At 42.4% G+C, this 144,179-nt stretch overlaps 1 long non-coding RNA gene across 4 annotated transcripts; it reads left to right on the top strand.

Moving 5' to 3' along the window:
• The first annotated feature begins 32,674 nt into the window (after window positions 1-32,674).
• On the top strand, window positions 32,675-142,868 carry LOC122563594 (uncharacterized). Of its 4 annotated transcripts, none has more exons than XR_006315662.2 (5): window positions 32,675-32,890; window positions 61,679-61,785; window positions 94,070-94,215; window positions 99,855-99,961; window positions 140,529-142,868. It is a non-coding gene; the product is annotated as an uncharacterized LOC122563594 (long non-coding RNA). The 4 variants fall into 4 exon arrangements; XR_006315663.2 differs by having other exon boundaries at window positions 32,675-32,941; XR_015752207.1 differs by lacking the exon at window positions 32,675-32,890 and adding an exon at window positions 33,163-33,257.
• The last annotated feature ends 1,311 nt before the right edge of the window (window positions 142,869-144,179 follow it).

The following is a 144,179-nucleotide window of genomic DNA, read 5'->3' as shown; positions in this document are numbered from 1 at the left end:
GTCCCCTTGTGGGGGAGACTAGAACTAGGAGACACAGTGTAAATAAAAGAGGTATTTCATTCAAGATGGGAAAGAAGAGATGCTTTTTTCTCTTAGCATGCCGTTAAGTGTGTTGAATTTCCTTTGTTAATGAACAGTGGAAGCTGGGGAATTGAATATTTTGAAGGCTCAGTTAGACAAATCCTAATTGACAAGGGAGTCCAAGACCAAAAGGGGTAGACAGGAAAGTGCAGTTGAGACCAGAGTCATGAACTTGTCAGATAATAGAGCAGATGTGAGGGGCTGAAGGGTCTACTTCTTCTTGTTTGTATGTTTGTACATGGTCCCGCAGATGGCTTCAGAGGCCTCCTTACTGGGTTGAAAGACAATCAGGCTGAGGTGGTATGTGGGGAAATCCCCAGGGAAAACTCTACCCCTGTTCATTCTTAGGTGACTGCATGGAATCTGAATTATGGCTGTCTACCCAATTATCCCTCACTTCACCTTCAGATTATGTGAGGTCTTGACACCCTGTGTTAAATAGATAACTGGTAGAAGTAGGTAATTGAATTATAGCTGCCCTGCTATCAGAGGGCAATATTTGTACAAAAGCATCATTTATGTGATGGTGCCCTTTTGGATCAATGGCTGTCATCTCTAATTTTCTAATAACATGATTCTAAGACTGGAAAAGAAAAAAAAGAATCTTTCCTCGCCTCAGAAAGTTGTTAACAAATTAGAGACATGGGAATTCCTTTCCTTTCTTATTTGAAGTGTTTTACTTCTGAATAATTTTTGCTTCAGGTGTGAACACATCTGGAATTCTCCCCTCTGCCATATCCATTTTCTCCTTCTGATTGATAAAGGGTTTGTACTATCATTCCTGCAAAGGTATAGATTATAATTATGGCAACATCTCTGCAAAGACATATTCTTGCATTTATGTCACATTATTATTATTTGCATTACTTGTCTTAATCACCCACTCATTCACCACTACTGCCCTGTTAATGCAATGAGCTATAGCTTCAATACACTCTGTAATAACAAGGCAAGGCTTTTTTTGATGGCAAATCTGTAACCTCTACCATCTAGAAGACCAGCTTCAGTAGGTGCAAGAGGCATCATCATTTCTCTGTTGCTTCCATCCCAACTTGGACTATACCTCTATTCCTTCATTATTACTGGATTAAGACTTTAGAAACCTTGTATTTACAAGCCCTGAGGGAGTATTTTACCACACAAGAGTGTGGTGGTTAATGAATAAGGCCTTCACAGGAGTAACTCAATCATTGGCAATAAATCTTTGTTTTGGTAGTGATGCTTATATCTGGAAAATGAAATCTTTAAACTGTTCAGATACTCAGTGCTTCACAGCTTCGCTCATTTGATAAGCAAGAATTGCTGTCAATTTGAACATTGCCAGGTTCCAAACTCCAACAATGAGATAAATAATCTGTGTTTCCTTTGACGTTGTTGATAAATGGATAAAGATTGACTAGCACAGGTGTGTACCCAATTCTAGATGATGTATTTTACAACTGCTTTAACTGGCAGATGGAGGCCTCAGTTCCACGTCTCATCTGAAATTCAGCACTACCGACTGTGCAGCATTCCCTAAATATTGTGCTGAAAAGTCAGCCTAGGTTATAAGCTTAATATCTTTGAGTGTGGTTTGAAGCCATACTCTGGAATGGAAGTGAGAGCGATACCACTGCGACAAGGTGACTCTGAAAATAGTTTCAAAGTTGAATTCATTAACATCTGAATCCTGTGCACTTATAATCAGGCCAAAAGCTGCAACCTCTAGCTGTGAAGTAGCATCAGGAGGAACTATGATGAAGGAGCTGTTGCCAGGCAAGGGTAGTCTCAAGTCTCATGACAGTAATGTTTTTGATAGCTTACTAAAGCAGCTTATTTTAATAGAGCATCCATTAACCACTGTATGTTTGATATGCGACTTTGCCTCTTCTGTCAGCACCATTTGAAGAGTTTCAACTTTTATCGGGTATCATTGTTCTTGGTACCTCTTCTGAATTATCTGATAAGTGTACATGTGTCTCTTTTCAGTGGTACTCAAGTATCTTATATTGAATACTTACATTCAGAGCGGGCTTGACATATACATTTGGGCATGTTTAATTTTGTTATGAATAATGATCACTTGTTTTATTTGCATTGTTAATCACAATTTGGTACTTGCCACCATGACGACTTTTCAATAAAACAATTATCTATCAATCATATCAAATACAAGATGCAATTAATGCTCATGACACTTTTATTTTACTGGTTATATAAATATGAGTAACATAGGTTGTAGGTTTTGCACCAACTTAAGGCCTCAGAAAATTGATTGAAAGTATTTTATGCTATTTTCTGTGAAAGTACTGTTTTATTCATTCATGAGCTCTGAGTGTTGCACACAAGGCCAGCATTTATAATGGATTCCTAATGGTTCTGTGTCATCTGAAGGTGGTGCTGAGCCTCCTCTGTGAACCATTGCAGTCAGTGGTGATGGAGGTTACTTTGTTACAGTGGTTTTGTACAACTGAATTGCTTGCCAGACTATCTCAGAGGGCAGTTTAAAGTTAACCACATTGCAGTGGCTTTGATAGATTGGGAAATTTAATAAGGTGTTCTTGGCTACATTCGTGAGTTAACATTATAAAAGAATAACACTATTACCTTACTAACTTCATCTCTGCAGAATTCTGTGAAGTATTTAGGTCACTGATCAGTTTGAACCTAACAATTGGGGAATTTGACCTTAATTAACTCACTGAAAAGGTTATGGTTTTCAGACTATATCTTCTATGAGGTTCTCAGCACTTTATTTAAAAGCAATGTTTGCGAAAACAGTTGATTGGGTCTACACATTTTGTAATGTCCTGAATTAATTAATGGATCATTTCAATACACTGACGAACTGTTGTTGAGGGCAAGGTTTTAAGCAGAGATTATTACTGTACGAAGCAAAATATTTTGAACTTGCAGAATCCTTTCAAGCATACAATGTCAAATAATATTAATGCTTACCATGGTTGCACTTAGCCATGAGAAACATGGGCTGGACTTTACAGCCTCAGATTATGCAGGTTGCGTCCTTCCCTCCCCACTTAACAAACCCACCCACAATAGCTTGAATACAAAAGAGAGCGTAATGATGTTGGATTGGCAATGCAATGCCATCACTTCAGTCTCTGAAATGAACAAAGTGAGTGGGTGCAGAAATTGGCAGCCCTTCCACCATTTTCAAATGACCAATTAAGAAGCCTAATCCAATCGCTTAAAAGGTATCAGTTGCATTTCTCGGAAGCTGGACATGAAAAGCGCTTGGGAATGTTTTATGTCAGTTACGATGGACAGGCACAAGGTCAGAAGAAAAGGCCTGTCACAGGAACTACAGCTGACTAGCTGCAGGTTCAGCTGGTGAAGATGGCAGTGCATGAATGTTTTCTAAAAACTAATATTCTAGCTCTTTTGAGCCTTCAAGAGCGATTCGGAGAGAATAGGGCCTTTCACCTTGTAGCAGTGATTAACTTCATACTTGTAGCATAACCCCTTTACCTCAACATGCTCTGGCCTACGCTCTGGACTAGGTGCAGAGCCCGCTCCCTTGGCTCCTCTCATTTATTTCCTTCCTGCTAGCTGGTTATTATTTGGCCATTGAAGGACACCAGATTGCTGCACCAGGAGTGAGAAAGGCACTCACTTTTTGGTCAACCTCCCTCATCCACTGAGAATCATAAAATCCAGCATATGGGAATAGAAATAGGACATTTATCTGCTAAAATAACTGTTAGTCTAGCTGTTCAGTTCCCAGCTGATCTAAGCTTATATCCATCTATCAACTTTAGCTCCATACCCTGTGATGCCCTTAACTAAAACAAAACTCATTAATCTCAGTCTTGAATGTTTCAATTGACTTCCAGCATCCACAGCCTCAAGAGGGAGGGAGTTTAGGTTTCTACTACTCCTTATGACAAAAAGTGCCTTCTAATTTCACTCCTAATTTTAGAATTGAAACCTTTCTTCAGGTCTCCCCACAACCTATGTACTCTATCAAGGCAAGGAAGTAGCATAGTAGTAAAGCCACCACACTAGTAAATCAGAGTCCCAGGCTAATGTTCATAATCCTGCCATGGCAGATGGTGAAATTTCAATTTAATAACAATCCGAAATTAAAGCTAGTCTAACAGCAACCACTGTTGATTGTCAGAAAAAAAGACATCTAGTTTACTCATACCCTGTAGGAAGGATAACCGTCATCCTTATGGCCTAAGGCTGGCCTAAATATGCTTCCAGACCCACAGAAATGTGGTTGTCTTAACTGTCCCTGAAATGGCTTAGAGGAGCAATCAGGGATGAGCAAAAAATACCAATCCTGCCAATGATACCTACATCTTCTCCTCATTCTCAGCACATCAATCAGATTGCCCTTCAATCGTCTATACTCGGGAGAATATGTGCTAAGTTTGTGCAGCTTTTCCTCATAAATTAAGCCTTTAAACCCTGGCATCATTCGGGTGAAACGCCACAGTACCTTTTCCAAGAGCAGTTTATTTTATTGAGAATTTCTCTACAGTATGAACCTTGGAAGACACCAGTTTAGTGCTGACCACCACCTGCACACTTTGATAGTCATTAACTAATTTTTGACTCCTGTATTCTTATGTCTGCTGCAGTCACTTTCTACAAACTGTTGGGATCCTTTTGTTTAGCATCGTGGTGAAATCGAGACTGCATGAAGCTATGTGGTCTACCATTGCCTGTACCAGCTTTCTGAAAGAGCTAGACATTTACTTCCATTTTCCTCCTATCTCTACAAATATTTCTATGCAACTATATATTCAATTTCTTTGTAAGTTATTGAATCTGTTTCCAGCACCCTTTCAGGCAGCACCTGCCAGATCATAACAATTTTGTTGTGTTAAAAAGATCTTCTCATTGCCCCTCTGGTTCTTGTGCTAATTACATTAAATCTGTGACTTCTAGTTACTGAGTCTGTGTCACTGGAAACAATCTCTACCTCTGTGTCAAATGACTGTGTTAAATTTTCCTATAAATGCTTTGCTCTAAGGTGAACATTTTCTGCTTCCCCATAAAACTGAAGTCCTATATCCTTAATATCATTGCAGATAGCACTCAACCACTGGGTCAGTAGGTTGTAAGTTCAAGACTCACCATGGCCTTCGTGTATACATTGCAGTCTCTGGCTTCTGTTCCGTACTGATGGAGCGCTGCAGGAACTGACTTTTGTATAAGATATTTATAAAGCGATTTGATTCTCCAGTGATCTGACCCAGCAACGGCAGTCCTTCACCGTGTTTATCTATCTAACACAGATTGCACTTTAAAACACATTATCAAAAATAATTAGACTAATTTCATCATTAGAAATGCTGTATCCATTAGTGAAATCATTTTACTTGAAACCATTACAACTTTTTTTTCCCAGAAATAATTTATTTTGGACAAACTTCCTTGGGTTTCAGCCTTTTCTTACTTAGCCTGGCACCATTCCTTATTTTGTACCAGCAATGGATGCAGTCAAAGACTGTTATTCATGTGTAATTATGCATTTTGGTTTGTCATGATCTACAACTTGATGTAATTCGCTTGATTAATTATACCTTAAATAAAACATATAGTTGGACAACACTTCCTATTTATAGAAATTTTATAATTGGTCCATAGGCAAGTGGATGAATTCTATCCTGCATCAGTGATAACCTTTCAAAAGTATTTCATTAGCCAGAAAGTATTTTTGAATGGCTTGAGGTTTAGAAAGGTGTGATATCAACCACAATTATTTCTTTGGCATCATGGAGCAAATTTATCATAAAACAAAATATGTTTCTGGCTCACATTTAAATACATTTACTACTACAAAATATAAATACTTTGGTCAAAATAATTGCCTTTGTCACTTCATTCTGTTCATTGAATAGCTGCAGTTATAGCTGCACTTAGTGAAGTAGGCTAGAGTTGGCAACTTTAGTTGGACACAGTCCATAAGACCATAAAGACATAGGAGTGGAAGTAAGGCCATTCGGCCCATCAAGTCCACTCCGCCATTCAATCATGGCTGATGCGCATTTCAGCTCCACTTACCAGTGTTCTCCCCGTAGCCCTTAATTCCTCGAGAGAACAAGAATCTATCAATCTCGGCCTTGAAGACATTTAGCGTCCCGGCTTCCACTGCACTCCATGGCAATGAATTCCACAGGCCCACCACTCTCTGGCTGAAGAAATGCCTCCGCATTTCTGTTCTGAAATGACCCCCTCTAATTCTAAGGCTGTGTCCACGGGTCCTAATCTCCTCGTTTAACTGAAACAATTTCCTAGCATCCACCTTTTCCAAGCCATGTATTATTTTGTACGTCTCTATTAAGTCTCCCCTTAATCTTCTAAACTCCAACGAATACAATCCCAGTATCCTCAGCCGTTCCTCATATGTTAGACCTGTCATTCCAGGGATCATCCGTGTGAATCTCCGCTGGACACGTTCCAGTGCCAGTATGTCCTTCCTGAGGTGTGGGGACCAAAACTGGACACAGTACTCCAAATGGGGCCTAACCAGAGCTTTATAAAGTCTTAGTAGTACATCTCTGCTTTTATATTCCAACCCTCTTGAGATAAGAGACAACATTGCATTCGCTTTCTTAATCACGGACTCAACCTGCATGTTTACCTTTAGAGAATCCTGGACTAGCACTCCCAGATCCCTTTGTGCTTTGGCTTTATTAATTTTCTCACCATTTAGAAAGTAGTCTATGCTTTTATTCTTTTTGCCAAAGTGCAAGACCTCGCACTTGCTCACGTTAAATTCCATCAGCCATTTCCTGGACCACTCTCCCAACCTGTCAAGATCCTTCTGCAGCCTCCCCACTTCCTCAGTACTACCTGCCTGTCCACCTAACTTCGTATCATCGGCAAACTTCGCTAGAATGCCCCCGGTTCCCTCATCCAAATCGTTAATATATAATGCGAACAGCTGTGGCCCCAGCACCGAACCCTGCGGGACACCGCTCGTCACCGGCTGCCATTCTGAAAAAGAACCTTTTATCCCAACTCTCTGCCTTCTGTTAGACAGCCAATCCTCAATCCATCCCAGCAGCTCACCTCGAACACCATGGGCCCTCACCTTGCTCAGCAGCCTCCCGTGTGGCACCTTATCAAAGGCCTTTTGAAAGTCTAGATAGACCACATCCACTGGGTTTCCCTGGTCTAACCTACTTGTTACCTCTTCAAAAAATTCCAACAGGTTTGTCAGGCATGACCTCCCTTTACTAAATCCATGTTGACTTGTTCTAATCAGACTCTGCTCTTCCAAGAATTTAGAAACCTCATCCTTAATGATGGATTCTAGAATTTTACCAACAACCGAGGTTAAGCTGATTGGCCTATAATTTTCCATCTTTTGCCTTGATCCTTTCTTGAACAAGGGGGTTACAACAGCCATCTTCCAATCATCCGGGACCTTTCCTGACTCCAGTGACTCTTGAAAGATCTCAACCAATGCCTCTGCTATTTCCTCAGCCACCTCTCTCAGAACTCTAGGGTGTATCCCATCGGGGCCAGGAGATTTATCAATTTTAAGACTTTTTAACTTTTCTAGCACTATCTCTTTCGTAATGGCAACCATACTCAACTCAGCCCCGTGACACCCTTTAATTTTTGGGATATTACTCATGTCTTCCACTGTGAAGACTGACGCAAAGTACTTGTTAAGTTCTCCTGCTATTTCCTTATCTCCCATCACTAGGCTTCCTGCATCAGTTTGAAGTTGCCCAATGTCTACTTTTGCCTGTCGTTTGTTTCTTATGTACTGAAAGAAACCTTTACTATTATTTCTAATATTACTGGCTAGCCTACCTTCATATTTGATCCTCTCCTTTCTTATTACACTCTTTGTTATCCTCTGTTTGCTTTTGTATCCCTCCCAATCTTCTGATTTCCCACTGTTCTTAGCCACTTTATAGGATCTCTCTTTTCAGTCCTGGAGGTTTCATCACATGACATCCCACTTCCAACTGCCGAAACCCACAATTCAGTTATTGGTTATTCATCACAGTGCTCTCCCTTCCTACAGCCAACTGAAAAGTGAATAATCCTTTATTACCTGATTGTGTGATTCTTATCATGCCCAAACAGCCCATTGTCCACCTTCAATGGTTTTTATAATTAAAAGTAAAAGCTTTAGAAATGAAAAGAACAAGACTTTTCTCCAGGATTCCAAGCCTGAAAACTCTTGGATGATTCCAGAGGTTTGGTGTATCTTCAACTCTACATTCGGACTATAGAACCTCGTTGCACAAAACTTGCACACTGCTCTGGGGCTCTGGGTTGATCTAGGGCTTAAGCCAAACCTTTGCACAGGTCTCTGCTGCCACCCTTTACTGCCGCACCTCCACTAAGGGAGTAAGTGCTCTCCTCCTTTTACAAGTTCACATTAATGTCAGTACACTGGAATTTTTTTACAATTTACTTACAGCTGTGTGAGCTTGAGGGGCTTCCATTAATGATTATAGCTGATGTTCAATCATTTGCTAATGAGAAACCTTAAATAAATTGGGTGAAAAGTAACAACAATTGAATGCTTTGAAACAATGATCTATACAACTTCAGGATCAAATCTGCTTGCATATGGAATATTTTCCAACAGGATTGAATCCAGCACGTCTGGAAAGATGCAGGAAACAAAATAAGGTCGGTATTTTCAGCTCATACACTGAGGACAAGCTTTAGGCCAAAATTACTGGAAACTCTGTCCTAGCTGGGAAGATCAAAAGCAATTGTTCCTCCTCCTGCCACAAACTCCATTTCCTAGTCACTGATTCTACCCGTCTCCCAGGCTAATGCCTGAAGCTGAGCCCAACTATTTACAATCTTAACCTCCTATTTGTCCCTGATCTGAACTTTTGGCTTGATGTACTCTCTATCACCAAGATTGACAACTTTCCCAGTTGTAACATTGCGTGTCTCTGTCTTGCCTCTGCATCTCTGCTGCTCAAACTCTCTCTGTACGCTAGTTACCACCTTGTATCCTAACTAATACTTATCTCATCTGAACTCACTGACTTGCATTGGCTCCCAAGCTGGCAATGCCCCGAATTAAACATTTTCATCCTTCAATTCACTCCATGGTCTCAATGCCCCATTTCTTTGTCACCTCCTCCAGCCCTATTACAGATATGCCCTTTAAGCTATGTAGTCCATTGACTACACAATGACCAGAAAGTTCCACAAAGGCTACGCACAAATTGGCATCTTTTAAGTTAAGAGCAATGCAAAAACTGTTAAAGGGGCTGCACACTTTAAGAAATTGCCTGCGTACTCCAAAGGGAATGTTAATCACAATCATTCCCATTTCTAGCCTCTTAATTTTTGATTTTTCCTCACTCCACCATTGGCAACCATAACCTAAGCTGCCTCAACTTGAAACTTTCTAACTCCTTTCTTTAATCTCTTTATCTTTCTCCTCTCTTTCCTCTAATGCATGCTGTCCCTCAGTGATATCATCTAAAAACATAGTGTTAGTTTTCACATATATGTTTAGTGGCAAACAACTCTACCTCACCGCTACCGCCCTTGAATCCTCCACCATTGCTAAATTATCAAACTGTCCAGTTGACTTCCACTACTGAGTACACTGAAATGTCCTCCAATTAAATACTGAGGAGACAGAAATTGTTTTCAGTCTCTGCTCCAATACTATTCCCTATCTACCAAATCAATTCCTCTTGCTTTCCACAGCAGAGATCAAGCTGGTCTGTCAACCAACTCAGTGCCACATGTACCCTGAGCTGAGCTTTTGACCTCATATTCATGCCAATGAGAACACTGCCTGTTTCCACCCCCATCAGCTGATCTGACCCAAATCTTAGCTTACCTGGTACTAAAACACTGTTTCACAACTTTGTTACCTCTAGACTCAACTATTCCAGCACATCTTGCCAGGTCTTCCAGATTCTATTAACATTTGGCCATCCAAAACTCTGCTGCCAGTACCTTAACTTGTACCATGACCCATTGTCCCATTCTCACCGAGGTACATTGGCTTCCAGTCAACCCAATGTTTTGATTTTAAAATTTTGAACCTTGTTTTCAAATCCTTCTTGCCCTTCCTGCCTCTGTAATTTCCTCCAGCCTACACATTCTTTTGAGAGATCTGCGCTCCACTATTTCTGGCCTCCTGTGCAAATTGGATAAGTGGTTGAACATGAAAAGTTTGCAGGGTTGGGGACAAAGCAGGGAAATTGGACTATTGTATAGCTCTTCCAAAGAGTTAGTTCAGGCCCAGTGGGCTGAATAGTCTTCTTTTGTATCTTCCAATGATTCTACAAAATGATCTGCTGTTTTTCTGTCTGATCCTCCTTATTGTTTAGCATTTATTCTCCTCTACCTCTTTAAGGAATCAAACTCTTCATGGGATACAGGGGCAGACTCTCTCATGTATACTTTAACCAAATAGTCATTCTTTGTGCAGGGGAAGAGATGTTCACATTGATAAGTTTTACTTCCAATAAGGTATCACAGAATGCACAGAACTGAGCATAAGCAATGGCAGTGCATACATTTTCCAGGTGGGTTCGCTGAATAGCGGTTCCACAATGTTGACCAGGTTATTCCCATTGCTGTGACATATAAACCTGGCTGAAATCAGCTAATTGAACCCACCAAAGAAGTAATAGAGGCTCTACAATTTTGAGAGGCCAAACCAATATCCTACTGGTCTGCAGACCCAGCACTTCACGATGTACTCATTAATTCATTCAGGAGAAGTTTGAAACAAGGTGTGAGTTCTGGTGATTTTTATATCTGTAATGTTGCAGCAGCTAACTGTTATATAAGGCAGAGTTAATTAAAATCATGAGATGAACTCCACTCATCAAGGCATAAAGGATTATTCGTGGAGAGGAGTGAACCAGTACAGTAGTTTCTTTGTACCATAAGGTTTATCATGGTAATGTGTAGTTACTCTTAAACTGAGCCTGCTCCTCGCAAGAGACAGTAATCTATTTCAGATATGATGTTACTAGCTTTGGAGTATTATGTATTAAACCTCAAGAATGAGCTTTTCTTCCATTGAAGAATTTGTATGGATGTCCTTCCTGATTTTATATCAGTAACTTAGACTAATACCAATAACAAGATTTGGTCATGCCTAATTTACTTGAGGCTTCTTAGATGGTGCCAGGGAACACAGCAGCATACCATTATACCATTTCTAGTATTTGCAGCTTTTCTTTCAACCTTATGTAAAATTACAGCTTATGTAAAATAAAATCATGGATATTTTTCAATCTTGTGAAATGTGCTTTAATTGAGGAAACTCCATGTCAGGGCCATCTATTATGAAAACCAGCTGTGTTTCCAATAGGAAACTGTGCAATAACACACAGGGGCTATGTCCTATATTTAATTTAAAGAAAGAAAGGCCTAAATTTATACCAGGTCCCAAATTGCTTTATAGCCAATGAAATAAATGCATCCACCGGTTTCACATAAACAATTGGTAATGAGCAGATAATCTGTTTTACAGATGTTGGTTGAAGTATACATGTTGGACATGAGAATTGGGAGAACTTCACTGCTTTTCAAAACATAGCAAGGGGATCTTTTACACTCATTTGACATGATAGATGAGACCACAATTTAACATGTCTTCCAAAAGAAAGCCCCTGGAAGAATGTTCCAGTCCCCTCAGGACTGCAATCTGAGGACCAGCCTGGATTATATGTTAATGTCTGTGGAGCAGGGGCTTCATGCAGAATCTCCTGCATGTGAGGCAAGATTGTTATCCACAGTTGACACCAAATTAATGCTGTTAATTTAAATTAACTGGGCTCATGACATAGCTGAAATAGTAGACTAGGAACAAGTTGACCAATTCACAAGAAGTCCCCAAGTGTTCGCTAGCTTTAGATTAAATATAAAGAGATATTAAAAATCTGACAACATCCCTTGTCATGTTTGGTCATTGCAGCCACAAATAACTCACAGGACTGTGGAAAATAAATGCTGACTCTGACTTTACATTCAATTTCCAACTTAGAAAACTAAAAGGCAACATTAACCAAAGTAAATGCTTCAAGGGGAGCAAGAATTGTTTTAATCTAACTCATTAACTGCAGCCAGCTTAATCCACTGAGCATTGGACTGAGGCAATATTTAGTTTTTTTTATGTATCTCATTTATCGTTCTTTTTTACAAAATATTTCTGGGTGTTTATGCTCCACTTGCTCATTGAGAAAACTGGTATAACTAAATTACAGTTATGAATGTAGATGTTTCATAGATACCCTCACACCCAGACAGAGAACCAATACTGTACCAATACATGGGTAAACGGGATAACCCAGAGAGACCAAGGCTTCAAGTTGGATGCAAAGATTCTTTAGCACGGTATCAATGCTGAGTAGGGGAGTTCTGTCTAGTGTCTTATGACATACAACGTACAAACAAGGATTAGGAGTATACCACTCACCTCTTCGAGCACATTCACCATTTAATAAGACTATAGCTGAACTGATTGTAACCATAGGTCCGCCTACCTGTGCCTCCCTCTGCTAAACTATTACCCCTTTGCTAAGCAAGGATTTATCTACCTTAAAAAACTTCCAATTCTTTGCTTCCACTGTCTTTTCATGAGGTGAGTTCCAAAGACTCACAACCCTCTGTGAGTAAAAAAATCGATCTCATCCCTGTTCTAAATGGTTAGCCCCTTATTTTTAAACAGTAACCCATGATTCTAGATTCTCCCATAAGAGGAAACCTCATCTCCACATCTACCCTATCAAAGCCCATCAGGTCCTTACATGCTTCAACCAAGTCATCTCTCAATCTACTAAACCCATATGGATAGAAGCCTTGCCAACCTTTCCTCACATGATAAACTGCCCATGACAGGTATTAGTCCAGTAAACCTTTTCTGTTTACTGTGCATTTACATCCTTCCTTAAATAAGATGACCAAAATGCAAGCACAGTATCCCAGGTGTTTTCTCACCAGTGCTGTATAAAACTGAAGCATAACATTTTGTATTCATTCCTCGCTTAATACGTAATAACATTCTTTTAGTTTTCTTAATTACTTGCTTCCTCTGCATTCTAATCTTCTGTCATTCATAGACAACAACACCTAGATCTTTCAGCATCTTGGGGCTCTGCATTCTCTCAACATTCTGATAATATGCTTTTTGATTCTACCTGAAAATATGGACAATTACACATTATACACATTAGACTCCACTTGGAAGATCTTTGTCCATTCACTAAACCTATATCTTGTTGTAGCCTCCTTACATCCACTTCACAAATCACTTTCCTACCTGTCTTTGTGTTGTCAGTAAATTTGACAATTGTACCTTCGACTCTTTTATGCCAACTGTTTGCTTCCTGTTAGTCATCCAATCTTTTATCCATGTCAATATATGCAGGGTGTCTACACTATGAAGTTGTTAATTAATCCTGTCTCAGAATTGCCTACTACTGCTCCTAGTTCTTATGTTCTTATTGTGCAATACAGGACTGGGTATTGATTGCACTCTGGTAGACTCCAGAATCTGCCATTCTAAGTATTGATCCCAAAAAACATTCCATGATCTCCTCATCTGTGTTCATCTGATTTTTCCAGTCTACATGTAGATTAAAACCACTCATGGTTAGTGTGGGTGGCATTGTCGTGCAGTGTTTAGCACAGCTGCCGCACAGTGCCAGGGACCTGGGTTTGATTCCATCCTCGGGCGACTGTCTGCGTGGAGTTTGCACATTCGTCCCATTTCTTCGTGGGCTTTCTCCAGGTGCTCGGGCTACCTCCCATAATCCAAACATGTACAGGTTATGTGGACTGACCATGCTAAATTGCCAATAGTGTTCAGGAATGTATAGGCTACATGGATTAGCCAAGAAAAATGTGGAGTTATAGGGTAGGGTATGGGTCTAGGTGGGATGCTGTTTGGAGTGTCAGTGTGGACTCAACAGGCTGAATGCTGCTTACATACTGTGGGGATTCTATGTCTTTCTGACAAGCTCCCAATATTTCTTTATGTTTCATCCTATTGTGAGGTGTCAGTTAGAAGCCTGAGCACCATTTTCATAAGTGACTTCCTGCTTTTATCATTTCTTATCTCCTTTCAAACCATCTCCACATCCTGCTTTACTACATTTAGGTCATTACTCTCTGTTATGCTAATGTCAGTGCTAACTGACAGAGCCCCTCCTCTAACTTTTCCTCGCTTCCATCTGAAATGTCCTGTATCTTTCAATATCCAAATAACAGTCTGTATCACCCTGCATTCATGCATCTGTAATTGCAAATACATTACTTATTTATTTCTGTTTAGGTTCTCAGTTTTCCATCTTAGGTCAATATTTATCATTTATCCAACATCACAACATCAAAGTATTTGCTTATTATTGTAGTGGTGTTTGCGGGGTATGGCGATGTGAGAATTTGGCTGTCACCTTTTCTACATTACAACAGTGACGTTTTGTTTGGAACCAGTATTTCATTCGCTGTGAGGCATTTTTGTGAACAACACTATAACATTTTGAGTTCTTTCTTTCTTCTATGTTTCTATCTAAAGCATGCTGAAAGTCTTGTGTGTATAGTTTGACTTCATGCAATTGTCACACTCCATTCCTGTAATATTTGTCTGCCCTACCTACTTATGTCATGCTTTCCTGTCACAATCCAACCTCCCCGGCCAAGTGTCAGCTCAAGTTGGTTGCAGGAACTGTCATGTTTGAGTCACTGCGTTATACATTCAAGAGCATTTGAGCATATAATCTTGTCTGACAATTCAGAGCTTTGCTGAGGAAATTGTTATCGCTCAGATGAGATGTTAAACTGAGGCCCCATTGCCAGCTCAAAATGGACATTCTATGGCCATATTCAATGAAGAGCAGAAATTATTCCAAATGTAAAAAACCAAAAGAACTATGGCTGTTGGAAGTCAGAAACAAAAGCAGAAATTGCTGGAAAAACTCAGCAGGTCTGGCAGCATCTGTGGACAGAAATTAGAGTTAATGTTTTGTGTTCAATGACCCTTCCTCAGAATTGATGGTAGCTAGGAAAGGATTGTCTCTTATGCAAAAGATAGGGTTGGGTGGGAGGGATAAGTAAACGATAGGTAGATAACAGGCATGCTTGGAGAATGAATAGCTATGATAAGTTGTCCAGGGATGTGTAGGCTATGTGAATCAGCCACAGGAAATGTGGGATTAAATGGTAGGTGAGTGAGTCTGGGAGGGATGCTCTTCAGAGGTCCGTGTGGACTTGGTGGGCTGAATGGCCTGGTTCCACACTGTAGGCATTCTATGATTCCAGGTCTTTCTGACAAACTCGCACTATTTCTTTCTTAATGCTGACCCTATTGTGAATACCTGTAAATGGGGTCCATTAGTGGTGAACAATGGGTTGTGTGTAATAGCAGATCATGTGATAACAAGGCCTGGTGTCTTGGGGTGGGGAAAAGCATGTGGAAGGTGCTCAAGTCCTAAAATTGTTGAACTCAAAATTGAATCTCGAAAGCTGTGGAGTTACCAAACTGAAAAGTCTGCTCTTCCAGCTTGTGTTAAGCTTCGCTGGAGCACGGCAGCAAGCCTGAGACAGAGGTGTTGACCAAGCAACAAGTTAGTCCAAGTGTTCCGGCCTGCATTCTTATCTCCATCTGGCTTTAAGTAAATTAGCCATTGTATTTGCATCAGGAAAATTAAAACTGTTCGCATTTGGAGGTGGGTGAGTAAGCAGAGAGTACAGATTTAAGCTAATTGGCAAAAGGGTTAGAGATGATCTGAGGAAAATTCCTTTCTACATTGAGCTATTTTGATCTGGAAATGTACTGCCAACAAGGTGGTGAAAGCAAATTTCATAATAACTTTCAAAACTAAAATTGAATAAATATTTAAAAGGCTGAAAGAAATTGCAGGGCTATCAGGAAAGACTACCAGAATTAGATTTTTTTAAAAGGGTTGTCCCATGCATGATCAATCAAACAGGCCACCTTCTATGCTGTAGGATTCAATAATGCTTCATAGAAAACATATCCCATTGATGGGAATGTATTGTGATGTAGCTAAAATATGACATTTTAGCATGTGGTTATATTTTAAACTATCTCTTTTAGTTCAAGTTAGAAAGGGAGCAAGTGACCTCTTGCTAGTTCTCACCCATTGCTAAACCAATGCAATTTAATTATCATGAGGACAAGGGCTCAGATTCAGTTCTGCTGAAACCCAGGTATCAGTTTTCACTCCTGAAACCAAAGGCAAAAGCAGCTGTCAGGCACAGACTTACTGTCTCAAAGACTTTGCGTAGAGAGGAGACAAGAACAGTATTCCTGCAGATGACACAAGAGAGCAGAATATATTGCTGTTAGCTAACAGATGGAATGTAGTTAGAGGATGTTCTCTGGTTGAAGAGATAGAATCCCTGGAAATTTACAGTCATTGGAAGATGCTTCATGGCATAACTGAGAGAAGGAATCATTGGAGGGAACCATGCTGCTGGAGGCTAGTTTAGGATTTTCAGCAGACAGAGGGAAAGGACCTTCAGTGGTCACTAGATGTTATCACTAAGGAAGATGGCAGAAATGAGCTCACTGAATGCTGGGAGTCACTTTGGACCATTTGCTATAAAGGCTGCATTTATGCAGGGAGCATGTTGAAATGGAGAGTGCTGAAACTCTTAAGGGATGTCACCTGCACTTCAGTGTATAAAGTAATGTTTAATCAATGTTAATTTTTGAGTTTTTTGTACAGTAAAATCATAAAATGTAAAATCTTGTCATGTGATCCTTTTGGGTTGGTCACTGGGAATTCAAATCAATTTTTTTAAGTTATTAGTCTGTACAGGCATTATGGCAGACGACTTGAGAACATGACCAGGTGCTATATAAGACCAAGTTCTTTCTTACTTACACTAGATTCTGCTTTCAAAGCCTGGTCTTAAGAGTATAAAACGATGCTGCATTCCTGGCTCTAAGGTTCTCTGTTCTGAAACCATGATAGGTATCACTGTGCTGCTCCTCTCCTTGCTGTTGACTGTCTTTGAGCTGCTAACAATCAAGCTGCTGGCTAGCCTGACACATGGTCCTGTATCAGGAGGCCTGCTTTAACTGATTGTCACAATGTGAGGGTCATGGCAGCTTCCTCAGTGTTTTATAACTGGTATTGCTTCACATCAATAGCATTGCATATTTGTTGCACATCATTAGAAAGGCAGCTACTTTCTGTTTCACATGGAGCTCAGAGCCATGACTCCAGTCAGTTGCTGCTTGTACCGTGGAACTGGATAGGTGTCCAGCAGCAGGAGGAGGCATTCTGGCTATCAAAACCTGTTATACCAATCAATTCAATAATGGCTAATCTGTATCTTAACTGTACCTATTCTGCCTCCATTTCATCTTCCTTAAAATCAAAATTGTATCAATCTCACTGTTGGAGGGCAAATGTTCCAGATTTCTGTGTCCTCTTGTAAGAAGAAGTATTTCCTGACATCAGCCTTTGCATCGTATAGCTTTATTTTTAAGATTATGCTCCCTTCTCCTGGACTCCCTCCGTTAGAGGAAATAGTTTCTCATTATATACCCTATCACACCCTTTAATCATCTCAAAAAGCTCAATTAGTTCAGACTGTGAGCATTCCAGGCTACATCTGGAAGAAACCCTAAACTCCGAGGCAAACACACGCACACAAAAAAACCTATTTTCTTACACACAGGCGGTTTGTCAGGTTGCTGAATGTGTTTAGCTCCATCCTGTAATTTTCGTGCTGACAATGATACAAGGGATAATGATCATTCTGGGTGCATTTAATAACATGCTAAAGATCCCACTTTTTTTTTCTTTAATCCATCAACTCCAGCTTAAAATGAGCCTGGGAGCTTTGAACCAGCTGCAGTTAAAAAAAAATTAGAATAATCCACTTATTATTTGGGAGATTTCTGCATGTAGCCAGTATATCTGTGGAATGGTATAATACTGACACTCTACTAGCATTGAAAGGGGGCTTTAGGGCAAATTCTTTGTTTTTTGTTTTCAAATTTTGTTGAACAGAATTAATTGTAAGATTATTATTAAAGGTTTGCCCATATAACATGAGCAACAATATACATTTATACATTACCTGCTGTTTACATCCCAAGGCATGTGCATATCTCCAGTTGTGATTGGCGGCAAATTTTGTTTCATTATTGTTCATGTGATGTGCCTTGGGACATTTCACTACACTATAGACACTATATAAGTGTAAATTGTTGTTCTACTGTAGGAAATGCACAGCCAGTTTGTATGCAACAAAAGCCACAAAAACTGCAAAGAGATCTTGACTATTATCTTCAGTTTGTCATTTTAGGCTAAGGGGTGGCAGATTTAAAACAGAGATGACGAGGAATTACTTCTCTCTCAAATGGTCATGAACGTGTGGAATTCACTATCCCGGAATGTGGTGTACTGAATACAGATTGGTAATTTGGGGAACTGGTAGGAAAGTGGTGTATAGGCTGAGATCTGCCATGATTTTGTATTAAATAGCGGAGCAGGCTCAAGGGACTGAATTAGCAGCCCCTGCCCCTAGTCCTTCTCTTCATATTTCTTATGTTCATTGTTGGACTGATATAAAAGATCTCATTAACTATTTCAAAGAAAAGCAAGTGAGTTCTCCCTGTGTTCTGGCTGACACTTATCTGTTGGTTAGCATCATCAAAGCACAGATAAGATTAGATTAGATTAGATTAGATTACTTACAGTGTGGAAACAGGCCCTTCGGCCCAACAAGTCCACACCGACCCGCCGAAGCGCAACCCACCCATTCCCCTACATTTACCCCTTTACCTAACACTACGGGCAATTTAGCATGGCCAATTCACCTGACCTGCACATCTTTGGACTGTGGGAGGAAACCGGAGGACCGGGAGGAAACCCACGCAGACACGGGGAGAACGTGCGAACTCCACACAGTCAGTCGCCTGAGTCGGGAATTGAACCCGGGTCTCTGGCGCTGTGAGGCCACGATTATCTGATTATCACATTGCAGTTTGCCAGACCTCGCGTTGTGCAAATAGACTGCTTTAATTCCGACATTACAATAGTGATTTCTCCTCAGTTGTACTTCATTGGTTTCAAAGTGCTTGACATGTCCTAAGGTTATGAAATATCTCACATAAATAAAAATTATTTCTTTTTCTCCATGATTTCTTCCATTTCATTCTCCCACTTTCTCAATGTCAACTTGGGCTCATTTCTTATCACTCCCTGGATGAGCTTCCAGGTCATTCAGACTTGCTGTATCAATAACTCCTTTCTTCTTCTGCTCTGTGGAGTTTAGTTTGTAAAGAATAAGTCAGACAAAATACTTTATCTTCCATTCATAAATCAGAGCCAGTAATCAGCTGACAACCTAAGGCAGGGTCTTGATCACATCTGGAAAGGAGTTACATACAGGATTAAAAGCAAATATTAATGTAGCCAAATTGAAAAGAAAGAGAAAGAAAACAGAAAGAGAGAAAAGAATGTGGAGAGCCAAAAAAAGACGGAGAGAATGCATACAGACCAAACTAGAGTCTGAAGCAGCGATAATGATGGGGTTAAATTTAATATTGGTGGAAGGGTTAATGGAGAACTGATGTGTTGCATCCATATATGGTGATTTCACCAAGTTAATTGACTATTTGGCATTTAACTGACAGCATCTGGCCTTACCCAAGGTTTAGGCCATCAGTTATGGAAATCCTGAGCGCTGAGAGCTGCCATCCAATCAGAGGCCAGTGGCTGTCCATTGCCAGCGTGGCACTGAGAGGGGAGGCTGCTACTGGTAACGTTCCAGGAACTCCACCAGCGATTATCACTAAATCCGTACACACAGGCAAATGAGTTTGAGATGGCAAAGTTGGAGGTGGAGGTCACAGAGATGGCTTTCAACAGTCTCCTGCTTACCAATGCTGAGTATCTTGATTGGGCAAAGAATGCCTGACAGTGAGAGTTCCCCCACCCCCAATCCTCCAATAGGAAACATTAATTCAGGGCAGCATTCAGGAGGCAGGAGAGAGCCATGTGAATCTCATTTAATGACTGAGGTGGACTCAGGGATACTTAGTGTCAGTTGGCTTACTAATGAGCCTGATCAGTATCCAGGTGAGCTGTTCACATTGGCCCCTTTCCACCTCAATGTAACCTTGGAGTTTTTCCCATTGCTGGGAGCCTAGTGTGTGGCCTCTCTTGTGATGAAATAGGGCCTGGCACCATATTGCCTGCCTAGACAACAGGCTGGATTAAATTATCTCCTTTGCCTCTATATTAGTTTGACACTGGGAAGTTTTGACCAGGTGTGTCCATGCTGATCTTCAGTGATCTCACACTGAAATACAAATATGTGAGATAATCATGTATAGAATTGTATCATGCTTCACTTTGTCTCTTCACATGTGAGAAATCTACTGACATTTGCTGCCAATTTCACAGACAGAGGATAACTTCTTTAGGGGTACAGAATTCTGGTGATTATATCACTGCACTAGTGATCTTATAGATCTGGACTATTCATCCAGAGAACATTTGGTATCTATTTAAAAATTGAAAATCTGTTTTAAAAATATGTAGATCAAAAAATAAATTAGCCAAAGTGACTACAAAGCTGTTGGATTGTTGTAAACACTCAAGGTTTTAAATTTAAATGGAACAACTTGCATTTATACAGGACCTTGAATATTGTAAACATCCCAAAGTGCTTTAAAAACAAATCTTGACTTTGAGCCATGTAAATATATGTAAAGGTAGTCAATAGTGAAGTTTTAAGGAGTGTCTTAAAGGATCAGGAGAGGCAGGGAAGGGAGAAAGCTTCAGGGAATGTATTCCACAACTGAGGGTCTTGGTGGATGAAAGATCACTTGGAAATAGTAGAGTGGAAGTAACGGGGTATTCACGAGAAACTGGAATTGGAGATGAGCTGATATTTGGTGGATTTAGGGCAGGGGTTGGTCACTGAGATACAAAGGGGAGAGATCATGGAAAACCAGAATAAAAATAAGAATTTTAAATTTGATGCATTGGTGAAGGTGACCAGACTAAACTAGACTGAACTGCTAATGATGGATCATTTGTCTGTTTATGGTAATATTTAAAGAAATATCTTGTGCAGTACCAGTGCAGTTCTAACTTCAAAAGGAAAAAAAGTCTTACTTTGTAGTTAGTTAACCAGGATCAGCAAATAAGCTAAGGAAGAGCATCAAGCCAAAGATAAGGCTAGCTGTCTGAGAAAAATGTTGGAAATTCAGAAGACTGAAAAAGCAATGGGAAACAATAAAACACAAAAGGGAAAAGAAAAAAAAATTCAAGATATTTTAAGTGAAATAAAGTAGCAAATAGAATATGATCCTATTAAAGACAGTGTGGATGAGACCACAATGAAACTTTGTGTCTGTTGTGGTTCTGTTCGCCGAGCTGGGAATTTGTGTTGCAGACGTTTCATCTACTGTCTAGGTGACATCCTCAGTGCTTGGGAGCCTCCTGTGAAGCGCTTCTGTGATCTTTCCTCCGGCATTTGTAGTGGTTTGAATCTGCCGCTTCTGGTTGTCAGTTCCAGCTGTCCACTGCAGTGGTCGGTATATAGGGTCCAGGTCAATGTGCTTATTGATTGAATCTGTGGATGAGTGCCAAGCCTCTAGGAATTCCCTGGCTGTTCTCTGTTTGGCTTGGCCTATAATAGTAGTGTTGTCCCAGTCGAACTCATGTTGCTTGTCCTCTGCGTGTGTGGATACTAAGAATAGCTGGTCGTATCGTTTCATGGCTAGTTGGTGTTCATGGATGCGGATCGTTAGCTGTCTTCCTGTTTGTCCTATGTAGTGTTTTGTGCAGTCCTTGCATGGGATTTTGTGTAAAAGAAGTTGCATCAAGACACTGTTCAAAAGGGCCACAACACACTGCAGTACACCAGAACTGCAAAAAGAGGAAGAAGAACACCTATGCAATGTGTATTTGCCAAAAACGGATACCCCCGCAATTTCATCAACAGATGCCTAAGGGAAAGACAACGGCTCGAGGACATGCCACAACCCAAAGGACTAGCCACACTACCATACATCAAGAGCATTTCCGAACTGACAGCCAGACTACTGCGACCACTAGGACTCATAACAGCACACAAACCAAAAGCCACACTCAGACAACAACTCACCAGGACAAAGGACCCGATACCCAGCATGAGCAAAACCAATGTAGTGTACAAAATCCCATGCAAGGACTGCACAAAACACTACATAGGACAAACAGGAAGACAGCTAACAATCCGCATCCATGAACACCAACTAGCCACGAAACGACACGACCAGCTATCCTTAGTATCCATACACGCAGAGGACAAGCAACATGAATTCGACTGGGACAACACTACTATTATAGGCCAAGCCAAACAGAGAACAGCCAGGGAATTCCTAGAGGCTTGGCACTCATCCACAGATTCAATCAATAAGCACATTGACCTGGACCCAATATACCGACCACTGCAACGGACAGCTGGAACTGACAAACGGAAGCAGCAGATTCAAACCACTACAAATGCCAGAGGAAAGATCACAGAAGCGCTTCACAGGAGGCTCCCAAGCACTGAGGATGTCACCTAGACAGAGGACAAAATGTCTGCACCAGAAATTCCCAGCTCGGTGAACAGAACCACAACAACGAGCACCCAAGCTACAAATCTTCGCACAAACTTTAAACTTTGTGTCTATTTTCACTGTGAAGTCAGTGGGCAAATATGTAGAGGTAATAGGAAATTGAAAAAGAGCAGGAGTAGGAAGAATTGAATAGATTCATTTTAAGCAAAAAAGGTGATCGAGAAAATGATGAGACTTGACAGACAAACCTCCAGGACTTAATGTTTTCCTAACAAGGAATTAAAAGGAACAGTGGAAAATTGCAGATGTGTTAGTCATAAATTTCAGAAGCTCTCTATATTCACAAACTTGCCCCTTTGAATTGTAAAATTGTAAAATTTTGAATAGCACACCATTGTTTAACAAATGAAAGAAAACTACAGACCCATCTCCGTTCTGACAAAATTTCTAGACTCCATTGTCAAAAATAGTCCACATGCTTGTTTGCTCTAAGTGTGAACAGATCACAAAGGCAGTGTGCGTATTTAAAAGGTAGGTCTTCTCTGACTGGTCTAGTTGAACTTTTCGAGGTGGTCAGTAATATTTTCAATTGAGGACTATCTATAGATGTGGTGGTCTTTTCAGAAGGCATTTACGCTGCACTACAAATGTGTATACTGGGGATCAATTGGAGCATTCAAGACTGAGATTAATAGATTTTCATTGGGTATAGGTATCAATGGATGAGGACAATGACAGATAAATAGAGTTGAGGTACAGTTCAGCCATGGTCTGATGAATGGTAGCAACATCCAAGGGGAGGTAATGTTGTGATTGAGGGTAAACAATAGTGATTGAGGAGGCAGTAGTCAGGGAATGACTCATAAATCCCTACAGTGTGGAAACAGACCTTTGGCCCAACAGGTCTATACTGACCCTCTGAAGAGTAACCCACCCAGACCCATTCCCCTCCCCTATTACTCTACATTTACCCCTGACTAATGCACCTAACCCACACATCCCTGACACTGTGGGCAATTTAGCATGGCCAATTCACCCTAACCTGCATATTTTTGGATAGTGGGAGGAAACCCAGGCAGACATGGGGAGAATGTGCAAACTCTACACAGACAGTTGCCTGAAGCTGGAATCAAACCTTCAAGTTGACACGGTGCCTCAGTGGTTAGCACTGCTGCTTCATGGCACCAGAGACCTGGGTTTGATTCCATCCTTGGGCAACTGTCTGTGTGGAGTTTGCACATTCTCCCCATGTCTGCGTGGGTTTCCTCCCAATGTCTAAAGATGTGCTCGTTAGGTGGATTGGCCATGCTAAATTGGCCATGCTAAATTACCATGAGTGTTTAGAAGTGTGTAAATTAAGTGAGTTAGCCATGGGAGATGCAGGATTACAGGAATAGCGGAGTGGAATGCTCTTCAGAGGACTGGTATGACCTGTTGGGCTGAATGGCCTGTTGCCACACTGCAGAGGCAGTAGTGATGGGGGTTTGGTGGTGACTGGGGGCTTGATTATAGGACATGTGCGATGAGAAGGGGATGGGAGTGTTGGGAAGATGAAGGGATCAGAACAGACCTACAAAGGTGTACTGATATCAAATGAATCTTGAATGAACAACCTATAGACTCAGATGCAAGACCCAAACTGACACGAATGTTCTGAAAAAGGGCTACTGGACTTGAAACATTAACTTCTTCTTTTTCTCCACAGATGCTGCCAGACCTACTGAGTTTCTCCAGCAACTTCTGTTTTTGTTTCAGATTTCCAGCAGGCACAGCTCTTTGCTTTACTAAAGACCACATTGCTAGGCATTATGGGCGAAGGGTATAGACACATAGAAAATAAACTGAAGCTGAGAAAGAGATTCTTAAGCCTTTTCATGTGGTTTACTATTTGTTGTGCATGAGTCAACTCCAGTGTAATGTGACTTTGAGAGGTTGTCACCAATATTAATTACTGGGTTGTGAACTCTCTTCCAATGGCTTAAGTAGTTGGGGCATTAGTCAAAGGCAATCATTGCACATAGGAACCTGAGTTAACAGCTATGATCCTCAGTCTGTGTTGAGTGAGTTAATTTTACTGAGGTCACATGTAAGTTGAATGTGCCAAACAGCTGGCACCCTGAAACTAGTGCCACCTAGTCACTTGCTAGCAAATGCCCCCATGTGAGCAACAGACAAGGGTTAGATTTAACTGTAAATTTCCCACAGACAAATGTGTTTGTTCATGACATCAAGCATGCTGGCACGAGCTACTTACAATTGTTCACTATATGTGGATCCATCCCACCAGGATTTGGCAGAGGACAGCAGAATAGTATGGGGGTACCATATCTGGTTAAAGCCATTTCTAGATAATTCAACAAATGATCTTGTGACTCAAACCAATGCACCCTCGCAAATAAGCTTGTCCATCACCAACATTTTTGCAACTTATAAGCATAACAGACAAAGAGAATTAGGAAAATATCAAGTATTTTTCAAGTCATTGTTTCCTCCTGAAATTGCTTAATTTTTTTCTAAATACCTGGGGAATCTAGTGCAATCTTGGAGGGTGGGTAACTGATGGTACAGTACAACTATATTTAGCATGCCAGACTGACAGACACTGACACTAACTAAGGCTGTTAAACTGCAAACAGGACAGAGAGAGGGAAACAGTTAAGGCTTGCTTGTGTGAAGCAAACCAGATAACCTTTTGGTTCTTTAGTGACTTGCCCTATTTACATTGGCTGTTGACTGGTGAGGGGGGAGGAATAGAGAGAGAAAGAGAGAGAGAAAAAGACAAAGAATTCTGTGCTTGCTCGAAAGTCAACATTTGCTCTTTGAAAATCCATTGGGTTCACTTTAGTATGCAGCACGCACAGTGCATCATGCATTGGAATGAGGGTCTGCGGAGCTAAGATTTGCCTACAGCACCATGTATCAAGCTGATTGCAGCAACTATCGGGGCCTCTCCATAGCAACTCAGTGGTTGCTAAGATACTACATTACTGGAAGAGCTGGATAAATGGCCAGCAGCTTCTGTCACTGTCAATATTTTAAGCTGGATTATAAACGACTTGGCACCTTCTGCAGCACTGGGGCATTTAGGGAGGTTCTGGGGTTGCAGATCTTGGGGCAGGAGGAGAGGTTTCAAGGACTTTGTTGGATTTTACACCCTGGAGTTTTCTTTAAATCATTTATGATGAATCCAGCATTATTTCTGGTGGAGTTGCTTTGAATTTGTATGAATGAGCATGATGTCTTGACAGTACAATTTGCTGGCATTTTTAAAAAAAATTGTGTGGACCCAAAGACCATCATTTCCATGGCTATGCCTTTGAGACCGACATGACTTATTAATCAGGCCTCACCAAAGGCCTTTTAGTGTGAACTGCCCCAATTCAAGAACATCGGTTTTGAGGTATAATAGTCCAGAACCCCTAACTGGCGCTCAGCTGGTTAACTCATTGAACACTTATTATATTCATGGCAATTTGTAATTTAAAGTTTGTTTTCTTCAATTTGCCTTAAGAAGTCATGCATTTATCAATGTCTCAAAGAACTCCATCCGTGCTTCAAACCTTCACCTTAGGGTTGCCAAAGATTACCTCCAGCACCAAGACGTCTCCTGAAAGTGAAGAAGGGTCACTGGACCCGAAATGTGAACAATGTTAACAATGCTTTCTCTCCACAGATGCTGCCTGACCTGCTGAGTTTTCCCAGTAATCTCTTATTTCGGAAATATTGGAAATGGGGCCAATAGTGTTGGTGAGTGGGGAGACAGTTTGACAGGTCATAGTGTGCTAGAGCCTGTTTGTTTTCTGATTGGCTATGGAAAGGAGGGCTATGTAAAATGGTCATATTGACATCAACAGCAGAAGTAACATGTGGAGCAGTTCGTGGCCAGGATCATGTGGTGACATCTCCAGGAATATGCCCAACAATGTTGACAACCCTACCCCTCCATAACACTGTTTAACACTAGTTTTTTTATTCTTTCAGAGGATATGAGCACACACAATCCTAATTGCACTTGAGCTCAGTGGCTTGCTAGGCCGTTTCAGAGCAGTGTCTAGATTAGAGTGGTACTGTAAAAGCACAGCAGTTCAGGCAGCATCTGAGGAGCAGGAAAATCGACGTTTCGGGCAAAAGCCCTTCATCAGGAATAGAGGCAGGGTGCCTGCAGAGTAGAGAGCAAGTAATTTCCGATCTCTCAATGGTAACCTTGAGCAAGTTAGCAATTTGACGAGGAAATGATGAGAATGGCTGATGAGAGATGGAATTACAGCATGAATTGAGAGAATTATGGACTTCGAGTCTGTGTGATGTTTATGCTTCATTTGACTCAAATGGGACACTCACTTTGCAACTTATTTAAGCTATTCTTGAGCAGGGAATGTTTGATGTGACAGTGAAACAGACACTTCTGTTGGTGCTTTGGCGTGTTCCACTTGACATTGTTCTTAATGCTGATTCCAAGAGTCCAGAATCATTGGGTAGAATGTTATAGGAGTCTGCACGTCCTGTACGATTATGATTTGTGGCAGGATCAGATGTCCATCAAGGCTGATCTCAATACAGTATTGGGAAGATCTCCCTGCATCATTTATGGTTTTGACAAACAACATGCTGTATTTCTTGCTAAGCAGTGGGGAGTTGCCTGTTAAGGGGGATAATTGCTTGTTGACAGCCTGACTCACCACATTAATATTGAGCTTTCTATTTTATCAAATTCATCAAACAAGCTAGACATTGAGAGAACTCTAGATGGAAATTAGAGCGACTACATTGTAGATTCAGCTGGCTGCTTGCACTGGAGAATCTCCATGTTGGACACCAGGCACGAACATGTCAGGCTTCTGTCCATAGGTGCCAGCTACATGTTCACCAAAATTGGCATCCAATATGTGCCAGTTTCCGTGAAACCTCATGGCATAATTCTGATCCACTTCAATGCTGCACCTCAGGCTTCATCAGCAACTCTCATTGTAATGCTGCAGCAAGGATAGTATACGGTCGGGGATACACACCCAGCTGATGGATTGGACTAGGCTGCAATTTCCCCTTGTCTTCCATGGCCATGGAGAATGTCAAGAACTGTGCAGAGCAGCTGCAGACTGACAGTGTTTGATGGGCTTTTAAAGATGGTGAGGTCATAAGGAAAAATGATGTGTTCTGGGATATCTGCTGAATGGCAAGCTGTTTTGGGAATAGCGTGTGGTAAGATGTGGTCGGAAGCAAATGTTTGGCAAGATTCATCAATTCATCCATTCCCCTAATTAATGACAATTAATAAGACAAAATTTTAGTCCAATGTAAAAGAAGGAATCTTGTTCCCATCATTCAGGTGGATTTTACTTTGACACTTCTGTGTGTGTGTATCTATGCATGTGTTTGTGTATGTGTGTGAGAGAGAAAACAATAGAGAGAGCAGGGAGGGAATTCAGTTTGAGTTCAATGTCTTTACATTGGAGGCCATTATTGTCATTGGGCCTGTTGAAGATAAAAGAGCTCTCAGGACAATTAATGCCACCATCAACCTCCAGTCTTGTTTTGAGATGCAGATGGCCAGTGTTGGGTAGAAGGTATACAAAAGAGTTCATATGCAGTGGGCATGCCCCAGTGAGAGTCAGCTGCTCCCGTGAGAAGGGATTGGTGGTGAGAAAAGGACAAATACCTCTTTTCTGTAATACCTATTTCACGCTTAGGACATGAGACTAATTTCTTTTACCTCACCACCATTTTCTAATGGAAGGATCTGGAAGTTAATGCTTAATTATTTAGTTGGGAACACTTGGCATAAGATATGTGCACATCTATGAATGATATTTTAACAAAATGCAGGTTACAAAAACCAGTTTTGCTCAGTATGACCTCATGCAAACATCAGTGAATAAACATCTCTGGAGAGCACCACCAATTAGGAACTTTCTAGCTCTTCCCCCCCCCCCCCCCCCCAATCTCATGCTGGGATGCCAAGTTGTGGTACCTTTACACTCCCCCATTATCCTGTCCCAATATCTATTCACCATGTGTGGGCTAAAGTGGGCTTCATTCTATGATTGTATGGGTGGGGCTATCAACATGGGTGGGGCTATCAACATTGTGCTTGCAGAGAACAGGCATACGTTTCACCAGCCAAATGGTTTCTTTCTAACCACAGAGGTTGTCATGAAAAAACCTGATTCTTCCCAGAACTGAAAGGCTCAGGTTTGTGCAATTGTTTGCAAGAGTCACTCAGCAATGGAACACAGTAAGTTTCTGCTGTTGGTTGTGCTGCAGTGAGTGGCAGTGTCTTTTTGGCTAGTTAGAAGAGGATCATGAGGAGATTAATTGCTGCTGTGATAAAGCTAAGACAGAAGTGCAAGAGACCTGGGTGGGAGAGTTCACTTTTGGGGCTCAATGCTTGATCTAATGCAGGCTTGGGCCAGAGAGAGGGAAAGATTTCCTCCATCTGCTGAGTTTGAAGGTTCAATGTGAAATCAGGAAAGCTAGAATCACTTTGATTCAGCCAACAAAAGCAAAGTACTGAGGATGCTGGAAATCCGAAATGACAATAGAAGGTGCTGGAGAAATTCGACAGGTCTAGCAGCATCTGTGGAAAGAGATGCAAAGTTAACGTTTGAGTTCAATCTGACTCTTCTTTGGTTCTCCACTTCTTTGCCATCTCCATTTCTGAATTGGTACAATATTTCTGCACGTGTTCTGCTTTGGAGGCCTGTCCACCAGTTAATATCCTCCCCCTCATCTTCATCCTCAGTGCTATGACCGATTAGGCATTTAATTTCCTTTATTGGTACCCAACGTAATAAGACAATCTCGTGTGACTTTTAAAGATTTCAACTGTGTTGCTAGTAGATTAGGAGGAGGTAATTGGCCTGGAGATTGTACCACGAGAGAGCAGGAGGTGAGTAAAAATACAGTACAATGTGCCACATTAAACCAAAATGTGAAATAGGACCAGAAAATGAAGAGTGAGAAGCAGAAGACACAATGTCTCAGACCCTTCCACCTTCCATTTTGATGAAATATCATCAACTTTAGCATTAATCCACCTTTCTCTTTCCACAGTTGTTGTGTAACATTCTGAGTATTTTTGGCATTCAGTCATACAGCACACAGAAAGGTCATTCAGTCCATTGTGGGTGAGGGAACAATATACCACATTAAGATAAATTTGTAATGAAACTTGAAATAGGATTACCCCATTCAGCCCTCTCTGGAAGAGTTATTCTATTTGCTCCACTCCCACAACATCATGGTTTTGCAACTATTTTTTCTCTGTTAAGTATTTATCTGATACATTAGTGAACTTTACTCTTAAAACAGATTCCATCAACCTTCCAGGCCGTGCATTCAAGATCATAACAACTTGCTCTGTGAATACATTTGTCTGCTGGTTTCCATTGGTTCTTGCACCAAGATGAGAAAAAATGTTTTCAAACAGTGAGTAGTTCAGGTACGGAAAAGTGGTGGAGACAGGTTCATTTGAGGCATTATTTGGAAATTGGATGATTATTTAAATAGAAATACAGGGATAAGGGGGAGAGGGAGGAGATTGGCATTATGTAACAGAACTAGTACAGACACCTTGGGCTGAATGGCCTCTTCTGCACTGTAACAATTGTGTGATCCTGTGATTATTTTACATCAGTGTCCTCTGATTACTGACCATCCTTCACTTACTCTATCAAAGTGCATCATCATTTTGAAGATATCTATTGAATCTCACCAGAAGATCTACAGGTTCTCTTGTCTCTCCATATGCCCGTCTCAGCATTGTCTGTTTTAAATTCATATTCTTAATTGCTGCAGTGTTTTGAGTTTTGCAATTAAACCTCACTTTGATAAAGAGTTAAGTCCAGGGTTCCATTTCTGTTCTGATCCCAACCAGCAGTCGATTGAATTGAATATTTGAGAAATGATAAGGTGCTAAATAAACACAAACCTTCCTTTGCAGGCAAAAGCAAGCTGTTCCAAAGAGGAGTCATTGGACTCAAAATGTTAACTCTGTTTCTCACTCCACAGATGTCTCTTGTCTCTTTCTTTATGAACTACTAGCTGAAATAGTAGCACATTCATTTGATGTTCTCCATAATTTTCTAATCTACCCCTTACTAAATTATAGAAACATGGGAATGTTACAGCACAGAAAGAGGCCATTCAACCCATCATGCTTGCATTGGCTGAGTAAAGTAGCCACCTATTCTAAAGCAATTTTCCAGCAGTTAGACTGTGGCCTTGTTACAGCACTTCAGGCGCAGACTTGGGTTTTCACCTCAACCATCAAAATGGGCAACACATTACAGACACCCACCAACCTATGGTGAAAACGTACTTCCTCCAGTCCCTTCTCATCCTTGTGTCAATCACTTTCAGGGGAAAACAATTTACAGTGCTCCAGGGACAGAGGAGGATTTAGTGTTTAGCTCTGGGATGAATAACCTTTTTCTGTGCTGTAATATCCTGTGATCCACAGGACACTGAGTCCCGCATAAAGTTTGTCCTGTAGCTGATTATATCTAAGTTTAAGTAGTCGGATTTTTCAGCCAAACTAGACAATGGACTTTCCAGAAAGGATAGCATGGTGGTAGATGGTGGGCCTGGGGACATAAAAAAAAAACTACGACAAGGACAAGTTTACATTTATACTGCAGTTTTCAGTTTCTGATATGACTCAAAATGCTCTGGTGGAGGTGATGTGAGCACTGACTGAAAATAACAGTCAAAATGATCAACTTTGAGGTAGCTTTGGATATTCGGGAAAACAAGCAGTGGGAAACAGTCTAGGTTTGCTGACTGTTTTGGATTGTCCTTCAGACTCCAAAGTTAAAACTGAATCTCCTGGATGTTGCTGTGAACAACCAAGAAGAAAAATCTTATCAAGAATAATTTTTGTCATTTTCCTTCACCCATTTTATTTATGAGCAGTAAAGGTGTTGGCGAAGTAGAGAAAAGCTGTTTGGAGCCAGGAGGTCATGTGGGAAAAGCTCCAGGAAAATCTTCAAATCAAGTTGGCAATCCGAAGCAGGAAGCGATCTGCAGCTTGGGAGAACTGGGGTTAGAATGTTCTGCAAGACATAAGTGGGACATTTTGCAGCCAAACTCTAACGCTGCTATGTTGTTTCTCTGACTTTTGGCACCACCCCAAGATCAATGCACTGCTGCAAATCTGGTCCTTTGCACATCCCCCACATTCTTCGCCTCACCACTGGCAGTTGATCAAAGTTGACTGGCAGCTATCCCTTCACCTGCCCAGGCCCTCAAACTTTCAATTCCCTCAGCAAACCATTCTGCCTCATTTCATGAGCCTCCTTGAAGACCTGCTGCTTTGATGTTGTCTTTAGCAAACCCTCATTACATTTCCTTTTCTAGATTTGCATCAATGTTTATCTGATAATGCTCCTGTGAAGTGCCTGAGGATGTTTTGCTAAATTACAGGCACTCGACATATGCAAGTTAGTGTTGCACACTTCGGAGTTGAAAGGGTTAAATTCCTCATTTCACTTATTCTATTCTGAATTCCCTGACATGCAATTGCAGCTGCATTTATTGTACGGATGGTTGCTTCAGGTAACGCATGTTGGCACAAGAAGAAGAAGTTGGAAGCAAATGGGGCTGGCAAGGGGAAGGGCAATTGCCCCTCAGCATTTGTAGTGGCAAAGAAAGATATGTGTGATCTCACTTGCTTAACTGTATGCCTCTGATTAATGATATCGGTGGGAGGCTTGCTCTCTCTGGCCATTGTGGTAGTCCAGCTGGGGCTAAGAAATCAGCAATGTGTAATTCCTTCCCAAACTCATGACCTTATTCAGACAAAAAAAAATTCTGGGGGCTAAAAAAGGACAGATAGACATAATCTCTTCCCCCACACCGAGTCCACCTCCCAGTGTTAACGCAGAGCCGCACATCTTATGAAAATCTGGAAGGGGCTTGGGCTGGAAGAGGCTGTCGTGTGTCTGTGCTGCGCAGGTTCTAATCAAATTCATCAGGGCACTTTTATAAAATATACATGAGCAACGCTTCGGCACCATACACTTCCCAGGATGCTTCACGGCAAAGAGCAGCAGTCTTGTGGCATATAAAGCAGTGTGCTTCCCTTGCCCACCAAAATGCAATTGACGGCAGGTGTTGGGTCTGTCATGTTTGGGTAAACATTGTACAACAGGAGTTTTGGCATCTTCCTGTTTATTTTTTTTTGTGCGTCTCCTTTTTTTCTGTGTGACGTGTGTGCTTTTATATATTTATATCTATATAGTCCTCGTGAAAACCCGCGTGGAGTAGCCGAGCGGCGACGTTTTTTTTTAAAAGGTAAGCTGTCGCTTTTGGAGAGAAAAGAAGAATAGATCTTGAGCTTGCGTGGTGAGTGACTCGATTGCGTGTTTTTTTCCCTCTCTGTTTGTTTCTCTTGTCGTGCGCATTTTGCTTTTGTTCCCTTTTTTTCTTCTTCTTCTCCTTCTCCTTCGCTTTCCAAGTTTTGTAAACAAGTGCGCGCTGGTTTCGAGCTGATCTCCTGGCAAAGGAACAGATAGAATTCTCGGGAAGAAGTGGCTGGGTTGCAGATCGCAGAGAATAAGCTGGCACTCAGCTGGCACCGCGCCAAGAACTTGTGTTGGGAGGGTTGCCAAGCTGGGTTGCCTACAGTGGAAGAAGCGAGGAGAGAGAACAGGGAAGGCGGGTATGTGGAAGCTCAGCCAGCCAGTTGGTACACACACACACACACACAGACACACACACAGACAGACAGACAGACACACACACACACCTAAATACTTTATTTGTCCCATACAGACCACAGAGTAAGAGGACGAGAGACAGAGATAAAGGGGAATTAAATAAATAAATTCGACAGTATTCTGTCACACAGTCTCAAAGCACTTTCAGAGAGCAGAACCAAACGCAACAGCCGTGGTCACTCTTGAATCCATAGGCCTTGCGGATGGGTAAAAAAAGTGACAAACATGTTATGGATTCAAACTTCTGCTGCCTCTGCAGTTCAAAAGATGGTAGATATAATTATTTTTGCAAAGATAATTTAGATTCTCATGATGCTGTATGAAGAATGCAGGTAGGATGATTGGACTCTAAATATCAAAATGATTGATAGTAAATTGCACAACTGAATGAATCCTAATCCTTTAGGCACTGTGCCAGTCAGTATGCCAGCTGGACAAAGTTCAGCAGGGCAAGAGTTAATTTTTTGTTGTGGTGTTGCACACCCCCAGTCCTTGAAATAGTATTCAAACCTAATATCTCAACTCAATTTGACAGAGTTTCAATGCCAGTGTAATAACAGTGAGCTGGTTGTCACTCGCATCCAACTCTAATTACTTTTTTTTTCATGCTTGCATGTGGGGTTTTAAAGCATTTCATACCTGCTGTGTTGGATTGCATAGTTTGTTTAAGTAGCAGATTGTTTTGGGTGCTATGTGCCAACTAACAGCTTGGCATTGTTTAAAGACTGAACATTCATTTGATGCAAGCTGGCATTTGTTTCATACCAGGATGTGATTTTTTTTTATTCCTGGCCTTTTTTGTCTTTTTTCTTTCATAAGATGTGGGTCTCATTAGCAAGGCAAATGCCCTTAAACTGAATGACTTTCTAAGCCATAGCAGAGGCCAGTTGAGACTCAACTACATTGTTGAGGGCCTGGAGTCACATTAGGCCAGACTGGGGAAAGATGGCAGATTGCCGGAGACTATAGTAAACTTCTTACATCAGGTTATAATGGTTTCACGGTCATCGTTACCCAGATGAACTTAATATTCCAGATTTATTAATTTAGTTTAAAGGCCAAAAAGTGCCATGGTGTGATTTTCTTCTGTTCCCACAGCATAAGCCTGGGTCCCTGAAAACTAATCCAGTGATATTTCCAGTGTGTCACCATCTTCCCATTTGGCATTCACTAAAAACTCATGATGGAGGCAGTCAGTGCACCAATTTCCTCAAAAATAAATACCAATGTTACTTCTTCAGATGAAAGGCTATCTAAAATTATGAGCTCCTTTGTCCCTGCCATGACTCAGTGGACTGGATGGCACTCTAATTTCTGCATCAGAAGGTAGTGGGTTCAACTACCTGCTCCAGATACCCCAACAATCCAAGTTGAAACTTCCATTGTCAGTACTGAGGGAGCGCTGTCATGCCTGAAATGCATAGGCTCTGTCTACCATCTTGAGTCGAATTAACTGATCATGCAGCGTGATTCAAAGAAGAGCAAGGAGCTCTTCCCAGTGACTTGGACAATATTTACCCCTCAATAAACACCTCAAAGCCAATGAGCTAATCATTATCACATTGTTTGTGGGAACATGTTATGTGGAAACTGGATGCCGCATTTTTACAACAGTGGTTATGTTTCCAAAGTACCCATTGACTGTAGAATCCTTGAGATATCCTTAGGCTGTGAAAGAAGCTGTTTAAATACAAATTTTTCATTAACATTTGTACAGTTATAAGATTTATTTGCATGTGAGTGTAGCATTTTAGATTTTTCTTTGCCTTGGGTACTTGAATAGTTGAAAGAGAGGGTGATATTTTATTTAAAGGGCAAATTGCTAAACATCATAGAAGGAGAAGATACATGCCTATGGGAAAAAAGCAGGGCTGCAAGATAACTTTTGGAATTATTTACCAAAAGGTGTTGGCACAGATTTGTTGGGAAGAATTTTCTCCAGTGTGCTATAAATCTCTATGATAGTATAATCATTCTAAACTTTCAGCATAGTTCCACAATATCAATGAAACACCAAAGACCTGATCTGAAAACAGAACTTCTCTGAAGGATGTATGTAGCCAAGTCACACAGGGCCCAGACATTCTTAATTTTGGATCCTCTTCTAGCTAAACATCTCAGTACTTGTGGTGATATAATTGCCCTCAACACTCCTCAGCTAGGCAAACAACAAAACAAAAACTGCCAGTTCTGCTCATCAAGCAGCAGACACTGTTGGAGAATATGTGTAGAGATTGAGTGACAATGTGGTTTGAATTATGTGTTCTTCTGATATGTTGCTGATCTTCCTTCTCTCCACCATTTGTGGGCGGCACGGTGGCACAGTGGTTAGCACTGCTGCCTCACAGCGTCAGAGATCTGGGTTCAATTCCCGACTCAGGCGACTGACTGTGTGGAGTTTGCACGTTCTCCCCGTGTCTGCGTGGGTTTCCTCCGGGTGCTCTGGTTTCCTCCCACAGTCCAAAGATGTGCAGGTCAGGTGAATTGGCCATGCTAAATTGCCCATAGTGTTAGGTAAGGGGTAAATGTAGGGATGTGGGTGGGTTGCGCTTTAGCGGGTCGGTGTGGACTTGTTGGGCCGAAGGGCCTGTTTCCACACTGTAATATAATGTAATGTAATCTAATCTAAAATCTAATCATTTATGGCTGTATCTTCATTTACCTAGTTCCACACTTTGAGGTTCCCATCCTAAGGCCTTGCACTTCTCCACCTTTAAATGCCAAATTAAAATTTACCTTTTCTGGTCATCTCTCATGACACCTTTGGGCCAGCATTCATTTTTGTCTGATTCTGCTACAGTAATGGGCAATTTTGTGACATTGAAGTGAAAATTGATGCAAGTTTTTTTTGATATGTGGAGATTGGCTGAGTACCAAAGCGTGTATGTGTGGGTGTGTGTGCATATATAAGCCTGCATATGTGGAATTTGGGGTCAGGGTAGGATTGGGCAACTATGCACCCCTATGCGTTTGACACTTAATATTTAGACTTGCTTCTTAGAGTATTTAGACTTTAGAATGCAGACTTGACTTATACACAATAGAGTTACTGATGTCCTTAAAATTATATACCATTGTAGTTTATTTGAAGAATTCTTTACGATGTTGCTTATTTTGGAAAGCCTTTGGAAAGACTTTAGAAACTGAAATCCATGGAATGTCTGCTAGGTTAAAAACAGTATAAAAAGTAGGAAATTATGAATGCTAATGAAAATCAACTAATCGAGCTGAGTGGAAACCTAGGTATCATTGTTTAGTAATCTTCATGAATGAACTGGATGGTGAATCTATCCATATATTTTCTCATTAATAGAGAGGTTTAAAGTAGAATCAGGTAGAACGGAGAGCGGAGGTAATAACTTTCAGAGAAAATAATTATATTTATAAAGTCACATGATTCAGTGATCTCTCAAGTCACTTCATAAAGAGTGAATTACATTTGAAAAGTGTGGACTTGTGTAGGCAAAGACTTTATCATTGCAAGTAGACAGACAAATGAACAATGAAACTTAATGCTGACAAATGCAAAGTACAGGAAAGAATGAGTAATGTAGGTTTATAATGAACAGATGGAAAATGTCATGGGACACTGCATCATACTGGACCCATTTTTCTGGACAATTTGGGGAAGCAATTAAAGATGGGCATTTATTGAGTTACCGAGGTAAAACTAAGAAATAAGCCTACAGAAATAAAAATGTCAACGAGTCAATCTTGCTCAGTTGGTATCACACTACCTTTTGGAATGGAAGATTGTTGGCTCAATTCCCTCCCCACCAACTGGAGCACATAATTCAGATTGACACTTCACTGCAGCACTGTTGGGGATGTTATCTTTTAGATGAGATGTTAAATTGAGGTGGGGTGCAGACCGGAGCAAGACTGATCCCAAGGGTGAGGGAGATTTCCTTTACAAGTAGCTTGATAACCAGAGATTATGGATTGAAAATAATTGGTAAAAGAGCAAGGAAGGAAATTAAGATAAATTATGTCATGGAGGTTTATTGAGACCAGGAATGCATTGCTGGAATTAAATTCCATTTAAAAGGTAATTGGACATCGACTTAAAGAGGACTGTTTTGCAGGGATGTGGGATGTAATCTGGGAGCTGAATCTCATTTGAACAGTTTTTTTAAAGAGCCACAGGGCCTTTTGTGCCAGAAGTCTCTTTGATTTTATGATACGAGGATAAGCTATGAAGGAAAAATCCTAAAAGTTTGAGCCAAAGCAGAAACTGGTTAATAGAGACCTAACCAGCGTAACATGAAATATTTACTGAGAAAAATGTGGTGAATGTCTTATTTCAAGGTAAATGAGAACTAAGGACATAACTTTAATTCGATTAAAGTAAACTCACCTCTATGAAAGTCATTACATACGGGTGATTAGCATATTGAAGGAAGGCAAGATACAATTGGATGTAAGCCCAGCCTTCTACAGTGTGATTTTAAGCCCTCAGTTAATCTCTTGCTCAAACGCAGTTGGTGATGGTTGCTGACCACAGAGAGAAGCAGGATTTTTGGTGGCTGGGGCCATCCCGTACAGTCAGGTAGGTTAGACAAGGATGGATACAGAAAAAAGCAGGATAGTGGACTTAAAATATATATCAAGTAATTTCATAGATTAGCATGGGATTTACAACAAAGAGAAAGGGTCTTTGTCTTGCATCTGGGTTATGCCAGTATTTATGGTCCATAGGAGCATGCCTTCCATCCTACTTCATGTAATCCTGTCATTGTCACCTTCTATTGCTCTCTTCCTTGTGTACTTATTTAGCCTCTCTTAAATCTGCCTATGCTATTCACCTCAAATATTCCATAATGCAGAATGTTCCATTTTTTCACTATTCTCCAGGTAAGGACAATTCTCCTGATTCTGTAGTTATTTGGTTGGTAACTGTGTTATACACAGTGCCCCTAGATGTGGACTCTCTTAGAGATGGACATATATCCATTCTGACTACAAAATGAAAGGCCTCTGTCAAATCTCCTCCTAAAGAGTCTGTTCAATCTGTTTAAGTTTCCTTAGGTTATCTAAAATACCTAAACACATAAATAGAAAGCAGGTCACTAACACCAGTGCTTCACCAGAGGCTCACTGATGATATTACCTAGTATGGTGATGAAGCGTCTGAAAACAAACCTTCCAGCTCAGCGAACTAACTTACATCCAAAGGGACCATATTATTTAATACCACATGGATGATTGTCCTTGCCCTTTTGTGAGTTGCCCCATAGCCCAGATATGGGTCCCATGCTCAGGGTTCTGAGTCATGGCCATTGGTGGCAGAACCAGTGAATTTTCGGTGGTGATGATGATACAGTCAGCTCCTTGAGGAGCTACAGCTACTTGCAGACAGAAGATCCTTCAGGAAATAGTCTTGTGCTTCCTTTCAATCCTCACATCAAGGGCAACTGGAAGCCTCCTCACGTGTACTTTTCCCTAGTTACATTACTCATTGACGTTGGAACTAGGAAGCTCCTACAGCAACTGAAAGGAAAGCACAGGTTTGGAGAAGTGTGAAAAAGATCTTGGACAGGTCACAACTACAGTTTGGAAATGAGAACTGTGCACAGCACTACAAGTGTGTTCCAACCAAGTTCTAAAAAAGTTTAACATAATGTATTTGGTTTTCAGTTCTGACCCTCCAGAAAGGAACCACTTAGGTTATTTCCATGAATTAATTGAGTGGTGGAACAGGTTCCAGGGTCTACTCCTACTCCTTGGTTTCTGGAGGACATTACAGTTGGGAAAACTGGGAAGTGAAACCTGAGTGAGGGAGTCTCAATGTTCATTGATGGGACTCAGTTGAACAGAGACCTTCAAGGAAATGCAACTTTCCTTCAATATCATCTAGTCCTGGATCTCCTTGCAGTTAGATTGGTCTAGGAGGGAAGCCATAACATATTAACGAGACAGGGTTTAGGCTAAAATTATATTTGGGACTGGTTGATCCCACTAATGCCTAAATTGTATATTCAATTAATGGTCCCTGTGATCTGCTCTCTTGGCTGCTCCAAAAGGCAGATTAATACTGCAACTAGTTCGAATGGAAGCATATAAGTCATTGTGCCTATTTTAACAAACCTTCTTAAAGACATGTCCTGTCTTAAATGGACATGAAGTGTTCAGATTGACCATGGAGTGCTAGAAGAATCTGATTGATGGGCTGAATACCATTTTCTCTTTCTAGCATCTGTTTTCTTGTGAGCCCCGCACAACTTGTTCATTTTCATCCCAGCCTGTTTCAATGGAGATTAATGTTGTGTGGTTTTTGTAACAGATGACGGACTGGCAACAGTAGCTTCACACTCAACTTGTTCAGCAAAAGATGTTGAACCATAAGACTAATTCAATAGAAACATGCCAATGTTTCTATGGTGCTATAGGCTGGAGGCCTATTACATGCAGTAACCCAGTGGATTGGAAGTGGAACTGTTGTAGGATTTGGGCATGCTGAGACTGGTTAGCTGAGCAGAAGAATAGTAAGTGGAATTCATCCTGGAGAAATGTGAGGTGAGGTGTTTGGGGAGCTGAAAATGTGTTGCTGGAAAAGCGGAGCAGGTCAGGCAGCATCCAAGGAACAGGAGAATCGATGTTTCGGGCATAAGCCCTTCTTTAACAGAAAGTGTGAGGTGTTTGGGGAGGCCAAACAAGTCAAAAAAATAAGCAAATAAGTGGATGGATGCTGAGATGTGTAGGGAGTGAGGGTCCTTCGAGTGAATGTCCACAGAACCCTGAAAGTAGCGGAACACTTTGAAAAGCAGGTTAAGGCTGCTTGTGAATCCTTTCCTGTATTGTCTGAAATTCAGAATATAAGAGCAGGGAGGTTATGCTGTAACCGTATAAATCAGTAATTAAGCCACAACTTGTGTGCTACATGCAGTTTTGGTCACCTCATTATGGAAAGGACATAAATGTATTAAAGGAGAGCTTTAGTGGCACAGTGGTAGTGTCCCTGCCTCTGGATCAAATCAAACAGATTCAAATCCCACTTGCTCTGGATGTGTGTCACAACAAGTCCAAACAGAATGGATGGGTTTAAAACAACCGTACACTGTTTTGTAGCACAGTGGTAGTATCCCTACGTCTGGGCCAGAAGATGTGTCATAACACGCTTGAACTGGTTGATTAAAAATAAATGTAACAATCGTGCAGACAGGAGAATCATAGAATCCCTCTTCTGCATAAAGAAGCCATTCAGCCCATTGGATCTGCACTGACCCTCTGAAGAGCATATCCCCACCTTATTCCTGTAACCTCACACTTACCATGACTAATTCACCCAGCCTGCACATCCCTAAACATTTTGCATGGCCATTGCACTAACCTGCACATCTTTGGACTGTGGGAGGCAACCAGAGCACCCAGTAGAAACCCACACAAACACAGGGAAAACATGTAAACACTACACAGACAGTCTCTCAAAGTTGGAACCAACCTGGGTCCCTGGCGCTTTAGGGTAGCAATGCTAACCACTGTGCCACTATGCCATTCAAAGCAGAGGTTTGCAAGTATACTGTCAGGATCTGGGGCTTGCAGCTTGAAAGGATAAGAGAGGCTGCAAGCCCCAGATCCTGACAGTATACTTGCAAACCTCTGCTTTGAATGCTTAGAAGTTGTCTGTGCATGCAACTCAAGTGATGAAACTTCCAAGACTAAAGACCAAATGTTGGTAAGGAGGATGAGGTTGGTTGCTTTCTCAATAGCTGGGGCAGGCTTGATGGGCCAACAATATTTTTTTGATGAAGGACTTATGCCCGAAACGTTGACTCTCCTGCTTCTCAGATGCTGCCTGACCTGCTGTGCTTTTCCAGTGCCACACTTTTTGACTCTGATCTCCAGCATCTGCAGTCCCCACTTTCTCCAAGAATGTTTTTCTATCCTGTAAACATTCCCTAATTCTATGATCAACCAGTCTCTATAAATGTCTGTAAAACAAGTTGCACCCACAACTGCAGTCCTGCACATCCAGAAACTTTGTCTCTGAAGAAAAGCTGGTGTGTTAATATATTAAAACAAATGGGCAATTTTCAAGCTTTAATTTGCATCATTTTGCAGGTTATTTACATATTGTTACAACACAGTTGCACCATGTCTGGATACCGAATTTCCCACATAAAGTTGGGTCTGAGCTCCAAAAGGAAATCGCTTGATTAAAAATGAAGAATTTTCATGCCTTTGTATCACAGTCAATTGAACCATTTATTCCAATGGCTCACTCTGAAGTTAATGGAAATGCTGTGAATACAAATATGTATTTGACACAAAACTCATTAACTCTCTAAAATGTCCTGATGAAATGTGGCAGTGGGCTGTAGCTGAACACCAGTACCCAGGTAATTAGGGAATGTTTCATGCTTAGATCAATGAGCAGGAAGAGATTTGGATCATTAGAATTCGATACAGTATGAATTAATTGGGAGATGTTCAGTCCTCTGGGACACTTAGGAAGTGGGAGGGATTAGGAAGTGATTTGGTTCATTGCAATTCTCAACAGTGGGAATGATTTAGGAATTTTTTACAAAGATGTTAGGGAGCCGGCTGGGTGTTTACAACCATCTGAGAGCTTCCTGTTCACGATTAGATTAGACGATTAGAATCATACAGCACGGAAACAGAACCTTTGGTCCAACTTGTCCATGCCAACCAGATATCCTAAATTAATCTTGTCCCATTTGCTGGGATTTGGCCCACATCCCTCCAAAACCCTCCCACCCATGCACCCATCCAGATGGCTTTTAAATGTTATAACTGTACCAGCCTCCTCCACCTCCTCTGGTAGTTTGCTCCACACATGCACCACCCTTTGCATGAAAAATTTGCCCCTCAGGTCCCTTTCCCCATTCACCCCAAACCTTTGCTCCTCTGGTTCTGGACTCCACTACCCTGGGGAAAAGACCTTGGCTATTCACCCTGTTATTGCCTGTTATAAACCTCTATAAGATCACCTCAGCCTCTGATGCTCCAGTGAAGACACCCCTGGCCTATTCAGCCTCTCCCTGTAGCTTAAACCCACCAACTCCCGCAACAGCTTTGTAGATCACATTTGTTTTGAGACTGGGAGACTAGATTTTCAAACAGCTGCAGAGATGACACTGAAGGCAGTGCAGAGGGGCCTGCAGCTTCTCACCATTGGTTAGCATGATGAGCCAAATGTTCAGGGCTGGAAAACAAGGGCAGGGATTGAAAATGCTGTATCTCTCTAACCACCCACACAGAAGCTGAAACATAGCCAAGTACTGGAGCTGGTCTATTTGTAGCAGGAGATTGTCTGTTTATAGCAGGAGATGGTCTATTTGTAGCAGACCCAGGCTGATGTGAAGGATGGGATGAGGAGGAGAATGCTCAATCCAACTAGGAAGCCCTTCCCTTGTCCTGCCCCTGTCATCAGGCCTCCACTAAGGTTATTGGCTGTCAAGTGAACAGCATTTGTCCTGTTGTGGTGACCTCAGCACCTCAGGCCTCTTTGCGATTTCACATTTGCAAATAACTTCAGAGGCCAGCTCCACCTTGAAGCCGCTTCCTGTTCTCCCTCCTGCGTTTGCAACTCTGATGAAAGGGCTGCTATTGGAAGGGTTCCTATTGGCCCTGGAACCTCGAGAACCCATCATCACTCATGTGGACAAGTCAAAACATTGTGCCATAAAATCTTGATTAAGATGAGTTGTTTTTATAATATGAGCTTTGCCGCATGTTATCAGGAAAAAAAACTTGGAAGTCACAAATCTTGAAAAACCAAAGGAAGGTAAAATAACGAGCTGAAGCAGTTAGAAGTGTTTCTCTAAACTGAAAATAGCAAGAGGTACTTTTTGAAGTTTTCAGACCACGTACATCTTTGCTTACGAGTGAACCCAGATGGGAGAAATCCATGTTTACACTGTTCATGCCTAATAACAGAAATGCCTCTTCCACCCTTCACTGCAAAGCTCCATTTATTACATTGCAGCATTGCTTTGCATAAAACTGCCTCAAATGTATTGCAATACTTTGGTTGAATTGTAATTTATACCTGGGGTTAATCTATTTTGTACATTAATTTATTAAATTGAATAATTATTTTGAAAAAAAACATTGAGCCAGATGCTGATGTAATGTTGGGTCAGGACCCAGAAATTCATCCAAGCTCAGAGTCCTGACCCCAGTACAAACATTCAACCCTAGCTAATTCAATATATGAAAGTAAAATACAGCCCATGAGAGCAACTCGAAATAAAAACAAAAAGTGCATGTATGAAGGGAAGCAGGATTAACATTTCAGGTGGACAACTTTTAATCAGAAAGGTAGAAATGTAAGAGATTTTAAACAAAGGGAAAAAGGGACTGGTGGGCGGAACAAACTAGGAGATCTTGTGATAGGGCAGAGATTAAAGGAGTTTAAATAATCAAAGTAAAATATCATTGATGCTGGAAATCTGAAATGAAAACCGAAACCCAACAGGTCTAGTAGCATCTGAGGAGAGAGAAACAGAATTAATATTTTGAATCTAATACAACCTCTTTGGAACACACAGACAAGTTGATGTTCAGACGTTCTTCTCTTCCTACATTTTTAAAACTGCATTCCAAATTCTAAAACTGCCACAGTGGGATTTGGGTTAATCTTCTCTGGATTATGAGTTGAGTACCTTGATCTTTGCTCCACTCTGCATGATAGTGAGGAATGTTAATATTGATGAATGGAACACTTACAGTAAGAGATTAGAAGAGAGTTGACATCTTGGGTTGATTTCACAAAACCAGTTGTCCACTCCTCCCTGGATCTCCGATGTTTTCTCTGTATAAATGGTTGATGAGACATATGAACAGGAGGTCATTCAGCCCTTTAAATCTGCTCTACCATTCAAGTAGATCATGTCTGATCTGTACGTAAACACCATTTCCTCATCTTGGGACATATCCTGACTACATTTATCAACAAAAATCTGCCAATTTCTATTTTCTGAAATCTCCCATTGACCCTCAGCCTCCATAGCTTTTCTTGAGGGTAGTGGTGACTCCCCATCTCCACCATCCTTTGTTTGAAGACGTGCCCTCCTCAGATCATGACTGAATTATCCTGCTCAAATTTTAAGGCTATATCCCATTCTTCTGGACTGTTCAGACAGGGCAAATAGTTTCTCTCCATCAGAACACAGGAGCATGAGTTGGCCCTTCAGACCTGTTTCACCATTCAACAAGATGATGGGTTGATCTGGTTGTGGGCTCTGTCTTCTGACATGCCTGTCTGCACCCATAACTCTTGACTCCCTTGTCTATCAAACATCTATCTAATTCAGCCTTGAATAAATTTAAAGACCTAGCCTCCACTGCTTTCTAAAGGAGGTATTTCCACTCTCTAAAATCCTTCCAAAAAAGCAAAATCTCCAAATCTCTGTCTTAAATGGGAGACTTCATAGTCTTAAACTATGTCCTCTAATATTAGTCTCTATCACAAGGGAAACATCCTTTTGTGATCCACTCACTTGTCCACCGTGTAGACCCCTCAGGATTTTAACAAAATTCAATAAAGTCACCACTAACTCTTCTAAACTCCTAACCTGTTCAACCATTTATTGCAAAATGAGCCCTCAGCCCATGAATGAGCAGAGTGACCTTCCAAACCACCTTTCGTCCTCCCCAATCTTTACTCATCTTAGATGCCTGTATTAGATAGCCCCTTAATCTTCTACACTCAAGGGTCATGCATGGTCTATGAAACCTGTCTTTATCATTCAACCATTTTAGCCCATGTCTTATCCTAGTGAAACTAGGCTGCTTCTGCTCCAAAGGCATTGTGACATTCTCAATGTACAATGCCCAGAACTGAATGCAATTCTCAAAATGCATGACTGCCAGAACCAATAACAAAAAACAGTGACATCTGCATTTAGCTCCCCACACCAGGTACAAGCAGAATTTTCAGAACCATGAGATCCCGCATGACTTCACTTTCACCGTACATGTTCTAATCCCAACCTTTGCCCAGCTATACGATGAGACCAAAGTCCCACAGCAATTACCCTGTGCTCAATGAGTGAATTTGTCAACTGGAGCTGAATCTTGAGCAGCTTTGTGCTGAACGATTGTTCTCACTAATAGCTCAGCTGCTTTGAAGTAAATGTTCCCTGAGCAGGGAGTTGGGAGCAGGGAGCCAAGTAGTCTGACCATCCCTTATCACCTGTCATTCCCTGAGAAATTTGTGAAGAAAAACACCTTTGACCACAATTCCATCAGGCAGTGGTCAGCATATAGCATCCTCTGCACTCTGCAAGAAAAGGAGAAAGTGAATCCTGTTGGGTTGTCCCTGAGCAGACAGCCAAATGGCAGAATGCCTCATCACCATGCAGCAAGTGTCACTATGTTCTGTGGTGCCACTTGCCCCTGGTGTTGCAAAGGACAGGCCTGGCTTTGTTGTCCTGGAATGATCCTAGTCGTTGGACTGTCCTGTATCACTTGACCTTGTGGAAAAATTTGTTAAGATAAATACCTTTGACCACAAGTCCATCAGGAAATGGTCAGCACATAGTAAGCTCGAGACCCTGTGGGAAAAGGAGAGGGTGGATCCTGTTGGGCTGTTCCCTGAGTGGACTGTCAGAACTTTCCAACAAGCACCAAGACATTGCTTGGCTGGTGGTGAGAAGGGCACTACTTGTCAGATCCAACATATGCTGCCCTCAAAGTGGCTGCACTGGTGAAGAGACTGGCACTCATCTCCTTCTGGAATGTGCCTAGGCAAAGAAGGTCTGGAAAGGAAGGCAGTGGCTTTTGTTGAGGTTCATCCCAAGCAGTTTCGTGATGCAGGACTCTTCCGTCTGTTCTCCGGGACGCACATCAAGAGAAACATTGATGGCAACTGGAGGACCATCAACTCAGTGAAAGGTGCTCTTTGGCCTGAAACTTGTTGGTCTTCCAGAGCAAGGGGTTGACATTGACCTAGTGTTGCAGGCTGGCACATTCCAAGGTCCAGGACCATGTGCTGAGGGTGCACGAAGGCTCTGGGCAGCTGCTGCCAAGGCGCAGTGGGGAAAGACCACTGTCTGAGATCTTTCTGATGAAGTATAACATAGGACTGCTTAGTTATTAGACCCCCCCCTCGGTGCCTCAATGTATGTGAACAGCGTCCTGCATAAGTAAGAAATTTCTTTGATTTTTTTGCAACTGCCTGGAATGGCAAATTCCAGTGTTTGTTTTTCTTGATAACAAATAATGCACAGAACTGCTTTAGTACCTGTAAATATAAATAAAGATTTTTAAAAAATGAATAAAGTATGCTTTTGCAATAAAGAAAACGCAGCATTAGCGGAGTTTAGTGGTGAGGTATTTTGCAGCAGGGAAAAGCTTGAAAGGGGTTAGCTACATTTAATCTCCTAGCCGTCCTGCCAACCTCCTCTTTACCCTGATCGCAGAAGACGGAGCCAGATTCGGTAATCCGCCCCTGTATCTTTCAATTTATGTGATGCATGGAATTAATCATCCCACTGATGGTCACATATGAGCTAAAATATTCAACTGATCCAGCTAAGCCTGCCTTAAATCAGACCGACATCTGTCTTTTTGAGCTGAGGGATGTGGCTTGGAAGCTAACAATAGATTCTTCTGTCCCCTCAAGCACCCGAATTGCGCTCAGGGCTGGTCCCCTCCTGTTCTGTCCCACTGCGAAAAAAAAATACACAACCCACATTTATCACGATATTGCGAGATAACCAAAGCTCACTGACCTGAAGCGTAACTCTGTTCCGGTCTGTCCAGCGCTGCCTGACCTGCTGAGTGTTTCCCAGCACTTTCTGTTTTTATTTCAAATGTTCAGGATCTGCAGCATTTTGCTTCGGCTTCAGGACTGTCCTTAGCTCTCCCCCTAACCTCAGCTCCCCCTAACAGAACATGCTCACGGAGAGATGGGCGAATGGCCAGTACATTTTTTTACATTGATAAAATCTTTATGCACCAACGCAGTAACAAAAGCAGATCTGTACAGTCTTTGCACATGAAGAACAAGCAAACATTGGAATTTGTCAATCTCTGCAGTTGCAAAAATCCTAAGGCATTTCTTTCTCATACAGGACAATATCTACGCACAGTTGAGGTACAGTACTGAGAGGGTTTGGTAACTGAACGCACCCCCATTGTACTTTGGCAGAAAGACCTTGGTCAGTACAAATGTGCCAGGTCCTATTGCTACAGCACAGAAAGTCCTCTGTCCCCCAGTCCCCTCAGCAACCCCCCACCCGTCACACCCTCTGCTGAATACCAATAGACTGTTTATAATTTTTTTTACAAAGAAACAGGAGAAAACCAAATCAATTCCTGGAAATCTGAAACTGGACAGAGAGTCAGTGTTGGAAAGAGACAACGCGTCAGTCAGCACCAATAAAAGAGGAAAAACAGGCGAACATAGGGGATATATAAATATATTTTTTGTAACTGAAAAGGCAAAGGCTGTACTGTTAGCTTATGAATATGCAAATTCGAACAGTCTTTAAGTGGACAATTTAACCTTTTGATGTGCAAATCTGTAAATCTGCTGTGTGTGTTTTTTCGATTAGCAAAGGTGATTAAATCCACTGTGCCCTTCATCATACTTTTTTTTTGCTTGTGGTGTGTCTCATCGACATCCTTTGCAGGTTTCACACAGACCGGGGATGTTAATTCTCCAGCCTTTGTGCGCTTTCCTGGTGTTAGGACACGGGGCAAGTGGGGAAGGGCGAGGTTTGGAATTCAGAGCGGGGGATTGGCATCTGCTCATTTTCAGCACCAACTGCTTTTCACCTTCTCCTGCAGCAAGAAAATAAATGGTGCGGAAATTAGTGTCCCTTCCAAAAGCTGGGTGGGTGCACTGACGGGGAGTAGTTGCAACCCGCGACAATACACAACGCAAAAGTGCAAAAAAGAAAAAAATACCGCGCACAACAAAGAAATATTGAGGGGATGTTATTGTCGATTCACAATGGCTCACTTCATTGGCACACACACAGCAATATGTGTGTGCAAGGCTATGTGCGTGAGTGTGTAACCTTGTTATTTTTATTTCAAAAATATACTCTATTCATAAAAAATCTGTATGTACTAGAGCAATTCTATTCTGTACAGTCTTTACATATGGAGAATGAACAAACCCAAGGTTCTTCTTACTTATACAAGACGATATTTATAATACATTGAGGCGCTGGAAGGTCCAATAACTGAACGGACCCCCATTTAACTTTAGCAGAAAACCTTTGTTGGTGGTCTTTCCCCACTGCGCTTTGGCAGCAGCTGCCCCATGCTTCAGTCCGTCCCTCACGGTCGTGGTTCTGGTGCGTGAGTATGTCAACACAATTCCACATCAGTGTGAGTGAAACCGAATGAATGTGTGTGATTCGTGTTCAAAAATGCTCAGTTATAGTCAGCGTGATTTCTTTGGTATATCTTTTTGAGTCGGGGGTAGATTGGAGATTTATAAAAGGCGTGTTTTTTTTAAAAAAAGAATCGATTTATTCTTACACAGCAACTTTCTGCACCCACACCGTATGTGATTTCTCTTGTTAGTAATTAAGGCTTTCAAATTAAATGTTCAGCTCAGAGAGCGATCTCAGCCCATAGACCCTGCCCCTTTTCTGTTCACTCCTCTCTATTCTTGGAGTCAGTCAGAAGCTGATAAACTCCAGGGGAAGATGTTGCATCAAATACGAATTTGGGATGTAAAGGTTACAACAAAAGAGGGCAGTGCTTTCTGAAACAACGAACTGGGATAAGGGGACTGGAGCATTAATGACAGTCCCGTTGATTGATTATAACGTTGGGGTAATCCATCAATGACAAGAGAGCGAGGTACCAAACCAATATATGTCACCCCGTCTCTCCCTGAATTTCCACAGCAAGATAACTCCCAGTTCAGGCTATTAATGCTTATGTACTGAAATGAACTCATGTGGATAATTTATTTTAATCTATTTTATTTTTGGATTAGTTTTTCTGTTAGGTAAACTGCCTTAATAAAATGCTAAGAAAGTGGCTTCATATTGCACAGCGAGTTGAAGTATCTGTTTTTTTCTGCAAAGGGGGAGGAGTGGATACGTTTTGACTTTGTACAAAAATATGGCACACTTTACATCTACAGACCTCAATGACAACACAAATGGGAAGTGGCATAGCTGCTACCATCTCTTCGACACTACTGCACAAAATACCATCATCCAATATTTTCTATAATGGGAAAATTTACAATTTACAATTATAATTTACAATTTTTCAAATTGTAAAATCTCTGTTGGTATTTTTGTTGAGTGGTGCTGTTTAATCATTGTCATAGAGTCATACAGCATGGAAACAGACCCTTCGGTCCAACCTGCCCACACCGACCAGATATCCCAACCCAATCTCGTCCCACCTGCCAGCACCCGGCCCATATCCCTCCAAGCCCTTCCTATTCATATAGCCATCCAAATGCCTTTTAAATGTTGCCACTTCCTCTGGCAGCTCGTTTGATGGAGGCTGATTTTGTTGGAAGTATGGCCTGGAAGAGCAGGAATGCAGGCAATAACTTCTGAAATCACAGGGCTTCAAGCAGTATCTTCCAAATATCCCAAGACCATCTAAACAGTCTAAAACTTTGTCCCAAATATCTCAATGCCATCTATACTATTTAAAAATATCCTATCAAAGTAATGAGACAAAAGCAAAATGAAAAATAGTTTTAAAACAATTACATTCCCTTCCTGGGATGAGTCATCACTGATATCCCCATTCCTGAGGCACAGAATCAATCCACTACTGTAAGTGTGAAAAGACTACTCAATTGTGGAGGCCAACACGCTTTGCCTATGCTGCTCCTTTCAAAACTGCTCCTTGTTTGACAAAGATCAACTAATCTTTTTTAATTAATGCTTGTTGGAGGATAAATTTTGTCCACTGCAGCAGTGAGAATGTACCCGCTCATCTTTAGAATAACGCCATGGAATCTATGGCATTTAGCTGAGTGGGCAGGCAAAGCCTGAATGTAACATCTCAACTGAAAGACATCACTGTATGACAGTGCAACACTTCCTCATTATTTCACAAATGAATGCTGGTCCTGATTTCTCGGGCTGGTGTGTCGACTCACCTCTTAGAAGTGGAAGTCTGTGTCTGCTGAGTCACAGCTGGCACTTAGAATACAGCAGAACTGGGTCAGTATCAAACACCTGGATGGGTATATGAATAGGAAGGGTTTGGAGGGATATGGGTTGGGTGCTGGCAGGTGGGACTAGATTGGGTTGGGATATCTGGTTGGCGTGGACGAGTTGGACCGAAGGGTCTGTTCCATGATGTACATCTCTATGACTGTATGACTTGCTAATTGGTTCCTATATTTCACCCTTTCCATCCATTGTACCTCCTCATGTTCTCCACCTCTCACTTGAGTGCAGTATGTGGTGTGACCTCATTTGTCTCAGCGCGTTTGCATTTTTGGCTCTTGGACTTGTTGTGTGATGAGATATATTGGTTCGTGGGTAGCACCACTGACAGTGATGCCGTAAGCCATCTAATGCCCTCATTTGTTTATGGCCAATTGGGGCATTAAGTCTGATTAACAGCTAAAACTCTCTAAGTACAAGTACCACTTGCTCCAGAGATGTGTCATAAAATACTTGAACAGGTTCTTTAAAAGTATCTACTTGCCTGTCAATGAGGCCCAAAGCTTCTGTTTTCTACCTGTGCTTGGAAGTGTCATCAGTTAGTCATTGCACAAGAATCACAGTGAAGGTTTAACAAAAAAAACTTGTGCTTTCTAAATGGCTATGTTGATATACACATGATCTTGAATGGTATTGCTGCTGCTCATGTGCCTTGAAATGGGTATCCAAGATGCTGATGCTGAGGAACGAGCAATGAGTGAAGTCACTTGCTACCAGCTCGAGCTTCCATGCCATGAATTGTTAATATCTAGTTTCCTTGCAGTGGATGGTGAGATAGGAAGCTGCCTACTATTGAGGCAAAGTTTGCAGTTAGTGAGGCTGTTGACCAGCCCTCTTAATAGATATCCAGTGCTCATTCGAGAGAATCTTGACTCAATGCCAGGAACTCTGTTTGAAAATGCAACAAGTTGCTCTTGGTGTCAAGAAAGGCCTTGGCTGCCCTCTCATGCAATTCTGTAACATTTCTTGTCATAATCGATGTTTTTTAGGGCTGTAATAGTTTCAGCCCATAGTATTTATTCAACTGATCTGGTTAAGTTTATGGATCCCCAGGAGCTAAATGGTGGGGATTCAGTAATAGGAATTCCATTGAGTCTCAAGGAGTGGTGGCTAGACCCTCTCTTGTTGGAGATGTCATTGCCTGGCCTTATGTGGAGTGACTGTTACCAAACACCTATTATCCCAAGCCTGAATGTTTTCTGGTTCTTGCTCTATGTACATACTGACTCTTATGATCTGACAGTGTGCAAATGAAAATGAACCTTATGTAAGCAAAAGAGAACATTGATGTCACATGTGATTACATGGTGTATTGATAGGAAGGGTAGTCGCTTTCAATTATCCCTGGAACTTAACTGTTTTGTCCACCTTTGAACCAAGATCTGATCTGGTGCTGAGTTGCCCTGATGGAACCCAGATTGAACAATAGTGAGCTGTTTTGGTGAGTGATTGCTTCAAAAAGGCATGATTGATAATGTTTTCCATTATTTTGCTATTGATTGAGGGTAGGCTGAAAGAACAGTAATTTTACCTCTGGATTTGTCCTACTTTTTGTGGATAGAGCAATTTTTAACAAGTTGTATAGATGCCATTTTTGAAGCTGTACTGGCTTTTAAGCTTGGCAATTGACATCAGTAGTGCTGAGTTTAAGTCTTCTGCAATACTACTGGGATGTTGTCAGAGCTCAAATTTTTGTTGTATTCACTTCACTCAGCCATTTCTTGATATACAGGTATATGGAATGAATCAAATTTGTGCTGCCCAGTCTTGAATTGCTAGATCTGTTCTGAATTCACCCCATTTAATAGGTTTGTGGTGCCAAACAAGGGTGCCCTACATAGTTGACTTGGGCAAGTCTGGCTTAAGGAAAGCCAGCTTGGGTTTGTTAAAGACAAATTGCAGAGAATTAGCTTGATTAAGTTTACTTAATGAAGTAACAGAAAGACTGATGCGGTTGATGTGCTGTGCCTTTGTTAAAGGACAACATAATAGATTACCAGTGAAGCTGGTTAACAAAAGGACAGTGACAGCTTGTATAAGAAGTTGGCTGAGAGACAGGAAACAGGAAGCAGTGGCGAATGGTTGTGGAAAAGTATACATTGGGATTTCCTGGGGCTGTTCTTCGGAGCCCTACTTTTCTTAATGTACGTTAATGATCTAGGTTTGGATGCACTGGATATAATTTCAAAATTTACAGATGACAAGGAACCTGAAGTTTTTAAAATCATTCAGCTGGGATAGTAATTACTCCCCAACCCTAATAGCCCTGCGGGTAGTGGGAGTGGGCTGCCTTCTTGAACCAGAGCAGTCCATTTGGTGTAAGCTAGGGAAGGGTTCTGGGATTTTAATCCAGTGACACTGAAGAAATGGTGATATATTTCCAAATCAGGATGGTGTGTGACTTGGAGAGGAACTTACAGATATTATATTGCCATATGTCTGTTGTCCTTGTCCTTTTAGGTGGTGATAATTGTGAGTTTGGAAAGTGCTGCCTAAGAAACTTTGGTGAATTTCTGCAGTGTATCATGTAGACTTGTTGCTATGTATTGATGGTAGAGAGAGTGAATGTTTGTAGATATAGTGCCAATCAAGCAGGATTTTTTGTATTGGGTGGTGTCAAGTTTCTTGAGTGTTCTTAGAGTTGTACTTATCCAGGCCAGTGGAGAGTATTTCATTGCATTCCTGACTTATGCCTTATAGATGGTGAACAGATTTTGGGGAGACAGAAGGTGAGCTACTTGCTGCAGGGTACCCAGCTTCTGACCTGTTTCTGTAACCACAGTATTTATATAGCAAAGTTAACCCCAGGGTGTTGATGGTGGGAAATTCAATGAAGGTCGTACCATTTAAAATCACCATTTTTGGCCGCTTCCATCACGTTACACTTGTTTGAGAGTAAACTGTTGGGGCAGTAATTGGCTATTTGGATTTGTCTATAGAACAAATCTAGACAGTTTTTCACATTGCTAGGTAGATGCCAATATTGTAGCTGTATGGGAATAACTTAGCTAGGGGCGCAGCAAATGCTGGGATTGCCTAGCTCTTGACTATCTCTTGCTGCTTATGTAGTTTTGCATGCAAGCAGTCCTAGTTCTAACTGGGTAGTGATGGATTTCAAGAGGGCATAGGCAGATTGATGGAACAAATCAACAGATGGTTGATGAAATTAAATGCAGAGAAGTGTGAAGTGACATGTTTTGATAGGAAGAATGTGGAAAGGCAATTTAAAATAAAAGGTGTAATTCTAAAAGAGTGCAAGAATGACCGGACTAGGAATATATGTGTACAAATCATTGAAAGTGACAAGGTACAATGAGAAAATGCTCAAAAAGGCATATGGGATCCTGGGCTTTATGAACAGTATGGAGTTTAAAAGTAGGAGAAAGTGAGGTCTGCAGATGCTGGAGATCAGAGCTGAAAATGTGTTGCTGGAAAAACGCAGCAGGTCAGGCAGCATCCAAGGAACAGGAGAATCGACGTTTCGGGCATAAGCCTGAAGAAGGGCTCATGCCTGAAACGTCAATTCTCCTGCTCCTTGGATGCTGCCTGACCTGCTGCGTTTTTCCAGCAACACATTTTCAGGAGTATAAAAGTAAGCAACAATGAAAAACCTTTATAAAATACTGGTTTAGGCTGAACTGGAGTATTATGTTCAATTCATACTTTAGGAGGGGTAAGGAGGCTATAGACAGGATGCAGAAAAGATTTACAAATATGATTTGAGAGATATCAGAGAAATACATAATGGAGAAACTCGGGTTGTGCTTCTTGAAGAAATGGAAATATAAAGTCATAGAGATATACAGTGCGGAAACAGACCCTTCAGTCCAACTCATCTATGCCGATCAGATATCCCAAAATACTCTAGTCCGATTTGCCAGCACATGGCCCATATCCCAGTAAATGCTTCCTATTCATATACCTATCCAGATGCCTTTTAAATGTTACAATTGTACTAGCCTCCACCACTTCCTCTGGCAGCTCATTCTATACACGTACCACCCTCTGTGTGAAAAGGTTGCCCCTTAGGTCCCTTTTATATCTTTCCCCTCTCACTCTAAACCTATACCTTTTAGTTCTGGACTCCCCCACCCCAGGGAAAAGACTTTGTCTATTTATCCTATACATGCCCCTCATGATTTTATAAACCTCTATAAGGTCACCCTTCAGCCTGTGACGCTCCAGGGAAAACAGCCCCAGCCTGTTCAGCCTCTCCCTATAGCTCAAATCCGCCAACCCTGGCAACATCCTTGTTAATCTTTTCTGCACCCTTTCAAGTTTCACAACTTTGTTCTGATAGGAAGGATAACAAAATAGCATGGATGTTCCACATGTGGCCTAGCCAATGTCCTGTACATGACCTCCCAACTCCTATACTCAATAATCTGACCAATAAAGGAAAGCATACCAAACGCCTTCTTCACTATACTATCTACCTGCGACTCTACTTTCAAGGAACCATGAACCTGCACTGCAAGGTCTCTTGGTTCAGCAACATTCCCTAGGATCTTACCATTAAGTCTATAAGTCCTGCTAAGATTTGCTTTCCCAAAATGCAGCACCTCGCATTTATCTAAATTAAACTCCATCTGCCACTCTTCAGCCCATTGGCCCATCTGATCAAGATCCTGTTGTAATCTGAGGTAACCTTCTTCGCTGTCCACGACACATTCAATTTTGGTGTCATCTGCAAACTTACTTACTATACCTCCTATGTTCATATCCAAATCATTTATATAAATGACGAAAAGTAGTGGACTCAGCACTGGTCCTTGTGGCACTCCACTGGTCACAGGCCTCCAGTCTGAAAAACAACCCTCCACCGCCACCCTCTGTCTTCTACCTTTGAGTCAGTTCTGTATCTACATAGTTAGCTCTCCCTGTATTCCATGAGATCTAACCTTGCTAACCAGTCTCCCATGAAGAACCTTGTCGAACACCTTACATATAGATCACATCCACTGCTCTGCCCTCATCAATCCTCTTTGTTACTTCTTCAGAAAAGCTCAATCAAGTTTGTGAGACATGATTTCCCACGCACAAAGCTATGTTGAATATCTCTAATCAGTCCTTGCTTTTCCAAATACATGTACATCCTGTCCCTCAGGATTCCCTCCAACAACTTGTCGACCACCGACATTAGGCTCACTGGTCTATGGTTCCCTGGTTTATCCTTACCACCTTTCTTAAATAGTTGTACCATGTTAGCCAACTTCTAGTCTTCTGGCACGTCATCTGTGACTATTGATGATACAAATATCTAGCAAGGGGCCCATCAATCACTTCCCTAGCTTCCCACAGAATTCTCAGGTACACCTGATCAGGTCCTGGGGATTTATCCACCTTTATGCATTTCAAGACATCCAGCACTTCTTCCTCTGTAGTATGGACATTGTGATGGAGATGTTCAATATCATGATGAGCTTAGACAGAGTGGACAAAGAGAAACTTTTCCCACTGGACAAAAAGTCATCAAGGACATTGGTATAGGATGAAAGAGAATAGGTCAAAAGCTAGATGAGAGAAAGCTTTTTAATGTAACAGCTTGTTCTTATCTGAAATGCTCTGCCTGAGAGTATAGTGGAGGCTGATTCATCATGGTTTTCAAAAGGGAATTAAATAGCATCTCAAAACTAAAACTTTACACGGTGATGATAAAGGACAAGGAACTGGCACTGTTAAATTGCTGTTGCAGAATCAGCATGGATATGATGGGTCAAATGATAGCCTTTGTTCTGATTTCATTCCTCAGTGTAAAGATGGGACTTTGTCTCTCCAAGAGCTGTGAATTGGTAACTCCTACCAATACTGCCATGGACAGGTATACCTGGTACATTGATGTGATCAAGAACAGCAGGTTTTTCCTTTTAGTTAGTTCTCACACAATCTGCTCCAGGACCAGTTTGCCAGATATATCCTTTAGGACCCTGTCAGCTCAGTTAGGAGTAGTGCTATCGAGGCAGTGGTGGTGCAGTGGTTGAAAGTTATGTTTCTGTGTATGCAATTGCTCTCTAATTTTGTTGTCAGGCTACAAACGTTATTAAGAAGGACTTTATAGAGCTGACAGGCCTGGATGAGCCTTGTTTGTGTCTGTTTGGGTTTATTCTTATATTTTTCTGTAACAGTTTGCTATAACTGAATGTTCGCTCAACCATTTCAGAGGGTACTCGTCAGCCAACCACGTTGCTGCAGGCCCAGAGTCACATTTTGACTAGACTGGATGTGGATGGCAGATTTCCTTCCCTAAGGGGCGTTGGTAAGCCAGATGGGTTTTTAAACCAATCTAGTGGTTTCATGGTCACTATTGCTGAGACTTTTAATTCATGACTTGCTTAATTAATTGAATTTACATACCCCAGCTGTTGTGGTGAGATTTAAATTCAAATCTCTGATCATTCCTCTAGGTTTTAGATTGATTATTAGTACCAGTGGCATAACTACTACACTATGGTACTGGTAACCAGTGTGTCTGCATTAGAGCAAGGGCCTATGTGACCTGTATTGTTTCTGTGTGTGTGTGAGTATAGAATGCTGGGATTGAGAACAACAAGAGTTGGTTCATTTGAAGGCTCAGACATGAGGAATTTTGTGGGTGAGTTACTAGGACACTGGCTCAGAGCATGGGATTTGGCATCTTCATAAAGTGTTGATCAGTGCACCATCTTGGGACATTCGACAAATTTAAAAATACCAATCTGAGGCAAAATCACGCCAAGTTGTATCAGTCGTAAAAAAGGACAGTTAAAAGTATTTAAACCAAAGGGAACCAAAGAGACAGTGAGTGACCCTGCCTGAATGAAGCTTCCAATTCTGAAACATCACTAACTGTGAAGAAAACGCTCGTTAAATAAATGATCACAGAGCTATTCCGTCGCCTTTTAGAACGGTTACAGGAGCTGGAGATCACCTCCTGCTGCGTACACACTCTGAATCGTTTTTAATGCAAGCCACTTGTGCTGTTCCCGGGATCAGGCACTGCAATTTCCAAGCACTTGGCTTTGAAACTCTTATCTAAAATCTGGGTGATGTCACTTTAATCAACCTTGAGATGTTGAGTGTGATTTACCGCCTACTTACATTTTGTATTCCGCCAGGTCAATAAAATCAACTCAAAACGAAATCATATATTTATATTTTTAAAGCACGGTTTTAACTGGTACCTAGCCAGCATGATTTTAATGATGGGGTATGTCTAATGTGATTGTTTAATATTCTCTTTCCCATTTTCCTCAAAGCGATTGACTGTTCGTCATTTCGGATTAGTGCAGTGTACGAGGTCTGTCGCAACTTTGTGACATCTTAAAGCACTTTACAGTCAACGGAGTATATATTTGACTGCATCCACTGCTACTACAAATAAGAAACGTAACAGTTATTGTGCACCCAGCACATTTCCACAGACTGCAATGCGATAATGATCTTATTTTGAGAAAAGTGATGATTTTGTAAAGAGATTTATGTATCGATTAGGTCATCAGGGAGAACTCGCCTGCTCTTTATCAAAATTGTGTCGAGAGATCTGAAAGGACAGGTTTGAGTAAAGGTCTCATCTCAAAAGCAGCGCCTTTGACAGTGCAGCCCTCTCAGGGTTGGGAGCCTGCATTGTGTGCCCACGCCTCTGGAATGAGATCTGAACCAACAACCTGGTGCCTCAAAGTGGAGCGGATCCCCATTCGGTGTGACATGGAAGTTGAATGTTGCTGGTTGAAGATAACTATCGTGCTTGGCTGTCTAGTATTAGTCACTGTCTTTGTGCAGAGCGGTTTGAGATGTTTGCAGTTCCAAGCCAGGAGAACGGACAGCGTAGGAAATATCCCAGACTCGTCACTGGGTCTTTAGGTATTCTCCACTCGCTAGGGTTCTTTCTTTTGGACTTCCAACACGCGCCCATGATCCATGAGCAATGATACTTTGACAAAGGATGTGTTGAACTTTCTCTTACACCAATACAAGTGATCATTTCTGATAAGGGAGCAGGATGAGTGGGCAGTGTGGTAAGTTCTTGAACGTCCTCTTTTTGGAAGATCCTTGCCTATATTAAAGTGTCCAAAAGCAGTATAATTGGTTTCCTCAAATAAGTAAAATGCATTTATATAGCGTCCTTGTAATGTGAAATGTTTTGGAGCATTTCCTAGCCATTGACTAGGCCGCAAGCTCTAGATTTCTTTTCCAAACTCTTCACCTCTTTGCCTCTCTCTTTTCCTCTAAGATATTTCTTCAAAAAAATAGTTCTTGTTTGTCTGTCTTAATAATGTTTGTTGATATTTGTACCACTTTATGGACCTGCAAGATCCAATAGAGACCGCAGTAACAGTGCAAACAGAGGTGAGATGCCAGAATAGGAGGAGTGTAGAGATCTGAGTAGGATATTGGTTTGGAGGACATTACAGAAATGGAGTGGGGAGGAGGTGGATGGTAGATGGTGCTAATGGAGGAATTGGAAGAGACATTATGGAAATACAGAACATAGGAGCAGGAGTAGGCCACTTAACCCTTCAACGTTTACAATATTTAAAAGGCATCTGATGGGTATATGAATAGGAAGGGTTTAGAGGGATAGGGGCAAAGTGCTGGCAAATGGGACTAGATTAGGCTAGGATATCTGGTCAGCATGGACGAATTAAATCGAAGGGTCTGTTTCCACGCTGTACATCTCCATGACTCTAAGTCTGCTTCACCATTCATCATGACCAAGGCTGATCATCCAGCTGTGCCCAGTTTCCCCCCATATCCTTTGATCTGTTAACCCCAAGTATTATACCCCACACCTTCTTAAAATCGCACAATATTTTTGCCTCAACTGCTTTCTGTGGTAATGAATTACACAGGCTCACCACTCTCTGGTTGAAGAAATTTCTCCTCATCTCAGTCCTAAACAGCCTAGCCTGTTTCCTTAGTCTGGGACTCCTAGTCTGGATTCTCCCACCATTGGAAATGTCTTTCCTGCCTTCACCCTAGCAAATCGTGTTTGAATTTTATAGGTTTTTGTGAGATTCCCCCCTCACTCTTCTGTAATCCAGCAAACATAATCCTAATGGATTCACCCTCTCTTCACACATCAGTTCTGCCATCCCAGGAATCAGTCTGGAAAACACTGGATGCACTTCCTGTGTAGCATGAGCATAGTTCCTCAGGTATAGAGACCACATTGCACACAATAATGCAGGTGTGGCCTCACCAAGGCAGCATGGTGGCTCAGTGGTTAGTGCTGCTGCCTCACAGTGCTAGGGACCTGAGTTCAATTCCAGCCTTGGGTGACTGTCTGTGTGGAGTTTGCACATTCTCCACGTCTGCATGGGTTTCCTCTGGGGTGCTCCAGTTTCCTGCCACATGTTAAGTGAATTGACCACGCTAAAATTGCTCATAATATTCAGGGATGTGTAGGCTAGGTGCATTAGTCACGGGTAAATGTAGACCAATAGGGTAGGGGAATGGGTCTGGTTGAGTTACTATATGGAGGTTGGTGTGGACTTGTTGGGCCAAAGGGCCTATTTCTACACTGTAGGGATTCTAAGATTCTAAGACCCTGTACAGTTGCAGCAAGACATCCCTGGAGAATTGTAAAATGGGGGCAGTCGCTGGACAAGGAACCAGTTTAGGTCAGTGGGCAATGATCAAACTGGACTTGGTGCAAATTGAAATATGGGCACCTTGGTTTTGAATGAGTTCAGTTTCATTGAATGGAGAAGGAGAGTCTTTGGAGCTGAGATTAGGTCTGGCCTAGACAAAGGGGTGGCAGATTATTATGTGAAATCGGTTTGAACAGTTGCTATTCCATTCTTTGTGTGGGTGACTCTTAAAACAACGATTACAGCTTAGATTTTTATTGTGTTTTTAATGTAAAGTGTAAGATTGGGATTAAGCAAAGGCCTTGGCATAGTAGAGGAACTTCCTTGATGATTTTAAACAAAGAGTAGTGGAAAAATGAAAGAGAATACACAATGGCCAGGTCTCAGGGGACTGAAGGGCTGTCGCCAACAGTGGGATGAATATTGGAAGCTATGGTCCTGAAAGGGCTACATTCAAAGGAAAGGAGAGATTGGAGTGTGGTAACGATGGTGGATGAGATTACATAGATGAAAATGTGTTGCTGGAAAAGCGCAGCAGGTCAGGCAGCATCCAGGGAACAGGAGAATCGACGTTTCGGGCATAAGCCCTTCTTCCGATGAGATTACATAGATGAGTTTTTTTTTGGGGGGGGGGTCAGAGATGGGATCTTTAAATTGAGGTTTGAAATAAAAGCTGATCCTTCCTAAAATAATGCTGAGGGCATGGAATACAAGGCAGTGGGATTGAGCTTGAAGCCAATAGGCCTGAGCTTCCCAAGATCAGAACAAGTCAGAGAAAGTTCAAGGTTACCTCAGGCTGGACCTGGGACAATCTGACAGCACAAAGGCAGGAGTGTGCAGAGGCCGAGCCAGAAATGGAGGGTCTGTGAAGCCGCACGCATCTGGTTATTTTCAAGGAAGGATATAAAAGGGAAGGCGACATCGCCAACCTTTGTGTTAAAACCCCAGCATGGAGAGTGACAGAATTAACGCGGCTAATTTCTGACACTCTCGCCACACAACTGATTTGGACCATTTCCTGCTGACTTGAAACTCAGTGAATCCGCTTCAAACAATTCCCGTGGCCAAATTTGCTCTCATTCCTCGGCCCCTTTACTCCTATTTGCTTTCTGTATCCTGGTCTCTTTGTCCTCCTCACTCTCTGTCCCGCCTCTCTCCTTTTCTCTTGTTCTTTCCATCTCCCCTTTCTCGGGGGTTCTTTCTCCCTCTCTCTCTCTCACTCTCTCTCTCTCCCTCTTCCATTACCCCATCTTCTCTCTGTCTCCCCCGGCTTTGTGCCTATTCATGTAACTAAAGTTAACCTTGATTGCTGTGGCAAGGACGCAGTACCGCTGGCAGTCGTGTGTGTAGCAGAAATGCATTGTTCTTTTCTATATAAAAAAAACTCTTCCCAAACAACTATTCCCTAGTGGCGGTTCCGAGTGTCAAAGAGCAAAGCAGATGCATTGTGAAACAGCAATAAAGTATAGCCTTGGGGGCTCTCTCCGGAGCTAGTCAGTGAAATCCGCGAGCAGCAACCAATATGGGTTTGCACACACAGGGTTGCATGAGACAAAAAAAAAGTGTGTACGTTTTATTAACAGTCTTCAACAACACACCCGATTTATTTTTTTTTCTTGTGTGTGTGCTCATTGTGGGACACTGTCTATTCTTTGCTAGGAATGACTGGCCCGACTGAAACAGGGGAAGAAATATGAATGATCCGCAGCAGATCAACAAGGAGGTAGCGAATGCCTTTTGGGACAATCGGGCGACCCTGACACAAGGTATGGTAATGAAGGTGCCAGTTTCTCATTACGCTCCCTAATTACTGTTTCGTAATTAGCACGCACCAGAGATACAAAAGAATGAAAATGATCTCCTATTCCTCTCCCCACCCCCCTCCCCTGCTTCAGTCCTCCTCCCCCGCCTCTCAATGTTAAATTACTTGCCTCCAGCAGCAGCCCCGAAAAGGCAGCGAAGCGATTCGAGGGGCCTGTGGGGAATTGGGGGAGGGGAAGTGGGGGAGCCAAATGGCAGCTTCACAGCTTCTGACTCGATGTGTTGCTAAATTACTGTAAATATTTAAGCAAATTAAAATTCTGCTTGAGCTGTCCTTGCGCCCGGCTAATTGTTTTCTCTCTCTCTCTCTCTGCTCCCTGCAGCCCAGCCCAGTGAAGGCTGCTCTCATGTCTAATATACGCCAGGCTTGCTCTGAACCGAGCTACAAATTGAGCTGTGTTACTTGTGGACTGTTTAATTATTCTCTTCAATTTGCATTTAAAAGATTGATTATTTATTTCAGGCTGTGTGAGTAGGGGATTGGGGAGATTGTGTGGTGGGGGGTGGGGGTGTTGTTCTCAGCAGCAATGCGGCATCTCCCCCGTCAGACCCACGACCACCAACTGCCCTGTCCTTACACAGCGTCCGCTGAAGGTGCCCTGTGCCAGGCACCCTCGGGTTGCGGGGGACGCTTGGTTATTATCGTGACATCTTCCTGCCCTGTTAATAACCCGTCCTTCTCACCTCCCCCCCTTCACTCCCTTCATCCCCACCCTCCGTTCTTGCACACACACACACCCACCCCATCCCCATCCACATCCCATAAGCTTTTTTTTTCCGTTGGGGTACACTTTCAGAGATTCGCAGTCCTGCAGTGCCTGCGGTGTGCGGCCATTCTGTATCCCGCAATACTATTCTGGTGGGTCTGGGCGGACTGTTCGCTCTCGGGGGGCATCACGGTGCTGTCATCACCACAAATCCACACACACATATACCCAGGTAAAAACACAGGCACATAAAGATACACAGAGACACACGGACATACACACAGACTAACAGATATACAGACACAAAGACAAAGAGACACACAAACATTCATCTCGAGACAAGTATACAGATACAGACAGGCAGAGGCAGACAGAACAATGCAGAGACACAAATAGGCATACACACAGCGACAGATAGAGGCACACAAAGACATGTACATATAGACAGGCAAACTGGACAGAGAGAAAAAAACATACAAACGCAGAGACAGACACACACACACAAAGGGAGATCCGCAGGCACATACAGACACGGAGACAAACCACATGCACATAGCCACACGCACAGACAGACGCACAGACACATACACCAAGAGGAACACATACACACAGCCAGATGCACAGACAGGATTGCCGTGTGAGAAAGAGCGGGAAGCATAGTGGTGATATTAAGTTGGGACATGGGCTAACTCTCAACTCCTCACTCTGCATTGTGTGGTGGACAATTGACCAGCAGCACGCTCACTAACCCTGATTCTGCCCGGTCCCTCAGCTCCACATTAACATGGGCCTCTCCTGGGAGTGAGGCGGGAATGGGGGGAATTACTATGTGAAATTCGAAGAACACTGGGCCATTTAAAAAAAAAGATAGTTATAAATGTAAGCAGCCGGACACAGTTTGCAACTAATTGATTCATTTGTTTCTGAGTGATTTATTCCAGAGAATATTCCCAAGCCCTCCCCAACATCAGCTTGCAGAATGACTGCTTGGAGTCGATGTCTGTAAAACGATGAGGTGTTCTGTTCCTGGAATAGATTCATAGAATGCTTGCAGCACAGGAGAACGACACGGCCCGTTGGGTCTCAGTAGACTCTGTAAAACAAACTTAGCCGCAACCATTCCCTGGCCTTTTCCCTACAGCCCCGCGACATTTCTTTTGTCCTCCGACACTTGGCCAACTCTCCTTGGAAAGCCAACATCCCTTGCGGCAAGACCTGACCCTGGATCCGAAACATTGTTTGCGGAAAAGGAAAGTTGCTTCTCCTGTTGTCTTGGTTCTTTTGCCCATTATTTCATATCCGTGTCCTTTGGCTTTCGACTCTTCCACAAATGGAAACAATCTACCCTGCCCATTCCACTCATGATTTTGAACCTTTTCATCACATCTCCCTTTAACATTCTCTTTTCCAATCGATCCACATATTGCAAGTCCCTCAGCCACGATGTTGTTGAGCGGCTGAGCACTCTACCCCTGTTCCTATTTCTTACGGTGTAATCCCTGGAATCTTATTTCATGATTTTTTTTTGGCATCATCTCTCAAGCCTTCACATCCTTCCTAAAATGCAATGCTCCTTCGAGGTGATACACACTATTGCCAGTGGAAGTGAATGGTTATGCTGGTGGCTATGTGCCAATTAAGTGGACTACTTTGTCCTGAATGGTGTAGTTTCCTAAGTGTTGTTGGAGCTGCACCCATCCAGGCAAGTATTCTATCACATTCATAATTTTTGCCTTATGACTGGTGGACAGGGTTTGAAGAGTTTAAATGCAAATTACTCAGAATAGAATTCCCAGCCTCTAATGTTCTCTCCTCACTACAGTATTTATGTGGCTGGTTCGGTTCGGTTCCTGGTCTACAGTAACATTTAGAGTGTTGATAATGGGAGTTTAAATGATGCTAATACCTTTGAATGGGAATCAACGTTTTGGGCATAAGCCCTTCTTCAGGAATGAGGAGGGTGTGCCAAGCAGGCTAAGATAGGGAGGAGGGATTGGGGGAGGGGCATTGGGAATGCAATAGGTGGAAGGAGGTTAAGGTGAGGGTGATAGGCTGGAGAGGGGGTGGGGGCGGAGAGGTCGGGAAGAAGATTGCAGGTCAAGAAGGTGGTGCTGAGTCTGAAGGTTGGGACTGAGAAAAGGTGGGGGGAGGGGAAATGCGGAAGCTGGAGAAATCTGTATTCATCCCTTGTGGTTGGAGGGTTCCTAGGTGGAAGATGAGTCGCTCTTCCTCCAAGCATCGTGTTGCCATGGTCTGGCGATGGAGGAGGCCAAGGACCTGCATGTCCTTGGCGGAGTGGGAGGGGGAATTAAAGTGTTCAGCCATGGGGTGCTTGGGTTGGTTGGTGCGGGTGTCCCAGAGGTGTTCTCTGAAACATTCCGCAAGTAGGCGGCCTGTCTCCCCAATGTATAGGAGGCTACATTGGGTACAGTGTATGCAGTAAATGATGTGTGTGGAGGTGCAGGTGAATTTCTGATGGATATTGAAGGATCCCTTGGGGCCTTGGAGGGAAGTGACGGGGGAAGGTGTGGGCGCAAGTTTTGCATTTCTTGCGGTTGCAGGGGAAGGTGCCGGGAGTGGAGGTTGGGTTGGTGGGGGGTGTGGATCTGACAAGTGAGTCGCGGAGAACGTGGTCTTTCCGGAACGCTGATAGGGGTGGGGAGGGAAACATATCCTTGGTGGTGGGGTCCGTTTTGAGGTGGCGGAAATGACGAAGGATGATCCGATGTATCTAGAGGTTGGTGGGGTGGTAGGTGAGGACTAGTGGGGTTCTGTCCTGGTGGTGATTGGAGGGGCGGGGTTCAAGGGCAGAGGAGTGGGAAGTGGAGGAGATGCGGTGGATGGCATCGTCAACCACGTCTGAGGGGAAATTGCGGTCTTTGAAGGAGGTGGCCATCTGGGTTGTTCGATATTGGAATTGGTCCTCCTGGGAGCAGATGCGGCGAAGGCGAAGGAATTGGGAATATGGGATGGCGTTTTTACAGGGGGCAGGGTGAGAAGAGGTGTAATCTAGGTAGCTGTGGGAGTCAGTTGGTTTATAGTATACGTCCGTGTTGAGTCGGTCATCCGAGATAGAGATGGAGAGGTCTAGGAAGGGGAGGGAGGAGTCTGAGACGGTCCAGGTAAATTTGAGGTCGGGGTGGAAGGTGTTAGTAAAGTGAATGAACTGTTCAACCTGTGGGAGCACGAGGTAGCGCCAATACAGCATCAATGTAGCAGAGGAAAAGGTGGGGGGTGGTGCCAGTGTAGCTGCGGAAGATGGACTGTTCCACATATCCAACGAAGAGGCAGGCATAGCTAGGGCCTACGCAGGTGCCCATGGCTACTCCTTTGGTTTGGAGGAAGTGGGAGAATTGGAAGGAGAAGTGGTTAAGAGTGAGGACCAGTTCAGTCAGTCAAAGGAGAGTGTCAGTGGAAGGGTACTGGTTGGTTCGGCGGGAAAGGAAGAAGTGGAGGGCTTTGAGGCCTTTGTGATGGGGGATGGAGGTGTATAGTGACTGGATGTCCATGGTGAAGATAAGGCGTTGGGGGCTGGGGAAGCAAAAATCATGGAGGAGGTGGACGGTGGGCAACACGATGCCTGGAGGAAGAGCAACTCATCTTCCACCTAGGAACCCTCCAACCACAAGGGATTAATACAGATTTCTTCAGCTTCCTCATTTCCCCTCCCCTCACCTTTTCTCAGTCCCAACCCTCAGACTCAGCACTGCCTTCTTGACCTGCAATCTTCTTCCCGACCTCACCGCCCCCACCCCCTCTCTGGCCTATCATCCTCACCTTAACCTCCTTCCACCTATTGCATTCCCAATGCCCCTCCCCCAAGTCCCTCCTCCCTACCTTTTATCTTAGCCTGCTTGGCACACCCTCCTCACTCCTGAAGAAGGCCTTATGCCCGAAATGTCGATTCTCCTTCTCCTTTGCTGCTGCCTGACCTGCTGCACTTTTCCAGCAACACATTTTTAAGCTCTGATCCCCAGCATCTGCAGTCCTCACTTTCTCCTAATACCTTTGAATGTCGAGTGGATATGATTTTTAAAAAAACTCTACTTGGAGGTGGTCATTGCCTGGTACTTACGTGGCATGTTTGTTACGTGCTACTTATCAGCCCAAGCCTGAGTATAACAGACTGCTTTACTCCCTGAAGACTTATAGATGGCACTGAACATTGCAATCATCAGTAAATCTGACCTTATGAATTGGCGATGCTGGTGTTGGAGTGGGGTGTACAAAGTTAAAAATCACACAATACCAGGGTTATAGTCCAACAGGTTTAATTGGAAGCACTAGCTGGACTATAACCTGGTGTTGTGATTTTTAACTTTGACCTTATGAAGGTGATGTAGGGAAGGCCATTGATGAAGCAGCTGAAGATAGTTGAACTGCACCCAGAGGAAGTGCGACGGTAGTCTTGGGATTGATTCCTGAAGAAGGGCTCATCCCCGAAACGTCGATTCTCCTGCTCCTTTGATGCTGCCTGACCTGCTGCGCTTTTCCAGCAACACATTTTCAGCTCTGATCTCCAGCATCTGCAGTCCTCACTTTCTCCTAGATTGATTTCCCAGGGTCAATGTATAAAAGCCTTTCTTTCTGCTGGCCCTGACTCAACTTTGGAGAGTCTCCAGTCAGAAAAGGAGCATGATAACTGCAAGTCGTTTTCTGTTGTTAAGTAAGCTATGTTAAACTGCAAGCTGTAGCATAAGTGAGAAGCTCGTATAGCGAGCTGTGGTGCAGAGACTGGCTGGAAGGGGCGGTTTGGTGTCTCTCAGTGCCAGTAATGTCTGGCGCTGCAGTAAAGCTTCAGGAGCCGGCAGCAAGAAACAACTTAATCGTTGATTAATTAGCCTGGCCTTCGAATCAGAGGTTGAAATCTGCCCAACAACTGTTCCCCGATTGGCCGCTGATCCCGGCAACTGAACCGATAATTGGTCCGGAGTTCGATTTTAAAAAAAATCCTTGGAAGCTTCCTTAAAGGAGCCATTGCTCCAATTAGGACAAAAGTGCAAACATGTTAAAAGAGGATTGGAGTTTCTCATGTTACTGAGAAGGAATGGATCGCGCTCGGAAGGTGTAATTGGGATAAGTGACCTTGAACTGGGAGAGAGGGATTTTCAAAGCATTTTAATGTTAAAAATTACACAATAACAGGTTTATTTGGAAGCACTAGCTTTCGGAGCGTTGCTCCTTCATCAGGTGGTTAGGCGGTGTTGTAATCAGGTGGTGGTGTGTGATTTCTAACTTTGTCCACCCCAGTCCAACACCGGCATCTCCACATCATCTTAATGTTGTCATTGACGAGCATCGGGGAACAGGGCTTAATATACTGCAGCAGAAACAAACGCCACTGGTAGTTTTTATTTCTTCCTAATTTTTTTTTGGTCTTGTCGTTTTCCTTTCTGGCGAGGTTCACTCCCGTGAGATGTGACTGTCCTCCATTTCCTTGTCTATCTTTAATGTGTGAATTGACATTCAGAGTGAGCTACTTGGCTGTGTTCTCTGACCTCTCTACCCGATCTTCCCCCCGCTTCTGGGAGTTTGACTCAGGCTTTTACATCCTCCAAGCTGTCTCCAGAGACTCCCCTTTCCTCCCCTGAGTAGCTATCTCCCCCACCCCGCTCCAATCCTCCACACACACCTTGATCTTTTGGTGACCGCGCTCACGAAGGTGGGGAAAGAGAGAAAGCCAGGGCCGGGGCCTTGGGTACAGTTGACTCGGGCTAACCGAGCTGCCTCGTTGTGTATTCAAGGCACACTCAGAGAGGCTGGCAGGAGACAGACTCTGCTGGGAATCTCGGCAGCTCTTTATTAACCAGGTTTTGTTTAATGAGAATGTAACAAGCCCCTGTCCTGGTCCCTCTCTTTCCATCTTGCCATTTGTGTACAAACAATTAACAGCTCATAATACACAGCAAGTGATGGTACCTTTCTTTCTCTCTCTCGGTTTTTATTACATCTCTTTCCTTGCCACACATTTTGGCTTCTCTCTTGCTCTCGTCCTGTCTACTTGTGTGCCTGTCTTCAGTCTTTTTGATTCCTTCTGTCGGCCTGGTCTGTCCATTTGCCATTTTCTATGTCGCTGCCTTTGTCTCTGCTTCCCTCTGCTGTAGCTGATCTACGTTGGCTGTGCTAATCAGCCATTTGAACCCCGTGGGATTATATTAATTTTTGCATCTGAAAGGGAGGCCAATATTTTGTGTGCCAATTTTCTTTGCTCCATTTTCACTGATACTCTGGAGGTGATTTTCTCTTACAGCAGGCACAGTTGCACAGCTAATGGCTGATCTTTGACATCTCTCCCAAGAGGCTATTCTTTATTGTGGGAGTTGAGATATTCACTGTTGGTAGCCTATTCACCTTGGGCAAGGCATCTTGATTGACTCTGTGTCCTCACCTATATCAGCATCCATCCATCCGGTGGCCAAACCTCAAATTGTGAAGGCTGTTTTCCAAATGCATTTTTGTCGATCAGGAGTTTTCAAATCCATATGTACAATCTCAAAACACAATCCTTCTTGACATTAGTTGTCTCATCCCAGACTCTGCCTGACCTGCTGCGCTTTTCCAGCAACACATTTTCAGCTCTGCATTGATTCAGAAAACAGGGATATTGCACTGTTAGGGAAGATGAGCACGAAACTGAGGAACAATTCAAAAGGATTCTCATCTAAAACATCGAGAATGAAATGAATAAGTGGGGTCACAATGTTGAATGTGAATATACATATTAGGAAGAGAAGTAGACCATTTGGCCACTTGATGCCTGCTCCGCTGTTTAATAAAACCATGGTTTTTCTGCCTGTGGCCTCAACTCAACATTCTGACCGACCCCCAATAACCTTTGCCTCCCTTAGTAGTCAAGAATCTATCTACGTCTGCCTTAAGAATGTTCAATGATCCTGCCTCTACCAGGGAAGAGGGCTTGACTGTCCTGAAGAAAAAAAATCTCCCCAACTCTGTCTTAACTGAATGACTACTTAGTTTTTAGCTACATCCTCTAGTTCTAGTCCCTGCCACATGAAGAAACATCCTTTTATTATCCACCCTGTTGAGTCCCTTCTGCATTGTATGTGCTTTATAAAATTACCTCTCATTTCCAAAACTCCAATGGTTACAGCTTCAGCCTGCACTCAGCCAACCTTCACTCATAAAGTAATTTCCTTTTTTATTTCAAAAATATATTTTGCTTTTAAAAAATATTTGTATACATATATAGTCTACAGCACTTCAATTCTGTACAGTTTTTACATTTCTTACTGCTCAGGATGAACCTTGACAAAAACTACTACATCTTTTTCCAGATTTCCTTTGCAAAGATATTTTCAAGTAGAAGATGTGTGACAGTCTGTAACCTCACCCACCCCCTAGCCTCCATTTTATTTCCCCCCCCCCCAACAGTTGCTTCGAGGGCAGCATGCCGTGCCCTTCTCATCACTGTCTAAGGTATGTCTTGGTGCTTGCTGAAAGGTTCTTGTGGTGAGGCATCTGCCAAATGACTTTGACAGTCCACAGCATGCCCCCACCCAAACCCCCACTCAGTTGAGTGAATCTTCTCTGAACTGCTTCTAATGCACTTACATTCTTTCTTGAATAAGGTATAGAAATTGAGCACATTTTGTCATGTGTAGCTTCACCAACACACCATGGAAATGTAGCAACACATCCCTACTTTTATATTCTATTACCTTTGCCTTACATGACAACATTACATTTGCTTTCCCAGTCACTTTCTGAACCTGCATTCTTTGTAAGTTGCCCAGCCACACAGTCTCTCTGAGATTCTGCATACACCAGAAAGTGTTGCAGTGCACAGATGTTGGAGGTCCGTGCACTGAAAATAAATTCTAGAGGGAGTATAACCAACTGTTGTGATTCATGTACTAGAGCACCAAAATCCTGCTGAACCCCAGAGTTCAATAATTTCTCTCCATTTAAATAAAATGCTACTCTTCAATTCATCCTGAAACGGTAGATTAATTCAGTTTTCCAAATTACACATTTGTTAAATGTTCACCCACTCGCTTAACTGTCAATGTTCATCTGCAGTCTCCTTGTGTCCTTTTCCCAACTTTCCTACATCTCTTTGTCATCAGTAAGTTCGCACCCAAACATCTGGTCTCTGTCAAATAATTGATATAAATCAGAAATATTTAAGATCTCAGCACTAATCCCTTTTACACTCCAATAGTCACAGTTTGCTTATCTGAAGCATAGAAACATAGAGGATCGGTAAAGGAGGAGGCCATTCGGCCCTTTGAGCCTGCTCCATAATTTATCATGATCATGGTTGATTGTCTAACTCAATAAAGGAGAAAGTGATGTCTGCAGATGCTGGAGATCAGAGCTGAAAATGTGTTGCTGGAAAAGCGCAGCAGGTCAGGCAGCATCCAGGGAACAGGAGAATCGACGTTTCGGGCATAAGCCCTTCCTGAAGAAGGGCTTATGCCCGAAACGTCGATTCTCCTGTTCCCTGGATGCTGCCTGACCTGCTGCGCTTTTCCAGCAACACATTTTCAGCTCGTGTCTAACTCAATAGCCTAATCCTACTTTCTTCCCATGGCCTTTGAGCCCTTTCACCCCAACTGCTATACCTAGCTGCCTCTTAAATACATTCAATGTTTTGGCATCAACTACCTCCTGTGGTAATGAATTCCACAGGTTCACCACTCTTTGGGTGAAGAAATGTCTCTTCATCTATGTCCTAAATGATCTACCCCGAATCCTCAGACTTTAACCACTGGTTGTGGACACACCCACCATCGGGTATATCCTCCCTGCATCTACCCTGTTTAGTAATGTTGGAATTTTATAAATCTCTATGAGATTTTCCCCCATTCATCTGAACTTCAGCGAAAACAAACCTAACCTAGTCAAAATTTGTCTCGTGTCAGTCTCACCATCCCTGGAATCAGCGTGGTAAACCTTCACTGCACTTAAATGTACCTGTAAGGATGCTAATATGCTATTCCAATGTCTTGAATTTCTCTATTATACAGTAATCTTAGATGAGGCATCTTGTCAAATGGCTACTGGAAAGCTAGTTATGACACAGTGGTAGTGTCCCTATTTCTGAGCCAGGAGACCTGAGATCAAGTCCCACATGTTATAGAGTTGTGTTATAATATCTCTGAACAAGTTGATTAAAAATACTTTTCACATCCACAAATTTTCTTTTGTCTAAAAAATTTTAAAAATTAGTTAAATATGATTTTCCTTCCATAAAACCATATAGATTCTGACTGATAATGTTGTGATTTTCTAAGTGCCCTACAAAAACCTCCGATGTAATAGATTCTGCTATTTTCTGTATGACAGATATTAGGCTAACCAGAGCATGGTTCCCTGCTTTCTGATTCCTTTCTTTCTTGAATAGATGAGTGACATTCACTCTTTTCTAGTGGGTCCTTTTCTGAATCTAGGGAATTCTGGAGAACTTAATCTATCATCTCACCAGCCACTTCTTATAAGCAATGTTACCTCTAGGCAATGTGACTGCGCAACTGTTCAATGTGTCTGTGCATGTCATGTGGTGTGTCGAGACATCCTCTTCTGGTTCCGAAGTGCCCCACATGGATCTCAGAGATCTGTGGTGTAGCAGCAGGATCGGTTAGAGGGAATCTAGTTTATAAGACCCAAGCCTGAATCCATCAGAACCTTGGAACTTGTCAGCTTTTTGTTCTCATTTTTTTAATACACTTTCTGTGGTGATTGTAATTGTTTTCGATTCCTCCCTCTCTTTCACTTCTTGATTAAAATTATTTCTGAGAAGTTATTTCTATCCTCTACAATGAAGACAGTTGGAAAATACTTGTTTAATTCACATATCATTTTCTTTTTTCCCCATTATTAATTCCCGAGACTCATGTTCTAAAGGACTAACACTCATTTTACTTATTCCTTTCCATTTAAGACCTCTAGAATCTCTTACTTTTCTGTTTTTGTATATTTAGTCTCTCCCTCTCTGATAATGTTTTCATTGCATTATGTGATCAATTGCTTTGAGATGGAACTATTTTAAGTTTTTATTGTTTAATCAAGCACTTCTTTTTACCAATAATTAGAACAGAGGAGATTGCAGGATGAATTTAGAGCGCTGTCTACAACTGTGAAGGGAAGCAAGATTTTAGACAAATAATATGTGATTGAGGGATCTCAAGTAGGAGACACTAAATTTGAACTTGACTGATTTAGGAAAGAAAGTAGGAGGATGTTAATCAATGAATGAAGCAGAGAAGATGCGTATGAGATTCCTTGGAGCTTCTTCTACTTTTACTCCTGATACTTCAATTTAACTTATAATGTAACAAGTATCATGGAGAATTGTTGGTCATTTGGTGGGTCTTTATGGCATTTCTGGCAAAGTTAAGCAGGGAAGTAAAAGGGAGACCATGGGAAACTCCAGCCTGTACTGTGATATAGTTTTGGGATAGATAGGTAGTTAAGTAAAATACAATAAAGGGGTTCCAGGGACAGTGTTCGCAAATGCAATCAGGATATCAGGATATATGAAAGTTTATTTCTGCTAAAATATGCTTTATTCATATAATTGTTAACATATGTTACAAAACATTTTGAATTGAATATTACGGAACTTGCAATAAAATTTAACTTATCTCTTTATGGCATGTTCCACTCAATACAATTGTAATGGTCTTAATATTTACAAAATATATTTTATATCAGGAAGACAGCCCAAAGGTAAAACAATTCAAGTTATAAATTCCAGAAAGTACAATAGAAATACTTTTTTCTCTATACTTCATGTTCAATCTGAGATCCCTCAAAACAATTACAATGCTTTAATTGTCACTTTATGCATTATTTATAAGACACACACACCAACGATTTCTGCAGGTTTCAGCCTCTTGCTGTACTGTGATTGTAAAGCATTACACAGCAACCTTTCCTCATTGCACTTATGTGGTGGCTGCTCCAAACTTTACATCATCTTGAAACTTAGAATGTGCCAATCTGCAACTCTTTGCACTGAAAGATCAGCAAGTATTAGGTAGATCAAAGAGTGTCTTTTACCAAGTTGATGGTCCTCCAGACACAGTTAATGTTTGTTTTGTATGTGTACATGAGAACAGCCTGTATAGCACAGAATCCTATGTTACAGAGCTGTGCAGGTTGAACCTCAACATAAATGGTTTCATTTTTCTCCAGACCTTCTTTGCAAGGTCAGATTCCTTAAGGAGGTAGACAACACATCACAGCTCATTGAAGACAACGTGTGGAGGGGGCGAGATTCTGGGGATGTCAGAAGATCTAAGTGAAGGATATTTCTCAACCAAACTACATCTTGGTGCCTGCTTGTAACTTCTGACCATGAGGCATTCTGCCAAATAATTTTAGCAGACTGCTCAGGAACCATCAACAGAATCAACCATCTTCTTTTCCTGCAGGATCAGGCATAAAACTTGAAAAAGACTGATTGTTTAAATACCTGTTTTGGTTACAATTTCTGTGTAATTTTGCAGTCTACAAAATGCAGCTAATTCATGTATTGGTTATGTTTCAGAGAAAAAAAACATACTTCTATATAAAAAACAGACCCAAGCAGGGATTACCAATTCACAACCCTAAATTCATTTGCGGCTCTTACTCTGAGAAATGTTCTGAATTGTGTTTCTGCATCCTTCTCACATTTATTTGTTTCTCCTCTTTTAAATGTGTTTGGAAATTCCTGTTCTCAATGTTTAAATAACAGATTAATCCTAATTTGGAACATCAAGATTTGTCTTGAAATATTAAGCAGTTGCATTAACTCAGCATCTTTTGCGATCACAGAACACCCCGAAGTACTTTATAGACAATTAAATACTCTTGAAATATAGCTGCTATGTAATATGCAAAATATGTCTGCCAATTTGTGCATAGCTATGTCCTACAAGCAGCAATGAAATAATGAATAAATAATCTGTTTAGTGATATTAGTTGAGGGATAAATATTGATCAGGACAGCAGGTAGAACTCTCCAATTCCCCTTCAAAAAAATGCAATCTGATCTTTTACATCCAATGGGGCTGACATGGCTTCAGGTTAATATCTTATCCAAAAGATGGCACCTCTGAGCGTGCAGTGCTATCTTGGAAAGGTACTGTCAGTGTCTGTTTGGATTTTGTGCTTAATTCCTGGGAGTTTAATTGTCAACCCACAAACGTTTGACTCAGAAGCGAAAGTGCTATCTATTGGGCCATGAATGAAAATAAGCAGGAAAAGGGATTTATAGTAGATCTACCTAGGTCTCAGAAACTCAATGTCACACAGTATTTTGGCCCATGAATGTAAAACAATCACTTAGTCTTGTCGTAGACTCAGACTCTTGAATGGTTTCAACAAGACTTCAAGAAAGGAATGTTATGAACAAATAGATGACAAGCTGATATTAAAACAGACAAATTTATAACAAACTTTCAAACAGAAGAGCAAATACATTGTCAGGCTTTTAAATTAGTTTGGTAGAGATTTTGAGTTCTCAATGTGATATTTACAGAAAGCTGCATTAATTGGTCAATTGGGCTTTCTCATGCAGTCATATAATATATTTCAGACCAGTGTGAGTACAACTGGAGCCAGTTTATATTCTTATATTCAGTGCAACTGGACAGGGATGCATGGACTATTCCACCATTTGTTGTAGGTTTGGCTTTGAGCTGGAAACTAATGAAATAATAAATTTCCCCTGAAGGTTTTCTCTTCAATATGGCAGCTATACCTAATTGAAAAATCTGCATAATCTGAGTATTGTTGAAGTAAAATTCATATTCTGTCAAAACTTTTCATTTCACACAGTTCAAGACATGCGTAAGATTACCAGTGTAGAGGAGAATAACATTTTTAAACTGAACATGAATAATGCATGATGACAGTGGACAATATAACAGCAAACAGGAGCTGGGGGCTGCATAATTATCCCCATCCTCAGTGATGGAGGAACCCAGCACATTAGTGCGAAAGACAAATCTGAAATATTTCCCTCCATTTTCATCTAAAAGTGCCCAGTGGATGATCTATCTTGGCGTCCTCCTGCAGCATCACAGATGCCAGTGTTCAAACAATTTGATTCACTCCACTTGATATGAAGAAATGGCTGAAAGCACTGGATATTAAGACTGAGAAAACATGGAGGCTTGGGCTGATAACTGGCAAGTAGTGATCATTCCACACAAGTGTTTGGCAATGATCATGTCCAAAATGAGAGAATCTAACCGTTGCCCCATGACATTCAATGGCATTACCATTGCTGAATCATCAACTATCAACGGACAGGGGGGTCACTACTGACTAGAAACTGAACTGGATCAACCATATAAATACTGTGGCTACAAGATAATGTCAGGGATAGGAATTCTGTGGAAAGTAATTCACCTCCTGTCTCCATAAAGCCTGTCCACCATTTACAAGGCAAATCAGGAGTGTGATTAAATGTCCTCCACTTGTCTGGATGAGTGCAGCTCCAAGAACACTGAAGAAGCTTGACAGTACCCAGACAAAGCATTCCACTTGATTAGTACTATCCACCATCTTCAATATTCCTTCCTTTAATTATTGATATACAATAACAGCTGTGTCTACCGTCTACAAGATTCACTACAGCAACTCACCAACTCTCTTTAGAACAGCATCTTCCAAACCGTGATGTCTATCCCTTGGATGGTCGAGGGTGGCAGACACATGGGAACTCTACCATTTGCAAATTTCGTTCCAAATCGTATATCAGCCTTACTTGGAAATCCAACACTGTTCCTTCACTGTTGCTGGATCAAAATTCTGGAACTCCCTTTCCAACTGCATTGTGATTGTTCCTCCACCCCAAGGACTGCAGTGGTTCAAGAAGCCAGCTCACCACCATCTTCTCCAGGGTAATTAAGTGTTGGACAATAAATGCTGGCCTAGTCAGAGATCTGCACCTTCCTTTGAATGGATTAAAAATTGTCTTATCGCCTTGAGCGAAAGTTGAAAAGTTTTGACAAAATGTATTTTTTCAGCAATAATCAAATTCTGTCCTATCACACAATTAAAAAGTAACCTCATCTCTTCAGGTGCTTTGTTGCCACAATTTTCTGCCCATCTCTCTTGATGCTGTCTGGGAGATCAGTCTTTGATAGTTGGAGATATTTTGCAAACTTAATGGTAGATTATAGGTAGGTAAGTGAGAGAAATGTGCCTCAATTATGTCTCAGTGAAGCAGGGTGATGTGTGAAATAACTGTTATGGCAGCTTCTGGGGATGTTTTTGGTTTGGTTGGTTCATTGAATATGGGTTAAAAAGAATTTAAATGCCACTTATTTTCCTGCTGATTTTATTCTTCAGATTCTATCTGCTATATGAAAAGGGGTACGAAATGAATCAAAATGGAACAGTTTAAAGCAACAATTCTGTGTTTCTCAGAAGTGTACACTTCTGGATCCCAATAGAAATGCTTCTGTTTGAATGAATGAACCATTTGGAAGTGTGAATATAAAAATCAGCTTGCAAGTTACATTTTTAAAATTCAGCATTGAGTGGGCATCATTGATAAGATCACCATTTATTGCTCATTTCTAGTTGCCCTTGAGAAAGTGTTCTCACAATGCTTGCATAGGGGGTTTAAGGGTTTTAACCCAGCGACAGTGAAGGAAGATTAAATTGAAATAGTTATGAGCTTGTGCATCAGAGGAAAATTTAGAAGTTCCTGTTTTCTTGTTGCCGTTGATTCCATAGATTGTGGAGGTCATGTGTTTGCAGGGGTGGGGGGGTGGGGGTCAATACCAGAGAAGACATTTTAAGTTACTGTATAACATTCTGTAGCCACAGTGCACAAATAATGGAAGGAATAGATATTTAGGACAGCAGACAAAATGAAGGTGAGTTTAAACAAAATTCTGTAATTATCTCTCCAATCTTAGAATTTCTTTCCTCCCTATTCGCATAAAATACTAAATTGCAGTGTCCTTACTAACATGGCCATTCTCAAGAAGCTAAGACTGATGGACCTCCACAGGCTTCCAAGAGCCAAATGTAAATGTTATTTCATGATTCATGTCACTCTTTCTTACATTTGCTTTCCAATTTTACTAGTGGCCTTACATTATCTCTCAGGATTTGTCAACTCTAAGGTTTTAGAGTTGGGCGGCACGGTGGGACAGTGGTTAGCACTGCTGCCTCACAGCGCCAGAGACCCGGGTTCAATTCCCGCCTCAGGCGACTGACTGTGTGGAGTTTTCACGTTCTTCCCGTGTCTGCGTGGGTTTCCTCCGGGTGCTCCGGTTTCCTCCCACAGTCCAAAAGATGTGCAGGTCAGGTGAATTGGCCATGCTAAATTCTCCGTAGTGTTAGGTAAAGGGTAAATGTAGGGGTATGGGTGGGTTGCGCTTTGGCGGGTCGGTGTGGACTTGTTGGGCTGAAGGGCCTGTTTCCACACTGTAAGTAATCTTAACGTTAGCATTGACAAATCCAGAGTTGTCAGATTGCAAATGGTCTCCCAGGGTTACGTGGATCACCGTATCTGGTGAGTGACATTTGCCAAGGAAAGGTTGGCTGACCAATATTGAGTTGATGTTCAGGATATTGAGAATCAAATGAAATAGATTTCATGTAGGCTGATTGAGGCATTGTTACTAGTTTGGGATTGAATATCACCGTCATGGTTCAGATAAGACAAGATGGATTGCCTTCTTATTGTCAACTTTTATATAGCAGCAGATAGTTTTTGATGCAGCATCTGAGTCAGTTTGGGAAAACATGCACACAGACATTAAGATCCCAAGTTCCCACTTCCTCCTGTACATGATCACAAATAGCATGGCCATTGCAAGATGATAACTTGGTTCAACATTGAATAGATGGGATTGCAGGGGGGTGAGAGAGAAAAATTGTCAGCATTTCTATTCTGATTGCCAACCAGTAACTCCCTCATCTCTGTTCAAAAATGTAAGGAAAGTTTTAAGTGGAGACAGGGTGGGGTTTTTATGTGATGCCTTCCAAGCATGTAATTCAGGCTGACTCTCCCAATGCTCCCAGTGATGAGGACAATCTGTTGTTTGGATGAGTTAAAACAAGGCCCCTTCTATCTTCTTTGGTGGAAATAGAAGATATTAAAACAGTCTCTGATGGAATGCAGGGCCATTCTCCCTATTGTCTTGACCAATGTTTATTATGCAGTCGACACAAATAAAAAGACAAACAAACAGAAATTGTTGGAAAGAACTTGCTTGGAAAATCTCTGCAGGTCTGGCAGCATCTGTGGAGAAAAAGTAGAGTTAATGTTTAAGAATTAAGAAGTGACCCTTCTTCAGAACTGTTATTAAAAAGATGCTTACAGGGTAATTACCACATTGCAGTTTGTGAGAACTTTCATTCTGCAAATTGGCCGTCATGTCACGTACATTACAAGAGTGACTACACTTCAAATGTATTTCATTCAATGTAAAGCATTTGAAGACATCCTCATATTGTAAAGGGTGATATATGAATGCATATTCTTTCTGGGCAAAACTCCCATAGAGGAGAGATGCCGGAGGGTATTCATGAAATTGTACTTCATAAATCACTTGGCCAATTTCTGGTGGAGAGCATGCACCTCCACCAAGAGGTCTGAGTTTAGTGTGAAATTGGCTCTTAGGCCTCACTAATATCTTATACTCTGGTGCCACTCCTATGGTGCTTTCACAGTCTGCTTGCACATTTTTAAATGTCAAAAAGATCAAAGATGGCGCTGGAACAGTAGGTAGAATTATCAAGGGTTTATCCTCTCCAGGTCGGCAGCATCGTTTTCTCTATGTACTTTTTGTCTCTTTTTTTCTCCTTCCCTTCTTCTTCATCTTTGAGGCTGGTGTGATGTCAGTGGGGTGATGGCTGCAGCATCAGCGGTGTGGACTAAGACTCCTGGTGGTGGTAGGCCTGGATATCCAGCAGTGGTAAGCCCAGAGCCTGGACTCACAGCAGCGGTAAGCCCAGAGCCTGAACTCCTGGCAGAGGTAGGCCTGGAGCCTGGACTTCTGGTGGTGGTAGGCCCAGAGCCTGGATGTCCAGCTGTGGTAGGCCTGGAGCCTGGGCTCCCAGCAGCTGTAAGCCCAGAGCCCAAACTCCAAGCAGCAGTAGGCCCAGAGCTGGACTCACGGCAGCAGTAGGCCCGGAGTCTGGACTCCTGGCGGAGGTAGGCCCGGAGTCTGGTCTCCTCGGAGCTGGGGTGGGGAGCCTTGGCAGTTTCAGCGAGTGACAGTCAAAGCGGGATCTCCTGGGGCATCACACCATCATTGCTGTTCCTGGAGTGAGATTCCTTGAGGACCGGTACATCTTACAGAGACCTTTGCAGAAGCCCTGAAGCCATGCTGGAGACCCCAGTTTGGACAGAAACTGAACTCTTATTTAAGTAATTTCCTTTTATCCTTAATGTACATCAAAATGGCACCGAATTGTGGTGATAAAACACTTTTCATAGTATTTTCAAGATATATGTGACAATAAATAAATTATTATCATCATTTGAGCAGCACCAATGTGAGACAGTGTGCCTTGCCTAACAGCCCCAATGTGAAGTCCCAGGCTGGAGGTTTGTATTAACAATGGAAAAGGTAGATAGGAAGGGGCAGGGTGTCCTGCCTCCTGTGCTGCACGAGAAGGTTTGTTACTTTTATTTGGCGGTGTTGCCGATGACTCTTGAGCAAGGGGCTTCCAATACCTAACCCATTTATCACAATCCAATTTCCCAGAGGTGGCGGCTTAAAGCTGGATTTTGATTAATCATTTACAGATGAAAGGGACCAAATGCCTTTTTGTCAGCAGCTACCAAGGATCCTGAAAAATGGTACAGCTTAATTTTAGGCCAGATGTTACTGACCTGCCCTTGGGGAGAAGGGCATTGATCCTCGAAATTGGGTTTTTGTTGCCATTCTGATGGAGGCAGTGATGTAGCAGTAATTTCTCAATGCTTGGGCCAGAACACCTTGTTCAAGTCCTACCAGTTCCAGAGGTATGTCATAGCAGATTGATTCGAAACATGACAGGTATACAGGGGTTGGATTGCCACTACAGTGCAATTTAGAGGAGAAGGAGAGGAAATAGGACAAGATGAAATCTTAAAGATTATCATTTCGTAGCAAGGGGCCTGAGAAACTATTCCCAATTGTGCCTGTTCCTCAACAGCCATCTTTGAATCTGTTCCTGGTTTTCCTTTGAAGCTTTCTAATTGTCTTGACACTATTGTAATTTTCCATCCCTATGTCTGCCTGCAAATCAAACTTTGTGGGAGATAAGTGGGAGGAGAAGGGTTAACATATCTGGAACGTTCACAGAATCCAAAAGTCACCCTTCCTCTCCCGTGACCTGGCCTCAAGGGGATAGTTTGCATCTGTTTTCTATATTCATGCCTATAGCAAGCTAATTAAACATTTACTGTACCTCAGCAGTAATTGATAGCTTTGCTCCCTTTTTAATTGGGTTAACAGCTGTTGTTTGGAATGATACGATAATTATCAGCTACTGTCTCTCGCCAAGGCTAATTAAACGTGCAGGAAGAGGAACGTGCCAAAGTGCCATCAGTGTGAAAATGGAGAGCATTGGTTGAACCCTGGCCCAGAAGCAACCATTGGGACTATTCCCTCTCCCACCAATTTTCCAGAAGGCACTGGCTCATGCTGGACTGCAGTTCTAAGACAATGACTATTCTCTGATTTTGGGGCTTGGATAGCTCAATTGGCTAGATGGCATTGTAGAAAAATGCAAACAGCATGGGTTCAGTTCCCACACTGGCCAAGGTCACCATGAAGGTCCTATTTCATCCTTGCCTGAGGCATGTGAGGAAAAGTGGGACTATGGCAACCTTATATTACTCTCTGATGGCTCCCATCTCTGGCTACTCCACCCAAGGCAGTCATAAATTCAGCTGCCCAGGCTTTCAGCTCTGGAGTTCATTTCTTAAGCTCCTCCTATTAAGACATTCTTTAAAAATGTATGGATTTGACCAGGCTGTCCTATCATCTCTTCATGTTGCTTGTCATAATCCTCCTGTGAAGCATTTAGGAATGCTTTAAAAATGCCATTTATTTGAGGGATCTAGTTATGTACAAATTGGCTGTCTAGTTTGCCTACATAACAACAGTGATTGCATTTCAAACAGGATTCATTGTTGCTTTCAAATGTGATGTTGAACGTACAATGTAAATGCAGATCTTTATTTTGATTTCTGACTTTTTTTCCCCCCAGTTTCACGGCTGGTTGGACCGAATATTCTTTTATTTGCACAGGCATTTTGAAACTATACGGTATCATTAAATTAGATTACACTATAGATAGATGGCCCAAATGGCCTCCTTTCCTGCCACATTATTCTATGAGCCAAATCTTACCATTCTGAAAAGTGATGGGGAAAGTGGCAGGAGGGGAAGATATCAGGTGCGTTGGCATTGGGGAGCTGCCCATCATCTTCTTGCCACCACTGACATGAAATTCTGGGCAGCTAGAATTACCTACATCAACACCCTGCCGCTAATTGAGGCCCTTAAGCTGTTGATTAATGACCACTGAAGGCCCTATCCTGGCTGCAGTTATTTCAGTTCTGAGCAGGAAGATAAAGAGTTGGCCATCCCGACTGGTGAACCCGTGTGGCCAGGCTGCCAGTTTGGGGCAGGTCCCAACATCTGCACTAATTTGTGCAAGACTGAGGAACTGGATCTAGGGGAGCAGGGTGACTCCTGAAAGCTGGCCTCCTACTCTACCTCTGAACCCCTGCTCTCCCTCCCCCACTGACCTCCAAGCTCCAAAATCACCACAAAAAGCACCTAGATTCCTGACAGTAATCCTTCATCTTGGGAGCCCAGGGTGGCATCTCGGAAGCAGCCATTACTTCCACCCATCATGCTGCTGGGTTCCAGGCTTGCTGGCCTTTGATTGGCCAGCAGTTCCATGCAGGTGGGACTTTCTGGTCCAGGATCCTAATTCTGCTGGAAAACCAGCTGGCAACCAATCAGCTGCCTAATGACTGGAAGATCTGGTGGCTTTCTTACCTCAGTAGGTGCCAGGTTTCCCTCTTGGATGGTCTTGTAATTTTGGAATGAGACTTACGAAAATGAGTAAATCTTGGACTATAATTCTACTCAAAAGGGGTTTCACAAAGAACAAAGTAATGGGACAGTTGGAGCAATGTTGTCTCATACATCAACTATGAGTCAGATTGGATAATTACAAACCCAGATGAGGCTGATTAGCTTTTCTTTTGTATTTTTTTCTTTACACTTAGAAGTGCTCATCCATGCAACTGGACAGTTTTTTTTCCATCATTAAATCACCCATCTATTTTCATCTATTAATCACCACCAGTACATTACCAGTGTTCTCCAATTGATTCATTTCCATGAAAAGCCTATTAAGGGCAATACAAACCATAAAAGCTGAGGGAGAGTATTGGAGAGATTGAGTGTGGTGAATGAAAATGGATTTGGAAGGGGAGATACAGCATTCCATCCCCCACAGTGCCCACCTGTCCCTAAAGGCATTCCGAGCTTTTGGCACTAGAATGGTGAAGTGAAAACTAGTGAGTTGGTGGTTTTTGATGGATTTTGAGTCCTTTACCTCCCCAATTACTGAAGAGTGAAGAATGTTTATTATGTGTTGTAGTTCTGTTCGCCGAGCTGGGAATTTGTGTTGCAGACGTTTCGTCCCCTGTCTAGGTGACATCCTCAGTGCTTGGGAGCCTCCTGTGAAGCGCTTCTGTGATCTTTCCTCCGGCATTTATAGTGGTTTGAATCTGCCGCTTCCGGTTGTCAGTTCCAGCTGTCCACTGCAGTGGTCGGTATGTGCTTATTGATCGACCTGGACCCAATATACCGACCACTGCAGCGGACAACTGGAACTGACAACCGAAAGCGGCAGATTCAAACCACTACAAATGCCGGAGGAAAGATCACAGAAGTGCTTCACGGAGGATCCCAAGCGCTGAGGATGTCACTTAGACAGGGGACGAAACATCTGCAACACAAATTCCCAGCTCGGTGAACAGAACCACAACAACGAGCACCCGAGCTACAAATCTTCTCACAGACTTTGAATGTTTATTATATAATTATGATTAAGTAAATGCCCTCCTTAAGGGCTCTAGGACTGGCCAATAAATGTTGATCACTATATTGCCCTGTTATTGGTGTCTGACATTTTCTGCTAATTTTAGGCATGTGGTAAAAATGTCCTTATATCTGACTCATAGTTGATGTATGAGACAACTGGTCAGCAATTCTGGTTTAGAAACAGTGATTAGGAACATGTTTTGAAAGATTTGAAAAGATCTTGAATAGGTGTTTAAGGAGGATATTGCAGACTATGTGGTTTAAGCACTTGCAGGTACTTTTTCCAGTTGCTAAAAATTGTTAAGTTCCTACTTCCTCAGGAGAAAGTGAGTAACCAGCTAACTTATCAATGTAGATTACCATTTGATAGAGGTTGTGTTTACTTGACCGCAGAGAAGACTCTAATATTCTGAGGCTGCTAGATGAAATAGGCTGTTCCTACTTTTCTCTTTAATTCTTTCCTGTTAGGATCACTAAGTGTGAAAGTGATGTACAGGCTTCAGTGTTAACTTTCTAATGTTTATTTTGCTGGATTGGCCTTTTTTTGTCTTATGCACGTTTGTCAGGTTGACAAGATATTGACATAGTGGATTTACTTGTCATGGCTGCATGGATTGTACATTTGAGTCAGAGAATCGCAGATTTAAGTCCTGCTTTAGAGACCTGCAACATAATTTAGGCTGACCCTGCCATAACACTACTGAGGGAGTGCTGCACTGTCAGCAACTAATCGATATCCTGATGTTGGTATCAATGCATAAAGACAGAAATGGCCCATTCCGCCCTTTAAACCTGTTCCACCACTCAGTGAGATCATACTTGATCTGCATCTGAATCCATCCGCCTGCCTTGTCTCCATCTCCTTTCAAACCCACAACTAACCAAACAAATGCTGTGACAGGTATCAGGGTGATAGCAGCATCAAGACGTAGAAGAATATTGCTTTTAAGAGAAGTAGATTTCTGTGGTTGTCAACTCTCATTGGCTTGACAACTCTCGTAGATGGCGGCCCAACTAAGTTTTCCCTCAAGTTTTCTCACTTGCCATGTCCACGCAGAAGAGCTTCTCTAGAGTTACTGGCACTCAACATAATTATCAGTGACAATTTGGTTGCTTCTATGAATTTTAGCAGGAATTAATCTTTGAGTAAAGAATCATCCGATGGTTGACAATGGGAAATTTAAGACAGGGAGTCTCATGTCTGTTCCAAAGTAGAATTTTGCCTATTGTGTCTTTTGGAGGATGTTTAATTTGGACAACATGTAGACATCAAAAGAAATGTGAACATTCTTACCTTGCAATTAGTCTCCTTGAATGGTTTGATAATTTTTAAGGCAGTTGTGATAAATGTTGACAGTCATCCCAGATTTCCCATTATGTCTCCCCTGAATCCAGTGAGCTGCTCCTTTGCCTTGATTGAAACTTTTGTTCAATAAACTCTGAACTCAGGTTTCATATAATGCAACCAGAAATGTACAAATCCATGACATGGACCTATGCCTTAGGATAAGGTGGTGATGAATCTTTTCCTTGATTCCCACAGCCAATGTATTGATGGTCTTTCCTCATAATGATATTAGACAGGGGAATCCAGATAAGTGACCTACCATTGGTAAAGGAAAGAAGATAATTGTTCAAGTTAGAACAGTGTGTAATTTGGAAGAAAACACAGAAACATGTGACAACCATTCATCCCCTTGAATTTGCTCCACAAATAAATTAAATTATGGCCAATCCTCACCTTAGCTTCATTTTCTGTCCTTTGCCTTAAATTACTTGATAGCTCAGGCAGCATCCGAGGAGCAGGAAATCGACATTTCAGGCAAAAGCCCTTCATCAGGAATGTCGATTTTCCTGCTCCTCAGATGCTGCCTGACCTGCTGTGCTTTTCCAGCACCACATTCTTTACTCTAATCACCAGCATCTGCAGTCCTCACTTTCGCCTTAAATTACTTGATTGCGTTGCCTCCCAAAAATCTATCAAATTTAGTCTTAAAGATTTCAAAGACTCCCCCAGCATTCACAACCGTTTGGGAAGCAGTTTCCAGATTTTCCCTGGAACATCTGTATGAAGAAGTCCTTAGTGATTTTGATTCTGATTTGTCTGGCTATTTTTAAATTGTGACTCCACTTTCTTGATACTTCTACCAAACAAATTAACTTCATTATATCTGCTCTTGCAAGATTTCTATCATTTTAAACAGCTCAATTAGATCATGTCTTGATTTTAGTATTTTCAAGAGAATACAACCTGTTCTGAAAATGTACCCTTTAAGTCTACATGAAGTATCTTTTAAGACCAGTCAACCATAGCTTATCTGGGTCTGTGTAGCAAATGTATATTGTGACCTGAAGGGGATAAAGAAGTAACACTGCAACTACACTTCAGCATCAAAATAATATTCTGTACTATATAAAATGTGATGTCTGCAAACTGACACCATAGGTGTTTGGCAAGTGTATCTATGTTAAAAGGAGTTCTCTTCTAATTAATGCCTTTTTGCCTGAAAAGCAACCTTTTTTCTTTAAATTGAAGAATGTAGACTGGCTCTAATGCAATGAGGGGTATGTTGGGTTCTAAGAGATCAATTGTGTTAGGGGATGCTCTAGTCCAAGGCACAGGTAAACGTTTCTGTGGCCAGCAGTGAAAAATCATAATGGAGTGTTGCCTCCCTGGTGCCAGGATCAAGGATGTCTCAGAGAGGGTGCAGAATATTCTCAAGGGAGAGAGGGACCAACAGGAGGTCATTGTACATATTGGAATCAATGATATAGGAAGGCAAAAGGATGAGATTCTGAAGTGAAAATATGGAGAGTTAGGCAGGAATTTATAAAGGATATTCTTGAGAGTAGTAATATCTGGATTACTCCCAGGGCTGCGAGCTAGTGAGGGTAGGAATAGGAGGATAGAGCAGATGAATGCATGGCTGAGGAGCTGGTGTATGGCAGAAGGATTCACATTTTTGGATCATTGGAATTTCTTCTGGGGTAGAAGTGACCTGTACAACCAGGACGGATTGCACCTGAATTGGAAGGGGACTAATATACTGGCAGGGAAATTTGCTGGAGCTGCTCAAGAGAATTCAAACTATTAAGGTGGAGAGGTGGCACCCAGGGAGATAGTGAGGTAAGAGATCAATCTGAGACTGGGACAGCTGAGAAAAGAAGCGAGTCAAACAGTCAGGGCAGGCAGGGACAAGGTAGGAATGATAAATTAAACTGCATTTATTTCAATGCAAGAGGCCTAACAGGGAAGGCAGATGAACTGAGGTCATGGTTAGGAACATGGGATTGGGATATCATGGCAATTACAGAAACATGGCTCAGGGATGGACAGGACTGGCAGCTTAATGTTCCAGGATACAGATGCAACAGGAAGGACAGAAAGGGAGGCAAGAGAGGAGGGGAAGTGGTGTATTTGATAAGGGATAACATTACAGCTGTACTGAGGGAGGATATTCCTGGAAATACATCCAGAGAAGTTATTTTGGTGGAACTGAGAAATAAGAAAGGGATGATCTCCTTAATGGAATTGTATTATAAACCCACTAATAGTCAGAGAGAAATTAAGAAACAAATTTATAAGGAAATCTCAGTTATCTGTAATGGTTATGGTAGGGGATTTTAACTTTCCAAACCTAGATTAGGATTACGATAGTGTTAAGGGTTTAGGTGGAGAAGAATTTGTTAAGTGTGTACAAGAAAATTTTCTGATTCAGTATGTGGATGTACCTACTAGAGAAGGTGCAAAACTTGACCTATTCTTGGGAAATAAGGCAGGGCAGGTGACTGAGGTGTCAGTGGGAGAGCACTTTGGGGCCAGTGACCGTAATTCTAATAGTTTTAAAATAGTGATGGAAAAGGATAGGCCAGATCTAAAAGTTCAGTTTCTAAATTGGAAGAAGGCTAATTTTGACGGCATTAGGCAAGAACTTTGGGAAGCTGATTGGGGACAAATGTTCGCATGTAAACGAATGGCTGGAAAATGGGAAGCCTTCAGAAATGAGATAATGAGAGTCTGGAGATAGGATATTCCTGTTAGGGTGAAAGGAAAGGCTGGTAGATGTAAGTAATGCTGGATGACTAAAGAAATTCAGGATTTGGTTAAGAAAAAGAAGGAAGCATATGTCAGGTATAGACAGGATAGATCAAATGAATCCTTTGAAGAGTATAAAAGCAGTTAGGAGTATACTTGAGAGGGAAATCAGGAAGGCAAGAAGGGCACTTGAGATAGCTTTGGCAAATAGAGTTAAGGAGAATCCAAAAGGTTTTTGCAAATACATTAAGGACAAAAGGGTAACGAGGGAGAGAATAGGGCCCTCAAAGATTAGCAAGGCGGCCTTTGTGTGGAACTGCAAGAGAGAGGTGAGATACTAAAGGAATATTTTGCATCAGTGTTTACTGTGGAGAAGGACATGGAAGGTATGGAATGTAGGGAAATAAATGGTGACATCTTGAAAAATGTCCATATTACAGAGGAGGAAGTGCTGGATGTCTTGAAATGCATAAAAGTGGATAAATCCCCAGGATCTAATCAGGTGTACCCTTGAACTCTGTGGGAAGCTAGGGAAGTGGGCCTCTTGCTGAGATATTTGATAGTCAAAGGTGAGGTGGTGGAAGACTGGAGGTTGGCTAACGTGGTGCCACTGTTTAGGAATGGTGGTAAGGGCAAGCTAGGGAACTGTAAACCAGTGAGCCTGACATTGGTGGTGGGCAAGTTGTTGGAGGGAGTCTTGAGGGATAAGATGTACATGTATTTGAAGAGGCAAGGACTGATTAGTGACCGTCAACAAGGCATTGTGCGTGGGAAATTATGTCTCACAAACTTGATTGAGTTTTTTGAAGAAGTAACAATGAGGATTGATGAGGGCAGAATGGTAGATGTGATCTATATGGACTTCAGTAAGTTTTTCGACAAGGTTCTCCATGGGAGAATGGTTAGCAAGGTTAGATCTCATGGAATACAGGGAGAGCTAGCCATTTGGTTACAGAACTGGCTCAAAGGTAGAAGACTGAGGGTCTTGCCCACTGAACACAGAGCTGTTGTCTACCTATGGGAAGACTGTCAAAATAAGGGCTGATCAGGCTTCTCTTGGGGAGGTAATGACATTGTGGTAATGTCACTGAATTAGTGATCCAAACCCCCAGGCTAATGTTCTGAGATCATGGGTTCAAAACTTCAGTATGCTAGATAGTGAAATTTGAAATAAATTTTAAAAGTCTGGAATTAAAAGTGAGCCTAATATAACAACTATTGATATTCATTAACAAAAGAGCTCCTCACTAATACCCCTCAGGGATAGAAATCTGCTATTGTTACCTGATCTGGCCTATATGTGACTCCAAACCCATTGCTGTATGTTTGACTTTTAACCCCTCTTGGAATTAGGGATGGGGAATAATTGCTGGTTTAGCCAGCAATGCCCATATTCCATTTAAAAAACAGGCTCTCAACTGGGTAGCGGTAGGTCGTTCAGGGTCGGGGAATAGCAACTTGCGCTGACTGAGAGCTGTAGTTCAATCAGAGACAGGCAGTTGTATGTTGCTTGACTGCACCATTGGAGAAGTGGGCTGCCAGTTGTAATCCAAAGGCCAAGAATTGCCAAGTGATCCAGACCACAGATGGTAGGAGGTCAGGTTGCATGGGGTTGTGAATGATAGGATTGGCAGCCAGGGTGGGGGGTGGGGGGGGATTGAACATCTCTCTGTCAGGCAGTGAGTGTCCCCCACCCATTTAATCCACCTCATACAGTCCACCTCGACATAGTTTTGTCTTTTGGCCTTCCATGTGGTGACTCCCCTGCTCATTCACTAGATCGATGCCCATCAGTGTTGGATTGTGGTCTTTAAGTTCATCGATCATTTAAGGGCCTCGGTTAGCAGTGGGAGATGAAGACCAGGAGCCTCCCTCCATGGACTCAGTCAGGTAGAGGGGGAAAGTACTGCTTCCATCAGCCTTCTGTCTGACTAAATAGCCGAACACCAAACCTGCCTCAGGTGAAGGCACTAAAATCTATCACAGAGTAGATGGATCAAAATTTTGGAGAGTCTTTCTGACTCTGAGAACTATTAAAATAATAGTATCTGGATACAAAAGCCCTACCCCCATTTCCCAAGAGATCCTATTTTTGCTGCTTGGAAAAGAGGGTAATAAAAGAGAGAGAAAGAGGGGGAGATGGAACAGGAGAGAACCCTAATCTCAGAAAGGCCACTTGAACTCACTGCTAAGTTCAAAAAGATGCTATTTGACCCAGTTAGAAGTGCCTTAACCCATAGTGTGGGAGTTATAAATTAATAGAGAAGACATATTCGCTCTTGAAGGGTAGATAAAATTTATTTAATTATCATGATCTGAAGTTTTTAAAATCTCCTGCTTTTTAAGCCATAAAAAGAAAACTGGCCGTAGCTATCAGTGATTGATTAAGAAAACACTTCTACTTTGATTGACAGATCAGCTGGCGTAGCATCTGTTTGAACACTTTCAGTAGATGTTTTTGTTGATATTTCCCCAAGAGGTATTCATTCGGAATGTTGGCTGTCATTCAAAAGTGATAGTTATCTCAGCAGGTGACTCTGGGTTCAAAATTTGATAGACAATTTAAAGCAGTTATTGATGGATTAGCGGCATGAACAGAAGTTTACTTTAATAAGGGATTAACCACTTGAGGAGATTGCATAGCTTTGACTGGTTCATTAATGGGAGTTTTTCACTATCACATCTATATAGTCAGAGCTGTTTTGGATTCTTAGAAGTTTATCTTATCTCCATGTGACTACTGAAGTCTCTGGTGAATATGGGTTGAGTGGGTGTGGAATTGACATGGTGGATATGACAGGTCAGGGGAGAATATAAGTTGCCGTGTAAGATATAAGGGCCCATTTGGTTGGGGTGACTAGAGGCAGTGAAAAGGGTGTAAGGAGTGAGGGCAAGATGCCTTACATCTTCTCTAAAAACTAGGGTGAAGTTTCAAAGGATCGAGACAAGCCTTTGAACCTGCCTGCCAGTCTCCTGGTGCAAGGCCAAAGGGAGAGGTAATGGGTTAAATAAAGTATCAAAAAGATGTGTCTCAGAGGATGGGTGAATGGCACTCTAGCAATTGTCTGAACACAAAGTAATTAAAAAAAAAGAAATTATAGGAAAAAACACAAAATTATTAAAATTAAATACAGGAAACAAAATGGAGTCAAGATTATAATCTAAAATTGTTGAATTTAGGTCCAGAAGATGTAAAATGCACAGTTGAAAGATACAGAGCTGATCCTTGTGCTGCAAACATATATGATTCTTAGAGAACTTGACAGGGTAGATGCGTAAAGGTTGTCTTCCCTTGTGGAAGAGTCCAGGACCAGGGGGCATAATCTCAGAATAAGGCATTGCTCATTTAAATCAGAAATGAGAAGGAATCTGTTCTCTCAGAGGGTAATGAAGCTACAGAATTCTTTACCACAGAGGGCAGTCAAGACTGGAGCATAAGTGTATTTAAGGCTAAAACAAACAGATTTCAATCAGTAAGGAAATCAAGAGTTATTAGGAAATCCAGCAAAGTGGAGTTGAGGATTATCAGATCATCCATGATCTCATTGAATGACAGAGCAGCCTTGATGGGTTGCACCTATGTCTTATGGTCTTGCTTTGACCTTCATTGCAACTCTGTGATAAGGGGAGGACAGAAATTTCAGCATGGGTGAAGGTAGCAGATCGTTGGAGGACACCAGAGGTAATGAAATGGAAGCTGAAAGAGAAGCCTTTGCAAGTACTCTCCAAGTTACAGTTGGATCGATTGTCAACTGTGACATGTGTCACTTGTATCTGTCATTTAAATAGTTCACACTCCCAAGAATCATACCTTTCCTCTTTCCTGTTTGCAACTGAACATTTCAAAACTGTGATGATCAATTTTCTTTATAGAAGAGTTTGAAGCTTATGGAAAGAAGGTGGGGAGATGGATTTGATGTAAGCACTTAAGTGAATAATGAAACAGGTTTGAGGGGCCGAATGGTCTACTCGTGTTCCTTTGTGGTTCCAAAAGCTTTTACTGTTAGTCTTGATCATTGCTGCAAATTTCTTTCCATTTTTGATTTTTTTTGTATCCTGTTGTTCCCTTATATCATGTGTAGAATAGAATGTATGAGAAGAAAAACTGAATTTGGAGAATGAGTCATCAAGTTGAATGCAGAGAGAGGGATTTGAGATGAGCTGGACAGTCATGAATATAGCTTTGTAGGTGACCATATGGTGATAACTTATTTTAGAAGGGCATTGTGCCAGATCCAGTCAGTAGCTTTAAATTTATCTCAGGCAATTATGAATGATTCATCTAAGTGTCTTGGAGCTGAATCCAAAAGGAAGAAGATCTCTACTGTAATGAAAAGCAAACTGGCAACCAAAGATTGAGCCAGAAACTTCAAGTTGACGGACTTCAGAAAGTAGCAGTCTTTGAGTTGGTCGGGTGACAAAGGTGCACTTTCTGAAGAGATTCAAAAAATGTAATGAAACACTTAAAGAGAAGCAAAGGTGGTTCAGGATGAGACTAAGAGACAAAAGGGAGGAAAGAGGAAAGGATGAAAGGAAGAAATGAAGAGAAGATGGAAGGAATTTTTAAATTATACGCTCATGAGATGCAGGCGTTGCTGACTGGGCTAGCATTCCTTGCCTGTCCTTAGTTGTCCTTGAGAAGGTGATGATGAGCTGCTTTCTTTAACCATTGCTGTCCATGTGCTGTAGGCAGACTCACAGTGTCATTAGGGAGGGAATAAAAAAGGACAGAAGGAAACAAGGACAGAAAGAATTACTTAATGAATTGCATTTATAAAGCATCTTTAGGAATCTTACTTGACAGTCAATGAAATAATTTTGAAGTGCTTTCAGTGTTGTAATATAGGAAGAGATGGCACAGTTGAATTTATACCCATATTTCTCAAAAATATTGAAAGGAATAGGAGAACCAGCTGAATGATTTTGGTGAAACTAATGGAATATAATGAAACAATGGAGAAAAATCCTTTATTTCGATCAGTAAGATTAGAATCGAAGGAACAATAATGAATCAAATCAGTCACCTGTCAAATTTGGAAAGGTTTGGCATCACTGTTTGTTGATTTACAGTGTGTTGACCATTGCTTAATGAAGAGTACTCTTACCTGAGTCAGGTTAGTGTGGACTCAAAGCCCACTTCAGAAATTTAAGCAAAAAATCTAACTGATGCAGGACAGTACTGTGGATATCCTGTTGGAGGTGTCATCTTCCAGATGAGTTGTTAAGCTGTGACCCCCCCCCCCCCATCTGCCATTTAAGGTGGACATAAAAGATCTTTGGCACAGCATTGAAAAAGAGCATCTGAGTTTGCCCTGATTTCCTGACCATCATTGATCCTTAAACTAACATTCCTGAAACAATTGATCTGCTCATTCGCACATTACAGTTTGTGGGAGCTTGTTTGTCTCATTTCCTGCTTTGCGTTCGTGATCACATTTCACTGTTTTGTATAAGTCAATTGGTGTGATGGGATGTTCTGAGATTTTTAAAGGCTTTGTATAAATATAAATTATTTTCTCACTTCATTTCATTCCTTACTCTACTTAGCTTCAGTGCTGTTATGGTACTTAGCCATTTATTTTGATTTTGGGATAGTGTAGGAGGACGAGCTGAGAATAGTTCACAGGTCGGCGCAACATTGAGGGCCGAAAGGCCTGTTCTGCGCTGTATTGTTCTATGTTCTATGTTCTACAAAACAGCACCTTTGCGGTTCAACCTTCTACTTCTTCTGTAGTCAGGTGTATATAATAGCAAGCTGCTACATTTAAGAAAAGAAAACAAGTTTCTTTTAATAGGATTAACTTATTCTTATGAATACTGTTTATTACATATTAAAACTTTCTACTACTAAGACATCATTTTCTTCTACTGGGTTAAGCAGGGGCATTAATTGCAGTGAACAGTACAGTGGATTATTCATAATCGTGTAATGAAAAATTGATATGGAATATCTGCTATCCAGCCCTGAGCAATTAGTAATTATGGTAACCTTGCCTTTTTCTTCTTTTTCTGATTCTTTGTGTGAAAGTCTTATTATTGTCAATCTTAATGACTGGCATTTTTGACAAATTTAATTTATGCTGATTAATGACACAAGCTTCCCAATTTGCTTTGAGCTATGTTGGCTTTGTATGTATATGTGTGTATATTTGTGTATATTTATTTTTATGTATGCATGTGTGTACGTGTTTATGAACAAGCCATCATCTATGATGCAAAGAGCTTTGGGGTGTCATGAATATTAATTCATGGAATAGTTGGAAAGCTATTAACATTCAAAGGGTTGATGCCCACACTCACAGTGAGGTGAATTTCTGTGTTATCGGAGACGGTATCAGAACTTTCAAAGTTACTTTGACGTGGGTGTGATTTGGGAATTTAGATGTTTACTCTTTTTAATGTTTATAGTTTTACAAATTTTAAATCTTCCTTCTCTCCATTTCCCCAGTGCTTTTTCCACTTCCAAATTGCCAGCTGTTCGTTGATGTCTTTTCCAAGTAGCCTTTCTGCTCTTGCGAGTCTGAAGAGTTTGTCAGCAGAATATTTGACTGTCTAAGACATCATAACTAATCTTGAGCCCACCGTTGTCCTGAGGTAGATTTTCCACTCAGTTTCATTAATAATTTTGGAGCAATGTGAGCAGAATCAGTCAAACCTGAGTGACTTGGATCAGGGCACTTCAAACAAGATTATGAATCATGCTCAAAAGCTACTTACGTTTGTGTTTCCCACACTCTTTGATGTTGGTTTGAGATTCGATTTGCTGTATCAGATTTGCCCACAAAATTCACCAGAAGCCCAATCCAAAATTCTGAAATTTCACTGATTCAGAAAGTCTCTTCAAATCATGCTCATTTTCACAGGCATGAGTAGCCAAAGTTAAAAGAATGCTACCATGTCAAAAACCATGTACAGTCAGTGGTGCATTGATAGCACTTGGTATTGAGCTCAAAGCAAGCTGTCCACAATAAAACAGAAGTCTCTGGTGCGCCTTTCCTGACACTAGTCTAAATCTGACATCAAGTTAATGTAAATTCTTGGCATGCAAGAGCAATGATGTCAGCAAGCAGATAAGCAATCATATTGAAGTTTTCTCACAGACGGCATATCAGGAGGTTACTGATTATTGTTCGGCCTTTAATATCATCTTGCAGAGTGCAAAATAAGTGATTAAGAGGTGCACATGATTAAGTTTGAAGCAAAGTAATGTTAAAAGCATGTTTGAATCATTATTTTTATGCATGTATATTATGTATATTCTGTTTTGTCAGAATGGAGAAATAGAGCACTCCACAAATATAAAATTAGTTTTCTAGGGTTATTTGCCAGGAGTTGTTCAGCACTTAGCAAGCTATTAAAAATTCACTTTAGCTCACTCATCAAAGTGTAACTTTCCAAGGACTTTTACAATAAGCCTATTAGTATAAGTAGGGAAGCTATCACCAGTTCACTAATTTCTAATTGATTTAATTCTGTGGGGGCTTCATTTACGCAACTTATCAAGAAGAGTAGAATAATTGGGAACAACTTCTGGACTTCTGTGCTTAAAAGCATCAGACACTAGAGGTTGTTGTCAATTTCAGAGGATGCTGACAGCTTCATTGTCATTACTATCACAAAATCAGGTCATTTTAATTTACTAAGTCACTGACTAGTGTACACCAACTATTAAATGGATCTGAATAGATTTTTGGCATCAATTCATAGAACATAGAACATAGAACAATACAGCACAGAACAGGTCCTTCGGCCCATGATGTTGTGCCGAACATTTGTCCTAGCTTAGGCACCCATCCATGTACCTATCCAATTGCCGCTTAAAGGTCGCCAATGATTCTGACTCTACCACTCCCACAGGCAGCGCATTCCATGCCCCCACCACTCTCTGGGTAAAGAACCTACCCCTGACATCCCCCCTATACCTTCCACCCTTCACCTTAAATTTATGTCCCCTAGTAACACTCTGTTGTACCCGGGGAAAAAGTTTCTGACTGTCTATCTATTCCTCTGATCATCTTATAAACCTCTATCAAGTCACCCCTCAACCTTCGCCGTTCCAATGAGAAAAGGCCTAGCACACTCAACCTATCCTCGTACGACCTATTCTCCATTCCAGGCAACATCCTGGTAAATCTTCTCTGCACCCTCTCCAAAGCTTCCACATCTTTCCTAAAGTGAGGCGACCAGAACTGCACACAGTACTCCACATGTGGCCTAACCAAGGTCCTGTACAGCTGCAACATCACTTCACGACTCTTGAATTCAATCCCTCTGCTAATGAACGCTAATACACCATAGGCCTTCTTACAAGCTCTAGCCACCTGAGTGGCAACTTTCAAAGATCTATGAACATAGACCCCAAGATCCCTCTGTTCCTCCACCTTACTAAGAACCCTACCATTAACCCTGTATTCCGCATTCTTATTTGTCCTTCCAAAGTGGACAACCTCACACTTGGCAGGGTTGAACTCCATCTGCCACTCCTCAGCCCAGCTCTGCATCATATCTAAGTCTCTTTGCAGCCGACAACAGACCTCCTCACTATCCACAGCTCCACCAATCTTCGTATCATCTGCAAATTTACTGACCCACCCTTCGACTCCCTCTTCCAAGTCATTAATAAAAATTACAAACAGCAGAGGACCCAGAACTGATCCCTGTGGAACTCCACTTGTAACTGGGCTCCAGGCTGAATATTTACCATCTACCACCACTCACTGACTTTGACCGGTTAGCCAGTTTTCTATCCAACTGGCCAGATTTCCCTCTATCCCATGCCTCCTGACTTTCCGCATAAGCCTACCATGGGGAACCTTATCAAATGCCTTACTAAAAATCCATGTATACTACATCCACTGCTCTACCCTCATCCACATGCTTGGTCACCTCCTCAAAGAATTCAATAAGACTTGTAAGGCAAGACCTACCCTTCACAAATCCGTGCTGGCTGTCCCTAATCAAGCAGTGTCTTTCCAGATACTCATAAATCCTATCCCTCAGTACCCTTTCCATTACTTTGCCTACCACCGAAGTAAGACTAACTGGCCTGTAATTCCCGGGGTTATCCCTATTCCCTTTTTTGAACAGGGGCACCATATTCCCCACTCTCCAGTCCCCTGGTACCACCCCCGTTGACAGTGAAGACGAAAAGATCATTGCCAATGGCTCTGCAATTTCCTCTCTTGCTTCCCACATAATCCTAAGATATATCCCATCAGCCCCGGGGGACTTGTCTATCCTCAAGTTGTTCAAAATGCCCAACACATCTTCCTTCCTAACAAGTATCTCTTCTAGCTTACCAGTCCGTTTCACACCCTCCTCTTCAACAATACGGTCCCTCTCATTTGTAAATACTGAAGAAAAGTACTCATTCAAGACCTCTCCTATCTCTTCCAACTCAGTACACAGTCTCCCACTACTGTCCTTGATCGGACCTACCCTCGTTCTCGTCATTCTCATGTTTCTCACATATGCATAAAATGCCTTTGGGTTATCCTTGATCCTATCCGCCAAAGATTTTTCATGCCCTCTCTTAGCTCTCCTAATCCCTTTCTTCAGCTCCCTTCTGGCAATCCTGTATCCCTCCAATGCTCTGTCTGAACCTTGTTTCCTCAACCTTATGTAAGCCCCCTTCTTCGTCTTTACAAGACATTCAACCTCCCTCGTCAACCAAGGTTCCCTCACACGACCATCTCTTTCCTGCCTGACAGGGACATACATATCAAGGACACATCATATCTGTTCCTTGAAAAAGTTCCACATTTCCATGACATCCTTCCCCGACAGCCTATGCTCCCAACTTATGCTCCTCAGATCCTGTCTTACAGCATCGTATTTACCCTTCCCCCAATTGTAAAACCTACCCTGTTGCACGCACCTATCTCTCTCCATAACCAAGGTGAAAGTCACAGAATTGTGGTCACCATCACCAAAATGTTTACCCACTAACAAGCCCATCACTTGTCCTGGTTCGTTACCAAGTACCAAATCCGATATGGCCTCCCCTCTGGTCGGACAATCTACATACTGAGTTAGAAAAGCTTCCTGGACATACTGCACAAACACCGCCCCATCCAATCTACTTGATCTAAAGAGCTTCCAATCAATATTTGGGAAGTTGAAATCGCCCATGACTACTACCCTGTGGCTTCTGCACCTTTCCAAAATCTGTTTCCCAATCTGTTTCTCCACATCTCTGCTGCTATTGGGGGGCCTATAGTAAGCACCCAACAAGGTGACTGCTCCTTTCCTATTTCTGACTTCAGCCCATACTACCTCCAAAGGGAGATCCCCCTCAAGCTGCCTCTCTGCAGCTGTTGTACCATTTCTAATTAGCAACACCACCCCCCCCCTCCTTTTTTACCACCCTCCCTAATCTTACTGAAACATTTGTAACCAGGAACCTCCAACAACCATTCCTGTCCCTCTTCTATCCACGGTTCCGTGATGGCCACAACATCATAGTGCCAGGTACAGATCCACGGCTTAAGTTCACCCACCTTATTTCTGATACTCCTTCCGTTGAAGTATACACACTTGAACCCATCTCTGTGTCCACAAGTACTCCCTGTCAGTGCTACCTTCTCCACAGCCTCCCTACATTCTTGGACATCCTGACAAACAGCTAGCCTACTTGCTGGACTACAAGTCCGGATCCCATCCCCCTGCCAAATTAGTTTAAACCCCCCCCGAAGAGTGCTAGCAAACCTACCTCCCAGGATATTGGTGCCCTTCTGGTTCAGGTGCAACCCGTCCTGCTTGTACAGGTCCCACCTTCCCCAGAATGCAGTCCAATTGTCCAAATACCTGAAGCCCTCCCTCCTACACCATCCTTGCAGCCACGTGTTCAACTGCACTCTCTCCCTATTCCTTGCCTCACTGTCACGTGGCACCGGCAACAACCCAGAGATGACGACTCTGTCCGTCCTAGCTTTTAGCTTCCAGCCTAACTCCCTGAGCTCCTGAATAACCGCCCCAACCCTCTTCCTACCTATGTCGTTGGTGCCAACATGCACCACGACTTCTGGCTGCACACCCTCCCCCTTAAGGATTTGCCAATGTCCACAGAACCGCCTGTCCGTCCCTCTAACTATAGAGTCTCCTATAACTAGCGCTCTCCTCCTTTCCCTTCTGAGCCTCAGAGCCGGACCTTGTGCCAGAGACCCGGTCACTGCAGCTTACCCCTGCTAGGCCTTCCCCCCCAACAGTATCCAAAGTGGTATACTTATTGTTGAGGGGAATGACCACAGGGGATCCCTGCACTGCCTGCTTCCTCCCCTTCCCACCTCTAACTGTTACCCAGCTACCTCTGTTCTCTGACATAACTATGTCCCTGTAGCTTCTATCTATCACCCTCTCAGCCTCTCAATTCAGTCATCTCAAATCAGTTTATGCACTGATGGAGGGCTGGATACTTAGTATGAATGCATATTTTTGTGATGAACCCTTTTTCAGCTGCATTAATAAAACTGTACTGTGGTTACCAGTTTGAATACATCATGGGATACTGTTTCATGGAGAGAAAAAGAGACCATTGTATTCTATTATGCTGCCTAATTGCCCTCGTTCAAGGAATGTTTTACAAATGTTTTACACATGGAATCATAGAGTCATAGAGATGTATGATCTTGTTTAATCAGAAACTTAACACTGCAATATAACCAGTGCAGTTGCAGATGGATATTAGGCACAAATTCTCGATTGTATTCAATCTGAAACTCCACTTCCATTTCCTCATTATACTAGTACGCTGTCTGGGAGATGCGCTATTCTGGCTATGTAACATTTTTTCTGTGGACCTGCCTGGGAGAAGCACAAAAGTATAAACTCTAGGATGTCAACAAAACAGAGAGAGAGGATAAGATTAACAAGAGGCAGTGGTTACATTGGAACCTGGGATTTAAGATTAGGAGTCGGCCATTCCTTCAATCCTGCTCCACCATTCATTAACATCATGGTTGAGTGAGGAAAAACTTTGGTTTAAAGTCCTGCACTTTGCCTGAGGAAGTAGTGGGGGCCGAGGTGGTGGTGGGCAGTGGTGCAGAAGCGATACCACTTTCCAGCTTCAAACTTCTAAGAATAAAGCAAAGGTAGGAAATGGTGAACATGAATAATTGAGGTAGAAGCCCTTAAGTTGTGCTGCTGTCATCTACTGATTGCTGTCAGATATAACTGTTGGTGAATTTTAACCTTGCTTAATATTATGGTTGAGATGTGTTGTTCTTGCTATGCAGGTATGAAGCAGTCATTGGATATTGGCTCTCAGTATTGATTAGTCATGCACACATACATCTTGAATCTAATGGAGACTGCACCACATTACAAAGACATCTACCAGCAGGTAAGACACTTGAAAGGAGATCTCCTCTTTTAATGCTATATTGTTACAGTAAATCAATGGTACTTTTGCTTATTTTGAATCTGGAGGCAACAGTTTGGAGTTTAAAGTGTTGTTAAAATCAAGCATAAAAATAAACTGCAACACAGTCACAGGTTTGGGCATCACATGTTGAACAGGTCAAAGGTTAGATAAAGGAAGAATCTACATGATCGATGTTTGAAGGTAATTGCAAAATACATTAACAATGTCCTGAAGGATAGGGTAGGCATGGTTGATTCCACACCATCCTATCAATTCACCCTCTCTTATTGATCCTGTCAATGATCTACCAACATGCTCATGCATCAAGCAAACAAAGATGTATACAAATGTCTAATTACTAATGCAGCCACCCTACATCAAATTCTAACCCTAACAACAACTTGCATTTGCATAGTGCCTTTAGCGTGGTGAATCATCTCCCAGACACTGGTGGAGGAGACCTGTGTGCAATATTAACACCAGTTGGGCCAAATGGTCTATCTGTAGATCCTAGGGGTAAGATCTTTCAGCTTCTTACCCTGCCACCAAACCTGTCAGCAACCATGGTTATTTAAAGCTCTTTGGGATATTGTTTGGAGACAAGACATCCACACACCCCCCCCCCCCCCCCCCCCCACAACCTCAATCCCCAACCACCTGAATCCTGAATGGCCGATAACCCTGGAAGCTCGACAGCGGCCAGCAGGTGTCCTATGGAGGAAAGAGTTGGCCCTACAGCCTACAAAAGGTAGGCCTAAGGTAATTTTAGAAAAACATCGTCACAAATGTAGGGCAAACCCTTTATAGATTTGGTGAGACTGCCTTCCCTGATCAAGGAGGAGAAAATGAGGAATGCAGATGCTGGAAATCAGAGTCAAAAAGTGTGGTGCTGGAAAAGCACAGCTGGTCAGGCAGCATCCAAGCCTGCTCCTTGGATGCTGCCTGACTGGCTGTGCGCTTCCAGCACCACACTCTTCCCTGATCAAGGCCCCTGCTTAGATTAAAAAGAAATTTCTTCCTGCACTGCCACTGGGACGCCACCTACATTCAGTTATTGGCCTCCCTCGATGGGAGGTATGATGTGGAGGAGCTGGTGTTGGACTGGGTTAGACAAAGTTAAAAATCACGCAACACCAGGTTATAGTCCAACAGGTTTATTTGGAAGCACTAGCTTTCAAATGCTGCTCCTTCATCAGGTACCAGATGGGCAGGCTGTTAACCCATAATTGCCAAAATGTCAGCATATGTCTTTATATATTAGAATTAGGCTCCTGCTTCATTTGAGCAAGATGCTTGTCCACTCCCTTATGAATAGTTGATAAAATTCCCCAGCACTGCGATACGGGACATGGTTCTGCCATGGTTCCCCTGATTTTACCAGGAGATTCCCCCCCCCCACCTTGTTCCCACCTCTGTGTGAACAAATAATATTCTCTCCTATGTGATTTCTATTTCAAAATTTCTATAACAAAATTTGTTACTGAGCCACAGAAAGAGACATTTGGGTAAGACAGCTGAAAAAAGAGTCTTAATGGAAACGTGTGAGAAGGGTAGAGAGGAGGAGAGGTTTTGGGAAAGAGTTCCAGAGCTCAAAACCCAAGCAGCTGAAAGCACAGCTGGTGATGATGGACCATGGAAAATCAGGCCTATTAAGACCTTGTGGAGCACAAAGATTTCAGGGAGTTGTAGGACAGGGAGACATTACAAAGGTGGGCCTGAAGGTTAATGGTGAGGAATACAATGATGACAATTTCAAAATCAAAGCATTGCTGGATTAACAGTGAATTGACATCTCCCTGAACCAGTTAAACTTGCTCTACCCTGCACACAGCTGTTATTGTAGCCACCATCTGAATCCCCTTTCTGGCTCTTTGTCCTGGCAATATTTGATTGAGGACAGAGCTAAGAGAACATGCCATTACCTTAATGTTCTGATCAGTGATTTGTTGCCCAGCCTCTACAAGCAGTATAGTACTAGGTATGCCAGCTGCATGTATTGATAGAGTGTGTCTAATGGCATTAATAGCTAGCCAGAAAATGTTTCCTCTTCCTTTCTTTCTATGTCCTTCTTTATATATCTCCATATCTCTTTTCTCTCTTTAGATTTATGTCCATAAATCTTTCTATTTATTGATGTGGAGAATTAAGGAGTTGATAAAATGTTGCAGGAGATGAAGTCAGTGCAGTTCATAAGCACAAGCTGTGTTTCTTTTTTTAACTTCTGTGCCTTCTAGTAGCTTGCTAGTGTGTGTAAATGTGATTAAATATCCATTCCAGAAGATATTTCTGAGGCCAAGGGTGACGCAGGCTGAATATGACTGAGAATGTTTTGAAGCCAATTGAGTTGTTCTTTTTTGGAATTGTGTATAAATAATCTTATTTGCTGCACTTGATCTCTGAGTTTACAGAGATTGAGGGGGAGAAACGTCAAGAGACTTAGTGAGACGTTGGTGTTTGAATCTCTGTCGCTTAGTGCTTTTAAAGACATGTTTCTGATTTTGACTCCAAATATGGCATTTGTATAACAACTTTCATCTGCATGTTTGTTATGAAGAGGTTTTGACTTGAACAATTTCTGACAGTGTCCCAGTTTAGTCACTTTTTCGAACACTCATTTTTTCTATTTTCATCATCATATAATGCTTCCTGAACCATGTTTTGTTTCCTATGTTCCACATTGATTAAAGACATTTTCTTTGTATGTCTCATTTGGTCTGCCTCTTATTTCTATATGTCTTCCTCTTTCTGCTTTTATCTCTCTTGATTTGTTTCAGTCTGATTTTTCTCTATTTCTCCATGTCTCTCATGTTCTATCTCTGAGTCTGCTTTCCTTGTTTTCTATCATTTTATGCCTCTATTTCTGATTCTCTGTCTCTTCATGACTTTGTCTTCCTCTCTTAGTCTCTATGTCCCCTTATCTCTTAGACCCTATCTCTCTGTACCTGTTTCTCTTGCTAGTTCTCTATGTCTCAGTACCTATGTCTTCATCTCTTATTCTCTGTCTCTCCATGTATCTGACTTTAACTCTCTTGCCCTCTATCTGTCTCACAGGCAGTGCCTGTGCATCAGAATGAATTACAAAGTGGTTCTGTGGATGGTCTGTCAGAGCTGGTTAAGGTGATGTGGCTGCAGTGATACCTGACCCAGCTTGCCTTGGCTTGTTTGTGACGGCCATCTGTTATAGAACAGATTTAGGCAAGGCTCCCTGTTGTGAGAGACTGTTTAATGCTGGAATGCTCAGTCATTGCTGTAGGCCTATCTTTTAGCATGCAGAGCTAGGCCCAACACCTCTGCTTTACTGATCAGATGTGGATGAGAAACCAGTCACCTTTGTATTTTAAAACAAATGATCTTCAGCTTTCAATCTGGGGCCAAATGGTAATGAAATAGAATAGTCCTATAAAAGTGACAACTTACCATTACAGCGCACTTTTAGTGCAATAAGCCACTGCAAAGTTATTCATGTAATATAAACAAACAAAAATATGGATGACAGAGACATTAAGATCATTAAAGGATTAGCCAGAGGGATTTTAAGCAGTGAGGAAGGAAGAGCTGAAGAGGTTTAAGGAAGGATGCAATAGTGAACCCTTTCATTAATGCTGATCTGAAGTGATCATCTAATTGGTTTCTTTCTCCAATTAGCCTGGTGCTGTGACAAGTCCAGTCTCCCAATACTCTTTTGCAAACTACCCTTTAGTACTAATGCTGTGGATTCTGATGCAGTGTCTGTCTTACGTAATGCATGCAAAGCAAGTTGTACCCCATAGTAGTAGATGTTTCTTGTTTGGCCTCTTTGAAGATCTGTGACTGAGATAGATAAATAATTGAATCATGGAGTTGTCTGAAGCTTTGTTACATCCCCTTCCATCATCCAGTGACAACTGCATATCGTTGTCATTCACATTCGATATTCTTGATAAAACAACAAGTGACTTTATAGTCTGAATGCTCAGTAACTGTAATGTTTTGTTCTGTGCCAGGTACTATCTGGTTTGTGAGTTGTTTTCTCAGACCTTTCACCTTAAGTTCTTCCTTCCTGGAATCTTACTGGAGTACAATGCTATATCTGCTATCTCTGGCCTTTCTGTAATCCTAACGACAGAAGCATGAAGGATCGGTTCTGAGACATATCCTGTCTTTTCTCAGTGTTTATGACTATGTCCAGAAAATTCAATGATGGGGAGGTTTCCATGATGTTGCAAGTTAATGAAAAGGAAGAAAGTACTTGGATTTATATTGTACCTTCTATAAACGAGCTACCTGACCATTGACACATAGAGATTGAGTTCAAAGCAATGGTAGTATTTAGAATTTAATGATTTTACTAATCCATTCAATCTATCCGTCAACACAAGAATCTGACATTTTACCGTAAGGTTTGTGCATACATAGACAAAGCACCTTCTATAATCTCTGGCCATCCCAATGTGCTTCATACTCACTGCCTTTTTTGAAGTATAGTAAATGCTGTTATATAAGAAACTCAGTAGACAATTTACACACACCAAGCTCTCATAAAGCAATGAGTTAATGACGGGATAAAATGGGTTTTTGTGATGATGATTTTGAGACCAGTACACATCTGGATACTGGTGGAAGCTCCCTGTTGTCCTTTGAAATAGTGACTCCAGGATTCTACTTTGTACAAATTGGCTGCTGCATCTCTTACACTGTAATAGTCCCAACAATTCAAAGGCACTTCATTGGCTGTAAGACATTTTGAAATTCCCAGAAATGTCTTATTGAAGTGCAAGTTCTTTATTTCTGTCACCATGAACGTCTTTCAGTTGTGAAACAGTTAATAAAACTATTGTTCATGGTGCCTGCTTTCATGGTAAATAAAAGGTTTTGATTTATGCAGAGAATTTTACAGTACCACTGGGACATTAATCTATAATACATTATGATGAAATCAGTCCCAGCTCCTGAAGCTTGCCTTGACTCTGCTTTTAGGCCCTTGTTGGGTTGCAGCTAATTAACTGGGCCACCTTATCAGTTCCGACACAGACCGTACACAGAGAATGGGAATTAAAACCCGTCTCTGATAAGCCATTGTTTGAGCCCAAAGGAAAGCCAGCTCTCTATTCAGCTCTTCTGAAATGCTGAGGAGTGCAGCTCTCTGATCCGAAAGAACATTTATTTCTATAAAGAGGCATCCGACAGTTTGGGTGTCATTACGTTTGGAGAGAAAAAAAAATTGCCTGAGCTTTGTGCCTACTTCCTTGTTCTATCATAATTGACTGGTCCTGTGCTTATTGCTTTTTTATTTTTAATTCTACAGAATTTTCTTAAATGCAACCAATAACCAATTCCCTTGCACTTCTCTGCAATTTCAGATAAAGAAAAGGCTTGCACTGATAAAGTGCCTTTCAAGACTCCTTCAAAGTGCTTCCCAGACAACAAATTATTTTCTTTAGTTGTGTGATCACAATTGTAACACAGGAACCACCACAACTAATATATGGATAGGAAGGTCCCGTGAATAGCAATGATTGTTTTAGTTTTCTTTTCGTTTGTAAGGTTGGGGTAATAGTTATTGGTTGTCAGTCTATTCAACCACTTCAGCAGTGGGAATGGTTGTGATGCCATCAAATGTGGTCTCTCAGGTCAGAAATTCAGAATGTAGACAATGATCCTACGGGAGTGCACTGTACGCTCTACAAACTGACAACAACACCTCACGATGGCACACCTCCTGATTAACTGCTAACATCACCAACTATAACGTGGTCTTAGGTGGTCTAAGGCTTCAAACATCCATTGAGAAACTTGCAGAACGCTCATGAGGATGGGCCAAGATAAACATGGTCACCTTCCCTAGAAGTGAAGCATGAGGCCACAAGATCTTAAGAAATATGAGAACAATTAGGGCATCTGACTCACTCAGTCTGTTCCACATTCATTAAGATCATCTAATGGCTTTAATTTCACCTTCCTGCCTGTTGTCCATAATCCTTAACTCCCACATTGATCAAAAGTCTGTTTAACTCAGCCTTAATAAATCCAATGGCCCAGCCTTTTGGAAGAGAATTACTCATGACTTGTTGTGAAATGAAATTCTTTCTTATCTCGGTCTTAAATGAGAGATGTACTTACTCACATTTTACTACTTTGCACTCCTTCCACCAAAGTTTTGCCTACTCACTTAACCCACTGTACTCCTTTATTCATTTATCCTCCTAACTTGATTTCCTACCTATCATAAACAAATTTGGCTACGATACACTGACCTCTATCATCCAGGATATTAATATGGATCATAAGTATTTGAAGCTCCAGCACTGATCTCAAAACACCCCAGGAGTTATAATTTACCAAACTGAAAAAGGTTAATTTATCCAGACTCCGTTTTCTGTTGGTTAGCCAATCCTCTATTCATGCTTAAATAATATCCTGTAAATTAGTTCTTATATTGCACAGAAAACGTTTATGTTGCACCTTATTGGAAATCGAAATATGCCACACTTACTGGTTTCCCTTTATCCCTGCTTGTTACACCTCAAAGAATCTAATAGATTTATCAAACATGATTTCCCTTTCACAAGAGAATGTTGGCTTGGCTGTTAATATTACTATTTTCTGAATTTTCTGATACTCCTTTTTAATGGATTCCAACATGTTTCTGTTGTATTAATTGATTTATCATTTCCTGTTTACTGTCGTGATCTGTCTTTGAATAATGATGTTACAGTCGTGGTTTTCCACTCTGCTGGGATCTTTCCAGAATCTAAGACATTTTGGAAGATTAGAGCGAATGGATCTATTATCTTTGTAGTCACTTTCAGGACATTAGGTCTCAGAGACTTGGTTTATCTGGGTATGTCTCCTCCAATGATTGAATTCTTCCCAGCCTATGTCCTCTGGATTTTTCAATCATTCTTAGGATGTTTCTTGTGTTGTCTGCTGTGAACTCAAATACAAAATCCTTGTTATTAGCCCCAGCCATTTCCTTGTTTCTCATTTTAATTCCCCAGTCTCACTTTGCAACGGACCAATGCTTACTTTAGCTACTCTGCTCATTTTTATATTTTTGTGTAATATTTTATCATTTGTTTGTATATTTCTTGCAAATATATTTTCTTCACCGGTTTTTCCATGTTGCTTATTTCTTAAGTAACCCTTTTCTGGTGCTTAAAATGTTCCTAAATATTTAGGCTATCATTTGTACATATTTTCTTTAGATTTGATATCATCCTTAAATTGCTTCGTTAGCCAGAGATGGTTCTTTCTCAGTTGAATATAATTTTGTTGTGAGTTACAAAATATCACTTTAAAGCATTCTGCTCATCTACCATCTTACCTTTTAACCAATTTTCCCATTCTGCTTTAGCTAAGTCTGTTTTCATGACCTTGCAACCATCTTTGCTTAAGGCTAAAGCACAAGTTTCAGAAATAGATTTCTCACCCTCAAACTGAATATGTAGTTATGATCACTCCAGAAGGTCTTTTACTTGAAAACCATTGATTAATCCTATTTCATTGCACATTACATGGCCTAAAATAACGTATTTTCTGGCTGGTTGTAATTCCAAACATATTCGATGAGGCTTATCCTCCAGGCTAGAATCGCTACCGTATGGAAACAGGCCATTTGGCCCTACACGTCCACACCGAACCTCCAAAGAGCAACCCAGCCTGGCCAATTTCCCTACTACTCTACATTTACTGCTAACGAAAGCACCTAACATATCCATCCCCGAACACTATGGGCAACTTAACATGACCAATTCACTTAAACTGCACATCTTTGGATTGTGGGAGGAAACTGGAGCACCCAGAGGAAACCCAGTCAGACATGGGGAGAATGTGCAAAATCCACACAGACAGTCACCCAATGCTGGAATCAAACCCAGGTCCCTGGCGCTGTGAGGTAGCAGTGCTAACCACTGAGCCACCAGCCACTGCTACTTTGGCTAATTTAGTTTATTCAGTCTATGTAAAGATTAAAATCTCCCATAATTACTGCAGAACATCTCTTACGAGCTCTCATTATTTCTTGAGTTATACTGTGTCCTGCAGTACAGCCAGTGGCTTTTTTCCTTTGCTATTTCTTACCTCCATCCAAATTGATTTTTATCCTTGGCACCAAGATCACTTCCCACCACTGTAGAAATCTCATGCTTATCAACAGGACCAGCCCACCACCTTTTCCATTCTTCTAGCATTCCAAAATGTCAAATACCCTTGAATATAGGCCCCAGCTGTGGTCACCTTGCAACCATATATCTGTAATGGTCAAATATCATTCTTGTTTATTTCCATGTGTGCTAACAATTAATCTATTTTGTTATGAAGGCTACATGCATTCAGGTAAAGTGTTTTTAATTCTGTCTTTTTACCTTTTCTTTCTTATCTGACCTTATTTTCTAGTGCACTTTTCTGTTTGTATTTTTGACCTCTGCCTGTCACATGTGGTTATCATTATCTGCATTACCACCATACACCATTGTCTTGCCCTTTCTCTGCAACTTCCCAAATCTCTCCTCATGTGAAGCCTCTCCGACTGTTTACTTTAAAGCCTTTGTATAACCTACTGTGATTTGCCAGCTCGCTGATCCCAGTGTAGTTCAGGGGAAGACCATTCAAAAGATGCAGTTCCCTCGCACTGGTGGAGTGGCCTATGAACCAAAACCTGTTTCTCCCAAAGCAATCTGGGAGCCACCCATTTAGCTCTGATCTTTTTTGCCCAATGTGTATTTGCTTGCAACTCAGATAGTAATCCAGGGATTATTACCTTGGTAGCTTTGCTTTTTAATTTCATCTCTAGCTATTCATATTCCCTCTGCAGAACCTCTTTCTTGGTCACACCTGCATCAATGATAGTCACATGGACCACATCAACTTCCTGTCTCATGCCAAGTTTCTCTAAAGCTCTGAAGTGACCCTGTCAATGGGCAGGCAACATGGCCTTCTGGACACATGCTGTCAGCTACAGGGAATACTACCTATCCCTCAAATATATTGTCCCTTAATAAAAATACATTCACTTTTACTCTCCACCCTTGAAATGTCTCCCTGCATCATTATGTCATGGTCAATGTTCTCATCTTTCCTGAAGTCCCATCTCTTATCCCACAAGCTGCAAGAATCTCAAACCCATTGGACAATTACAGGGACTGAGGCTCTTCCATTGATACCCTCTGAATTCCCTTACCTTCTTCACTTGGAGTCACTTGCTCTTGACCACACACCCAAATCTGAAGCACCAGAAGAGGAAATCAAATTATGATTCTGGCCATCCAAGTTATCTGCTTTAGTGATGGTGACTGAAGGATAATTATCAACTGAGGAGTTTAACAACTTCCCTGAATGATGGCCACTGAAAAATGTGTTGCTGGAAAAGCGCAGCAGGTCAGGCAGCATCCAAGGAGCAGGAGAATCGACGTTTCGGGCATAAGCACTTCTTCAGGAATGAGGAGGGTGTGCCAAGCAGGCTAAGATAAAAGGTAGGGAGGAGAGCCTTGGGGGAGGGGCGTTGGGAATGCGATAGGTGGAAGGAGGTTAAGGTGAGAGCGATAGGCCGGAGAGGGGGTGGGGGCGGAGAGGTCAGGAAGAAGATTGCAGGTCAAGAAGGCAGTGCTGAGTCCGAAGGTTGGGACTGAGATAAGGTGGGGGAGGGGAGATGAGGAAGCTGGAGAAATCTGCATTCATCCCTTGTGGTTGGAGGATTCCTAGGTGGAAGATGAGGCACCCTTCCTCCAGGTGTCGTGTTGCCATGGTCTGTCGATGGAGGAGGCCAAGGACCTGCATGTCCTTGGCGGAGTGGGAGGGGGAGTTAAAGTGTTCAGCCACAGGGCAGTTGGGTTGGTTGGTGCAGGTGTCCCAGAGGTGTCCCAGAGATATAGTAAATATAAACTGACCGACTCCCACAGCTACCTAGATTACACCTCCTCCCATCCTGTCCCCTATAAAAACACCATCGCATATTCCCAATTCCTTCGCCTCCACCGCATCTGCTCCCAGGAGGACCAATTCCAATACCAAACAACCCAGATGGCCTCCTTCTTCAAAGACCGCAATTTCCCTCAGACGTGGTTGATGATGCTCTCCACCGCATCTCCTCCACTTCCTGCTCCTCCGCCCTTGAACCCCACCCCTCCAATCGCCATCAGGACAGAACCCCACTGGTCCTCATCTACCACCCCACCAACCTCCAGATACATCGTATCATCCTTCGTCATTTCCGCCACCTCCAAACAGACCCCACCACCAGGGATATATTTCCCTCCCCTCCCCTATCAGCATTCTGGAAAGACCACTCCTTCTGCGACTCACTCGTCAGGTCCACACCCCCCACCAACCCAACCTCCACTCCCGGCACCTTCCCCTGCAACCGCAAGAAATGCAAAACCTGCGCCCACACCTCCCCCCTCACTTCCCTCCAAGGCCCCAAGGGATCCTTCCATATCCACCACAAATTCACCTGCACCTCCACACACATCATTTACTGCATCCGCTGCACCCGATGTGGCCTCCTCTACATTGGGGAGACAGGCCGCCTACTTGCGAACGTTTCGGAGAACACCTCTGGGACACACGCACCAACCAACCCAACCGCCCTGTGGCTGAACACTTTAACTCCCCCTCCCACTCCGCCAAGGACATGCAGATCCTTGGCCTCCTCCATCGCCAGACCATGGCAACACAACACTGCCTTCTTGACCTGCAATCTTCTTCCTGACCTCTTCCGCCTAGGAATCCTCCAACCACAAGGGATGAATGCAGATTTCTCCAGCTTCCTCATTTCCCCTCCCCCACCTTATCTCAGTCCCAACCCTCGGACTCAGCACCGCCTTCTTGACCTGCAATCTTCTTCCTGACCTCTCCGCCCCCACCCCCTCTCCGGCCTATCACCCTCACCTTAACCTCCTTCCACCTATCGCATTCCCAACACCCCTCCCCCAAGGCCCTCCTCCCTACCTTTTATCTTAGCCTGCTTGGCACACCCTCCTCATTCCTGAAGAAGTGCTTATGCCCGAAACGTCGATTCTCCTGCTCCTTGGATGCTGCCTGACCTGCTGCGCTTTTCCAGCAACACATTTTTCAGCTGTGATCTCCAGCATCTGCAGTCCTCACTTTCTCCTGAATGATGGCCTCCAGGCTCAGCTGTGAGAGCCATGGCTGACTCTATGATATCAACAGATTTTGGTTTCTTAGTTTCCTTCTCTTTTGGTGTTTTGATGCTGACTGCTTGCTCAGGTAAAATGCCAGTGACACTGGGCACCTCTCAAAGACCTCTCACATGCACAAGTCTGTAAGCGTGAGCCCAGGCAGCATCCAAAGACAATGTTGTAAACAAAATCAATTCTTCCTTTGGCCAATGGCTACACACATATATGGTTATGCTGACATACATATAAATATGCACTATTTTGTTTGTGCACTCAGTTATTGCGTAGACCTTCTAATGCATACCCAGACATGTACTCACATGCATATACACACATATGGACACAAAATACATCTTCTTGGAGGTTGATCAGAAGCAGAAAGCCCTTTCTTTCTGTCATTCCTAGTTGAGTGACAGCTTCGAGTGTCATCTGTTGAAGCTGACATCAGCTCACAGATGCTGACCAAATCTGCGTTCACTGATTCTGTAAGGCTCAATTTCACACTGGGAGAAAATGAGGACTGCAGATACTGGAGATTGGAGTAAAAAAATGTGATGCTGGAAAAGCACAGCTAGTCAGGCAGCATCTGAGGAGTAGGAGAATCAACATTTCAGGCATAAGCCCTTCATCAGGAAATCCCCATTCCTGATGAAGAGATTATGCTTGAAATGTCAGCTCTCCTGCTCCTTGGATGCTGCCTGACCTACTGTTCTTTTCCAACACCACAGTTTTGACTCAATTTCACACTATGCCACATATTTACAAACAATGGATTTTGGAAGCTCAGCAAACAGGCCATTCACAGGCATGAAGGCCTTGCTGTAATAAAGAAGAAAAGCAATTTCTGTTTGACCATCTACTGCCATTCTTTGCTTGGAAATGAAAACATCATCTCGGCACTTGTCAGTTCTGAAGAGTCAAGGTGGTCACTTGCTGTGAGGATTTCAATTCCATGGGGCCAATAGACATCACCAAAATTACAATCATTTACAAGTCAAGAAAAATGCCATGCCAACTGAAACCCTCTCTCAGTAACTTAATCTAAACCGGTCAACATTTTGTTCCAATTTTTTCTCCCTTATTTGATTATCCAGCTTCCCCTTAAATGCATCTGTGGTATTCACCTCAACCACTCTTTGAGACAGAAGATTCACGTTGTTTAAGTAAAGACAGTTCTCCTGAATTCCTATGGGATTTCTGGATGACAGTCTTAAATTTATGGCTTTTAATTTTGGAATTTCTTACAAATTGAAACATCCCCATGTCTAGCCTAACAAGTTTCATCGTAATTTTAAAGGTCACTATACTTTTGGATATTTGTTTAAATCAACCTGTTCAGAGATGTGATTAACCTCATCATTTTCCCTTGTGTAAGAGAGCTTCTGCTGTTTGAATGGTTTTTGTTATAAACTCTCAGTTCTGATATCAGAAATCTTTACTGCATTATCTCCAGGATCTGAACTGTTCATAATGAAACGAATCCAGTAGGTTTTTGATTTGGAAAAATAAATTTTTGCTCGTGAGAATAGTCCAGGTGACAGCTAAGTTTTAATATTTGACTCAGGGTGGTCTGATGGTTTGGGAGAATGAGCACTGATGATGGGAGTGAGGCAGCTTGTCTTCAGTAAAACTAAATTTAATTGGAACATAAATTTCACAAATGATTTGTTTTATGAGGATCATGTTAAACTGACTTCCCCATCTGCTCCACTGGTACATTGAATGTTTCCATATTGAAAGAAGAGTGGACAGAGGTGATAAGAAAATGAGGCTGCTTTTATGACAGTAGTGGGTAAGATGGATGTGCTCAAAATTGTGATATTTTTGACAAACTAAAGTGAAAGAAAGTACTTGAGTTTACATAATGTCTTTCATGACCCTAGGACATCCCAAAGTTCTCTACTGATGGTTGAAACAGCCACTCTTCTAACGAACATAGTTTGGCAACCAATTTGTGCATAGTGGGCTCCCACAAAAAGCAATGAGACCTGTTCAGCAGATAATCAATATTACTGATGTTGTTTCCTTTTAATGATGCTAATGCAGTGGCTCAGAATTTGTGTATTGTACAGTGAGTGACTCACCACTCGACTTCACAAAGCCTCTCCATCAGGATAACTTTGCAGTTGCCTGGATGGGGGCAACTGGAACCACACTCAAGAAGTTCAATCCAGGGTTAAACAATCCATTTGACCAGCAGCCATTACACCATCTTAATATTCACTCCTTGTATCACCAGCACATCCTAGATATAGCCTATGGGATCAAGAGGATACTCTGCAGCAATTCGCCAAGGCTTTCTTGGCAGCACCTGTCAACCCCATGTTGTATACTGCCTCAAAGGACATGATTGGAAGGTGCAAATATAAGCCATCACCTCCAAGTTCCTGATGAAGGGCTTATGCTCGAAATGTCGATTCTGCTGCTCCTTGGATGCTGCCTGACCAGTTGTGCTTTTCCAGCAACACTTTCTTTGCCTCTGATCTCCAGCATTTACTATCCTCACTTTTCCCCACCACCTCCAAGTTCCCCACCAAGTCACAAGACTTAGATATAATTGGTTGTTTTATTATTGCCCTGGTGAAAATCCTGGAATCCCCCAACTGATAGCAATATTGTAGCACCTTCAGCACACAGACAGCAGTGGTTCAAGGGCAATTATTTTCAGCCTCGCTGGTATTCTCACAGTAAGATTTTTTTAAATCTATGTTTTAGTGTCCTATTGCATTATGTAGAACTCTCCTGCTACAAAAGAATCCAGTAAATGCCAGATCAGTTAATAACTTTAAGTCTGGGTAGGAAAGACTTTGGCTAGCCAAGAAATAAAAGGAGATAGAGCCAAAACAGGTGAAATGGGGTTTGAATACAGATCAACTGTGATTTCATTAAGTTGGCTGAACAGACTGATAGACCCAGTCCTATTTCTATGTTTCTATAATGTGACATCCAAACTTGTAGCCTAACCTGTGGCATGTACAAATTTATCATCCCCTGTTTTGCTTTTTTATCCTGTACTCTGTTTCCATTTAGTACCCAAAATGTTTTGGATTTTTTTCCTTTGCTTTTGTGCACTGAGGAAATTGCATGTTTTCATCCCTTGGATCTCTCTGCTCTTCCTTGTTTGTTGGTGTTTTCCTTTGATTTTATACTCTGGAAACGCCAGTTTCTCACAGATACCAGATACCTCAGTTAGTTAGAATGTGCGACTCCTGATTTACATCTGCTACAAAGCACAACCCAAACAACTAAAAGGCTTTCTGTAGATTGCTACCTTGATGAGATTCTCCATTTAGCAAAGTGTATAAGTGGGAGTGTTTGGAGTCCATAACCCAGATGTCGATGGATCGAAACCTGTCTCTCCTATTTAATTTTCTTTAAAAGTGCTCTTGTGGCATCATGGTAATCTCCCTACCTCTGAGCCAGGAGGCCAGAGTTCAAGTCCCATCTGCTCCAGGAGTGTGTAATACCATATCTGAGCAGGTTGATTGGAAAATGTCTATTAGTTATTGATAGTTACTAACAACAAGTTATTCTTGTCATGTAATGTTAGTGCTACGTCTGGGCCAGAAAGCCTGGGTTCAAGGCCCACCTACACAGATTAAAAATATCTCTCAGTTACTGTTGGCTTGGTCCATGTGGGGCTGGTATGCTCTGAACTGAATCAGCTGTGATGTGGACACATGAGGGGCGGATACTGGCTGGTTGCTGCTTGAGTGATGGATTTGTTTCTTCAGTTAGTGCTGTGAGCCCTGCTGTTCATTCAGAGATGTTCAGTGTAAATCATACCCTGACTCCAAATCGTAAAGTACCAAAGTAATATATTTTTAAATTTCAAATCCTGTACAATTTCATTCACCTGCTGATCTGTCGTTTAAAGTCATAATGTAGGTAATAACAGCAAGTACTTTAATGTATTGCAATAAAAATTGACTTGTAGTGCATTATTGCATGACACATAGCAATGTCACATAACGTAATATTTTATTTGTTAACGTTATATGATGGTAGGTGGCAAGCCCACCATTAGCAGGCAGCTTGGTGGCTCACAGTGCCAGAGACCTGGGTGAGAGTTTGCATGTTGTCCGAGTCTGTGTGGGTTTCCACTCGGTGCTCTGGTTTCCTCCCACAGTCTAAGGAAGTACAGGTTAGGTAGATTGCCCATAGTGCCCAGGATGTGTAGATTAGCCATGGGAACTGCAGAGCTACAAGGATCGGGTAGGGGATAGGCCGGTGTGGGATGCTGTTTGGAGGGTCGGTGTGGACTCAGTGGGCCAAATGGCCTGTCTGCACACTGTAGAGAATCTGATTTATTTTGGGTCGGGCCTTACTAGCAATGCTCACACATCACACCTGATGACAACAATAACTTATATTCATATAGCAACTTTACACAAATGAAATGTCCCAAGGTGCTCCACAGGAGCATTATATCACAAAATACGACATTGATGTTAGATCTAACGGCCAAAGAATTTGATCAAAGAAGCTGGTTTCCAGGAATATCTTAAAGGAGGGGAAAAGAATCAGAAGGTTGGAGAGAGATTTGGAGTCTAGGCAATTGAAGTCAGGGCTGCCAATTGTGTAGCAATTAAAATTGGGGATGCCCAAGAGGTCAGAATTAGAGGAGTTTGGGATATCTTGGAAGGATGGGGTGGTCTGGGAGTGATCATAGATTCGGGGAGGGATGAGGCCATTGAGAAATCTGAAAACATGGGGCTAGATTTTATGGCCTCCAGCTGCACGTGCTTTTGACAGGGCAGCGTATTAATGGTAGGCATCTAGTCTTGAGCATTCCTCGAAACTCAACACCTTATAATATAGTGGGTGAGGTAGCCCACCCAGCCTTAGGCCTGCTGAAGCCTTAAGGAGCCTAATTCCACAACTGCCGACATAATATATTTGACAGTGGAAGATAGATGAGAGTGGGCAGGCTGCTTCCTCGTCACATCTCATGAAAAGAGGAAGGAAGGAAGGTTGGGATATCGCCTTTAGAGGAGTCTAGAAGAGACCACCCCAGTGTCAAGGGCACCATAGGAGGGTGCCTGTCATCTCCGCCCACCCTGTGCGCACGCACAACTCTTCACACCCTCCAAACCCATCCCTAGGATGCCCGATCGTTCCCCACCTCAAAACATCCTGGACTTACCAGGATCCATGCCATTTTCTTGGGGAGGCTGCTTGCAGTCCCAGCAGTGTCTGCTGCTGAGTTCTGGTGTTAGCCAGGACTGTAGGAGCTGCTGGTCAATGAGAGTGGAACCTTCATCCACTGAGTGGGTGGAAGCCCCAAACTGAGTTTGCATATTATCGCCATGGTGCAGCTTTTTTAAAAGTCAGTCAGAACTGATTTTTCTAACCAGGGCAAGCGAAGCACTGCAAAATTCACCTTTGGTTGAGAATTTTAAAATCAAGACAGAGAAATGTTAACTCATGGCATACTGTACTAAGACCGTGGGCAGCAGAATTTTGGATGCTCTCAGGTTTATGGAGAAAAGAATGTAGAAGGCCCATCAGGATTCCATTGTTAACAGTTGAGGCGAGTGATAACAAAGGCATGGATGAGGGTTACAACAGCAGATAAGCTGAGACAGGAACGTTGTTGGGTGATATTGCAGAGGTCGAAGTAGGTTATGTTAATGCTGGCATAAATATAAGGTTAGAGGGCCATCCCAGGATCAAATGTGACATCAATTTTATGTACAAACTGCCTTAATGTTAGATTATTGGCACAGAGAATCAGAATCTAGGGTGCAGAGTTTGGAGCAAGGTCAGAACACAATAGCTTAAGGAACCACGATATTTAGTTACAGGAAATTTATGCTCATCCTATACTGGTTGTCAGTTTTGTAGTGTGGTCATTAAACAACAGTGAAAGAGATAAAAGAGGTGATGGGAGTTAGAGCATCAACATTCATGTGGAAATTAACACAGTCCTTTCCAAAGATGTGGCCAAGGGGCAGCGTGCAGATTAGAGACATAGGAGGGGGCCAAGGATTGATTCTTGGGAAACATTACAGTGAACAGACCAAAGCAGGAACAGAAGCCATTGCAAGAGATTCTCAAATTACAATTAGATATCCCATGAATGAATAAAGAAAATTACACAGCAATGCCAATTACTGTAATATAACACTGCAACATAAATGGTAACGACAAGTATTGTCAGGTAATACTGAATATACAATGCATTGCCAAGAAATGTAATATAATACTTCAGAACACATGGTCATGACAAGTACTGTAATATATTACTGCAATATACAAAGAAATGCCAATTTCTGTAATGTAATGCTGTAACACAAATGGTAATGACAAGCACTGTCAGGTAATGCTGTAAGTGATATAGTAATGACAAATAAAAACATAATATGCTGTATACTTATGCCATAGAAAAGTTACAGCTCAGAAAGGGACCATTCTGACCAAGACTGGTGACAAGGACTAGGAAATCAGTATTCAAGGGTATTTGACCTTCTGGGAAAATAGACAAAAGGAAAGGAAATGGAGTAGCATTATCAATAAAAGAAGGTATTGGTGTAATGGTGAATAGTAATATACATATGATAAATTGTGAAGTGGAATCAGTTTGTGTGGAAATAAGGAATAGCAAGGGAAAGATGTCATGCGTGTGTGTCCTGTATAGGCTCATGAAAAGCTGCCTTACTGTAGAATAAAGTATAAATTAGGAAATAATGAAGGGTAGTTAAGAAGGTACTCCACTTGTCATGGCTGATTTTAATCTGCATATTGACTGGACAGGTTAGATGTGCAAGGGTAACATGAAAGATAAGCTAGTGGAGTGCATCAGGGATCATTTCTGCAGAAGGGTCAGTGAACCCAAAATGTTGACTGTGCCTTCTCTCCACAGATGCTGTCAGATCTGATGAGTTTCTCCAGCATCTACAGTTCTTTGTGTTTTTTGTCCAGTTTTAGACACTCAGGTTGTGACAGTGCTGGTAGAGGCATATTTGTTTCCCTTTTCCATTGGTTGATGAGTCATGAACATGGGGACATAGTTTCAACATCAGAGGTTAGCCACTTAGGACTGAGACATAGGAAAATTTCTTCACGCAGAACATTCTGAGTCTTTTTAGTATTCTACCCCAGTGGGTGCTCTGTCTTTGAATATGTTCAAGAATGAGATTGATATGTTTTTTGAATTAGGGGATATAGGGATAGCGTGGGAGAAGGGAGTTGTGGTCAAAGATTTGCTATGAACGTTCAGTGAATGACCTACTCCTCCTCATCTTTTTTACTGTCTTATGTGGAATAAGGTTCATCCTTGTGCAGCCTTGTGAATTGTTTTGAGCTGCTGGATTGATGGGAAGAACCATCGTGTTTAACATGCTGATAAGGAAATGTTAACAGCAACTCACATTCTTAATGAATTAAGCATCCCATCTTGCTTGATAGCAAGGTTGATTAACCCATTTGCCTGCTCCTGCTGATATTTTTTGTCAGTGAGCATTAAATAACTTTGGAGGCCTTCAGACTGAGGAGCTGAAAATGTGTTGCCGGAAAAGCGCAGCAGGTCAGGCAGCATCCAAGGAGCAGGAGAACCGACGTTTCGGCCATGAGCCCTTCTTCAGGAAGGGCTCATTCTTCAGGGTCATGCCCGAAACGTCGATTCTCCTGCTCCTTGGATGCTTCCTGACCTGCTGCGCTTTTCCAGCAACACATTTTCAGCTCTGATCTCCAGCATCTGCAGCCCTCACTTTCTCCTTCAGACTGATGACCCAATGCATCGTGGAAGAGAAGAGCTTTGAGGAAGTTTCCAAATGGTAGGAGAGAACCTCAGAAAGTGAGTTCAAGTTGGCAGCCATTTAAGGTGGATGGGAGTGTGAGGAAATACTCCAAAGAATGTATGGGCTACATGGGGTAGGGAGCAAAAATGACTACTCCCATCATTTCATGGCTGTTCTGGAGAGAATTGCAAGCACAATCAGAAAGATGCTAATTGTTTTACTCATTCACAAGGTGTGGACATCACTGGTTAGGCCAGCACTTATTGCCCATCCCCAGTTGACCAGGGGCAGTTTACAATTATTCTGATTGTTGTGATCTGGAGTCACATGTAAAGCAGATCAGATTAAGATGGCAAATTTCCCTTCCTGAAAGGGCATTAATGAACCAGATCAGTTTTTACAACAATCAACATTTACAATGATCTCCCTCCCCTTCCTGGACCTCTCCATCTCCATCTCCGGCAACCGGCTAACCACGGACATCTACAACAAACACGCCGATTCCCATAGCTACCTGGACTACACCTCCTCCCACCCTGCCTCATGTAAAAATGTCATCCCTTATTCCCAATTCCTCCACCTCTGCTTCGTCTGTTCCCAGGATGACCAATTCCACCATAGAAAATCTCAGATGGCCTCCTTTTCCAAAGACCGCAATTTCCCCTCTCACGTGGTCGACGATGCCCTCCAGCACATTTCCTCCATTTCCTGCACCTCCGCCCTTGAACCCCACCCGTCCCAATGCAACAAGGACAGAACCCCTCCCCGGTCCTCACCTTCCATCCCACCAACCTCTGGATACATAGCAACATCCTCCACCTCTTCCGCCACCTACAAACAGACCACACCGCCAGGATATATTTTCCTCCCCACCCCTATCAGCGTTTTGGAGAGACCATTCCCTCCCATGACTTCCTAGTCAGATCCACGCCCCCCCCCCACCAGCCCACATCCCACTCCTGGCACCTACCCCTGCCATTACAAGAAGTGCAAAACATGCACTGATACCACCCCCTCACTTTCGTCCAAGGCCCCAAAGGATCCTTCCACATCTGACAGAAATTTACCTGCGCTTCCACAAATGTCATCTACTTTGTCCGTTGCAGTCTCCTCTACGTCAGGAAGACAGGATGCCAATTTGCGGATCATTTCAGAGAATATCTCTGGGACACCCACACCAACCAACCGCACCGCCCTGTTGCTGAATATTTCAACTCCCCCCTCCCACTCCACCAAGGACATGCAGGTCCTGGGCCTCCTCCATTGCCAAACACTAACCACGCTACACCTGGAGGAAGAATGCCTCATCTTCCGCCTTGGGACTCTGCAACCACATGGGATTAATGTGGATTTCACCAGTTTCCTAATTTCCCCTCCCTGCACCTTATCCTGGTCCCAAGCCTCCAATTTGGCACCACCCTCTTGACCTGTCCATCGTCTTTCCCATCTATTCGCTCCATCCTATCACCTTCTCCCCACCTTCATCTACCTAATGCATTCGCAGCTACCTTCCCCCCAGCCCCACCCCTCTGCCATTTATCTCTCAGCTCCGGCCGACAAGCCTAATTCCTGATGAAGGGCTTATGCCCGAAACATCGATTCTCCTGCTCCTCGGATGCTGCCTGACCTGCTGTGCTTTTCCAGCACCACACTCTTGATTCTGATCTTCATTAGGCTAGTCCTTTTTTAAATTCCAGACTTTTGTTTAATTGTGAATGCAGATTGCCCCCTTGGCCATGGTGGGATTCAAACCCATGTCCCCTAAAGATTTGATTGGATTAGTGACATTAGTCCAGTAACATTACCACTATGCCACCAGCTCCACTCCACTATTGAGTTAGATACTTTTGAACTTTTAGAGTTGCAAGCAATAAATTGCAACCTCTGATTTTGTTCTCATGGGACATTGCCATAATGAATGATTTTTATTTCAATTTTATATCCCAGACTCCTATTCACATATTGTGGAGCTTTGACCTTTTTTATTGTTCTCATCCTTTGTCCTTTTTGAAAAGACACTGTTAAAAAGTCTGATAGCTCTTTGTGTTCATGCTCTGAGTTGTCAATGGTTTCGATTATTACAGCCCTCTGCCCACTCCCGACACCCACCTTGTACCCAGTTCTGCCACTTCCTGTCTGCTATGATACAAACAAAGCCAAACATACCAGGCAACAGCTCACACTCCTGAGTAGGGTATGAAATATGTTGCAAGAGGCTGCGGTCATATACCATTTAATTTATTTGCTTGCTTGCTTTTCAGATTTAAATGATAAATTCAGCTTGTGGTTGCAAAGTGTAAAGAGATTAGGCAAATGTGTGAAGTGAAGGTGGGGTTATTGGGGAGGTGAGGGGTTATGACATGGATGATGTGGGCAGCTATTTTTGGTCTTCACTGCGCTATTTTATAGATGAAGAATGGGAAGTTAACTAGGTTCAGTCTACAATGGAGCATTCACAAATCTGAGGGCCACATTCTCCTTGCTCAGGCTGCAATACTGTTTCTGCACTAACCAGAGACCCCTGCTGGAAGGTGATGGTTGTATGTAATTTCATTTTAATCTTGTATTCCTAGTGCAGCCACAAGAAAAACATTTTTTCGTCATTATCAGAATTTTCATTTATATTGGGCTGAATCCTACATTTTTTTTGGCCAGGTTCAAGTTGTATTGAAAGATCCTCTCTGCAAGGATGACTGGGTTTTCTTGCTCTATTTTATCAAACTCACCTCATTTCGTATTTACTCTGCCCCTTAGACACACATCACATCCGGTTCGGGCTCCATCTTATTACCATTGTTCCCAGAACAACTCGCCACTCACCAACAGCCCTTGCATCAACGCCATCTTTAAAAACCCATGGTGCACCTGGACAAGTGCGGTCAGTCTGAAGCTGTCCTGCATAGTTCCTGACATTTACCCCCTCGTATGACAGGCGGGGGAAGTGAGCACTCCCTTTTGCAGCAGAGACATGGAAGTCCTGCTGCATGGGATGATACATAGTCAGGACTGGCAGTGCAGGCTGTAGTGATTGTAGCAGGGTCAACCAAGTAGGCCTAATACAGTATGAGTTCCCTGATTGGGGTTGTTAATCTAGTCCGATCAGGGAGCCCTGACTGACAGATATAAACAGGAGTGTCAGAGGTTTTGTTCACTCAGAGAGCTGGCTCTAAGGGAGCTGGATCAGTGTCAAGGACGTTTCGCATTTAACTAAAGGGTGACTTGGTGACGAGATACCGGCCTCTGTGGAGTTATTTCAGTGGCGATGAGAGAAATGCAGGCCCCTGAAGAAGTTCACTTGTAATATTTGTCTTTGAGTTGGGATAAACATTTCTGGCTTTATGCTGTTATTTGGGAAGCTTGACTTATTCAATCCTGCCATTGAAGACTGAGCCCAATATGTGGAAAAAATATGATTCTTTTTCAGGCACTGGGGCAGATGAAAAGCAACAAGTAATTCTTTTGACAGCTTGTGGACTCACGGCTATTTTAGTTATTTGGAGCTTAACTTTCCCTGGAGCACCAGATAGTAAAACCTCTCAAGTACGGACGGACTTAGTAAAGGAATATTACGATCCCAAACCTCCTTTAATTCTGAGCCGCTATTGCTTTTACTCAGCAATTCGAGAACCAGAGGAATTGTATTGGGATTTTTGACTAGGTTAAGATGATTGGCAAGAGATATGTGACTTTGGCTTAACTCTTAATGAGATGCTGAGAGACTGCTTGGTATGTGGGACAAATGATGTAACCCCGCAAAAGTGCCAACTAGCTGAAGCCCAACTGGACTTCAAACAGGTACTACTTCTGATTTTTTTCATTGGAAAATGTAGCAAGTGGAGCATATAAGTTGCATGGTATTCCAATGGAAATGGATACCCTCACCAGTCCGAGTGACCTTGGGGATCACTACTTGAGTGAAGGCAATTGTATATCCTCACCGAGAGCAATTCCTGAACAGAGGGACTGTAGGTCAGCCCACAGCATAATACCACAAGAAATCCAAGCTTCATCTAAATAATTAAAATTTTCTTCAGGTTCTGGGCCAGCAAGCCATTGTATTTGCTGCCGATATGCGGACTCGAGACAGCAAAAATGTCTCACTAGACCTGAATTGAGTAAGAGAATTCATGGCCAGTATGTAGGAGAGTGCACACCCTGGAAAGTCCACCTCCATCTGGTTTGGAACAGTTAAATTGCTAAGCAACATCCAAATCAGAACCAATCAAAATAAACATCTGGTTAAATTGTCACCTTGTTCTAATGGAGGTCAATACTAGCGTGGCCATTTCAGTGATCACAGAACCAGTCTTTAATAAAATTCATTCTGGACTCCAAACCTTAGGTTTGTGCAAGACATCAGCTGGACTGAGAACCAATACCGGGGAACCTTTGCAGATTCAGGATACAACTTTGGTTCCGGTCTCTAATGCAAGCAGCTGGTTCAGTTATCACTGATGGTAGAAGGCTCGGGCCAAAGCTTGATGGGGCGAAATTAGTTGAGACAGATTCACATAGATCGACTCAACATTTATCAATTAGAAAATGGCTGCCTGAGTGAAGCCCTAATTAATTACCCATACTTTTTTCCGGAAGGTCTAGGGACTATCAATGGAGCCAAGGCAATCTTGCATGTTTGTGAGGAAGCAATCCCATGATTCTGCAATGCCTGTCCACTGCCATTTGCCTTGTGGGCAAAAGTAGAGGCAGGAATCAGAAGGTTGGAAAGTGAAGAATTCATCAAGCCAGTGCAGTTTGTGGAATGGGCAGCATCAGTCGTGTTGATTGCAAAGTCAGTTCGCCTTTTCACAGCTGGATATATACCCAATCCCTCACACAGAGGATTTACGTGCAAAGCTGGCAGGGAAGCTGCCCTTCAGGAAGCTGGACATGAGCCATGCGTTTTGTAATTGCTGTTATAGAGTCATAGAATCATGGAATCACAGAGATGTACTGCATGGAAACAGACCCTTCGGGCCAACTCGTCCATGCTGACCAGATATCCCAACTTAATCTAGTCCCACCTGCCAGCACCCGGCCCATATTCCTCCAAGCCCTTCCTATTCATATACCCATCTAGATGCGTTTTAAATGTTGCAATTGTACCTGCCTCCACCACATCCTCTGGCAGCTCATTCCATACACATACCACCCTCTGAGTGAAAAAATTGCCTCTTAGGTCTCTTTTATATTTTTCTCCTCTCACCCTAAACCCATGACCTCTAGTTCTTGACTCCCCCACCCCAGGGAGAAGACTTTGTCTGTTATCCTATTCATCCCCCTCATGATTTTATAAACCACTATAAGTTCACCCCTCAGCCTCTGATGCTCCAGGGAAAACAGCCCCAGCCTGTTCAACCTCTCCCTATAGCTCAAATCCTCCAATCCTGGAAACATCCTTGTAAATCCTTTCTGAATTCTTTCAAGTTTCATGACATCTTTCCGATAGGAAGAAGACCAGAATTGCACGCAATATTCCGAATGTGGCCTAACTAATGCCCTGTAAGATGTGATTCCCAAAGGTATGCTTCAATTAATACCTATAAGAATTTATATCAACATACGAGACTACAATTTGGGGTTCATCAGCCTGTACAATTTTGCAGCGGTTAATGGAATACATTTTACAAGGTTTACCCCAGGTTGTCAATTGTCTAGATGATGTACTAACAACAGGGAAGACCAATAAGGAACTCTTAGAGGACTTGGACATAATCCTTAGACGTTTCTCTCAGGCAGGCATATGTCTTCCAGGCACCCCAAGTGACCTACTTGGATTAGAGAGTTGACAAGAGCAGGTTACACCCATTGGAAGATAAAGTGAGGATGTTCAAAGGTGACTCCAATGTCTGAACCAGAGCTTCGGTCTTTCCTTAGATTGATGAGTTGTTATGGAAAGTTCATACATAACCTGGCCTTGAGCCTGGCACTCTTGTATCAACTCTTTAAAAAGGGTCAGCCTTGGAAATGGTCATGTAGCCAAGCCATAGCATGCAGGGAAGTGAAGAAACAGCTATCATCCTCTAAGATGTCGGCACACTCTTATCCCAAGCGAGACATGTGATGTCTTCCCATATTAGCTCAGGGGCAGCCCAATGGACAGGAATGGCCAATAGTGCATGCATCCAGGACTTTGATTAATGCAGAGCCTGGTTATGGAATAGTGAGGATTGCAGATGCTGAAAAGTCAGCGTCAATAAAATATAGAGCTGGAAAAATACTTAGCAGGTCAAGCAGCATCAGGGGAGTCGGGGAGTCAACGTTTTGTGCAGGATCCTTCATCTGGAGCCTGAATATGCTCAGATAGAGAAGGAAGGTTTAGCGGTCATTTGGAGTCAGAAAGTTTCACCAATACCTTTACAGACCTAAATTTATAATAATAATGGACTCACAAATACCTGCTAGGTCTACTTAAAGGGGACAAGATGTGAAGGAGCTGGTGTTGAACTGCGGTGGACAAAGTTAAAAATCACACAGCACCAGGTTATAGTGCAACAGGTTTATTTATAAGTACTGGCTAGTACTTTGAAATAACCTTGTTGGATTATTGCCTGATGTTGTGTGATTCTTAACTTTAAAGAGGACAAGGCAGTGCCTCCCACAGCTTCAGGATGAATTCAGTGGTGGGCTGTAATCACACTTGAGAGTATGGTGTTCATCAGGCTTATGTCCAAAACATTGATTCTCCTGCTTCTCAGATGCTGCCTGACCTGCTGTGCTTTTCTAGCACCATACTCTCGACTTTGATCTCCAGCATCTGCAGACCTCACTTTCTCCCTGCATATAATTACAAGTTGGAACACTGTTGGCGAGGCCAAGTAGCAAATGCGGATGCATTCAGCCGCCTTATGATGGCAGATACACCTCCGGGGTTATAACCACTGGAAGAGTCCGTAATGGTTTTAAATTTTCGGGATACCCTTCCAGCCACTGCTGATGACATCAGACTTTGGACGCAGAAAGATTTGGTCCTGACAAAAACTGAAACGGTTGGTGGTGATGGGGAAGACCAAATGGTCTTCACAACCAGAATTGAAACCTTTTTGAATCCGAGGGACCAGATCACAGTAGAGGATAATGTATTATTATGGGGAGCAAGAGTGATTTGTCCCAGTAAAGGTCAGCACCAGATACTGGTTGAACTCCACCAGGGTCATCCAGGAGTTTCCAAAATGAAGATGTTGGCAAGCAGTTATGTTAGGATTGGTTGCAGATGTAGCTACGTTGGTGGGGCAGTGCCCAGAGTGCCAACAAGAACAAAAATTACTGCCGGCAGCACCCCAATATTCATGGGAATGGCCGGGTAAATTCTGGACTTGGTTTCACATCGACTCTGCAAGTCCCTTCATGGAAGCAATGTTCCTAATCATTGTGAAGGCCCACCCAAAGTAGCTGGATATGCACAGAGTTCCCTTATCAAATACAGGGACCACAATAGAAAAACTGTGTGCATCTTTTGCAATATACGGACTCCCCAAAGTGTTGGTCATTGATAACAGGCTATCGTTTACCAGCAGACAATTTGAGGATTTCCTAAAGTTGAATGGTATTCGTCATAAAAGGACAGCTCCATACCATCCATCATCCAATGGTCTGGCAGAAAGAGCAGTCCAAACTTTGAAGGCAGGCTGAAAGAAACAGCCTATAGCTTCACTCAATACTAAACTGTCCCGGTTCCTGGTTGATTATAGGAGCACCCCTTATGCAATTACAATGGTAAGAAGACTCAGCACCAGATTAAATCTGATCTTCCCATACTTTTGGCGGTATGGTGGGAGTAGTGAAATGTCATCAGGAATGCCAATGCCAAACACAAGACTCCGCTAAGTGAGAGAGACAGTGTACTTCAGGAGATGACATTTGATGGCGGAACTACAGAAATGGCCCTGCATGTGGAAGAGGCATAATTGATGTGAGGTCAGGTCCATTAATTATAAAGTTCTGAATAAGCACGTGGACCATATGAAAGCTGTAAACTCGCAAACGGTGCAGGAGCAAAATGTGCCTGGCAGTTCCAGAACCCTCTCCATGAAGCATTGAAGAAACCTCAAAATCTGAGATGGACACAGCGGATGTCACCACCTTGACGTCTTTGCAGCCTGAAGAGGAGAATGAATTTCTTCCGAGACACTCTGGGCACAAGAGGCAAGCTACTGAGTGTTATACACCCCCCATATCAGGGGCAGAGTTAGAGGAACTTGACCCAGTGCTGAAATGCCTCAGGAGGAGCTACAAAAAATACATCCTATGCACTCGGACTCAGGGTGGGGGGGGGGGGGTGGTGGGATGTAGCGATTATAGTAAGGTCAGCCAGGTGGACCTCAGAGAATATGAGTTCCCTGTTTGAGCTTGTTAATTTGATCCAATCAGGGAGTCCTGGATGAGGTTCTGCTCATTCTGAAAGCTGCCTCTGAAGGAACTGGATTAGTGTCAAAGACATTGTGGAGTTTGTAATCCTACTCTAGAGTCTTCAGCACACAATCCCAGGCTGGCATTCCCAGTGCTGCACAGCTGTCTTTCGAAGATTCCGCAGCTACTATTTTGAGGAAGAGTAGGGGAGTTCTTCCCGCTGCATTGAATAATATTTATCTCTCAACCTTTATTTGAAAGATAAGCTGTTGCTATTTTGATGGGGAAGGGAATACGTTGCATGTGTGAGAGAGAGAGAGAGAGAGAGATGGCGGGTGGGTGGGTATTACCGTCCCTTTAAGAGCTGCCATCCTTGCAGTTATGTGACTTGGAGGCTTTAATCAACTCTGTAATTACAGCCGGCCCTGCAGTATAGTAATTACTGGTATTGTCCGAGGCCAGCTGTTGCTTTCAGTAAAGCTGTTTTAACTGTGTTATTCCGGAGCTGCTTGTTACTCCACGATCCAGGTGCACTAATAGCAGACTAAATCTGGCCTGCATGCTTTCTGAGAGATTTCATTACCATTTAATTTGAGTCTTGATTGAACGTGGGTGAGAAATAGGGAGCCTCGGCAATAACCACCCTGAGAGTGTGGGGTGTGGACCAGAGGGAGATTTCCATTTCTTTATTAACTCGCCGAACATAGAAACATAGAAAATAGCTGCAGGAGTAGGCCATTCGGCCCTTTGAGCCTTACCACCAGTCATGGCTGAACATGCAATCTCAGTATCCCATTCTCAGTATCCCAATCTCAGTATCCCATTCTCAGTATCCCAATCTCAGTATCCCATTCCCACTTTCTCTCCATACCCCTTGAACCCCTCGAGCTGCAAGGGCCACATCCAACTCCCAATTGGCCCCAACAGCTTTCTGTGGGAGAGAATTCCACAGGTTCACAACTCTCTGAGTGAAGAAATTCCTCCTCTCAGTCCTGAATGGCCTACCCCTTAATGTTAGACTATAACTCCTAATTCTGGACTTCCCCAATATCAGGAACAGTCCAGTGCCATCAGGAACAGTCCAGTGCCATCAGGATTTTATATGTTTCTGTGAGATCCCCTCTCATTGTTCTAAATTCCAGTGAGTACAAGCCCAGTTGATCCAATCTTTAATCATGTCAGTTTTGCCATCCCGGGAGTTAGTCTGGTGAACCTTTGCTGGACTCCACCATTCCTGCAGTGCTGACATCAGACTCACTGAGTCACAGAGTCAGAGATGTACAACACAGAAACAGATCCTTCAGTCCAACTTGTCTATGCCAACAGATATCCTAAATTAATCGAATCCCATTTGCCAGCATTTGGCCGAAATCCCTCTGAACCCTCGAACCACCAGTCCTTCCTCAGACTAGGAGACTAAAACAGCCCACAGTACTTCAGGTGTGGCCTCACCAAGGGCCGATATAACTGCAGTAAGACATCCTTACTCCACTACTCAAATCCTCTCGCTATGAAGGCCAGCATGCCATTAGCTTTCCTCACTGCCTGCTGCACCTGCATGCCAACCTTCAGTGACTGTTCCACCATGACACCCAGGTCTCACTGCACCTCACCTTTTCCGAAACTGCCATCATTTAGATAATAATCAGCCTTCATGTTTTTGTCACCAAAGTGGATAACCTCGCATTTCTCCACATTATATTGCATTTGCCATGTGTTTGCCCATTCAGCCAGTCTGCCCAAGTCACCCTGCAGCCTCTCAGCATCCTACTCACGGCACACACTACCACCCAGCTTAGTGTCATCTGCATATTTGGAAAACTTTACATTCAATTTCTTTGTCGGCATAGTTAATCGTGAACAGCTGAGGCCCCAGCACTGTCCTCCACTTGTCAGTGCCTGCCACTCTGAAAAGTTTAATTTAGATAATTATGTGGTACTGCATTTTGGGAAGGCAAATCAAAGCAGAGTTTGTACACTTAATGGTAAGGTCCTGAGGAGTGTTGCTGAACAAAGAGACCTTGGAGTGCAGGTTCATTGCTCCTTGAAATTAGAGTCACAGGTAGATAGGATAGTGAAGAAGGCATTTGGTATGCTTTCCTTTATTGGTCAGAGTATTGAGTACAGGAGTTGGAAGGTTATGGTGCGGTTGTATAGAGCATTGGTTAGGCCACTGTTGGAATATTGTGTGCTATTCTGTCTCCCTCCTATTGGAAAGATTATGTGAAACTTGAAAGGTTCAGAAAAGATTTACAAGGATGTTGCCAGGGTTGGAGGATTTCAGATTCAGGGAGAGACTGAATAGGCTATGGCTGTTTTCCCTGGAGTGTCAGAGGCTGAGGGGTGACCTTATAGGGGTTTATAAAATCATGAGGGGCATGGATAGGATAAGTAGACAAGGTTCTTTTCATGGGGTGGGGGAGTCCAGAACTAGGGGGCATAGGTTTAGGGTGAGAGGGGAAAGATATAAAAGGGACCTAAGGGGCATGCAGAGTGTGGTATGTGTATGACATGAACTCCCAGAGGAAATGGCGGAGGATAGTACAATTACAGCATTTAAAAGGCATCTGGATGGATATATGGATAGGAAGCGTTTAGAGGGATATGGGCCAGATGCTGGCAAATGGGAGTCGATTAGGTTGGGATATCTGGTCGGCATGGACGAGTTGGACTGAAGGGTTTGTTTCCGTGCTGTACATGTCTATGACTCTATGACCCATTTATTCCAACTCTCTGCTTCCCATCAGCCAACCAGTTCTCTATTCATTTCAATACATTACCTCTGATACCATGAGCTTTAATTTTCCTCATCACTTAATCTGTTGTGTGGAACCTTGTCAAAAGCTTTTTGAAAGTCCAGATACACAACTTCCACTGATTCACCCTTGCCCACTCTACTGATCACATCCTCAAATAAATTCCAGAAAATTTGTCAAACATAGTTTCCCTTCAGTGAATTCATGCTGACTTGGGCTGAGTCGTTCACGGCTTTCCAAATGCTCAGTTACTTCATTCAATGCTCTCCACAAAACATGCCAGACCTAGGAAGAACTGTTGTGGATCCTAACTCATCTCCATCATTAAGGCCACCCATGTCTGTCTCTGTAAATTGCACAGAGCCAGTCTCAGCTGTGCTGCTGCTGAAAGCCTCATCCATGTTGCTGTCATTTTGCGGTTCGGCTACTCGTCTCCCACCTTGTACACTGTGTAAACCTGAGCTCTCTCACACTGCCTTCTGACCATTTTCATTGCACTGCTCATCACCCTTTGTGCTTGCTTACCTATATTGATACCCAGTCTAGTGAATGCCTTGCTTTTATGCTTTTCCTTATGTTCAAATCCTCCCATAATCTCACCCCTCCCTGTCTACGTAATGTACCATCAGCCTTTGAGTTCTGGCCCCTTGGTTGTGTCTGATTTTAATCACTCCCACCGTTAGCAGCTGCCTGGTCAAGGCTTTGACATTCTGTCCCTGAATCTTTCTGTCTCACACCCTCTCTCCCCTCCTTTAAGATGCGCCTTGAAAACAACTCCTTGACTAATAAGTCTTTGTTTTAATAGTGCTTTTTGTGGTTCGGTGTCAAATTCTGTTCGATGACCACTCTTAAGAAACAACTTGGGGAATTTTGCTATCTCAAAAAGCACAAGATAAATGCAAGAGCTTGTCACTGTGAGTTGCTGGGAAGTGGAAATCCAGTGGAAAATCTGAGTGAGTTAAAGCAGTATTCTGGGACATCAGGTTAGGAGTCCAACTCTCCACAGGTCATAGCTCCCTGCCCAGTGCTGCTCCTCAGTGGAACAGCATATCACAGTGGCCTATTATGAGGGCTTGTGCGGTGAAGTGGTAGTGTCCCCACCTCTGAGCCAGGAGGCTTGGGGTCAATTCCCATCTACTTCACCTTCTCTGAACAGGTTGATTAAAATCTATCTCCCTTGTGCTGTACTGGGTGCAGGTTTAACAAGTCCCTCCACTGAGTTACCAGTCACCTCTGCTGGGCTGTGCATGGACTGGATTTTATCACAGGTTTCGGAACCTGTGGGCGGCACGGTGGCACAGTGGTTAGCACTGCTGCCTCACAGCGCCTGAGACCTGGGTTCAATTCCCGCCTCAGGAGACTGACTGTGTGGAGTTTGCATGTTCTCCCCGTGTCTGCGTGGGTTTCCTCCGGGTGCTCCGGTTTCCTCCCACAGTCCAAAGATGTGCAGGTCAGGTGAATTGGCCATGCTAAATTGCCCGTAGTGTTAGGTAAGGAATAAATGTAGGGGTATGGGTGGGTTGCGCTTCGGCCAATCGGTGTGGACTTGTTGGCCCGAAGGGCCTGTTTCCACACTGTAATGTAATCTAATCTAATCTAAACCTCAGTAACTGGTGCTCCTCAGTGCTCACTCCTGCAGCAAAAAAGTTTGACAGCTTTACTGGAGGCAGCCCCTAATAACCCTAACTGGCTGCTTCTGTGTCCACTGTCCAATTAGAGGCAGTGATGAGCTCTTGATGCTACTGTTTTAATCAGAGAACTGACAGCTATTACCCCTCAGCAGTTAAGTAAAAAATAATCAGAGAATGTATTTCAGTATTCATTCATGAGATGTGGGAGTCACCAGTATTTCTTGCCCATCCCTATTGCCCTTGGAAAGATGGTAATAAGCTGCCTTCTTAAACCACTGCACTCCTTGGGGTATAGGGACAACCACACTGCTGTTAGGAAGGGAGCAGCAGGATTTTGATTTAGTAATAGTGAAGGAACAGAGATATAGTTCTGAGTCAAGGTGGTGTGGAGAGGAAGTTACAGGTTGTGGTGTTCCTATGTATCTGCTGGCCTTGTACTTGTAGGTGGTAAAGTTCTCGAGTTTAGAAGGTGCTGTTGAAAGAACCTTGATGAGTTGCTAAAGTGCATCATATGGATGGTACAGGCTGCTGTTGCTGTGCATCACTGTAAAAGAAGAGACTGTTCAAGGTGACGGAGGGAGCACCAATCAAACAGATTGTTTTGTCCTCAATGATGTTGAGTTTTTTGAGTTTTGCTTGAACTGCAACTTGAACTTGGTGACTGGGTGTATTCCATCTTGCTTCTCTAAACGTGGTCCCTTCGATTCCTTTATCCAAATCATTTACACAAATTGTAAAGAGTTTGTCATGACATCCTGCCAGCCTGGAAAAGACCTGCTTCCTGCTGGCCAGCCAATGTTCTATCCACGCTAATTTACAAACCCCAACACCATGTGCTTTTATTTTCCATCTTTGATGTGGCATCTTATCAAATTCCTTATGGCAATCTAAGTACAGTACATCCACTCATTCCCCTTTACCTATAGCTCAAGTTACTTCTTCAAAGAGCTCCACTAATATGAAGGCAGACTGTCTACCTGCAGCAACCTGGTTGGTCTTCAGAGATAAAGGCTGGCTTTCTCAAAGAGGGACACCAATCCCTACAGCTCCAACAGTCCCTGGAGAAGGTTCCCTCTGATCAGCAGGTCCTTTGCCTTAAACCATGCTGTCCTTCTCTGGATATGGCTCAGTGGCACTATGACTGACCAAACTGGTCACATCCTAAAGGAATAGAACTGCTTGACAGAGTCTGCAGAAAGTGATGAGGGAATCAAAAAGAGGGAGATATCTATTTGATCTTATCCTCAGCAATATACCTGTGATACATCTATCCAAGACATTATTGGTATGAGTGACCATCACAAAGTCCTTGTGGAAACAAAGTCTGCACAATGGGGATACCTTACATCATGTTGTGTGGCACTACCAATATAAATGGGATAGATATTGAACAGACCTAACAAGTCAAAGCAGGGCATGCGAGAGTCACAGTGGACAATCATCAGCAAAATTGTATTCAGTCATAATCTATAACCTCACAGCCCAGCATTATCTCCCATTCTGCCATTCTATCATCAGTCACGAGATCATCCCTGGTCAATAGAGAGTGCAGCTCAGCATGTTAAGAGCAGCAACAAGCATTCCTAAAAGTGAGGTGTCAGTCTAGTGAAGCTCTAAAACAAGATTACTTGTGTGTCAAGCAGTAGAAGCAGCATGCAAAAGATAGGGTTAAGCATTCCCACAACCAACGGATCAGCTTTAAGTTCTTCAGTCCTGCCACATCCAGTCATGACTCGTGGACGACAATTAACCCAACTCACTGGGGGAGGAGGCTCCACAAATATAATCATCTTCAATATTAGGGATCCATCAAATCAGGGTTTAAGGCAAATTTGAAACACTTATCATGAGAAGGGCCACATTTCTGATCCCTCTTAGCCTCTCCTTGAGGCCCCTGGCATTACAGATACCAATCTTCAAACAACTTGATTCACACCCTGTAATATCAAGAATTGGCTGAAGATACTACATAAAGCAAAGATAAACAAATTCCCAACAATAGTGCTGAAGACGTGTGCTCCAGACCTAGCCACACCCCGAGCCAAGCTATTCCAGTCCAACAATAGCATCAACCCAACAATGCAGAAAACTGACAAAGTTTATTCTGTCCACAAAAAGCATGGCAAATTCAACCTGAACAATTACTGTCCTATCATTCCACTGTCAATCATCAAACTGATGGAAGGGTCATTGCCAGTGCTGAGCAATGTACTGCTGACTAATGTTCAGTTTGAGTTCTTCCAGGCCTACTCAATTCCTGAAGTCATTACAGCTTGGGTCCACCTATAGGCAAAACAGCTGTACTCCATATGTGAGGTGGGAGTAACTGCTGTAGATGTGAAAGCAACGTCCTACCAAATATGGCATCAAGGAGCCCTAGCAAAACTAGAATCCATAAGACCATAATTATGCATAGGAACAGAAGTAGCTGAAAAATGTGTTGCTGGAAAAGCGCAGCAGGTCAGGCAGCTGTGCTTTTCCAGCAACACATTTTTCAGCTCTGATCTCTAGCTTCTACAGTCCTCACTTTCTCCATAGGAACAGAAGTAGGTTTTTCAGCCCTGCAGAGGAGGAGACAATTAGGAAAGTAACTTTTTAATCTCATTGTTACCATATCATGTGTATTATTTCAGCAGCTATCTTGTACTTCAGAGTTTATAGATAGTTGCAGGAGTTTGATCCATTAGAATTCTGTACGGTGAACAGTTTTTGATTCCCTGGAATTCTGTACAGTCAGATTGAATTGGAATTGATTTGATACATTGGAATTCTGTGTAATGGGGTTGAATGGGAAGGGATTTGATCCATTGTCATTCTGCATGCAGGACTGAAATAAGAAATTTATTCAGATGTAAAGTTTTTGACTTAAAATGTTGAATCCTATTTCACTCTCTACAGATGCTGCCTGACGTGTTGAGTATTATTTAAAATGAGAGGGGATCAGTCTGTTGAAATTCTCAGAGTGGGATTCGGGCAAGTTTGTTTTCCAGTGAAAAGCTCAGTTTGAGCTTGAGATCTTTTAGTAAGGAATCTATTGCAGTTTTTAATTTGTTAAACTGGGGTAAATTGGTGCTTGCTAGCCTTTTGACATTGTTTGGAGCTGTGGTTATTTTCAATATTTTGCAATGCTTTCACTATCTGATTTCAAATGGCAATGGCCCACTCTGAAAGGCGACGGTCAAAGTGCCTGAGTAACTCCATTACTTCGCAGCGTTGAATGTACCTGGAGGCTCCAAGTCATGAGGGATATTGCTGGCTGTAGATGGTGCAATTGTAAAACCATTGAGTCCAGTAATGAAGCCTATGCAGTATTAAGTCCTGGAGATTGATGCCCTTTGCCTTTTGCTCTTTCCTATCGTGATTTTGAAGATTTGACGGGTCAATCCAGAAGCTGGAGCGTAAAATCGAGGCTCATACTTAAGGTGCAGTGCCAAGCCACTGCTGCACTGTCAGAGGTGCTGTCTTTCAGATGAGACATTTGGTGGTGACTGACTCTGCTCTGTCAGGTGGATGTAAATGATCCCACAGCATCACTTTGAAGAAGAGTGAGCAAGTTTTCTCTAAACTAACTTAATCATAACATTATCTGGTCATAAGTCATATTACTATTTATTGATCTTGCTGTGTGTAAATTGGCTGCAACACTTCCTACACCATACCCGTGTACCTCATTGGCTGTGAAGCACATTCGGACTTTCTGAGCTAGGGCGAGATACTGTGTAAACACAAATACTCCCTCAACCACTTTCTCCTTTTCTGCTTTCTGATAAAGCACAGAAAGTCAAAAACTCAATCTATGCAAAGATACTGGAGTCTTAATTTCCTGTCTCCCATGCATTGTGAGTCAAGATTAGAGCAGGGCTTTAAAAGCACAGCTGGTCAGAAGGGCTTTTGCCCGAAACATCGATTTTCCTGCTTCTTGGATGCAGACAGACCTGCTGTGCTTTTCCAGCACCCCAGCTTAGCCTCCACCTGCAAATTCACAGTAGCTGCTTCGTCTCCAGTTCTGGTCACTCTATTATAGAAAGGATATTATTAAGCTGGAGAGTGTTCTGAAGACATTTGCCAGGATGTTGCTGAGAATGAAGGGTTTGAGTTGTGAGGATAAGCTGGGACATCTTTCACTGCAGCGTCGGAGGTTAAAGAGTGATCTTATAGAGATTTATAAAGTCATTAGGGGTATAGATAAGGTGAATAACAGGTCTCTTTTCCCTAGGGTGGAGCATTTGAAGACTACAGGGCACATTTTTAAGGTGTATGGCGAAAGATATAAAAAAGACACGAGGGGCAACTTTGTTTACACAGAGAATGGTTTGTGAGTGTAATAAACTTCCAAAGGAAATGATGGATGTGGGTGCAGATAAAATATTTAAAAGATATTTGGATAAGTTCATCAACAGGGAATATTTGAAGGGATATGGACCAAGTGCAGGCAGGTGGGACTAGTTTAGTTTGGGAACATGTTCGGCATTGACTGGTTGGACCGAAGGGTCTGTTTCTGTGCTGTATGACTCTATGTTGCTAGAGAGCCTGCTATTATGATCCAATACAGAGAGAGGAGTCTGGCTGCAGTGATGTGGAAGGCAGGGAGTAGGGGTTGGTGAGTGATGGGGTGGGGGGGGGGGTGTTCAGTAAAATGGGATTACCTGGAACCAGTGGGTGCACAAAGACGCCCGGGGTCTGGTACAACTATTGCCTTGTACCTGATGGATGGGAATGGGAGGGGGAGGTAAGGGAGGAGGTGGGAGGGGGAGTGTGGGGAAGGGGGAGGTGGCATTCACCACTCCTGTCTCACAAAAGGACACCAGTTGGTGGCAGCAATTGCCACTGAGGCATTTACTGCCAGTTAATTCCTATTGTTGAGTAATGACAGGAAGCCACGGTGGGGGAACCCTGGTCGGAGAATAGTGTGAGTGGTTTTAGCAGCAGGCAGCTTGGTCTTTGCTTGTTGGAGTCAGGGCATTCAGCAGTCACTGCCATCAGCCCCGCCATGAGATTTAATTAGAACAAATTGCTTTTTTTTATTTCTTTCCCTTCGCTGCTCTCTTCCAAGAGGACAGTAATTACACCAAAATGTGCCTATCAGGCCTGGCCTCTGACTGGGGAAGCTGTGCTTTAAAAGCTCAACAGCTGGTCTCCCTGTCCTCCTGTTTCGATTTCACCAGCTTTCTGCCATTTCAAAACCATTTTGGTGGGGTGGCACGGTGGCTCAGTGGTTAGCACTGCTGCCTCACAGTGTCAGGGACCTGGGTTCGAATCCCACCTCGGACGACTGTCTGCGTGGAGTTTGCACATTCTCCCCATATCTGCGTGGGTTTCCTCCCACAATCCAAAGATTGGCTATGCTAAATTGCCCATAGTGTTAGGTGCATTAGTCAGAGGGAAATGGGTCTGGATCTGGGCAGTTACTCTTTGGAGGGTCAGTGTGGACAGCTGAATGGCCTTTTTCCACACTGTATCTAATCTAATCAAAGATAATCAGAGGGTCACTGAAGCTGTGACCAGGGCAAAAGAGGGAGTATAACTTCACTATCATTGGTTTACATACAGGGGCTTCTCTGAGGAGAGTGGGAGAGAATGAGTGCTCCATGTAAGTCTTCATCATGGAGGTTATATCTGCTTCATGCCAGTTCCATGGGAATATCTTGAATCAGGAGAGAGTCAAGAGTGGCACATGGTTAAAACATCTCTTGTGAATAGAATCAAATCCCATGCACCTATCTCTTCTCCTTGACCTACATTGGCTCTTGGTCTTGCAAAACCTCATTTCACAATTCCTATCCCTTTGTTCAAATCCCCTCATGGCCGCCCCCTCTTCCTATCTCTGTCATCTCTTCCAGGCCTACAACTTTCTGAGATTTCTCACCTCTTGCATATCCACAATTGCCTTCACTCCACCATTCTTGCCTCATTCTCAAACTCTGGAAATTAATCCTTAAATTTCTCCTTATCTCTTTCCTCCTTTACAATGCTTTTTATAACCTACCTCTTTGACCAAGCGTTTGGCTGCCTCTCCTACTGCAGCCCAGTGACAGATAACGTTCCTGTGAAAGACTGGGGATCTTCTTAGCAATGTTAAAGGTGCTATGCAATTGTAAGTTGCTGTTATTCACACAGTGTCTGTCTCTGCAATCAGGGAAGGATTCATCATGTCTGCTCCCAGCATTTTGAGAAATTGGCTGACGGTTGTTCCTATGAAGTAACCTTGTGTCAGGGAGTCTAAGGAGGAATATGAAAAGTCAAAATATTTTGGTTAATGATTTGACAGACGTCAACAAGAGGTGGATAATGCAATGTACAGAGAAAAGGCCTTGTGTGAACAGAATGTATGACTTATAAGTAGAAAGTGTAAAAGGATAAATGCAAGTGACATAAAAACACAAGCTTATACAAACAAGCAGGGTCACAGACGCACATAACAACAAATGGACACAGAAAGACAGAAAAATCCAGAGAGAAACAAACACATACACAGAATGAGAGACACAGACAGGTTCACATACATACAGAGACACACACTGACAAAGAAATACAGAAGGGCACAGAGAGTCAGACATGCTCTGAGGGGCATATAGATACACACAAGCAGAGGGACATACAGAGGCACATGGCAAAAGAATTGCCATGAGTTTTGTTTGAGGAGTGGACCCTTTGGATTAATTGTCTGCAGTGATGTGAATGTGAAGAAGTATTTAGATACCAGCAGGTGTCACTATACACTGCTTTCCTCTGAGCCTTGTGCTTGGGAGATTGGATGATAACTGCTGGCTTGTCTTGTCAGTGGACAGTATTGCAGCTGTAAGTACAACAGTGACGAGATGAGTTTAACTCCGTTTAAATTGAAGGAGATTACCAGTACAGATCCACAGACTAGCTGCTGATATAGTTTAAGACATATTCCTGCATTGTTCTCTTTTCTCATATCCAGGAGCTCTGTGATGAGGCCTGGCCTCCTGTGGTTTTCGGTGTAATCGGCGATCCCAAATTGTCAGCATTGACATGCTATTCAAACATGAGGGTCATTTCAGAACTCAAAAACCTACACTCCTAGTCCAGTGCAATACTGGAAGAGTGCTGCAATGTTTCGGGTGCTGCCTTTCAAACATTTCAGGGAAGATCAGAGGAATCTTCCCCAGTGGCCTGGCTGAAATTTATTCTTCAATAATCATGTTGCTGTTTGTGGGAGCTTGCTATATGAAAATTGATGGCCACATATTAGAAAAGCTGTAAACTGCTTAGGGATGACAAGAATGTACAAATTGCTATGTAAATACAAACATATTTCGTTTCCCAATGACATTGGGATTAAAGAATTGTACTTTCTTTTAGTAATTCATTCATGGGACATGGACATCACTGTCTAGCCCAGAATGTATAGTCCATCCCGAATTGCCTAGAGGGCAGTTAAGAGTTAACTGCATAACTGCGGACCTACAGTCACAGAAGAAGAGCTGGCTAACAGGAAGCAGAGACCAGGCATAAATGAGTCATTTTCTGGTTGGCAAGATGCAATGACTGATGTGCCTTAGGGATCATCATTTTATAATTTATAGAAATGACTTAGACATAGTATGACTGCTAACTTTGCTGTTGACACAAAGATTGGTAAGTTGAGAAGAAAACATACAAAGGCTACAAAGATGTACAGATAGATTAAATGAGTGGGCAAAGATCTAGCAAATGGAATATAAAATGTGAAAATATGTAACAGTCTATTTTAGCAGGAAAAATAAAAAAAGTCATGCTATATAAATGGTGAGAGATTCCAGAGTCTTTGAATGTAGGGAAGCTGTTGTGCTGCATCTCCCCAACAGTTCTGGCTGACCAGGAGACTCTCCCACATTCACTGCCTACCACTGGTATTTTACAATGATTTAACGATTGATGATCTTAATAACTATTTGGCCACATTATGGCACACTATCTATAAAGGCTTGATGTCGGACTTGAGTTTGAGTTTCTGGCCCAGAGGCAGAGATGCTACCACTGTACTTCTGAACCCATTTTTTATTATCTATATGCCACAAGATATTTGTTACGGTGACAGAAAGTATAGATCTGGACATTGCAGTTCTGTTGTACATATGGATTTTCAAAAGGCATTGAATAAAGGATCACATTTAGAGCTTGATATTGAAATTAACGCCTATGGGATAAAAGAGGCAACAGCACAGATACAAAGTTGGCCGTGGGATAAAAAACAAGAGAGTTGTGATCAATGGCTGTTTTCAGATTGGAGAGAGGGATTCAATGATATACCCCATAGTTCAGGATTAGGATCACTGATATGTTTGACACACATTAGTGACTTGGATGAGGGGTGCAATGTCAACTTTGAAATTTGAAATACCCCATGGAATTTGGAGCAGCAGGAAACAGTGAGGAAAAGGACCAAGACACTTAGACAGGCTGGTGGAATAGGCAGTCAAATGGCAGATAAACTTCAATGCAGAAAATCTGGGATTGGGATGTGATACGTATTAATCAGAGGAATGAGGTGAGACAATACAAGTTATAGAATACAGTTTAAAGGGGCTGGAAAAGTAGAGAGACATTGGTTTTTTGTACACAAATCTTTAAAGATTTTGGGACAGTTCAACAATTGGGATTGTGAATTTACTGAATAATGACACAGGGAACAAGACAGGAAGTTATGCTGAGTTGTATAAAACACCAGTCCAGCATCATTTGGATGATTGTTTCCAATTTTGGGCTTTAAGTTTTGGGAGGGACAATGAAGGCTTTGGAAGTGGCACAGGAGAGCTTTATTGGAATAATTCCAAGGTGGTTTCCAAGGTTTCGGTTATGAGGATTGACTACAGAAACTAAGGTTGACCTACAAAAAGCAGAACGGGTTAAGACAAGATTTGACAGAGGCATTTGAAATCACTTTTGGTTTAGATTCAGTAAATGAAAACTTGTTTTGAATACATAAAATGTTTATGTTTCACTTTTAGGAATTATTGAAGGAGGGATTTGGCAAAATCAGGACTGAAACCTGAGAGCCTGAAGATTTTGTTCATGGTGAAAGCTACCAATACCAGCTCCAGCACTGGGACCAACACAGGCAGCAACAGATACAGCGGCAAAGAACATCTGAAATATCTGTGTCACACAAAGGATGAAAAGTAACTGCTCTGAGTAAACCTCTTGTGGGTAAAATGTAGGAAGCACAACATATTCAACAATGTTTAAATAGCTTCTGACCATATATTTTTACTCCATTTGGTCTTGGGATGTGTGTGATGCTAACCAGCCAATCTTCCTTGGGCATTTCTCATATCCCTGATAGTATGATGATTCAGTCATTTAGCATTGGGCTGGAGTAACGTGTAGACCAGATTGGATTGAAGTGATGGGTTCCCCTCCTGCAAGGACATGAGGTTTTAGATTTAGATTTTAGATTTAGATTACAGTGTGGAAACAGGCCCTTCGGCCCAACAAGTCCACACAGACCCGCCGAAGCGAAACCCACCCATACCCCTAAATTTACCCCTTACCTAACACTACAGGCAATTTAGCATGGCCAATTCACCTGACCCTGCACATCTTTGGATGGTGGGAGGAAACCGGAGCACCCGGAGGAAACCCACGCAGACACGGGGAGAACGTGCAAACTCCACACAGTTAGTCGCCTGAGGCGGGAATTGAACCCGGGTCTCTGGCGCTGTGAGGCAGCAGTGCTAACCACTGTGCCACCGTGAACCAATCAGGTTTTTAAAACAATCAACAGATTTCATTTCCAATTCATTGATTTGTTCAATTCAGTTTCTCAACCTCTTCTGATGTGCTTCAACCCCGTGACCTTTCTGGACCAGCACTACAATTAACCCATTGCTGTACCAACTCATTACATGTTATTGCCACAAAGTTCAAAATCAAATTCAATTTACCATAACGTTCCACACATTTATGAAAATCATATAAGACTGTAAACAGCATTTTAAAAATCCAGAATATAATTTAACCTAAACAATGGGCAAAGGTCACCAAGTGAATGGAATGGAATTGGCTAGGATTGAGGAGGGAAAATCTCTGGGTTATTTGAGAGATAGTTGCCAGGTGTGGTGGGAAGACTGCGAGATTTCACAGTGCAGATAAGTGAGGATGGGCCAAGAAATGACCTTGTCAACTAATACCTTGTCCTCACAATTGCTCTTGGTTTGATTAACAGCTGAGTGGGTAGGGGCTCATACTACATTCCTCTGCCCAGTCTTTCAATGGAGATGTTTAAACTGTACATATTTAAAGGTTTGGCTCACAATATAAACTAATGGTTCAAGTCATACTTGATGCAAACTTGCTCACCCACAATTCTAATAAACATAAAGATATTATCAAGTGCTGATTTTCTCCCCCTCAGTGAGATATCTGTACACTGGTGGTTTTTCTCAGTCACTTACTCAATAGGGGAGGTAGTTGTGCACTGACTGGCTTTTCCCAGTCCCTCATTTCATCAGGGTGATATGAATAGTGACTGGTGTCTCTCTGTTCCCCACTCTCTCAGGGAGGTATCTGTAACTGACTGATGGTTGTCAATCCCTCACTCTCCCATATAGGTACGTCTCCATTGATTATTGTCTCTCAGTCCTTGATTCTGTCGGGAAGGTATCTGTACACTGACTGCTGTCTCGCTGTCCCTGAGTAAGGGACCTGTACATTGATGGCATTTCTCAGTCCCTCACTCCATTGGGGAGATATCTGTACACTGACAGGTGTCTCACATTCCCTCAGGAAGATATCTGAACATTGACTGGTGATTCTTGTTACATCAGGGAATTCTTTGCAAACTGACTGGTGGCTCTCATTCCCTCAGAGAGATATCTATATACTGAAGTGAGTCTCTCACTCCCAACAGGAAATACCTGTATGTTGACTGGTGTCTCTAACTCCCTGTGGGAGATATTTGTACATGGAGACATGTCTCTTACTCCCAATGGGAAATATCTGTACACTAACTGATGTTTCTGAGACTTTTGTGACTTCCTATGCTTGTGTGCAGATGACTGCCTGATTAGTGACAAAAGGCAGTCCTATCCTTTTAAGCTTGAGACCAATTTGAATTGAACAAACATGATGAAGGGAAAGAGCCTCAGTATGTTGGCGGTCAATGATTTGCGCATTCCAAACTCAGTTGCTGATATCTCCCATTGGTAACATGAAGATGAAATGATTTTTGCAGTTTTATCGGTTAAACAAAACTCAAAGCCTTTAGGTTAAGCGACTGGTGTATGCACACAGTTCTGTTTGATTACATGAGTGGAACTATTGCCTTAAATAAAATAATTTGTCTTCCAAATCGCCGTGCTGTGTTCTTTTGTTTTATTTATGCAAACCTCTGCACCATTTCTCCTGCCTAATTAGACAGATGAAATTAAAATGCAGATCAATCATGATCAAATGGAATTACAGAAGATGTTTGTGGGTTGAATGACCTCCTCCTGCCTCTAGGATGTTTTGTAAGGATGGTGGTTTCCTTCCCTCAAGCATATTAGAGCATCTGTCTGCTTTTTATAGCAAAAAAACAATTTAATGACAACTTTTACTCAGTTCTCACCACTAAAAGTCATCCATATTGAAGACAAGCAGTGTTTTGTAATCTGGATGAATCATTAGATGTTCATATTAATGGAAGTTTCTTTGAAACTGGTGCTCAAAATAAATGGAATACTCAACAGCTGCACTTACTACATTGTAACGCACTGAAATCAATGACAAAACAAACATTCAGAAAGAACAGCACCTTAATGTCTATTTACTGTCTGTAGATTTAAAGCTATTCTAATTCGCTCAAAGTGGTATGAGGTTACAGTTTGTATAAATCACTGGTATACAATCTTGATCTCCAGCATTCTTGTGAGAATGTATTTTGAAAGGCTAGAGTACAAAAAATGGTTTCACTTGTCGGGAACACCAGAACTATAGGCCACAAGCATAACATTGTCCCTAATAAATTCAATGGGGAATTCAGGAAAAACCTCTTTACCGGGAAAGTGGTGAGAGTGTGGAAATCACTGCCATGAGGAATAGGATTTAATGTGAAATTGGCTAAGCGCAAGTGAGAAAGAAATTAAAAAAAGATGTTTAGATGAGATAAACTAAACTGGGATGAGATTGTATATCCCCTGCAATAGCAGAGCACTGTAATAATGCTGTTGTATTAAATGAGTTATTGCTTAGAATGGCGAAAGTGAGGACTGCAGATGCTGGAGATTAGAGTCAAGATTAGAGTGGTGCTGGAATTGCACAGCAGGTCAGGCAGCATCCAAGAACAGGAAAATCAACATTTTGGGCAGGAAGGCACGAAATATCAATTTTCCTGTTCTCCGATGCTGCCTGACCTGCTGTGCATTTCCAGCACCACTCTAATCTTGACTCTATTGCATAGAATAGGCAAGTCTCATTAATACAGAGGAGGGAGTGCTGGATGTCTTGAAAAGCAAAAAAGTGGATAAATCCCCAGTATCTAATCAGGTGTACCCCTGAACTCTGTGGGAAGCTAAGGAAGTGATTGATGTGCCCCCTGCTGAGATATTTGTATCATCGATAGTCACAGGTGAGGTGCTGGAAGACTGGAGGTTGTCTAACGTGGTGCCACTGTTTAAGAA

The sequence above is a fragment of the Chiloscyllium plagiosum genome, unplaced genomic scaffold (assembly GCF_037043375.1).
Source record: "Chiloscyllium plagiosum isolate Xiang-an unplaced genomic scaffold, Cpla_swu_hap1 HiC_scaffold_30, whole genome shotgun sequence".
Taxonomy (NCBI): domain Eukaryota; kingdom Metazoa; phylum Chordata; class Chondrichthyes; order Orectolobiformes; family Hemiscylliidae; genus Chiloscyllium; species Chiloscyllium plagiosum.
This window is presented reverse-complemented; position numbering and strand designations above follow the sequence as displayed.